Source organism: Neomonachus schauinslandi, chromosome X (genome assembly GCF_002201575.2).
Source record: "Neomonachus schauinslandi chromosome X, ASM220157v2, whole genome shotgun sequence".
Taxonomy (NCBI): Eukaryota; Metazoa; Chordata; class Mammalia; order Carnivora; family Phocidae; genus Neomonachus; species Neomonachus schauinslandi.
Window position 1 is genome coordinate 69,697,311 of NC_058419.1, and position 123,138 is coordinate 69,820,448.

General features: G+C 41.9%; 3 protein-coding genes across 3 annotated transcripts; 1 reads left to right on the plus strand and 2 right to left on the minus strand.

Moving 5' to 3' along the window:
- Positions 1-37,657: 37,657 nt before the first annotated feature.
- On the minus strand, positions 37,658-111,272 carry LOC110571624 (transcription initiation factor TFIID subunit 1). The gene is made up of 34 exons (XM_044911602.1): positions 111,083-111,272; positions 109,971-110,085; positions 109,718-109,834; positions 105,220-105,339; positions 103,862-104,103; positions 103,251-103,469; positions 102,634-102,852; positions 102,077-102,281; positions 100,232-100,408; positions 99,623-99,750; positions 99,403-99,510; positions 99,106-99,279; positions 98,259-98,432; positions 97,925-98,029; positions 96,023-96,223; positions 95,709-95,850; positions 95,213-95,343; positions 94,455-94,535; positions 85,604-85,774; positions 84,271-84,482; positions 81,405-81,513; positions 81,087-81,185; positions 80,390-80,567; positions 75,512-75,579; positions 73,382-73,504; positions 72,554-72,646; positions 72,386-72,470; positions 48,617-48,684; positions 48,078-48,194; positions 47,923-47,928; positions 44,767-44,892; positions 43,392-43,548; positions 41,906-42,083; positions 37,658-39,287 (listed from the first exon to the last, which is right to left on the minus strand). The coding sequence occupies exons 1-34, from the start codon at positions 111,260-111,262 to the stop codon at positions 39,068-39,070; spliced, it is 4,848 nt and encodes a 1,615-aa protein (XP_044767537.1). The 5' UTR covers positions 111,263-111,272; the 3' UTR covers positions 37,658-39,067.
- LOC123323420 (transcription initiation factor TFIID subunit 1-like) lies at positions 88,023-90,499 on the plus strand. Its single transcript, XM_044911917.1, has 4 exons — positions 88,023-88,170; positions 88,343-88,462; positions 88,784-88,959; positions 89,591-90,499. The coding sequence occupies exons 1-4, from the start codon at positions 88,066-88,068 to the stop codon at positions 89,895-89,897; spliced, it is 708 nt and encodes a 235-aa protein (XP_044767852.1). The 5' UTR covers positions 88,023-88,065; the 3' UTR covers positions 89,898-90,499.
- Positions 111,273-120,292: 9,020 nt separating the features above from the next.
- On the minus strand, positions 120,293-121,241 carry LOC110572224 (rho-related GTP-binding protein RhoG-like). Its single transcript, XM_021680473.1, has 2 exons — positions 121,151-121,241; positions 120,293-120,962 (listed from the first exon to the last, which is right to left on the minus strand). Exons 1-2 carry the CDS (start codon positions 121,160-121,162, stop codon positions 120,372-120,374), a joined length of 603 nt encoding a protein of 200 aa, XP_021536148.1. The 5' UTR covers positions 121,163-121,241; the 3' UTR covers positions 120,293-120,371.
- Positions 121,242-123,138: the final 1,897 nt, after the last annotated feature.

Consider the following 123,138-nt stretch of genomic DNA (forward strand, 5'->3'; position numbering starts at 1 on the left):
CTGCCTTCAGCTCAGGTCATGATCTCAGGGTCCTGGAATCGAGTCCCGCGTCAGGTTCCCTACTCAGCGGGAAGCCTGCTTCTCCCTCTCCCACTCCCCTGCTTGTGTTCTCTCTCTCGCTGTGTCTCTCTCTGGCAAATAAATAAAATCTTTTTTAAAAAAAAGTTTTTTGTTTCTTTTTAATTTAGCTAAGTCTTGGTTAATTTGGAATCATTGGTTAATCATTTTACCTCTGATTCAGTAGTGGGGGGGGTTATCCCTAATATTTTTTAGTTATTTTGAAATGCAGAATGTGTATTCATTGCACAATGCTATAATATAGTGTTTTGAGATTACCCAGTACAGAACATGTTTCCAGTTACACAGTCTTAAAGGGAAATGTTTCTATCTAAGATGAAAGATGTAATTCAAGATGTTTCTTCCTTTGTTACTTATCCTCACGGGAACGCAAGGGTAGAAGTCTTAAGTCAAACCCGTGACTTTGTCATTCAAACATATCTGTATCCCCACTTTTTTCTCTATTTGTGTTCTTAAAGTCAGAATTGAGATATTACCAAGGAAAGACACAAAGCCATAATATCATGGTACTATGTGTTTGTACTAAAAGGGGAAAAGGTAATTAATTAATTTTGGTGGAGCGCTGATTGTACCTTGTTAAGAAGGCTCCTTTTTCATTTTCTGATATATTTTCACCTAATAGGATTGACCATGGAATATTGTAATAATATAATTTAAGGTTTCACTGTAAACTATTTGGATTAAGAATTATTATGAAGTTGTAAACTTGTCAAATTAATGTAAGACATTTTAAACTAGTTTTTCGTGAAGCTACTTATTATTATTTTTTAAATAAAATAAAATTTTCAACAAGATACTAGCTAATAGGATCCAACAGTACACTGAAAGGATTACCCCCCACGACCAAGTGGGATTTCTTCGTGGGCTGCAGGGGTGGTTCAACATCTGCCAGTCAATCAGCGTGATACACCGCAATAATAAAAGAAAGGATAAGAACCATACGATCCTCTCAATAGATGCAGAAAAGGCATTTGACAAAATGCAGCACCGTTTCTTGATAAAAACCCTCCACTATGTAGGGATAGAGGGAACATAATATCATAAAGGCCATATACAGAAGACCCACAGCGAATATCATCCTCAACGGGGAAAAACTGAGAGCTTTTCCCCTAAGGTCAAGAACAAGACCCGGATGCCCACCCTTACCACTGTTGTTCCACATAGAACTTGAAGTCCTAGCCTCAGCCATCAGTCAACAAAAAGAAGTAAAAAGTATCCAAACCTGCAAAGAAGTCAAACTTTGATTCTTCACAGAAGACCTGATACTCTATGTAGAAAACCCGAAAGACTCCACCCCAAAATTGCTAGAACTGATGCCGGAATTCAGCAAAATTGCAGGATGTAAAATCAACACGCAGAAGTCTGTTGCAAAGCTACTTCTTTGTAAACAACTTTTTGAAGTATAGTTGACACACAATGTTACATTGGTTTCAGATGTAGAACATAGTGATTCAACAACATTCTGCTGTGCTCACCACCAGTGTAGCAACCATCCTTCACCCTCCGATGCTCTTCCAATACCCACTGACTATATTCCCCATGCTATACCCTTCATTCCCTAGCTGAAAGCCCGTGCCTCCCATGCCCCTTCACCCATTTTGCGCTTCCTCCCACCCCCTCTGCTTTCTGGCAACCACCAGTTTGTTCCCTGTATTTATGAGTCTGTTTGTGCTGTTTTGGTCTGTTCATTTATTTTGTTAGCTTTTTTTTTTTTTTTCAGATTCCACATATAAGTGAAATCCTATGGTATTTGTCTTTCTCTGCATGACTTATTTCACTTAGCATAATACCCTCTAGGTCCATTCATGTTGTCACGAATGGCAAGATCTCCTTTTTGTGGTTGAGTAATATTCCTTTATATCACATCTTCTTGATCCATTCATCTATCAATGGACTCTTAATATAGAGAACAAATTGATAGTTACCAGATGGGAAGGGGGTAGGGGGATGGGTGAAATAGGTGATGGGGATTAAGGAGGGCACTTGTGATGAGTACCGGGTGATGTATGGAATTGTTGAATCACTATATTGTACATCTGAAACTATTATAACACTGTATGTTAACTATACTGGAATTAATTTTTTTTATTTAAAAAAATGGACACTTGGGTTGCTTCTATACCTTGGCTAGTGTAAATAATGCTGCAATAAATTACACAGGGGTGCATCACCACATCAAAAACCAATGATGTATGGTGACTAACATAACATAATAAAATTAAAAAAAAATTACATAGGGGTGCATATATCTTTTCAAATCAGTGTTTTTGTTTTCTTTAGGCAAATACCCAGTAATGGAATTACTGGATCATATGGTATTTCTATTTTTTATTTTTTTTAAGGTTTATTTATTCATTTGAGAGAGAGAGAAAGAGTGCGAGTGGGGGGAGAAGGAGAGGGAGAGAGAGAGAGAAGCAGACTCCCCGCTGTGTGGAGAGCCCGATGTGGGGCTCCATCTCATGACCCAACATCATGACCTGAGCCAAAATCAAGTCAGATGCTTAACCAACTGAGCCACCCAGGTGCCCCTCCATTTTTACTTTTTGAGGGACCTCCGTACTGTTTTCTACAGTGTCTGCACCAGTTTGCGTTCCCACCAACAATGCATGAGGGTTCCTTTTTCTCCACGTCCTCACCAACACTTGTTATTTCTTGTCATTTTGATTTTAGCCCTTCTAACTGGTGTAAGCTGATATCTTATTGTGGTTTTGATGTGCATTTCCCTGATGGTGAGTGATGTTGAGCCTCTTTTCATGTGTCTGTTCACCAACTGTATGTTTGTACCATCTTCTTTGGAAAGGACTTATTTAGGTCCTTAAACAACTTAAAATATATCTAGGATGAGGGAAAAGTCTTTGTGCATCTATATTCGATGGCAGGTATTGTCAGAGAGCCACTGTATATTAATAACAACTATTGAAATAACTTCTCCATGTTTCTAGAAGCAATGACATATATTATTTGTGAAATCATGGTACACGAAGGTCTTTGGACTTGCCCTGAACCCCCCATTTCATCATGTGTACATAGCCCATTCCTCAGGTTTTCCTCATGTGATACCATGTACATAAAATCTAGCTATTTAGTGTCAAGCTAAAATTATTCTGATTTTCATGTAAATGTTTTTTTTTAATCTAAGTGTTTCAAATTTCTTATTTTGTGTTGTTTTGGAGGTGGGGCCAATGTTAATACTGTTTTATTCAGGAAACCAATTTTTTATGTGCCTTTGGATATCCATAATATAAAATACTGTAAAGAAAAATGCTGTTGGGACATCTGGGTGGCTCAGTCAGTTAAATGTCTGCCTTCTGCTCCGGTCATGATCCCAGAGTCCTGGGATGAGTCCTGCATGGGGCTCCCTGCTCAGCGAGGAACCTGCTTCTCCCTCTTCGCACTCCCCCCACCCCTTTGCTCGTAATCTCTCTCGCTATCTCTCTCTCTCTCAAATAATAATAATAAAAAAAGAAAGATGCTGTTATTTGCAACGACGTGGATGGAACTAGAGGATGTTATGCTAAGGGAAATAAGCCGATCAGAGAAAGACAATTATCCTATGATCTCACTCATATGTGGTATTTAAGAAACAAAACAGAGGATCATAGGGAAAGAGAGGGAAAAATAAAGCAAGACGAAATCAGAGAGGGAGACAAACCATAAGAGACTCTTAAGCATAGGAAACAGACTGAGGGTTGCTGGAGGGGAGAGAGGTTGGGGGATGGGGATAGGGGATGGCCATTAAGGAGGGCACGTGATGTAATGAGCACTGGTTATTATATAAGACTGATGAATCACTGGGGCGCCTGGGTGGCTCAGTTGGTTAAGCGACTGCCTTCGGCTCAGGTCATGATCCTGGGGTCCTGGGATCGAGTCCCGCATCGGGCTCCCTGCTCGGCGGGGAGTCTGCTTCTCCCTCTGACCCTCCCCCCTCTCATGTGCTCGTTCTCTCTAGCTCATTCTCTCTCTCCAATAAATAAATAAAATCTTTAAAAAAAAAAAAAAGACTGATGAATCACTGACCTCTACCTCTGAAACCAATAATGCATTATATGTTAATCGAATTTAAATAAAAATTTAAAAAAAAGAAAGACGCCATTAAAATGCCATCTGAAATTGTTAGGTTCTGATAGTGTTTCGATAAAAGTGAAAGTATTTGCCAAGAAATTAAGTTTATAAACATAAAGAAAGGGGTATTGCAGTATTTTCTGCTTTCATATATAGAGAGAGCCATTTGATGTAGGTAGCACAACATAATGCGAAAGGTTAGCTTTCCATGATACAGAAACAGTCTAGTTAAAAATGGAAGAGAAAAAAAGAGAGAGAAAATTTCATCCTCCGGTTTGGTCTAAGTACATTTGGAATATATTTTTGGATTCTATTGAATGGTAACTTAAATGACATATGTAAAAACTCATACTTGACTTTTAAATATATGCTTCTAAAAATCTGAGATCAAGGCAAAAAAAAAAAAAAAAAAAGAAAAAACCCCAGAAAAAATGTGTCCCTTCACCATAATAAATGGATTAAATTGTTTTTTGTCAAATGTTTCTTCAGAAAACCATGATGAAGGCCCAAGCTATTGTCAGGCTTATTAGAAAACTATCGTGCATTTTTACAAATAATAAGAAAGCTATAGAAAGAATTTAGAAATTTCCTCTCTGTGTGTCTCTGTCTCTGTCTCTCAGTCTAAGAAAAACTATTCTCCTCTTACTTAGTGCAATAATCTGAAAATTTAGAAGGTCAAAACATTTGTCACAGAAAATGATCATAGAACTAAAAATAGTTTTTAAGGAAACCAGTGACCATCTTGCTCTTAAATAAAGTCACGTGCCAAAGGCTAAATCATTGGCATATATGAAATAAACTATAAAGTACACATTATAATTTCTGAGTATTATTGTTACTAAAATCTTAAACAGGTTATGCACAATATCTAACACTACAGGTCTAAATATATTCTTTAAAACACTTTCAGAGGGGTACCTGGGTGGCTCAGTCGGTTGGGCTTCCCACTCTTGGTTTTGCCTCAGGTCGTGATCTCAGGGTCATCATCTCAGGGTCATGAGATCCAGCCCAGCGTGGGGCTCTGCACTCAGTAGGGAGTCTGCTTAAGAGTTTCTCTCCCTCTCCCTCTGCCCCTCCCCCACCTCTAAAATAAATAAATAAATAAATAAATAAATCTTCAAAAAATACTTTCAGAAGTGGTGATTTTAATTATTGTACATTTCACATTACGTATGAGTTGCTTTATGAGTGATTCAAAACTATATTTTATATATATTTAAATTTTAATGGCTTTTAATCGGACGTGAAGTCTTAATTTGAAAATGAAATCATACTATCAGCATTACACAGTTTTGCTGAATAGTCTAATAAGGAAAAATCGCCAGTTTCATAAATAAAATTAGATTTCTAAAATAAAGTGTTGGTACACCAGTAATCACAGATTTAATTCCTTTTAATACTTTTTTAATCCTGTAAAGATTTTCTTAATGAACATCCTTTTTTTTAAGTTTTAATTTTAAGTAATCTCCACACCCAATGTGGGGCTCAACCCACAGCCCTGAGATCAAGAGATCAAGAGTCACACGCTCCACCGACTGAGCCAGCCAGGCGCCCCTATGAACATCCTTTTTATTAATCGGTCATGACATGGCAAAATGTGTAGTTGCTATTTCTGAAAAGTGTTACAAATTCTACATGTAGAGATGATGAAAAGGTCTTACAGAATTTTGTAATAAATACACATATTGGGTTAAAGAAATTTTAGAGTCATGATGGAGTGTCATGAAAGTAGTATTTTCATTCCAGACTGCTATAGTTTATACTTTTTCTGTATGTCTCAAGTCAGATATGTACCATTTGTACTTAGAACCCCACAGAATGAATTATCCCAAATCCATTGATTGTAATTTGTGGTTTGGTTTGTAAAAAATAATAGTACTTTCTTGCACATTTCTGGAAGTAAACAGTGTAAGAATTTATGTATCTGCTTCTAGATAGATACAGTATATAAATAAAAATTTCATTCAACACACACATTTATTTTTTCACAATTTCTTTTTTTTTTTAAAGATTTTATTTATTTATTTGTCAGAGAGAGAGCGAGCACAAGCAGGGGAAGTGGCAGGCAGAGGGAGAAGTAGGCTCCCCGCTAAGCAGGGAGCCTGATGCAGGGCTCGATCCCAGGACCCCGAGATCATGACCTGAGCTGAAAGCAGATGCTTCACCAACTGAGCCACCCAGGCGTCCCTTTTTCCACAATTTTCATGGATCAGAAATCCAGGCACAAGTTGACTGAGTCCTCAGCTCAGGGTCTCACAGGCTGAAATGAAGGTGTCAGCCAGGCTGCAAATCCATCTGAGGTGTAGGGTTCTCTTCCAAACTCGTGACTGTGGCATGATTTAGTTCCTTATGGTCATAGGACTGAGGTTCCCATATCCCTGATGGCAGTCAGCTGGAGGCCACTCTCAGCTCTTAGAGGCATCCCACATTCCTTGTCATGTGGCTCCCTCCATCCTCAAAGTCAGCAGTGGGGAGTCTCCCTTGTGTCAAATTCCTCTCACGCTTTGAATCTCAAAGGGCCCAGTTCCTCTCACTTCTTAAAAATTGTGATTTAAAAAATACGTAATCTAAAATTTACCATCTTAACCATTTTAAGTGTACAGTTCAGTAGTGTTAAATATATTCACATTGTTGTGCAACAGATCTCCAGAACTTTTTCATCTTGCAACACTGAAGCGCTATATTCATTGAACAACAACTCCCTATCTCCCCCCTCCCCCAGTCCCTGGTCACCACCATTCTACTTTCTGTTTCTATGAATTTTTTTTTAAAGATTTTATTTATTTATGTCAGAGAGAGAGAGAGCACAAGCAGGGGGAGCGGCAGGCAGAGGAGGCAGAAGGAGAAGCAGGCTCCCCACTGAGCAGGGAGCCCGATGTGGGACTCGATCCCAGGACCCTGGGACCATGACCTGAGCCGAACGAAGGCAGACGCTTAACTGACTGAGCCACCCAGGCGTCCCTGTTTCTATGAATTGGACTGCTGTACATACCTCGTACCGGTGGAATTATACCATATTTGTCTTTCTGTGACTGAAGAGCCCAATCTTTTTTTTTTTTTTAAGATTTTATTTTTAAGTAATCTCTATACCCAATGTGTGGCTCGAACTCACAACCCCGAGATCAAGAGTTGCACGCTCTACCGACTGAGCCAGCCAGGCGCCCCAGCCCATTCTTTTTTAAAAGCTTGCCTGATTAGGTCAATTTATTTAGGATAATCCCTATATCTTGAAGTTAGCTGATTTGGGATCTTAAATTACAACAGCACAATTCCTTCACAGCAGCACCTAGATTTTTTTTTTAAGATTTTATTTACTTATTTGACAGAGAGAGAGAGAGCGGCAGGCCAGAGGCAGAGGGAGAAGCAGGCTCCCCTCTGAGCAGGGACCCCGAAGCGGGGCTCGATCCCAGGACCCTGGGATCATGACCTGAGCCGAAGACAGACACTTAAACAACTGAGCCACCCGGGCGTTCCCCACACCCCCCCAACCAAGATTGGTTTTTGACTAAATAACTGGGAGGAGGGGGCCAGGATTGGGGGCCATGAAAGAATTCTGCCTACCACGAATGGCAGAGTAAGCCTGAGGAAGGAGGGAGTGCTGCCTGGTGCCTGTCAGACAGCCGGAGTTCAATTTTCATATACAGCATGAGCCCCTTCAATTTACCACATATGTACAGTAGGGCAACAGAGCAGTGAGAAAGAGTCAAACAGCCTAATCCCATAATGTTCAAGATAACAAGTTCTTGTCTCAGATTACTTGAAGGATTTGGCAGAGGGAAGCAAAAGCAAGTAAGGAAAAAAGAAATGAGCTGAGGCCAAAAGCCTTTGATAATTGTGTTCCTTGCCCTATACGGTGAAGGAAAACATCCCATTCTCGAAGGTCCTGACAGCTGCCTCTGGGGTGGGGAGTTGGGCCACGAAAGCCAAAACAGAGAGGATAAAGCTACCAGGCTTCCTACTGCACACTGAAAGAACACATGTGTGATATCAAAATAGCTCTGGGGCGCCTGGGTGGCTCAGTCGTTAAGCGTCTGCCTTCGGCTCAGGTCACGATCCCAGAGTCCTGGGATCGAGTCCTGCATCGGGCTCCCTGCTCAGTGGGGAGCCTGCTTCTCCTTCTCCCCCTGCCATTCCCTCTGCTTGTGCTCTTCTGTCTATCTCTCTGTCAAATAAATAAATAAAATCTTAAAAAAACAAAAAACAAAAAACAAAATAGCTCTGGAATTCATCTTCCACCTCCAATGTCACTCCCACTCCCCTGCTACTGGCCTGGACAACTGCAACAGCCCTCTTACTGGTCTCCAGCCCTACCTGGCCCTAAGTTTCCATGCTTCACCTTAGACAACCGAAAATACAAATCAGAGGGGCGCCTGGGGGGCTCAGCCGGTGAAGCGTCCAACTCTTGGTTTCCGCTCGGGTCATGATCGCAGGGTCGTGGGATCAAGCGATCGAGCCCCGCACTGGACTCCTTGCTCAGCGGGGAGTCTGCTTAAGATGCTCTCTCCCGGGCGCCTGGGTGGCTCAGTTGGTTAAGCGACTGCCTTCAGCTCAGGTCATGATCCCGGAGTCCCAGGATTGAGTCCCACATCAGGCTCCCTGCTCAGCAGGGAGTCTGCTTCTCCCTCTGACCCTTCCACCTCTCATGCTCTCTCTCTCTTACATAAATAAAATCTTAAAAAAAAAAAAACCATGAATTGCCAGGGATGCCTGGGTGACTCAGTTGGTTAAGCGACTGCCTTCGGCTCAGGTCATGATCCTGGAGTCCCGGGATCGAGTCCCACATCGGGCTCCCGGCTCAGTGGGGAGCCTGCTTCTCCCTCTGACCCTATCCCCTCTCATGCTGTTTCTCTCTCTCTGTCAAATAAATAAATAAATAAAATCTTAAAAAAAAAAAAAGACGCTCTCTCCCTCTCCCGCTGCCCCTCCCCCCCACTCGCCCTCTCTCTCACACTCTCTCTCAAAAAAAAAAAAATCTTTAAAAAATAAATAAAATAAAATAAAATACAAATCAGAATTAAGTCAATACTCTGCTGAAAACTCCTCAGGGGCTGTCCATCCTGCATCAGCTCCTCCTGCTAATCCAGCCTCATCTGTTGCCATCTCCCTGTGCTCACATTCCTGCTGGTTTCGGTTGCCTGAAAATATCAGGCTGTTCCACACTTCCGTCCATGCCTTTTCCCAATCTTTCCCTCTATCAGGAATGGCCATCCCCTTCATCCCAGTCCGCCTAGACATTTATTTATTTATTTATTTATTTATTTATTTATTTGACAGAGAGAGAGCGCACAAACAGGGGGTAGTAGTAGGCAGAGGGAGAGGGAGAAGAACCCTGACTCGGGACTCGATCCTGGGACTCCAAGATCATGACCTGAGCTGAAGGCAGTCACTCAACCAACTGAGCCACCCAGGCGCCCTAAAAAAAATAAAATTTAATCAGAGAGGGAGACAAACCATGAGAGACTCTGGACTCCGGGAACCAAACTGAGGGTTACAGAAGGAGGTGGGTGGGGGATGGGGTAACCGGGTGATGGGTATTAAGGAGGGCACGTGTGGTGATGAGCACTGGGTGTTATGCGCAACTAATGAATCGCTGAACACTACAACAAAAACTAACGATGTACTATATGCTGGTTAATTGAACATAATGAAAAATAAAAAATAAATAAATTAATAAAATAAAATAAAATTTAAAAACAACAAATATATACATATATATATATATATATATATATATATATATATATATATATGGAAGAGAGACAGACATCCTGCTCCCTTCTGAGAGAGAGAGAGAGAGAGAAAACTTTGCTCCTCAGAGGTTGGAAGTAAAGGATCCTGGTTCTGACACTAACCTTCTGTAATGTTAACGTCTTTCCAAAGGCCAGATAAGCCCTGTTATCTCCAGTTTTTACAGCCTAGAGCTGTCTCTAAGGTCTAGGCTTCATCCCTTTTGAAGTGTTAATACTTAGGGAAATAATGCTCGTCTTCCTGACACCTTGGGAGCTTCGGCAGGGGACTTAATCCTGGCTGTGACCCTTTGAATCTCTTAGGGAGATAAGAGAAGTTTTATTATCCACTTGGATCAGAGCCGTTAGCTAGACAAATGGCTAAAGATAGCCCCTTGGTATGTGAAAAGTGAAATGCGTCTAGGGGAAGTGAAATCAAATATTTTCGATCTGTATACTGTATACATCCCTGGGGCTAAGGCTTTTTACAGGGCCACTGAGAAACCTGGGCAAGTTTTATTTCCCACACCAGGACTCTCTCTTCTGTCTTCTCATCTCACCATCCCACTCAGTCTTGTTTTAGCTGCTACCTGTGTGCTAAGAACCTCAAATATCTCACCCCCCCCCAAGCTAGACATCTATATCTGTGTGTTCCACAGACACCTCACACTCCCCATGTTCACAATGGAACTCGTCCTCTTTTTTTTTTTTTTTTTTAAAATTTTATTTATTTGACAGAGAGAGACACAGCGAGAGAGGGAACACAAGCAGGGGGAGTGGGAGAGGGAGACGCAGGCTTCCCGCCGAGCAGGGAGCCCGATGTGGGGCTCGATCCCAGGACCCTGAGATCATGACCTGAGCCGAAGGCAGACGCTTAACGACTGAGCCACCCAGGCACCCCAGCACCCCGAAACTCTTGTACACCCTATGCTAGTTGACAGCAGCATCATCTGGGTCACACTTTTGGCTGTCCTCATTATTTGAATAGCCTTTCTATATATAGAAGAATTTCCACCTTATGAGCTCTGCCTCCCTCATGTAAGAGTTAGAACACTTCACCAGCCCCCCTTGTGGATAGGACACCATCCGGGAATTTAGGCTCCTCCAATCAGAAACACCTGCGTGAGACTCTGCTTTGGAACTGAGCAACGGGCCACCCAGGCACCCCATAATCACTTGAATACATTTTCACATTTAATAAATCTAAACATGGTTATACTATACGACTCAGCCGTTCTACCCCTAGAATATACACTAGAAAAAATATTGCATAAATGTACCCTTCCTCTTTTTTTATTTTAAAGATTTTATTTATTTATTTGAGAGAGACAGAGAGAGAGAATGAGCGGGGTGGAGGGGCAGAGGGAGAGGGAGAAGCAGGCCCCCCGCTGAGCAGGGAGCCCGATGCGGGATTCGATCCCAGGACCCTGGGATCATGACCTGAGCCGAAGGCAGCCGCTTCACTGACTGAGCCACCCAGGCGCCCCCGAACCTTCCCCTTTATCCCAGTTACCACTTCCCTGGTTCAGGCCCCGGTAGTTTTTCTGCTGGACTATTATACCTCCTAATTAATCTTCCTGCCTCCAATCTTGTCCCCTTTCAATCCTGGCCTCCACTCTGTTAAAAGAGGGATTTATAGAAAACATAAGCCGGGCTGTCATTCACTTGCTCTCAACCTCATTACTTGCCACTTCCTATTGTGAAAAATGTTGCTATTACAACATGGAACCAGTTGTAATTATTCACACACACACACACACACACACACACACACACATCTTCCATATCTTCGCTCCATGCATTTGTTTGTGCTCTTACCTCTGATTAAAATGACCTTCCTTACCCCCTTCACTTGGCCACTTCCTGCTCTTCTTTCCAACACCCCCAGGCTGTAATGGGTGACTCTTCTTCTTATTTCCACAATACTTTGTGCATACATCTATTATTGCACTTAATGCAAGGCCCTGTAATTGTCCATTTATGTATCTGCCTCTCCCACCTAGATTGTGAGCTCTCTGATGGGAAAATGAGAACTGAAATTATGTATATCCTCAATGTATACCTTAGTGCCTGGCATTTAGTATGCACACAAAATGTTTGATAATTGATTCATAAATTGATTGACTCAAGTCACACATCATTTGTATGAAAATTTCTTTTTTTAAAAAAAAAGGGTATAGTCTTGGGGCACCTGGGTGGCTCAGTCGGTTAAGTGTCTGCCTTCAACTCAGGTCATGATCCCGGGGTCCTGGGATCGAGCCCCACATCGGGCTCCCTGCTCCGCGGAAAGCCTGCTTCTCCCTCTCCCACTCCCCCTGCTTGTGTTCCCTCTCTCGCTGTGTCTCTCTCTGTCAAATAAATAAATAAAATCTTTAAAAAAAATAAAAAATAAAAAAGGTATAGTCTTTTTTTTAAAAAAAATTATTTGAGAGAGAGAGAGAGCAAGAGAGCATGAGTAGGGGAGAGGGGCAGAGGGAGAAGCAGACTCCCTGCTGAGCAGGGAGCCCAATGCGGAGCTCAATCCTAGGACCCTGGGATCATGACCTGAGCCGAAGGCAGACGCTTAACCGACTGAGCCACCCAGGCGCCCTATTTCAATTTTTTAAAAAGATTTTATTTATTTATTTGAAACAGAGAGAGAGCACAAGGAGAGGGTCAGAGGCAGAGGGAGTAGCAGACTCCCCGCTGAGTGGGAAGCCAGACATGGGGCTTGATCCCAGGACCCCGCCGAGATCATGACCTGAGCCCCACCGACAGAGCCACCCATGTGCCTCTTATTTTAAATTTTTTAAGATTTATTTATTTATTTTAGAGAGAGAGGGAGCATGTGAGCGAGGGGAGGGGCAGAGGGAGAGGGGAAGAGAGAGAGAGAGAGAAGCAGACTCTTCACTGAGTGCAGAACCTAACACAGGGCTTGATCTCACGACCCTGAGATCATGACCTGAGCCGAAGGCAGACGCTCAACCTACTGAGCCACCCAGGCGTCCCCATCCATTTATTTTAGTAGACTTAATGCTTTTAATGCAGTTTTACATTTACAGAATAATTGAGCAGATACTACATAAAGTGCCATGTACCCAACTTACTCTCTCCACCTCTACCCATTCCCACTCACTCACACGTGTGTAGTTTTCCCAATTAGGAACATCTTGCAACAGTGTGGTACATTTGTTACCATTTATGAACGCAAACTGATATTGTTATAGTCTAATAATCTATAGTTTACTTTAGGGCTCACTGTATTGCACCTTCTATGGACCTTGACAAATGTATAATGACATTCATCCACCATTACACTATCATACAGTAGTTTCACTGCCCTAAAAATCCCTTGTGCTCTACCTACTCAACCTCTCCTTCCTCTCCCTGAACCTCTGGAAACCCCTGACCTTTTTATTACCTCCATAGATAAACTTAATTTTTTCGAAAAGTTTTATATTTGTAGAAAAACTGAGAAGACAGTACAGAGTTCCCGTACACTCAACATCCAGCTTCCCCTGTTATTAACATCTTACATTACTGTGGTATATTTGTTATTGTTAATGAACAAATATTGATACATCATTATTAGCCAAAGTCCACACTTTATTCAGACTTCCTTAGTTTTTACCTAATGTCCTTTTTTGGTTCCAGAATCTCATCTAAGACACCACATTACACTTAGTCATCACGTCTTCTTGGCTGTAATGGTTTCTCAGAATTCCCTTGTTTTTGGTGACCTTAATAATTCTTTTTTTTAAATATTTTATTTATTTATTTGAGAGAGAGAGAGCATGAGCAGGGGCAGGGGCAGAGGGAGAAGCAGACTCCCCACTGAGCAAGGAGCCCAATGCGGGGCTCGATCCCAAGACCCTGAGATCATGACTCGAGCCGAAGGCAGAGGCTTAACCGACTGAGCCACCCAGGGGCACCCCTGACCTTAATAACTCTAAGGAGTGCTGGTCAGGTGTTTTGTAGAATGTCCCTCAAGTTGGATTCTTCTGATGTTTTTCTCATGATGAGACTGGGATTATGAGTTTTCAGAAGGAAGACCACAGATGTAAAGTGCCATCGTCATTGTATCATAGTTACATGGTTACATAGTTACATAGAACATGGGTTTTCACTACTGATGTTGACCACCTACCTGACTGAGGTAGTGTTTGTCAAATTTCTCCCCTATAAAGTTACTCTTTCCCCCTCTTCCCATACTGTACTCATTGGAAGGAAGTCACTGCACACACCCAAGCATAACAAATACAAAGTAATGCTCCACCCCTTTGAGGGCAGAGTAACTACATAGATTATTCGGAATTCTTCTGCATGGGACGTTTGTCTCTTCTCTCGTATTTATCTATTTATTCAATCACTTATTTATATCAGTATGGACTCATGGGTCTTTATACTTTACCCCACTCTCATTTTTATGCTCAATCATTTTTACTTTCTTTTTTTTTTTTTTAAGATTTTTATTTATTTATTTAACAGAGATAGAGAGAGAGCACAAGTAGGCAGAGCAACAGACAGAGGGAGAAGGAGAAGCAGGCTCTCCGCCAAGCAGGGAGCCCGATGCGGGGCTCGATCCCAGGACCCTGGGATCATGACCCGAGCTGAAGGCAGCCGCTTAACCGACTGAGCCACTCAGGCGCCCCTCATTTTTACTTTCTTTTTCATGCAATTAACAGCATTCCGGCATCAACCAACCAATGATAGGGTGGTTCACTTGACACCCCTAGCACATTGTTCCTGACACTGGGAAACCTTTCCTGGGACATGCAGAATGTTTTCCTTCCCATCAGAAGCAATGACGGCTTTCTGTAAGTATTTACTGAAGTTGATCTTCCCCCTTGAGGTACAGATAAAAGGGAGTGCCTTTGGGGAGTGCCTCCGTATGTTTATCAATGAAATGAGGACTTCCCAGGCTGGATGGAGAAAACACTTTAAAAGGCGTATTAGTCAGAGTTCAACCAGAGAAACAGAACCAGTAGAAGACATATATTAAGAAATTTATTGGGTGCCTGGGTGGCTCAGTCGGTTAAGCGTCTGCTTTCGGCTCAGGTCATGATCCTGGGGTCCTGGGATGGAGTCCCCCATCAGGCTCCCTGCTTAGCGGGGAGTCTGCTTCTCCCTCTCCCTCTGCCCCTGCTCGTGTTTGCTTGCTCTCTCAAATAAATAAGCAAAATCTAAAAAAAGAAAAGAAAAGAAATTTATTGCAAGAAATAGGCTTCCATAGTTGTGGGGGCTGGCTAGGCAAGTCCAAAATCCATAGGGCAGACCATCAAGAAGGGCAGGCTAGAACACCTGGGCACAGGTATATTATATATATAAGAATTTCTTCTTCATCAGGGAAGCCTCAGCTCTGGTCTTAAAGCCTTTCAATTGATTGACTCAGGCCCACCCCGATTATCTAGCACAATTTCCCTTTTTTGGGGATACTGTCCTTTATTAAAGACAACTGGTTATGGATTTTACTTTTTTTAAGATTTTATTTATTTATTTGACAGAGAGATCACAAGTAGGCAGACAGGCAGGCAGAGGGAGAGGGAGAAGCAGGCTCCCCACCGAGCAGGGAGACTGATGTGGGGCTCGATCCCAGGACTCTGGGATCATGACCCGAGCCAAAGGCAGCCGCTTAACCGACTGAGCCACTCAGGCGTCCCTGGTTACGGATTTTATTTTATTTTATTTTAAGATTTTATTTATTTGACAGAGAGAGCACAAGCAGAGGGAGAGAGAGAGAGCGAGAGAGAGAGAAGCAGCCTCCCTACTGAGCAAGGAGCCCGATGTGGGACTCAATCCCAGGACCCTGGGATCATGACCCGGGCCGAAGGCAGCCGCTTAACCTACTGAGCCACCCAGGCGTCCCCCTGGTTACGGATTTTAATCACATTTACAAAATGCCTTTGCAGCAACACCGAGATTAGTTTGACTCCATAACTGGGGACCAAAGCCTAACCAAGCTGGCACATCAAAAAAAAAAAAAAAAAATCACAAAGGAGAAGGAGGAAGAGGGGAGAGGAGGAGTAGAAAAGGAGAAGGGAAAGGAGAATAAGAAGGAAAAGAAGGCGAGGGAGAAGAAAGAGGTATAGGACAAAGAGAAAAAGGAGAAGGAAGATGCCAGGAGGTCAGCAGAGGATTTCCATAACCAAAGTTATAATGATAAGTCGGAGAATATGAAAAGAAAACCCAATTGAACCAGCCACATTCATTACACCCCAGATATGAAGCATTCCCCATGAGGGATTTGTACATACTCACTAGACAAGATGTTTTATCACATACTCCACAGAAGAAGAGGGAGGATTCTGTAAGTGGAAACAAAAAGAAGTGGAAACAGTTGCCCTTGGCAGGAGTAGCAAAGACTTTGTGGAAGTGGGTGGCCTGTTGCCACAGTGTTCAAGAGATCACTGGATAGAGCCTCTTTGTAGCCAATCAAAAAGGATAGTGCCGGGCGCCTGGGTGGCTCAGATGGTTAAGCGTCTGCCTTCGGCTCAGGTCGTGATCTCGGGGTCCTGGGATCGAGTCCCGCATCGGGCTTCCTGCTCCTTGGGAGCCTGCTTCTCCCTCTGCCTCTCTCTCTCTCTCTGTCTCTCATGAATAAATAAATATTATCTTTAAAAAAAAAAAAAAAGGATAGTGCCGTAGTCTTTGATCTAGAAATTCCACTTTGAGGGATGTTTTCTCTATTTACTTATTCTATATATAATATATATATTTGTTCTATCTATAGTCTACAAATAGATGTTTGAAATGACACATGTACAAAAATAGTCACTGAAACATCGTTTGCAAGAGCAAAAAGTTGGAAGTAACCTAAAGGTTCACCAGGAGGGAACTGGTTCAATAAACTATGGTATAGTTAGCATGTAATATTATGCAATTACAGAAACAACGAGTGACTCTATGTGGACCGACTTGGAAAGAACTCCAGGATGTGCTAGTAAGTGAAAAAAAGCAAGGTGCAAAATTGTGGACACCTAATGCTACAATTTGTGGGGATTTTTTTAATGTATAGATATATGTTGATAAACATATAGAACATTTGGAAGAATATACAAGAAACTGATAACTGTTGTTGCCTCTAGGGAGGGTAAGTGAGTTGGGGGAAAGAAAAGGAAGGGAGACTTACTCTTTCCACATACCTTTTTGTACTATACATTATGTATATAAAAATTAAATACTGTATATAAAGCAACGCTCAAAGGGGATGAGGTGCTGTTTGCCCAAACTGTGAATCTGGAGTATGTCATAGAATCTCTATCAAACTTTCTGACCTCTATCTGCTCCTGGTGCTTCCCAGAGGGTTGAATAGCACTTCTAAACTACTTTGCAAAGCGCTTGTATGGAATGGTGCCTGGCCAAAAGCTGAAGCCCTTGAGAGCATAAGGGAGCATTTCCATTCCTTCATCCAACTGAGGGAAGGGTTTTTGGAAGAGCAAGGAGGATATGAACAAAGGTAAATGCATAGCTATTTGATAGCGTTAGAAAAATCAATTTGGGGGGTGCCTGGGTGGCTCAGTCGGTTGAGCATCTGCCTTCGGCTCGGGTCATGATCCCGGGGTCCTGGGATCAAGTCCCGCATCGGGCTCCCTGCTCAGCAGGGAGCCTGCTTCTCCCCCTCCCTCTGCCGCTCCCCCTGCTTGTGCTCTCTTGCTCGCTCTGTCAAATAAATAAATAAAATCTTTAAAAAAAAAAAAAAAGAAAAAGAAAGGAAAAATCAATTTGGCCTTTTGGACCAGATTTAAGATATTGGAATGACAGGGATTTAGCTATCGAATGAGGACATTTCATAAGGGTTAGAGAGAGTATTTACTTGGAGACAAGCCCATCTGATTTTATGGATTTAAAACAGAAAGGAAAGTAAGAGTTAGAAATATGTTCAAGTGAAACTAAAATTGGTTGCAATGAAGCACATTAAGAATGGCATTAAAGAGGGGGTGCCTGGGTGGCTCAGTCAGTTGGGCATCTGACTCTTGATTTTGGCTCAGGTCACGGTCTCAGGGTTGTGAGATTGAGCCCCACATGGGGCTCCAGGCTGGGCGTGGAGCCTGCTTAAGATTCTCCCTCTGCCTCTGCCCCACCCCCTCCCTCCCCCTAAAAAAAAAGAATTGCATTAAAGAAAAAAATGACAGTAGAGTAGCTGTTGCCACTTCCACAAGATTTGGAAGGAGCTAATATCTTATATGAGAGCCCCAGATGCTCTGTTTACTCCACATACACCCCCAAACTATTTTCCTCGTGTTTGCTTTTCTCAGAGCCTTTTCCACTATGCCCTCTGGAGCCCCTGTTTCATGAGAAATTACACTACACCCTGGTTTTCTTAACTTCACGTTCCCTTCCATCCCTTGCCTTCACTGAACTGAGGCTCTTTCCTGGAGTCTTCTCCAGGAGGAGATTGCTTCTTCTCCCATACTCTGAATACCAAAGATGGGGAGGGGAGGATGAGGGAAGCTTTCTGCTTGCACCCCATTGTGAAGTTCACCAGTCATGAATAAACAATTTCCGTTCCTTTGAGGGTCATGGCATCTGGCTTTATAATTCTCTACACAACCTTAAGCTATCATTCCAGGAGCAAGGACAGGAAGATGGCAGCAGAGTGAGAGGGCCCTAGGCTTGCCTCATCCCAGGAATACAAGTAGAAAGCTATCAAATCATCCCAAATACCTCAGAAATTGACCTGAAGGCTGGCAGAACAAACTTCACAACTAAAGGTAGAGAAGAGGCCACACTGAAGAAGGTAGGAAGTGCAGAGACAGAGCTTGGGAAAGAAACAGATTGTAGCCATTGCAGTGGAAAAGGAACAGGGTCACAGAGAAGGGCAACAGACAGACTAGCAAACAGGGGAGTACAGGGGAAAATGAATCCCCATAGCAATTGGCTCAAAAAGTGAGAGGCACCAAATTTCATGACTTCTGGCAACCAGTGGGGCTTAAAGCCTGGTGTTTTAAAGGTCAGTGTGCTTGGCTGGGATAGAGCCCAAAAGACACTGCGCTGCTTTTGGAGAGAAGGCAGGCAAACAATCTTGAACACACAGCATGGAAATGGTGGTCTGAAGAGCACCTGAAGCACAAAGTGGGGAGGTTATTCACTCATTTCAGAGCAGAGTGTATCCCAGAGAGCATTCATAGAGAGACCCTTCCAGGAACAAAGGAACCGGCAGGCACCATTTTCCTCCCCCATCCATCAGCATAAGCACAGGGCCACTAGTGGGAACCAGCGCAGTGCCCATACTCGCTACTTAACTTGCATACACCAACCCCCGCCCCGCACTCTGGTGGAACTACCCCACCCAGTCACCCTTGCATCAGTACCAGCTCGGTGGGTACCCTCCCCCAGAAGAGCACCCAAATCCCTGCCCACACCATGTCTCCAGATCCAGAATTTTCGGGGAGCCTTGGTTCTGGTGGAGGTGGTGACAGATCTCATTTCACAAATAGACCACAGCACACCTAGTTAAAACTCACTACATTCAGGCTAGGGACCAAACACTGCCCGCAACAAAGACAGCCTCTGCAGACAACTGGTCTGAAGGATGAAGCGGCCAGGACACAACAGCAGAGCACATGCAGCACACACCAGAGACACTCCCAGAAGCACCAGGTCCTGGGAAACAGGGGACACTATACTGCAGGGCACCACAGGAACTTTTCTTCCTAAAGCCATCACACTCAATAGCAGGAGACGTAGCTGACTTTCCTAACACAGAGACTTACACAAAGTGAGAAAGCAGAGGAATTTGTCCCAGACGAAAGAACAGGACAAAGCTACAGCCAGAGATCTAAGCAAAACAGATATAAGTAACATGCTTGACACAGAATTTAAATTTAAAGCAATGATCATAAGGATACTCCCTGGACTTAAGAGTGGAGCACATCAGCGAGACCCTTAACATAGAGATAAGGAATAACATAGCAGAGATAAAGAGTTCAATAAATGAAATGAGAAACACGCCTGATGGAATGAACAGCAGGCTGGAAGAAACAGAAGAAGGAATTCATGACCCAGAAGACAGAGTAATGGAAAGTAATCAAGCTGAACAAAAGAGAGAAAACAGAATTATGCAAAACAAGAATAGACTTAGGGAACTCAGTGACTCCAACAAAAGTAATAACATTCGGATTCTAGGAGTCCCAGAAGAAGAAGAAGAGAGAGAAAAGGGGGCAGAGTATTTGTTTGAAGAAATAAGCTGAAACCTTCCCTAATCTGGGGAAGGAAACAGAGAGGCACAGAGATCTAGGAGGCACAGAGAACTCCTATCAAAATCAACAAAAGCAGATCCACACCAAAACATATTATAATTAAAATGGCAAAATAGGGATGCCTGGTGGCTCAGTCGTTAAGCGTCTGCCTTCGGCTCAGGTCATGATCCCAGGGTCCTGGAATCGAGCCCTGCGTTAGGCTCCCTGCTCAGCGGGGGGCCTGCTTCTCCCTCTGCCTGCCGCTCCCCCCTGCTTGTGCTCTCTCTCTCTCTGACAGATGAATAAATAAAATCTTTTTTAAAATGGCAAAATATAGTGATAAAGAAAAAATATTAAAAGCAGCAAGACAAAAGAAGACAGCTATATACAAGGGAACTCCATAAGGCTATCAGTGGATTGTTTAGCAGAAATTTTCCAAGACAGAAAGGCGTGGCATAATATATTCAAAGTGCTGAATGGGAAAAACCTGCAGCCAAGAAGAGTCTATCCAGTGAGGCTATCATTCCATAAGCTAAAGGAGCTCATGAGCACTAAACCAGCCCTGCAAGAGATATTGAAGGGAACTCTTTGAGTGGAAAGGAGAGAACAAAAGTGACACTATGAAGGTAGGAAACACAAAAGAGGTAAAAACGAATATTTCTGTAAAAAGTCTGTCAAGGAACTCACAAAATTAAAGGATATAAACTATGGCACAATATACCTAAGACATGGAGAGGAGAGGAGTAAAGAATAAGTTCAAACTTAAATGACCATCAACTTAATATAGACTGCTATATGCAGAAGATGTTATATACAAACCTAATGGTAACCAGAAATCAAAAACCACTAATAGATATGCAGAGAATAAAGAGAAAGAAATCCAAATATATCACTAAAGAAAATCAGAAAACCATGAGAGAGAGAAAGACAAGAAAGGATCAGAGAAAATCTTCAGAAAGAACCACAAAACAAGTAACAAAATGGCAATAAATACAGATCCATCAATAATTACTTTGAATGTAAATGGACTAAACGCTCCAATCAAAAGACATAGGGTGTCAGAATGGATAAGAAAACAAGTCCCACCTGTATGCTGCCTACAAGAGACTCATTTCAGACCTAAAGACACCTGCAGATTGAAAGTGAGGAGATGGAGAAACATCTATCATGCAAATGATATCAAAAGAAAGCCAGAGTAGCAATACTTATATGGGACAATATAGACATTGAAACAAAGACTGTAACAAGAGACAAAGAAGGACACTATGTAATAATAAAGGGGACAATCCAGCAAGAAGACATAGCAATTGTAAATATTTATGCACCCAACATAGGATTACCCAAATACATAAAACAGTAAATAACAAACATAAAGGAACTAATAAATAATAATACGATAATAGTAGGGGACTTTAAAACCCCACTTACATCAATGGACAGATCATCCAAACAGAAAATCAACAAGGAAACAATGTCTTTCTTTTCTTTTTAAAGATTTTATTTATTTATTCGAGAGAGAAAGGGAGAGTGAGAGAGGGAAACAGAAGGAGAATCAGACTCCCCGCTGAGCAGGGAGCCCGATGCGGGGCTCAATCCCAGGACCTGGGATCATGACCTGAGCAGAAGGCAGACACTTAATGACTGAGCCACCCAGGTGTCCCTGGGTGACAGGGACAAGATGACACACTGGAAAAGATGAATTTAACAGATATATTCAGAACATTCCACCCTAAAACAGCAGAGTACACATTCTTCTCAAGTGCACATGAAATGTTCTCCAGAATAGATCACATTAGTAGGCCACAAAACAAGCCTCAACAAATAACAGAAAGTTCGAAGTCATACTATATATGTTTTCTGACCACAACGCTATGAAACCTGAAGTCTCAAACCACAAGAAAAAAATCTAGAAAGACCACAAATACATGGAGGTTAAACAACATGTTACTAAACAATGAATGGGTCAACCAGGAGATAAAAAGAAGAAATAAAAAAGTACATGGAAGGGTGCCTGGGTGGCTCAGTCGGTTAAACGTCTGCCTTCGGCTCAGGTCATTATCACGGAGTCCCGGGATTGAGCCCCGCATCAAGCTCTCTGCTCAGTGGGGAGCCTGCTTCTCCCTCTGCCCTTCACCCTGCTTGTGCTCTCTCTCCAGCTCTCTGCCTCTCTCAATAAATAAAAACTAAAAAAAAAAAAAAAAGTACATGGAAATGAATGGAAATGAAATGAAAACACAATGGTCCAAAACTTCTGGGATGCAGCAAAAGCGGTTCTAAGAGAGAAGTTTATAGCAAAGGGGCCTATCTCAAGAAGCAAGAAAGATCTCAAATAAACAACCTAACCTTAAACGGAAAGGAGTTAGAAAAAGAACAACAAACAAAACCCCAAACCAACAGAAGGAAGGAAATAACAAAGACTAGAGCAGAAATAAATTACAGAGAAATTAAAAAAAAAAAAACAAATAATAGAACACAACAGTGAGCCAGGGGCTGGTTTTTTGAAAAGATCAAAAAATTGATAAACCTCCAGCCAGATTTATCAAGAAAAAAAGAGAAATGACCCAAATAAAATCACAAATGAGAGAAGAATAACCACCACAGAAATATAAACAATTATAATACTATGAAAAACCATATGCCAACAAATTTGACAACCTAGATGAAATGAATAAATTCCTTAGAAACACAAAAACTACCAAAATTGAAACAGGAAGAAATAGAAAATTTGAACAGATCAATTACTAGCAAATATACTGAATCAGTGATCAAAAAATTCCCAGTGAACAAAAGTTCAGGAGCAGAAGGCTTCACAGGCAAACCCTACCAAACATTTAAAGAAGAGTTAATACCTATTCTTCTCAAACTATTCCAAAAGATAGAAGAGGAAATAAAACTTCCAAATTCACTCTATGAGGCCAGCATTACCCTGAAATCAAAACCAGATAAAGACACCATGAAAAAATAGAACAGGTCAATATCTCTGATGAACGTGGATGCAAAAATTCTGAACAAAATACTTGCAAACTGGATTAAAAAATACATTAAAAAAAAAAAAGCACTCACCATGATCAAGTGGGATTTATTCTTGGCTTGCAAGGGTGGTTCAATATCTGCAGATTAATCAACATGATACATCAGATCAATAACACAAACGATAAGAACCATGTGATCATTTCAATAGATGCAGAAAAAGCACTGAACACAGCACCACATCCCTTCATGATAAAAACCCTCAAAAAGTAGGTTTAGAGGGAACATACATCAACATAATAAAGGCCATATATGAAAAACCCACACCTAACATCATCCTCAGTTTGGAAAAACTGAGAACTTTTCCCCTAAGGTCAGGAACAATGATATCCACTCTCACCACTTTTGTTCAACATAGTACTGGAAGTCCTAGCCACAGCATTCAGACAACAATAACAACAACAACAACAAAAGGCATCCAAATCTGTAAGGAAGAAGTAAAACTTTCACTATCTGCAGAGGACATGATACTCTATATAGAAATCCCAAAAGATACCACCAAAAAACTGCTAGAACTGATACACGAATTCAGTAAATTCACAAGATACAAAATCAACATACAGAAATCTGTTGTATTTCTCTACACCAATAATGAAGCAGCAGAAAGAGAAATTAAGGAATTGATTCCATTTACAACTGCACCAAAAATAATAAGATACCTAGGAAAAAACCTAACCAAAGAGGTGAAAGACCTGGACTCCGAAACTACAAAACGTTGATGAAAGAAAGTGAAAAAGACACAAAAAATGGAAAGACATTCCATGCTCATGGATTGGAAGAACAAATATTGTTAACATGTCTATGCTACCCGAAGCAATGTACAGATTTAATGGAATCCCTATCAAAATACCAATGGCATTTTGCACAGAACTAGACCAAAAATCCTAAAATTTTTATGGAACCACAAAAGACCCTGAATAGTCAAAGCAACCTTGAAAACGAAAAGCAAAGCTGAAGGCATCACAATTCTGGACTTCAAGCTCTATCACAAAACTGTAGTCATCAAGACAGTATGGTCCTGGCACAAAAGCAGACACGTAGATCCAAAAGTAGACACATAGATCAATGAACAGAATAGAAAACCCAGAAATGGACCCATAACTATATGGTCAACTAATCTTCAACAAAGCAGGAAAGAATATCCAATCAGAAAAAGTCTCTTCAGGGCATCTTGGTGGCTCAGATGGTTGGGCATCTGACTCTTGATTTCGGCTCGGGTTGTGATTTTGGGGTCGTGAGATTGGGCCCCTGTGTTGGGCTCTGCGCTCGGCATTGAGTGTGCTTGGCATCCTCTCCCTCTCCCTCAGCCCCTCCCCACTGCTCATGTGTGCGGGGACTCTCTCCCTGTCCCTCTCTAAAATGAATAAATAAATCTTTAAGAAAAAGACAGTCTCTTCAACAAATGGTGTTGGGAAAACTGGATAGCTACATGCAAAAGAACGAAACTGGACCACTTTCTTACACCATATACACAATTAAATTCAAAATGGATGAAAGACCTCCTTGTGAAACCTGAAATCATAAAAATCCTAGAATAGAACACAGGCAGTAACTTCTCTGACATTGGCTGTAGCAACTTTTTGCTAGATAGGTCCTTTGAGGCAAGGGGGAAAAAAGCAAAAATAAACTATTGGGACTACATCAAAACAAAAAGCTTCTGCACAGCAAAGGAAACAATCAACAAAACTAAAAGGCAACCTATGGAATGGGAGAAGATACTTGCAAATGACATATCTGATAAAGGGTTAGTATCCAAAATATATAAAGAACTTATAAAACTGACCACCCCAAAAATGAATAATCCAATTAAAAACTGGGCAGAAGACATGGAACATTTCTCCCAAGAAGACATCCAGATGACCAAGAGACACATGGAAAGATGCTCATCATCACTTACCATCAGGGCAATGCAAACCAAAACTACCTCACACCTGTCAGAAAGGCTAAAATCAACAACACAAGAAACAACAGGTGTTGGCGAGGATGCGGAGAAAAAGGAACCTTCTTGCACTGTTGCTGGGAATGCAAACTAGTGCAGCTACTCTGGAAAACAATATGGAGGTTCCTCAAAAAGGTAAAAAATAAAATTACCTTATGCTCTAGCAATCGCACTACTAGGTATTTACCCAAAGAATACAAAAACACTAATTCAAAGGGACACGTGCACCCCTGTGTTTATAGCAGCATTATTTACAGTAGTCAAACATGGAAGCAGCCCAAGTGTCCATAGATTGATGAATGGATAAAGATGGGAGATATATAATGGAATGTTATTCAGCCATAAAAAAGAACGAAATCTTGCCATTTGCAACAACATGGATGGAGCTAGAGAGTATAATGCTAAGTGAAATAAGCCAGAGAAAGACAAATACCATATGATTTCACTCAGATGTGGAATTTAAGAAACAAATGAGCAAAGGGGAAAAAGAAAGAGAGAGAGAGAAAAACCAAAAAAAGACTCTTAACTATAGAGAACAAACTGATGGTTACCAGAGGGGAGGTGGGGGAGGGGAATGGATGAAAATGTGAGGGGCATAGGGAGTACGTTTGTCATGATGAGCTCCAGGTGATTAAAATAAAAACTTAAAAAAAAAAAAAAGATGAACCAGGGGCGCCTGGGAGGCTCAGTCAGTTAAGCCTCTGCCTTCGGCTCAGATCATGATCCCAGGGTCCTGGGATCCAGCCCTGCATCGGGCTCCCTGCTCAGTGGGAAGCCTGCTTCTCCCTCTCTCTCCGCCTGCTTGTGTTCCTGTTCTCGCTGTCTCTCTCTCTCTGTCAAATAAATAAAATCTTAAAAAAAAAATAATGAACCAACTGCAGTTTTATTCCTGATTTCAACAAGCCAAATGTAAACATTTTTTGAGACAATGTGAGAAATTTGAACATAGATTGATAATAGTATTAGAGATTATGTTATTTATGGTATGTGATGAAGATAGCTATTAATTTTTTAAAGTTTTTATCCTTAAGAGGTACATTACATACTGAATACTTTATTGGCAAATATGTTGTCTGGGATTTAAAAAAAAATACTACAGCAGGGACGCCTGGGTGGCTCAGTCGGTTAAGCGTCTGCCTTCTGCTCAGGTCATGATCCTGGGGTCCTGGGATCGAGCCCCGCGTCGGGCTCTTGGCTCAGTGGGGAGCCTGCTTCTCCCTCTCCCTCTGCCCCTCCTCCCCCTGCTCGTGTTCTCTCTCTGCCAAATAAATAAAATCTTTAAAAAAAAATACTACAGCAGTCCTCCCAAAGGGTTGGGGGGGGAAGGGTAGATGAACAGAGACTCAAAAACTGTTGATAATCGTTAAAGCCAGATGCAGGCTTCATGAGAGTTCATTATATTCTTCTATTTTTAAATATGTTTAAAATTTTCCATAGTGAAAAGTCAGAAGTAAAATCCAACTTACTGTCCTGGTTCTGATTTTCTCCTCACTGAGCGACAATTTTTTTTTTTTTTGTAACACTTTTATTAAGAGTGACCTCTTTTCAGTATTCCTAAACTGTAAACAATGGGAAACTGAAGCAAGTATCAAAGAAAACACATCAGGGATCATATATAACAGACAAAAACCTTTAAATTTTCTTACTGCCTTTATACAACAATCAATGCATATGATTGCAATGTCTTCTCATCTAGATTTGTCATTTAGTAGAGAATGTACTTGATGAGCAAATACGAATCCTTGCCTCTCTGTTACATTTCCCACTGCTGATTAATAATTTAGGTGTTCATACATTGCTTTCAGGTTTGGACATAGCATCCGATTGGTGACTAAAGTCATGGGCTGGGATGTATGCTACCGATGGTCAACTAAATGGATGGCGAACTGGTTGTCACTGAGTAAACCTACTACCTCTCAGTAGGTTGGCATTCACTGCTTTACCAGCATGCCTTGCTTTTCCACTTGAACTTAAACACTGGTAGGTTGTGATTTAGGAATCCATCAGCTACTGAGTCAGAACAAAGGAAGGTCCATCTCCCTTCCCCTCCCCATTATTGTTATTTATTTTTTAAAGATTTTATTTATTTATTTGACAGAGAGAGACATGGCGAGAGAGGGAACACAAGCAGGGGGAGTGGGAGAGGGAGAAGCAGGCTTCCCGTGGAGCAGGGAACCAATGTGGGGCTCGATCCCAGGACGCTGGGATCATGAGCTGAGCCGGAGGCAGACGCTTAACGATGGAGCCACCTGGGCGCCCCATCTCATTATTGTTATTGAAATAGTCAAATAGTAAGTAGTGAAATACCAGTTAACACATACTGAGGCCTTACTATGTGCCAGACATCATTCTAAGCAATTCACTCTATGTTATTTCATTTCATCTTTATGATAATCCAACGTTTACAGAAGAGGAAATTAAGGCCCGGGAGACTTGCCTTGAGAGCCAGAGTTTGAGCGCAAGAGTTTGACTTCAAAGCCATGTTCTTAGGGCGTAATGTATTATCTTAATTTGAAAACGATGTCAGAAGTCCTCTCGTCTAGTTATTTTGTAAATCATGCACATGAGCATCTCTGAGCTGCCTCGAGGCTCTGAAGCAGGATATCACAGACTGGGCAGGTAACTCCGTTCCTGGCAAAATACATAAGCATAGCATGTGTTGGAGGACAGTACAGTTCATGGAAAGTCAGTTATTCTTTTGTAATGAGTACTGGGGGGAGGGGACAGGGCAGCCTATATATTTAGAGACTATCTTCTCAGTCTTGGGGCTCTAAGACTTGACACCTAGAGAAAGCTCCAGGCAGTCCTTGTCACCCGGCCCCAACCAACATCCAAAGCAGTTTACGTGCTTGAATGTTAATAATTAGAGGTTTTCGTGGAAAAACCTAGACTTTGTATAAGATAAAGAGCTCTTGAAACTAGAAGTCAATAGACTAAACTGGGATATAAAATGTGTATTAATCAAGCGGATGTATGACTACATAATCACTTCTAAATAACGATTTAAAAAGTCATCATGTGGGGCACCTGGGTGGCTCAATCAGTTAAGCGTCCGACTCTTGATTTCGGCTCAGGTCATGATCTCAGGGCCCTGAGATCAAGCCCTGTGTCAGGCTCTGCACTCAGCGGGGAGTCTACTTGAGGATTCTCTCTCTCACTCTCTGTCTCCCTCTGTCCATCCCCCCGCTTGCATAGATGCGCTCTCTCTTTCTCAAATAAATCTTTAAAAAAAAAAGACATTGTGCTAGGATGCAGTTAAAGGGAACAACTTCTGGTTTAATTATAAGAAAATCTCTGGGACGCCTGGGTGGCTCAGTCGGTTAAGCGTCTGCCTTCAGCTCAGGTCATGATCCCAGGGTCCTGGGATCGAGTCCCGCATCGGGCTCCCTGCTCCGTGGGGAGCCTGCTTCTCCCTCTGCCTCTGCCTCTCTCTCTATCTCTCATGAATAAATAAATAAAATCTTTAAAAAAAAATTATAAGAAAATCTCCTCATCTTACCTTTTTAAGAATTATATTACATTTTCTGGTAAATACATTCTGTCCAGTCTGATATTTATTGCTCAAAGTTAGGAGAAGCCATACTTATGTGGTGAGCTGAGAGTTAAATCTGATAACTTATAATTTGATTCTAAAGTTAAAAAAAATGGAATCATAAGAAGAGGAAACAAGAAGCAAACCTTTTAAAACCCCCAATTTTGGGGGGCGCCTGGGTGGCTCAGTTGTTAAGCATCTGCCTTCAGCTCAGGTCATGATCTCAGGGTCCTGGGATCGAGTCCCGCGTCAGGCTCCCTACTCAGCGGGAAGCCTGCTTCTCCCTCTCCCACTCCTCCTGCTTGTGTTCCCTCTCTCGCTGTGTCTCTCTCTGTCAAATAAATAGAATCTTTAAAAATAAATAAATAGGGGCGCCTGGGTGGCTCAGTTGGTTAAGCGACTGCCTTCGGCTCAGGTCATGATCCTGGAGTCCCTGGATCGAGTCCTGCATCGGGCTCCCTGCTCCGCGGGAAGCCTGCTTCTCCCTCTCCCACTCCCCCTGCTTGTGTTCCCTCTCTCGCTGTGTCTTTCTCTGTCAAATAAATAAATAAAATCTTTAAAAATAAAAAAATAAAAATAAAAAATAAAAATAAATAAATAAATAACCCCCCCAATTTTTATCCTAAACTTGGATTCTGGAAACACATCAAGAAACTTGGAGAAAAGCTAAAATGAAATTTAAATTACAAAAGTTAGTGGTGAACCTACTGAAAGTAAAAATTAAGTAAGTAGATAAATAAAGAGGCACCTGTCTGGCTCAGTCAGTGGAGCGTGCCACTCTTGATCTCAGGGTTGTGAGCTCAAGCCCTACGTTGGGCATGGAGCCTACTTAAAAGAAAAAATTTACAAGAAATGAATAAACAAAACTTAGTGGTGAAGAAAATCTTGTGCCTTTTTCACATCTACAACAGTTTGGCTGTATTATAGTACTTGGAAATATTTAGAGCCTTCAAGTATTTGTGTTTTCATTTTGATTGTGTCATAAAGAGTTCATTTTCCTTTTTTTTAAAGATTTTATTCATTTGAGAGAGAGAGAGAGAGAGAGAATGAGCCAGGGGAGGGGCAGAGGAAGAAGGAGAAGCAGACTCCCCTGATGAGCAAGGAGCCCAATGCGGGGCTCGATCCCAGGATCCCAGGGATCATGACCTGAGCTAAAGGCAGATGCTTAACTGACTGAGCCACCCAGGTGCCCCAAGAGTTAATTTGCAATAAAGGGGAGTCAGGTAAATTGAACAGGTCAATTTTCTTTTTTTTTTTTTTATTTGAGAGAGAGAGAATGAGAGAGAGAGCACATGAGAGGGGGGAGGGTCAGAGGGAGCAGACTCCCCGCCGAGCAGGGAGCCCGATGCAGGACTCAATCCAGGGACTCCAGGATCATGACCTGAGCCGAAGGCAGTCGCTTAACCAACTGAGCCACCCAGGCGCCCCAGAACGGGTCAATTTTCTGACCCTGCCAGAATGGGAGATGAAGTCAGTATGCGGTTCTGAAGCTTTTCAGCTTCCCCCTACCTTTACATATTTTCCTCGCTAACAGAGGCTCACCCAGGCACTGATTTTCAGCCAAGGGCATAATACAACTCAGGGTGGTGATGGAAGCAAATCTGAATGTGGGGAAGATTCATGGGAGAATGGGAGTTTGAAAACTCCTCTCGGGTATTTCTGACAAACCATCCTTTCTTGAGGATTCCTACGTAGTCTGGAATACCCTAAGACTACGTGGTGTTTGGAATTTTAAGATTTCACTTTAAGGAGTTAGGATTACTCACATTGGTCTAAATGTTTGAACTCTTGTTTACTCAGAATATGTGATAAACCACAGCTAATGTTTACTGAGTGCGTACTAGGTGGCCCGCACCGTGCTGAGCACTTGCCTTAGCTCCTGTAATGTTCTCTACAGCCCTGTCAGACAGCAGAGGAAACTGACCTTTAGCTAACTGCTCCAGGTCACACAGCTAGTAAATGCTGGAAGCCACAAGTGTGACATTTAAGCCTGTATTTCAAACCACCAGACTACATTGTTTCCAAGACCTTTGGATCTGAAATGAGGGCTTTTGTTGGAATGCTGTTTGCTCCTTATCAGAGAGATTCTATCGGAATCTGCAGTTACAGCTAGCATGTAGAAGGCTGGAGAAAATGGAATGATTTGTAAACTTACCTCAAGAGAATGAAAATATGTTGTCCCAACTCTTCTTTCTCTTTTAAGATGGAAATCCAGCCTGGAACTTTCTTAGGATTCTTTCTTAGGGTTTAGGAGTATTTAAATTATGCTCTATTGTTTGAGATTTAGACACCTTTGGAAAGCAAATTTCTTTAGACCTCAGGCCACACTCCCTTTAAATTAGCTTCTTAACCAGGATTCCAGGAAACATCTGATATGATATACAGAACCTTATGTACACATTTACATTTTTTTCTGGAGGAAGAGTTCTCAGCTTCTACCACATTTTCTTTTTTTTTACCCCCTTGAGAGGGAGAGGGGGTGAAAGGCAGTGGGAGAGGGTGAGAATCCCAAGCAGGCTCCACACCCAGCATGGAGCCCGACATGGGGCTCCGTGCCATGACCCTGAGATCATGACCTGAGCTGAAATCACCAGTCGGATGCTTAACCGACTGAGCCACCCAGGTGCCCTTTTACCGTATTTTCAAAATTGTCCATACCGCCCAAACAGGTTAAGATTCATTATTTTAGGAGTGCCTGGGTGGCTCAGTCAGTTAAGCGTCTGCCTTCGGGTCAGGTCATGATCCCACGTCTTGGGATTTGAGCCCCACGTCGGGCTCCCTGCTCGCCAGGGAGTCTGCTTCTCCTTCTCCCTCTGCTGCCGCCCCTCCCCCGTGCTTGTTCTCTGTCAAATAAATAAAAATCTTTTAAAAAAAGATTCATTATTTTAACCACTGTTTGACTGAAAGCTGCTTGATAAAGTAGAACAAAGGTAAAAGCTGAAAATTCCTTACTGATAAGGAATCAGTTGGTTCTGAATTTAAGTACTGAGGCCTAAGAATTTTCGCAATATTGGAGAAACTTCATCAAATTGTCTAAATCAGGGATTGGGAAAGAGGCGGACAGACCTCCCTACTACTTGGGAGGATTTAAAAATAATCCTCCTCCCCAGAAATGAAACAAGAAGAAACCAGAGAGGGAGACAAACCATAAGAGACTCTTAATCTCAGGAAACAAATGGAGGGTTGCTGGAGTGGAGGGGGGTGGGAGGGATGGGGTGCTGGGTGGTGGACACTGGGGAGGGTATGTGTTGTGGTGAGCGCTGTGTATTGTGTAAGACTGATGAATCACAGACCCCTGAAACAATACATTATGTGTTAATAATAATAAAAAATAATCATCCTCCTCCCAAGGGTACCTGGGTGGCTCAGTCGGTTAAGCATCTGACTCTTGATTTCAGCTCAGGTCATGACCTCAGGGTCGTTGAGATCGAGCCCTGTGTCGGGCTCTGCGCTGGGAGTGGAGCCTGCTTAAGATTCTCTCTCTCCCTCTGCCCTTCCCCCTCCTACTAGTGTGGGCACACTCGCTCTCTCCAATAAAGAAATCTTAACAGCGTCTAATACACTTACTACCGATATACTTTCTTCTGATACACAGTTGGGGAAACTGAAGCAAAATATACCTGGCATCCTAGCAGTCTCCATTTCTCATTTGCAAATTCTTTCTCCTTCCTAATTATTTAACTATTTCTCTACTTTAGAACATTTGCTCCCAGTTTTCCAATATAGCCATTTCCTCCTCTGAAAATATTCCTGATTTCATAAATAAGAAGAAAACAAAGGGAAGAGTGAACAGTTTTGTGATCACTGGTATTACTTACTTTCCGCCTACTAAAATGTAATTTAATTCTGCTTCCTCTGTTACGTGAGCATTTCTTACACATATTATAGATAGCAGAGTCAAATTTTTGGTCGATAGAAGGTCTTATTTGTACTATAGAAGTGAGAGAGTCACAAATACAGGATATAAGCATACATTTTTATTTTGTTGTAAATTCAGGATAAATGGGTATTTTAAAAATTTGAAAAGCTATAATATGAAAACACTGGATTCCAAGTCCCCAAAATGCAGGAAATCCAAACCTATATAAGTAAAATTCAAGAGAAATGATTTTGAAACTCTTACACCTATTTAAACCAACTTGCAGAATTTATAATTTATATGTAATTTAAACTGTCACAGTTTCCGCATGACATTTATAAATAATAGGTGAGGGGCGCCTGGGTGCTCAGTCATTAAGCATCTGCCTTCGGCTCAGGTCATGATCCCAGGGCCCTGGGATCGAGCCCCGCATCAGGCTCCCTGCTCAGTGGGAAGCCTGCTTCTCCCTCTCCCACTCCCCCTGCTTGTGTTCCCTCTCTCCCTGTGTCTCTGCCAAATAAATAAATAAAATCTTAAAAAATATATATAAATAATAGGTGTGATGCATAATATTAAAGGTAACTTAGGGGCACCGGATGGCTCAATTGGTTAAGCATCTGCCTTCAGCTCAGGTCATGATCCCAGGGTCGTGGGATTGAGCCCCACATCGGGCTCCCTGCTCAGCGGGGAGCCTGCTTCTCCCTTTCCCTCTGTCCCTCCTCCCCCCACTAGTGTTCTCTCTCTAATAAAATCTTAAAAAAATAAAGGTAACTTATTTTTAAAATCTTTGACTATTTTTTATGAACCAAAAGGCAAAAGATAAATTTGCATTATTTACCCAATAATTTAAAAAACTGTGATTGTGTGTTTCTTCTAAAGCACTTACAGTTACCAAAAGACTATTATTACTATTGTTGCTATTCTTACATTAAGGTATGCATATTAAAAATGCACATTCCCAGCCCAGGAATTTGAATTTACAAGTGACCCCTACTGCCACTTGGATGTATAGTAGTTTAAGAATAGCTGAGGGCGCCGGGGTGGCTCAGTCGGTTGAGCGTCCAACTCTTGATTTCGGCTCAGGTCACGATCTCTGGGTCCAGCATTGGGCCCCATGCTCAGTGCGGAGTCTACTTGTCCCTCTCCCTCTGCTCTTCCCCCCACTCATGCGCTTGTTCTCTCTCAAATAAATAAAATCTTTAAAAGATAATAAACAAATAAAAAGAATAGCTGATACAGAGGCTAGCATTAATTTGGGAATGTTGCTGGATCAGTTTCCCAAACCTCTCAGGTAAGAATTACCTGGGCCATCTGTAAAATACACAGAACACCAGTCCTCTTCCCTAGACATTCGGACTCAAGAGGGCTACGCTGGGGCCCAGGAACCAAGGTTTTTAACAAGCACACCCAAAGTCAGGGGGAAACAAGTTAGATTACTGTATTTAGGCAAACACTGTACTGTGATACCTAAGACCCTGGAATTGGGAAAGAAACTTAAACTACCAATAAGAAAGAAATTGGCTATCTTTACACTGCTAAGGGTTTGGAGTTTTAGAAACACAAAGCTGAGACTACCTTCTCCAGCTCCACTCCTCTCCCAGCGAGAAGTGTCTCACTACTTTTCGGATAAAGACAAAACTCCTTATTAGGGTCTGCCATGCCCAGAGGCATGGTTTGCCCCCTTCCTACGGCTTAGATAATATCCAACACTCGTTCTGGTCTTCATTTAAAGGGAGTCCTTCTGGGGCACCTGGGTGGCTCAGGCAGTTGAGCGTTGGGCCATGATCTCCAGATTGTGAGATCGAGCCCCGAGTCCAGCTCCACGCTCGGTGGGGAGTCTGCTTGAGATTCTCTCCCTCTGCATCTGCCCCACTTCCCCCACTCATGCTCTCTCTCTAAAACAAATAAATCTTAAAAAAAAAAAAGGGGGTCCATCTCCAGTCCAAGACTAATCCCTCTACCCTTTGTACCTCTGAATGCGTTCCCTCATTTGTAAAATGAGAATAATACCTATCTCATAGATGGTTCTGGATTGAATGAGGTCGGGTAAGACGGGCTCTCTGCATGGAGGCTGGCACAGTGAATGATGGCTATTACTTAAATCAAGCTCTGTGTCTACTTCCTCACATTCAATTCTTCAACCCACTTGCCATCTGGTTTCTGCACCCACCATTCCAAGGAAATTCACCAATTGCCAAGTCCAAAGGACAAATTTCAGTCCTTATCTGATTGACCTTTCTGCAAGTACTAGATATTGCTGACTTCAAATTCTCCTTTGGCTTCCCTAAAAACGGTATATCCTGTTTTCTGCATACTTCTCTGGCCAGGCTTTCCAAGCATCTTTTGTGGTTCTTTTGTTGCTTACCTTTCCAGATTTTTAAAAAAATACCTTAACGTTATCAAAGTAACACACGCATGTCTATCTGCCAATGACAACAACCCAGCAAGGTCTTAGTCCAGAGTAGTCAAGAAATAGTGATCGAGAGGAATCCCACCAATTTCTCTCTTACATTTGGGTCTTCACCCCAAGCTGCTTACCTTTGGTTCTACACCCTGCCAGCTGTGTTGCTAAGTACCTTTGGAGGAAAATCACACAATAAAGTAAATTGATTTAATGTATGTATGTATGTATGTAAATTTGTATGTATTTATTTATAAGTAGGTGGGTGTGCATGGAGCCCAACGCAGGGCTTGAACTCATGACCCTGAGATCAAGACCTGAGCTGAGATCAAGAGTCAGGCACTCAACCGACTGAGCCACCCAGGCGCCCCGATTGGTACCATTTTAAATTAACATCTGTAACCTCATTTGTGTGTTCAACACCCAGCAATCCTTTTTTTGGATCCTCTCAGCTCCAGCTCCCATTTTCTTCAGGGACCATTAAAAAACCAAAACCCAAGACCAAACCAAAGAGAAACACTTAAACATGAATAGAGGGGTTGGGGTGAAAAGGATGGGCCCTCCTCCCCTCCCCTCCCCGCTCTACTTCACTCCTAGAGGTGTTAACAGCTCGAAGTGCACCTTGCCACCTCCTTTCTGTGAGTATGCAAACATGGATTTATGTCCCCCTTGTCCCCCAAACAAATGAAATCACACATCACTGCCCTCCTTTCTGTATGCAAATAGGGATTCATGTCGCCCTTGTCCCCCAAACAAATGAAATCACACATCACTGCCTATTCTCTCATTCTTTTCAAGAACACCTTTCCATATTAGTACACACTCATCTTCCTCATTCTTTTTTTAACAGCTGCATGCTTTTCCACTGAATAGATGTGCCATAATTTGACCTCTCCGCTACTGATGGGACACCTCGCTAGTGTTGTTTTTCATGACCTCCCTCGGTAGCTCCACATTTATTCAAGCTCCCATCCCATTTTCACTTTTCTCGCAAAGACCTCTTCCCTCTTTCCCAGACGGAACTGAAGCTGTGATGCGGGAACTCTTGCAACTCCCCACCGCCCTTGTCTACACACTGATCTGGGACTACACCCATCCGTTTGGGGTCTCAGGGGAAAGGACATCTCCTGCCGGTGTGCACGCTAGCTATGCTGACATTCCCGCCTGTTCCCACACAGGGCTTCCCCACAGTTACCCTCTTTGGGGGGTTTTGTTTTATCCAATTCCTCTTTCTGTCTTGCTTTCTCCCCTAAGCTCACGTAAGCATGGTTACTTATCTTCCCTTTTATGACTCTCCCCCTTTTATGCCTCACAGCCTCGCTTCTCGAGAATGGTCGGTGATCTCTGTGGTTGCTTTCCTCCTCTTCATCTGCTCCTTGGACCCTGCTGCGGGCTGGCTTCCAATCTCACTACTCTACAACTGCTTCTGCTGGCTAAGGTCACCAGGGACCTCCTAGGTGCTCTCTCGCTCACGCTTCCTTTTACTTTACCTCTCCGTAGCATTCACGTGGTACTTTTTGTTGTTGTTGGTGGTGGTGGTCTTAAAACTACTTCTTTGGTTTGAGAAAATACCACTCTTCCGGTTTTGCTTCTATTTCTAGCCACCCTCAAATATCGGTCTTCACCAGGATTCTGTCCTCCTTGCTCTTCTGACTACACGTTTCCCGGGTGATCTCACCTGCTCCCGAGGTTGCATGAATCCTAGGTTTTCCACCTATCATCCTTTCGATTTCCATGCTTCCAAGCAAACGTAGCTCTTTCTCCTACCTTCCACCCACAGCCTGTGAACAGCATCACCACTGACCCAGTCACCTAAGTCAGAAACCTAGGGTCCACTCTTCCACCTTCCATCATCCAGTCAGTCACCAAAGCATACCGCTCATCACGTCCCTACTGCCCACACCTCGGCCAGCTTGAGTCTCCATCCTCTCTTCTGGCATCACCCTCTCCCCCCAGTCCGTCCGTTCTCGAAGCACAGCCGGCGCGATCTCTCTAAAACGAGCATTTGTTCCTGAACATGGTCATCACCATCCTATGTTATGTTCCCTCTATTTCCATCCATCCAGAACTGCTCGTTCCACGAACGGGCCATGTAATTTCATGCCCTCTGCCAAGAATGCCCTCCTCCCTCCCCTCCCCCGTCTGGCAAACTCCTACCTACTTTTCATGATCCATCTCAAAGGCCACCCCTGTGAAACCTTCCCGTCCTTACTCCATAAGCAGAGTTGGTAACTCCCTCTCGCCACAGATCCCCATTAAGTATTTATTGCAATGATCATGTTTTATTCAATTTATTTACATGTCTCTCTCTCTCATTCTAGCCCTTCAAGTTCCCTGCGATCAGAAACTAGATCTTATTTTTATATCAGCATCCAGCAGACTGCTTGATAAATGTTGAATGAACAAATGAATGAATACCATGTACCCGCCCAATCTCCCAAACCAAAATTCTGAAAGCCACCTTCCATTCCATTCCTCCTTTTCCACCTCCGAACGCCAATCGGTCATCAAGGCCTGTTGATTCTACCTCCTGAAGATCTCTCAAATTCGTGCCCCTCCCCATCTTAATGCCACAGCCCTGGATTGGGCTCCATTACCCCTTACTTGAACTACATTTGCTCCCCTCCAAGCCATTTTCCACACTACTGCTGCATATTTTTAAAAAAAATTTTATTACAAAAATAGTACATACTTGTAAAAAAAACTCAAACGATACAGAAATAAAAGCACAATACACTCCCAGTATACACACAACCATATAGCCCCCTCCCCTCCGATCCCATTCCCCAGAGGTTATTGCTGTGAACAGTTCAGCATATATCCTTTCAGACCTTTTCCTCTGCGTATACAAGTATATACACACATAAATATACACACGTGGTTTTGTCTTTTACAAAAGTGGGGTCAAACTTGTCCGTTACATAGAATTCTTCAATTTCTTTCATTCAACATACAGAAAACTTCTAAAACACAAATCTGATGCAATCATTCTACTAGCACTCATTTCCTATAATATACAGTTCACACCTGTTAGCATCGAGGATATACTTCCTGCCAGTCTTTCAGTCTCATCTCTAGCCACTCCAGCATTAAAGGACTAGAGCACAAACCACCTCCAATCCTTTCTGGAACAAGGCAGGCAGGCATAAACAAATGAACAAATCAGGAACACACTCTGCTATCTCTCGTAGAGATGGCAGGTTACACACTGCCTGGAGTTTTCCATCTTGGAAGCTCCTACTCGTTTTTCAACAGTCAGCTTATAAATTACTTCTAGGAAGACTTCCCTGACTTTTTCGTACATGGTCATGCCTCTGTTTTCCCCTCTGCTTTACATCTAGCTTCTTCACTGCACTCAGCTCAAGCACCATCGTAATGTATTTAAAAAACGAGTTTTGAATTCCACTCCCCCTCCCCCAACTTGAGGGCGAGCTCTTTAGGTAAAAGCAATGTGTCTTATTTATTTGCCTTTGCATCCCAAGGATCTGACAGAGTGCTTATCGTGGAGCAGATGGTCAAAAACAAGTCTTTCGAGGATGTTATGATTGTAGCAACATTTACTGAGTACCTACTATGCACAGAACCGTATCCTAGGCATGAAAAGAAACACAAGAAGACATATAGTCTTTGCCCAAAGACCTTATTATTTTCCTACCCTGTCACCTGGGAATGAGGGGCACAGAACACATTCACATGGCAACATTATCATTTCTGACGTATAGGCTGTTTCAAAGATTGACAGTCATTTGCCTCAAAAATCCATCCTTGTCAGGCATTGTATAATCAAAAAAATAATAAGGTAATGGGCAGTTCGTCCAATAGGTTTATGTGTTTACTGGGGCACGGAGTCGACCAGAACCCAGTTCTCTGTCCCAGCAAGGGGCTGTCACCTGTTCCAGCCTGCAAATCAGAAAACTGAGATGATACCATGCTTGGAAAATGTCTAATACACCAAGAGGACGGAAAATCGTTAGTGCTTTCATTTCTCCTCCTTCCTGAGGGAAAAGTGATACCAAGGGCAGTTAAGTGGAGCTAAAGGAGGGCACTTTTGTTAGTGGAAGGGGAAAAGGGGTTGCTTGTTTTTAAATCAAAGTGTGACACTGTCCCAGGAAGATCAGAAGAGGTGACTTATTACCATTTATATACTACTTCTTAAAGGCTGAGGTGTTAGTCAATCTAGTGATTTCGGGATCAGACACTATACAATTATGAACAAATTAGGGAAGGTGAGCCACCCAGGCTGGAGAACAGGGAAGGCTCACCAGGGAGGCCCAAAGGAAGCCTCATTCATCAGAGTCCAAGTCACTGTCCCCAGCAATGGAGTGGAAATCCTCACTGTCCTCCTCATCCTCTGACAGGTGGACCTGGCTTAGTACGCTCGGCCCAGAGCGCTGCTCTTCCTCCTCATCTTCTTCCTCCTCCGATACCTCATACCCACCGATGCTGCTGAAGCTCGTGTCTTGGGTGTTTGACTTGGGATCAGGCTCCTCATAGCTCCCATAACTGAGAAGAGAAACAGGTCATCTCTCAAGCTCGGGCACCATCCTCTAGCCGACCAGTCCCGTTCTCAGTGCTGCCGAGGGATCAGCCCATCTCACCGCCCCTGGGCGCTAGAATGACTCGTTCTGGACTGTTCTATATAGGTCCCCAAGAGAAAAATGATCCTGTTCAAAACATCAACCTGCCAGCTTCATAGTGACAAGAACCCGAATGGAAGACACTCCCCTACGCCTGCCACCACACGGTTAACAGCGGCCACGACCGTAAGCGCTCAGGCAGCCTCGGGTCTCATCTCCCGCTTACAGCTTCACTCCTCCACAGAGCCCATCAGTCAATGGTCCTGAAGATTCTACTTCCTCAGGAGATCTTGTCTCTGTCCCCTCCTTCCCATCTCTACTCTGCCTGCCTTAGCTTAGTCCTCTGCTCGCTCTGGCCTGCACTGCTGAAATGAGTCTTCGTGCCTCCATCTTGCTCTCCTCCAATTCATTCTTCACGCTTCTGCCACCATGCTCTTTGTTGTTTATTCTTAATTTTACTTAAAAAACACAAGTCATGCGTGTTCATTGGTTTTTTAAAAAATAAAATATATGCCAGAAAAAAAAAAAAAAAAGGAAAAAAATCACCAATAACTCCACCACCCAGAAATAATCTCTTGGTGTAGAACCTTCCCAATTTTTCTTCTATGCACTTAACTTAGGTGCTTAAACATTTTTTCTTTTTACAAAGTTGGAATACTCTACATACTCTTCAGGAATCTGTTTTCACTATGATTATAATGAATGTCTTTCTATGTCAATAAACATACATCTATAGCATCCTTTTGATTGCTGTCTGGTACTCCACTACATGGCTGCCACACGATTGCTATAACCGTCTCTCACTGGCACACTGAAGCTGTCTCCAACATTCCCGCTATGAAAAACAATATCGTGATTGAACTCCCATTCAAACGTCTTGATGAAGGTGTTTTATTACTATCAGAATAACTGCCTAAACATGGAATTTTGGGGGTCAAGGAGGATTCCCATTTTTTAAGTTTTTGATTTATAATGATAAATTGCTGTACCTCTCTCCCACCCACCCCATTTTTATCATTTCACATTACCAGCAGTCATTGGAGAAGGTCTTTTTCCTCACACCTCCCCACCTCCGGGCATTAGCATTCATTTTAGTCTTTGGCCATCTTAAACGTAAAATACTGCATGTCGTTGTTTTATTGCCTTCCTTTGATTCTTAGGGAAATTATTTTTCATATATTTATTGGCCATGTGCATTTCTTTTGGGGTACAGAGCACTCTTCACAAAATGTAGATCTGCTCATACCTCTCATTCAATGTTTACCCCGAACTTTCAGGCCCTTATGATTTGGTCCTTACCTACCTGTGTAAATCGTCTCTATCACACGGATCATGGATCAAAAACTCCGGCCACACCAAGCTGCTTGCATGCTCTGGAACTGTTTCCTCATACGCTGTTCTTGCTCTCTGAAGTGCCCTTTGCTTTCTTCTTCGTCTAGCTAATTCCTCGTCTGAGTGAGCTCAGTTTCCTTCTCTAAGCGGCTCCCCTACCCCACTCCTGCCCAAGTCCCAGAAAAACCCTGCGAGTGCCTATCACAGCACTTTCCATGTCACACCACGATCATCTCTTAACCTGTTCTAGGTTTCCCACTAGACTGAACTCCTTGATGGAAGGGACCACATCCTAGTTGCTTGTGGTCGGCACTTGTGATAAATATTTGCCTAATGAGTAAATGAAGACTCTAACTGCTTGCTGGACACCTCTGGCTAGATGTATCCGATGTACCTTAAATCTAATGCGTCCAAAGACAAATGCATTTTTCCTTTCCCGCCTCATCGAAAACCTGCTCTTTCCACTTACCTATCTCAGTGACATTCCCATTCATTATGTATCTGATCTTCCTACCTCCTAAGTCCAACTGATCTATCCTCTAAACAGCTCTTAAATATGTCCCTTCCTTCCCCCCACTTCTAACAGATCCCAGCTGAAATCCTTATCATTGCCCTGGAGTTATTTAACACAAAAATCCGATGTTACTTCCTTCTCCTTGGAGTGATGATTCCCAAGTGTCTTAACATGCCATGTAAGGTCCTCTACAATAATAATCCCTTGCTGCTTCTGCAGCCACACCTCCCCACAACCTCTCTTCACCCTGGAACATCCTTTGGTGTATTTCTGTGCCTTTGAACCTACTGGTCCGTCTCTAAGGGTCTCCTCACCTCCTGCCACTTTCCTACTTAGCCGACTCCTAGTCAGCCTTACTGCCAGGCCCAGTTCGAATGTCCCCTCGTCTGCAAAGCCTTCCCTGATCACTCCAAGTAGAGTGAGACACTGCCTCCTCAGTGGTGACTTGGCACTTTGTACTTATCACGCTGTATTTGTAAGGATCTTGTCTGTTATCAGTCTCTTCCGCTAGACTGTGAGCTCCTCGAGGGCAGGATATGGCTTGCTTCTCTGGGTCTCCCCAAGGGCCGAGCACAGTACCTGGCCCTAGAGGGTGCTCTGGAAATGTTTGATGGTTGAAAAGTAATCTGACGCCGGACCCTCTGCCACCGCAGCTGGGCACTGACGCCATAGCCCTGTAGCGTGGCGCTGCCGATTACCTGATGTTGCTGTCCTCCAAACCATGAGAAGCCTCCCCACCGTCTCCCTCATAGGACATCATGCTTTCTTCGTTTTCCATGCCCATCCTCGTGTTCTCCTGAAGCATGCGGGGCTGTTTGGGTCTTAGCCCACCAGATCCCACATCAGAGTCGCTCCCACTTTCACTCAGCTGGATAGCTGTGAAAAGAAGATGGTCCCGAGATAAGCTGGACAGAATTACCACCTTTGGCTTGGTCTTCCCAAACCAGTTCCTGCCCTCCATCGACACAGGCACCCTGCCGGGACTCCTCACCTTGGAGGGGGGCCTCGGGCCAATGTCGGCAAAACCAGTTTGGAAACAGAACCCAAATTACCACTTCCTTTTCTCGTCTCAGTCCAGTCTTGTTTTTTTTCCCCTCTATCATCTCCTGTACTTTTCCCTGCCATTGCCATTAATTGACAAAATAAACTAAGTAGGATCTTTTTTTTTAAATTGAAGTATAGTTGACATACAATGTTCTATTAGTTTCAGGATTACAACACAGTGATTTGGCAATACATACGGTATGCTATGCTCACTGTAAGTGTAGCGGCCATCTGTCCACGTGCAATAGTATTACAATATCATTGACTCTATTCCATATGCTGTGCTTTTTATTCCCGTGACTTACTCGTTCCATAACCGGAAGCCTGGATCTCCCTCCCCACTTCACACCCATTTGCCCATCCCCCCACCCCACTGCACTCTGGCAACCATCAGTTTGTTCTCTGTACTTAGGGGTCTGTTTCTGCTTTGGTTGGTTGGTCGGTTGGTTTAGATCCCGCATGTGAGTGAAATCTTATGGTATTTTGTCTTTCTCTGACTGACTTGTTTTACTTAGCGTTATACCCGCTAGGTCCATCCATGTTATCACAAATGGCAAGATCTCATTCTTTCTTATGGCTGAGTAAAGCAGGAACTTATTTCCTTATTTCTCCCCCTTCCCTATTACAAATACAACACCTCTTTCTCATCTTGATCGAATATTCAAATCAAAGATGCTACTTAGGCACTGCCTCTCCCACGGCCCCACGGTCATCTTCTGCACTTCCATGTTATGTGTCTTCACCTCCTCAAAGGCTACTGAATGTCATCATCCTGTGAGTGCTCAGTACTCTGAGTCTATTAATGAGACTTCAAGAAAAGAGCAGCTTCGGGATGCCTGGGAGGCTCAGTCATTAAGAGTCTGTCTTCGGCTCAGGTCATGATCCTGGGGTCCTGGGACCGAGCCCCGCGTCAGGCTCCCTGCTCCGCGGGAAGCCTGCTTCTCCCTCTCCCACTCCCCCTGCTTGTGTTCCCTCTCTCACTGTGTCTCTCTCTGTCAAATGAATAAATAAAATCTTAAAAAAAAAAGAAAAAGAAAAGAGCAGCTTCTGATAATAGCATATGTGGCCAAGAGTTTCCTATCCAGTCCTCAGGGTGCTATGGTGAGCCACCTAGAATAGAAGCCAAGGAACGAGACTTACCAGAGAAAGGATTGTCTCCTTCTTCATCACTCGCGGCATCTTCCTCATCATCTTCTCCTTCAGACATAAGCAAATCCTCATACAGGACGCTGGCTTGAGGCTGTTGCACAGTTCCTTCCTCTTCATCTGCAAGATCACCATCTGCATCTTCGCCTTCCTGAATGAGACCGGTTGGGGTCAAAGTCCCATCAGTTGACCAAGTAAGAGACCAGAAGCCACCACCAGCACCCCCCTTGCTGCCTCACAAGAAGTTAAGTAACTGTGGTGGATGAATTCGTTTAGCTAATTTTCCAAGGATTAAAGTCTGATTGGGCCTCACTATGGACTCTCTGATATCACCTTGGGATTTGGCCTGCCCTGTACTAGCGGGGCTCCTATCATATAAGGGTATAACGTAACCATAAGCTTTCTGTAAGCATACTCACTGGGGCTGGAGTCTTAGGTTTCCCATCCTCCTCCTCATCATCATACCCTTCAATATCTACATCAGAGTCTTCCTCGCCCAGCCTACCTCGGCCCTGGTGCATCTGAGTAAGGAAGACAAATAGCACATCATTGAGGGACGTGCCTGTAGGAGGAGTTAACCACGGGCTCTTACCCAGGGCGGATGCTCCTCCCTGATATCCCAGCCAACCCCACAGCTAGTGGGGGCTGTTTACACAGCTCAAGGCATGTGTGCTTCTTCCCATTCATTCTTTGGAAATCACTGGTAGAGTTTAAAAAAAAAAAAAAAAAAAAAAAAACAAAAACACCAAAACCAAAAACCCGAAGAATAGGAAGGTCCTTGGGTCTGCTCTTGCTGTATTATCACAAGGAGACTCTTCCTTCCTAACCCAAGCTTTCCTTAGCTTCTGTTAGGACTCTTCGGGATAGAAAAACTCTCCTGGGTTTTGTACTCTCCAGTGGAAGCCTGACTGAGAGCAGCTGATAGGATTTTTGGCTTCAGATTAGGAGCATCTTCGGACACCTCTAGAACAGGCCAATTTTTAAAATTTAATTTCATAAATAATTTTAATTTAGATTACAGCATACATACAGTACAGTAGCAGGGCCAATTATTTTGAACTCTGTCTCTGAATGCAGTTGGTCTTTCTAGTCACCTGTGAGGTTGCTCTGATGCCTCATACACTTTTCATACTTGTGCCTTCCCTGAGGTGCTGCTGTGCCTGACTCTGCCCATGGGGACAGACAGAAGACAATGCCAGTCATGTGACCTGCCACGAGCCCACCTTGAAATCCCATTTCTAAGCCTCCATGCCCAAGGCCAAAGGGGCCCAATCATCCATGATACACGTCACGTATCACCACTATCACTCCCCCACTCCCCACACCAAAGCATATTACCAATGCCACAAAGAGAAAAAGAACATCCTACCTGCGTCACCTGCTTTTCTGGAGTGGCAGTGGGAATATCCAGGACAGACATATTGCTCTCATCTTGAAATACAGAGGCATCTCGAGACATACTGAGGGATGTGTTGGTGTCATACAAATCAGGAGGCTGTGGCACAAATGTACAACTTAGCTTCTATTTAGGAAAAGGAGTAAGAAATCCAGAACTCCCCTTTAGAGCATTCACTGCAGAAAAAGGTCATGCAGAGCAATCCATTTAAAGAGAAACAGTTTGACACAGCTTTATGGACAGGTTTTTGGGAATCCTACAAATGCTTGCTCATTCTAGCAGGAAGGCATCTGACGTACACGATCAGAAGCCTGAAACAGAAAAGCATCAAAGCTGTGGACAATTCTACGTCCTGACAGTCTTTCTGGTCAATAACCTAGTGTCTTCTAAGCCTTGTCTTATTGTTGGCAGGCCTAAGGCTTCATACCTGCACAATTCTGACTGACTGGTTTAGAGACGTCTAATAGGAAATTGCATAAAGGAATTCCCATTCCAACAAGAGCGTGTGGTGAGTTAACAGTCTATGAGCTCATCAGAGGATGCTATGAGGCAAAATGGTGTGGTAAAAAAAACAAACAAACATGGGTTTTGGAACAAAATGCCTTGGGTTTGAGTCCTGGCTCCACCACTTGCTAGATGAGTAACTTTAACAAATTATTTAATCACTCTAAGCCTTGGTTTCCTCAATTATAAAACATGGGTAACAATGTCTGCCTCCCAAGGTTATTGGGAGAATGAAGGTAATTTATGATTCAATAAATTATAGATCCCTTCCCTCTCCTGAAGAGATGAGGGATTTAGCAAATGGACTTTTCAGTGACAGAAGGGCAGGAGGAACTGATAAAGAACAGGCTGGAGAAGTAGGAAAGCGTTTTCTAAAACTCGGAGGGTAGAAATATTATGTAGTGATTTAAAAATCATGTTTTCAAAGACTAATGAGATAAAATGTTCATAACAAAATGTGAAGTGAAAACAGTAAGACACAAAACCGTATTGACCAATTTCACTTTAAGAGGGTCTACATACCCTGGTGTGCACATGTGCGCATGAGCGCGCGCGCACACACACAAACACACACCACACCACACCACACACCACAGATTTGAAAGAAACACACCAAAATGTTCACAGTAGCTGGTTCTTTCGGAATGGTAGACTTAACTCTAGGTAACTTATTTCTCCTTTGTATTTCCCAATGAACATGTTGCTTTTATCAACAAAAAACCCCACATATGTGTTACTTTGTGGGTTTTTTTTTTTTTTTTTTAAAGCAAACAAGGAAGGATGATTGAAGAGGGTTTTGGAGAAAGAGGCAACACAGAATTTAAAGCATTACAGAGTAGGTAAACTAGTGGTTGTACAGAAGAAGAGAAAATCAGGGAATGAGGGGCTAGTGGGAACCTGCAAGTGAGCAACTTTAGATAAAGTGTGAAGCTGAATGTGTATGATGTAATTCAAGCTAAGTGGAAACTGCTGAGTGAAAATACATTGTTGACTGCCACCATTTAGGGCTGGAAGTAAAGTATGATTACTGTTATGGTTCCATACAACGAGAATTATGATAGCTTAAACCTACACAAACCCTCTTTAATAACGTTGGGTTTGAAAGTAGCAATGAGTAAGGACAATCGCTCAGGTGCATCCTCCTCAGGTTAAGAGAAAATACATGGGGCTTACTATTTTACAATGTGTACATATGAGTGAAGGCAATGATGAGAGGGTGAACTGGAATAATGAAGAGGCGCTATCTACACCCTACTCTTCATAGGGGACCCTCTCACTGTACCGAACAACAGCTACTGCTCAGAAGGGAGAACGGTTGCCAGGCTTTCCTCAGCCACCTGAAACAATGTGGGAGGGGCAGGAAAGATAGGAAGATAACCCTTGGGTCTAAGGCTTTGACTCACCAAATGACTAGGTTTATGCTATCACAGATGAGAGCTAAGCATGTGCTGCTCAGTGGCTAGACTCTTCTGAGGAATGATGGCTAAAACCCAGGCTTTAACTTACCAGAAAGGGCCTTGTGGGAGCTGTGGGCCTATAAGCAAAAAGGGCCTTCCTGGGTAACATCACTCACCCAAGCCCCCCGGACCCAATCTGCCCACACACTCCAAGAGCCTTTCCTTGTTCTGGGCCTGGAAGTAGTATCTTAGGGCTCTTTATATTTGGCCCCTCAGTAACCTAGGTTTTGGGGTGAGAGAGAGTAAAAGATAGATAGGGAGAGTGCATGAAATACAAACAGCGATAATCCAACAGAGATCATACAGGTCGCAGTTATCAGTTCAGAGTAGAATGAAAAAAAGTTTTCCAGTGGGAATCAGGAGAATTATGCATTAAAATAATTGGTTAAATTTGAAAGGAAGTCTGAGAACTTTGTAGACAATTTTCATATAGACAAGGAAACATTTACTGAATGTCTCCTATGTGCCAGCCAAGTTAACTCATTTAATGTTTTTAATAATCTCAAAAAGTACATTTTAGAGAAAAGGAGACTGAGACGGCTTAAGCTAACTTCCCAAGTTCACAAAGCTAGATAAGAGCAGAGCTAAGATTCAAACCCAGGCCTGTTTTATTGCCAAAATTCACGTACTTCCCACTTTACCATAGTGCCTTCAATACCGAAACCAAGCCCCAGCTATATTCTGATAAGTCCTACTCTTCAAATATGGAAACATATGCTTATGTTCACATATAGTCAAGGGACAAAAACAGAAAGACTAAAAATTTCTTATTAATCTTGCTCCCTACTCTTGTGACATGTAACTTTAAGAACATTATAAATGTTACCTGTCCTCATTTACAAGGAGAGGGACTCAATCCAGGAAAATGGGTGACATCTGAGCTAACTGAGATACCTTCGAGGGAATGAGTAATCGGGCATCTATGAGGCACAGGAACAACGTGGCCAATGTCTATAATTGAGAATTCGATCCTCTAGGGATATCCTAGAACCCCAATTCATGGACAAAGGAACTCCAGAGACCCAAGACGATACCTGTGGCCACAGCAGTCAGGCATCTGGTATTCCTAAATACTGCCTAAACAACTAAGACCCCACCCCACTCATTCATCCCACACCTGCTGCTTCTGGATTCAACAAGGCCACCAAGACCCATGGCCCTCACTCACCTTAGCCTTTGAGAAGACAAGAAAGCACACGAAAGGCATATGAAGAGGAAGGACAGAGAAGAAGGGTATCTCAGTAAATATATCTGTTAACATGCTCCCAATTTCCCAAACCAATAAGAAAACTCTAAGAGGCAGTTCCTAGTCTTCAGACTCACCTGGGGTGTGTAAGGCCCTGGGGTCATTGGGTCCAAGCTTTCTAATTCTGCTTCCTCCAAAGCTGCTTCTTTAGCTGTACAAATATCCTTCTCAAGTTGAGTCAAATGCTCATCATACTGAGAAATAAAGAAAATTAGTGAATTCATTGAACATATGTTTTAGGCACTGAAGATGCCTGGCTGGCTCAGTCGGTCGAGCATCCGACTCTTGATCTCAGGGTTGTGAGTCTGAGCCCCACGTTGGGTGTGGAGCCTACTTAATAAATAAAATAAAATAAAAGTAAACAAAGCAGGCAAAAATCCTTGTCTTCATGGAGCTTCTTCTACTGACAGGTCACATGATAACTGAAGTAAATAATCACATAGTTTGTTAAAAACACTTAGGACCAGGTAGGAAAATAAAGCAGGAAAGGAAATGAGGGATGTGGCGTAGGAGGTTACATATGAAAATCAGATAGGCGGGGAAGACCTCCCTACCCAAGGGAACAAAGGTATTCCAGAATGCTACATCCCAAGGAGACCTCCTCTTTACCACCTACCTCAGTCAGTGTCTGGTAACAGACATTTACGATCTCCTGAGCAGTCTTAGTATACTGACTTTCAGGCCCTACAAAAGAAAAAAGAAAAATGCCATGACTTTTGCAGACTTCAGTTCCAGAAATTTACTTTTGTCACCAGCAGTAGTGTCCCATGTTATCCTAGACCCGAAAAACCATGCCCCAGCTTTATCTTGGACTCTTGCTCTACTTTTGGAGGTGGAGAAGTTCAAGCGCATACAAAAACAGAGACACTAATATGATGAACTTCCATGTACCCATTACCTAGCTTCAATGATTGTCAATACATGGTCAATCCTGTTTCACTTACACCTCAACTTTTACACTCCTCCCAAATTATTTTGAAGCAAGTTCCAGCATCAATTCATTTATTTCACCCATAAATTGTTTTAAAACGTTATGTGTCTCTGAGGACCCTTCTAAAAAATAACTACATATGATATTTTATAATGGTAGATATGGATCATTATACATTTGTCAAAACCCACAGAATGTACACCAAGAATGAGCCCTAATGTAAACTATGGGCTTTGGGTGATTACGATGTGTCAATGCAGGTTCATCAAATGTAACAAATGTACCACCGTGGGAGGGGATACTGATAATGGGAGAGGCTATGCATGTGTGGAGGTGGGGGGTATATGGGGACTCTGTACCTTCCACTCAACTAAACTGCTCTAAAAAATCAAATCTATATCTATCTATATATAAAACCAAACCAGCTATATTACATCTGAAATAATTAACAATAATTCTTTCATATTATTAAATAGCCAGTCAACATTGAATTCGCCAATTGTTTCATAAAAGGGTCTTTTACATTTGATTTCTTTGAATGATAATCCAGACAGATTCTACACACCACTTTGAGACACTTTTACCTACTAGGTGATTCTTAACTAGACTATACAGTTCCCCACACGGTCTTTGTCACAAGCTGCAGATCGGAGGCTTGCAAGTCAACCCGGTTTTGTTTGGCCCACATAAAACAATCACTTCAGTCTGTGAAGACAGACTGAGCTGTACACCCATAACATATACACTTTTTTGTATATAAATTACCTCAATAAAAACTTTTTAGGGAAATCTTAGTTGACAACATTTAATAACTGAGAAATTTCATATAAAAACCCCAATGTCTGGCTTCTCTTAAAAAAGATGTGGTAACAACAGAGTCGTCACCCCCACAGAGCACCAAACGGCTGGAGCTGAGGGGCAGCCACCCCTTTCAGATAAGGCCTGTGTTCTGCAGGCTACCGCCCTCCCTACCAGGTCTGCTTAACTCATTTTTGCCTAGACCCTGAAGGCATGTGAGTTTTTAATCCCGGACTTTAATATTCTTTAATATACTGGTCATTCACCCACTCATTCATTCTTAAAACATTTTTGAGTACCTTCTATGTGCCAGGCAGAAAGGAGTAGGATATAGACCATATCCTCACAAAGCTTATGGTCTTGTCTGGTGAGACAGACTATAAACAAATAGGGCAATATAATGAAATGGAAAAATTCATACAGGGTTTAGTAGAGGCACAGAGGAAGAAGTGGCCAATTCTGGGAAGCGAGAGGGAAAAAGGAATTAGGAAAGGCTTCACAGAGGATGTGATCCCTGAATTAGGCCTACTATTTATTAGGAGGCAAAGGATAAAAAATATACAACATGTATATGCGCCACTTTCATGCCAGACCCACTCTGATTATTACAAGCTATTATAATATGAACAAAAGAAGTCTCTTTCAGTTAAAACCTCAGATAGGACATCTGTTTTTTCAAAGATGTAATAAAAATGGTATCCTCACACAAGCTGACGGTGCCAAACACAAATAAACCAGAAGGAAAACAAAGTCGACCGTCAACATATTTAGGACACATATAAAGACAGCCAGAGTTGGCTCACCATCAAGAACAGTTTGTGGGGCGCCTGGGTGGCTCAGTTGGTTAAGCGACTGCCTTCGGCTCAGGTCATGATCCTGGAGTCCCTGGATCGAGTCCCACATCGGGCTCCCTGCTCGGCAGGGAGTCTGCTTCTCCCTCTGACCCTCCCCCCTCTCATGTGCTCTCTCTCATTCTCTCTCTCTCAAATAAATAAATAAAATCTTCAAAAAAAAAAAAAAAGAACAGCTTGTGTGATAAGAAGACTGCAGCTTAAGTTTCCAGAGTTCTAATCTCCTAGAGCCACCAGTAGGCTGGTCCTCAAAATACAGACGGAGACAGACTGCAGAAGTTATGTTGACAGTAATGCGCGATGCTAGGGCAAACGGGCTCTGTACATAGTCTACAGGCCTCCTTCATCATCGAGCCAATACAACAGCAGCTTCTTCCGGTACAGTGACTCTTCTACCTATGGGGACTTGCCTTGTGGCTACAATTCCAGCCTATAAATGAAGAATTCAGACCTTACTCGACTTCAGTTTCGAAACCTAAACCTAAACTAACCCTTTAACATCTCACTGCTCTCATCTAAAACACAGGGAAAGGTTCGGTTTCTACATTTGCACAATTTTCTCTCTTAACCATTTTGAAGATGGGACCTCTTCCTTCCCCATTTTCTTTGCAACACACAACTCTAGAGAAACACCTGCTAATAAATAACCTCAGAATATATTTTAAAAAACACACTCATTTACATAAGCTGCTACACCTGTTCATGTGTTTGGATTACTAGTTGTTTGTGTCCTCAGTTTTTTTTTTTTTTTTTTTAAAGATTTTATTTATTTATTTGACAGAGAGAGACACAGCGAGAGAGGGAACACAAGCAGGGGGAGTGGGAGAGGGAGAAGCAGGCTCCCCGCAGAGCAGGGAGCCCGATGCGGGACTCGATCCCAGGACCCTGGGATCATGACCTGAGCTGAAGGCAGTCGCTTAACCAACTGAGCCACCCAGGCGCCCTGTCCTCAGTTTTTAACAGTGTGTGCTCTCAAGCATTACAGAGGGTTCGGCTATTTAACTCTGTTACTCTACTACAGGCAAAGTAGTTTCGGAGTACTTTTGATAAAAGACGGTGGTGGAGTTGGCAAACCACTGTTAACATGACCAAAAAAGGGTAAAATGCCAGATTTGCCCCCCAAAATGAAAACACTAATATGAAAAGATACATGCACCCCTATGATTCCTGCAGCATTATTTATAGTAACCAAGATATGGAAGCAACCCAAGTGTCATCAAGAGATGAGTGGATAGGGGCACCTAGGGGGCTCAGTCGGTTGAGCCTCTGCCTTCGGCTCAGGTCATGATCCCGGGGTCCTGGGATGCAGCCCCACATCAGGCTCCCTGCTCATCCGGGAGTCCACTTCTCCCCTTCTCTCTCCCTCTGCCCCTGTGCATGCGCTCTTTCTCTCAAATAAATAAATAAAATCTTAAAAAAAAAGAGATGAATGGATAAAGATGTGGTGTATCAGCGCACCCACACACGCACGCAATTACCCAGCCATTAAAAAGAATTAAATCTTGCCATCTTTGACAACACAGACCTAGAAGGAATAACGCTAAATGAAATAAGTCAGAGAAAGACAAATGCCACTTATATGTGGAACCTAAAAAACAAAACAAATGAACAAGCAAACAAAAAACAGACTCTTAAAATTCAGAGAATGAACTGGTGGTTGCCAGAGGGGAGGTGGGTGGGAGCATGGGTGAAATAGGTGAAGGGGATGAAGAGGTACAAACTTCCAGTTATAAAATAAGTAAGTCACAGAGATGAAAAGTACGGCACAGGGAATATAGTCAATAATATTGTAATACCGTATACTGACAGATGGTGACTACACCTATTGCGGTGAGCATAGTACAACGTATAGAATTGTCGAACCCCTATGTATACCTGAAAGTAATATAACATTGTATGTCAAAACACTTCAATAAATACATAAACAAATGTACCCCCCCCAAAAGGGATAAGATACCCAGATATTCTCTTATCCCAGGAATTCTTGAATGGGGTGGTAATGAGAGAAAGAGATCCACGAATGTCCCGAAACTGTAAGCAAAATTTTGTATGTAGTATTAGTTTTTAGGGTGGAAGACCCACGGTGTTTTCCTCAGACTCTCAAAGGAGTCTATAACCACACCACTTCCACACAGAAAACCAAAATTAACTTTTGAAAGAGTAATTTCCAAAACAACACAAAAATGAATATGAAAGATCAGACCATCTATGAAGTATTATTGTACCCTACAGAATAAGCTACCCATTTACAAAAAGAAATATTTCTTCAAATATACTTTGCTTTTTCTCTTATTAAATCATAGCAATGCAACTGTAAATGTCTTGTCAAGGCAACAGATTTATACTTCATCTCATTCCAAATAAGGATTGGTAGTAACCTACAGAATCACATAGAATTCAGATCCAAAGGTCCTTAAATAGTGGTAATTCCTTTTTTTTTTTTAAGATTTTATTTGACAGAGAGAAAGAGAGCACAAGCAGGGGGAGCAGCAGAGGGAGAGGGAGAAGCAGGCTCCCCACTGAGCAGGGAGCCCGATGCAGGACTCGATCCAGACCCCAGGATCATGACCTGAGCCGAAGGCAGACACTTAACCAACTGAACCTCCCAGGTACCTTTGGAAAGCTGATTTCCCACCCAAATCAAGAAAATTCTTTTTGTCGTTTCTAAGTTAATTTACCTCTATAGTGATGTGAGAAAAAGTTACAGGCTTCACGGTTCTAGTTAGAGAGAGGGAAAGTATTACTGCTATCTGAAAGGTTTCAGTGAAAAATAACAGTCAAGTTGGTGAGCAGTCCTGCACAACCAAGGAGAGAAGGATGTTTGTGATCACTCTTAAGTTCACATTTCCTTTGAGAATCTTTCCAATACTTAAAATAACCTTCCTCCTAAGAAAATGAGTCCTCTGATGTGTTTGCCAAAACTTAGCAAATGTGCACTTAAGATTTGTGCCTTTCACTATGCAAAATTTTTCATCAAAAGAAAAAATCTAAACAATGCTGAATTCCAGGTAATGTTATAAATACTGAAGTTTTTGGTGGGAAAAAAAAAAAGAAAAGGAGTCCTCTGCCAAAACAAGCATAAAGTATTACCTTGACAGTGAATGGTGCAGGGGGAGTGTTCCAATGTGAATCATTAAAATTAAAAAAAAAAAAAATCAAATCAAACCCCAGCAGCAGTAGAAAGCTTCTTTAAAAAAAAAAAAAAAAAAATCAGTGCCAGATTTAAAAAGAGAAAAAGAGAGAGGAAAAAAATCCACACAGCTAATTCCTAAAGAAACTACACATAGTCCACAGATCCCAAAGACATTAAGCTTGAACTCTCTCAATTCCTAGATATTTATCTCAAACTAGGTCTAGAAAAGGTAAAAAGAGAAGTAAATCTAATCTTTAAGACTGTAGCTAGGCTCTTTACATTATGTAGAATGGGATCAAATGCAAATTAAGATGTTTGGTTTCCAAGATAAAGAGGTCTGATCTCTCAAACCAGAGTAACAGAACCTCACTCAGAATCTGGATTAGAAACTCAAGAAGCTAGAAACTATCCTGAAGGGAACTGGGGTAATAAATGTCACTGGACAAGGGTAGGATTTACATTTAGGACCTATCAGACAAAAAGCCCTGAAGAATCTGAAAAGGCAGCCACTCTGGACAACAGTATGGACACTCCTCAAAAAGTTAAAAATAGAGCTACCCTACAACCCAGGAATTGCACTAGGTATATATCCAAAGGATATAAACATAGTGAATCGAAGGGGCACAGGCACCCTGATGTTTATAGCAGCAATGTCCTCAATAGCCAAAGAGTGGAAAGAGCCCAGATGTTTGTCGACAGATAAATGGATAAAAGAGGTGGTATGTGTGTGTGTGCACACGTGTGCACACAGGAATATTACTCAGCCATCAAAAAGAATGAAATCTTGCCATTTACAACAATAAGGATGGAACTAGAGGGTATTATGCTAAGTGAAAAAGTCAGAGAAAGACAAATACCATATGATTTCACTCATACATGGAATTTAAGAAACAAAACAGATGAACGTAGGGGAAGGGAAGGAAAAACTAAGACCAAAACAGAGAGAGAGAGAGAGAGACAAACCATGAGAGACTCTCAACTCAGGAAACAAACTGAAGGTTGCTGGAGGGGAGGTGAGTGGGGGAATGGGATAACTGGATGATGGGCATTAAGGAGAGCACTTGATGGAATGAGCACTGGGTGTTATATGCAACTGATGAATCACTAAATTCTACCTCAAATTAGTAATACACTATATGTTAATTAAAAAAAAAAAAACGAAAATGCTTCTTTCTTTCCCAAATGACCCACCATTCCATTCAGCAACTTAAAAAAATACATATACAGCCTTGGCTAAACACAGTCACCTCGTATCTCTACAACCATTGGAAAAATAACAACACAGCGACCTCAAAACACCTTTTCCTATAGAGTAAAATTCATAATAGGCCTTGACTCTTCATTTTTAAGCACTTACTATGAGCCAAGTAAAGTGCCAGGCTCTGGTGATACAAAGGTAAAAATTAAAAAACAGAACAGAACAAACAGGTCCTTGTCCTTGATGCCTTTCATGGGCTCGTGAAGATCATACAAACATAATTTCAATACTATACGAAGTCCTAAAGGGTGTAGAGAAAGTAGCAATGTGTCAGAGAACAGATCCATGTTAAAGAACACTTCATTAAAACTTTTCTCATCAAGTCAACAGTCAACAACATGCTAACTGCCAAATCTGGTGAACATTTTTCGTACTTGACCTTAGAAGCCCTGTGTCGTTCCTTAAAACTCTAATCCCATGGCTTCTGGAGCACCACTCTCCACTCCTTCCTGGTACTGTACCTCCACCTTTGGCCATTAGTTCATTCAACAGATATTTACTGAGTGTCTCCTATGTGCCAAACATTACCCTAAGCACTAAGGCTGTAAGACAGACATTATTCCTGCCTTCATGAAGGTTACAGCAATCACTTACTAGATTTAGGCCACTAAGTCTCCATGTGGCCGTTTTCCTTCCTATACTGTTGGCCCAACTCTACATGATACCAACTACAATGGCTTATAAAGAATAAATATGGAGAAGGTTAACACTGATTTGTATCCCTCATGGTAAGGTTTTGTTTGGTTTCCCCTGGTACCACAGAGGTGCCTTAAAAATACATTACAGAAACTCCAGGGCTGAAAGAAGACCTGTTTTTTCCTTGTGTCTCCTTTTTCTTTTCTTTCCCAAGATTTTATTCATTTATTTGAGAGAGAGTGAAAGCGAGAGAGATCACAGAGCTCTGGAGAGGGAGAAGGCAGGAATAATGTCTGTCTTACAGCCTTAGTGCTTAGGGATATAGCAACCTGGTATGAGGCAGCATCTCACTAAAAGTCTCGTACTTGTGACGAGTGAGATAGATAAATATTTTAACTTAACAAGAAATAAATAAAATCTTTAAAAAAAATTTTTATTTATTTAACAGACAGACACAGCAAGAGAGGGAACACAAGCAGGGGGAGTGGGAGAGGGAGAAGCAGGCTTCCCGCCGAGCAGGGAGCCCGATGCGGGGCTCGGTCCCAGGATCCCGGGATCACGACCCGAGCCGAAGGCAGATGCTTAACGACTGAGCCACCCAGGCGCCCCTAAAACTATAAACTTTAAAAAAAATATGTAAGAGAAAAAAAAACCTTTGTGACCTGGGGTTAGGTAGACTTCCTAGAGATATACTAGAAGTGCACTCCATAGAAGAAAAAAAAAATTAAATTGGACTTTTATCAAAATTAAACATTTCTGTTCTTCCAAAGATACTGTCAAAGAGACTGAGAAGACACAGACTGGGAGAAAACCTTTGTAAATCATACACCTACCTGACCTAGTCCATCTCTTCCATCTCTTGGCTAGAGTAAATAATGCTGCAATAAACATAGGGGTCCATCTATCTTTTCAAATTAGTGTTTTCATTTTCTTTGGGTAAATAACTAGCAGTGGAATTACTGGATTGTATGGTATTTCTATTTTTAACTTTTTGAGGACCCTCCTTACTGTTTTCCACAGTGGCTGCACCAATTTACATTCCCACTAATAGTGCGTGAGGGTTCTTTTATCTCCACATCCTTGCCAACACTCAGTTATAAAATAAATGTCATGGGGATAAAAAGTATAGCACTGGGATTATAGTCAATAATATTTTAATAATGTTCTATGACGATAGGTGGTAACTACACTTACATGGTGAGCACAGCATAATGTATAGAATTGTTGGTTCACTATGTTCTAAACCTGAAACTAATATAACACTATGTCAACTATATTTCAATAAGTTTTGGGTTTATTTTTAAAAATGCAAATTTTTAAAAATCATACCTATACTAAAGAACAAGTACCTAAAATAAAGAACCCTCAAAACTCATTAGTAAGAAAACAGCACACACACAAGAAGAAAGCAGCACAATTAAAACTGGGGCAAAGAAATGAACAGACACCTCAACAAAGAAATACATGGATGGCACATAAGCGTAAGAAAAGATGTTTAACATCAACAGCCATTAGGGAAATGCAAAGTAAAGCCACAGTGAGATTAAAGAATGATTAAAAAACAAACAATGATAGTACTGAATACTAAAGACAAACTGGATCATTCATATACTGCTTGTAGGAATGTAAAATGGTACAGACACACGGGAAAAGAGTTTGGCAGTTTCTTACAAAGCATATGTTTACCATCATCCTCTTGGGCATTTATCCCTAGGAAATGAAAATTTATATTCATACAAAACCCTGTACACAAATGTTCACAGCAGCTTTATTTACAATACCAAGTACTGGAAACCTGACAGTCCTTCACTGAGTGAATGGCTGAACAAACTCTGGCACAATGGAACGCTACTCAACAATCTGAAAAAATGAACTATTGATACAACAATTTGAATAGATCTCATGGCAATTATGCTTAGTGAAAAAGTGAATGTCAAAAATAGTATTATTTATATTAACATGCTCAGATGCCGAGTGATGTTGAGCATCTGAGCATGTTAATATATCAGCATCAGGGAAATACAAATCAAAACCACCTCACATCAGTCAGAATGGCTAAAATTAAGTCAGGAAACGACAAATGTTGGCAAGGATGTGGAGAGAGAGGGGAACCCTTTTACACTGCTGGTGGGAATGCAAGCTGGTGCAGCCACTCTGGAAAACAGTATGGAGATTCCTCAAAAAGTTAAAAATGAGAGCTACCCTACGACCTAGCCATTACACTACTAGGTATTTACCCCAAAGATACAAATGTAGTGATCCGAAGGGGCACCCGCACCCTAATGTTTAGAGCAGCAACGTCCACAATAGCCAAACTATGGAAAGAGCCCAGATATCCATCGACAGATGAATGGATAAAGAAGATGTGGTGTGTGTATATGTGTGTGTGTGATTTGCAACAACGTGGATGGAACTAGAGGGTATTATGCTAAGTGACAGAAGTCAGAGAAAGACAAATACCATATGATTTCATTCATATGTGGAATTTAAGAAACAAAACAGAGGAGCATAGAGGAAGGAGAGAAAAATAAGATGAAATCAGAGGAGACAGGGCGCCTGGGTGGCTCAGTTGGTTAAGCGACTGCCTTCGGCTCAGGTCATGATCCTGGAGTCCCGGGATCGAGTCCCGCATTGGGCTCCCTGCTCGGCAGGGAGTCTGCTTCTCCCTCTGACCCTCCCCCCTCTCATGTGCTCTCTCTCATTCTCTCTCTCTCAAATAAATAAATAAAATCTTTAAAAAAAAAAAGAAAAAGAAAAAAGAAATCAGAGGAGACAAACCAAAAGAGACTCTTAACTCTAGGAAAACAAACTGAGGGTTGCTGGAGGGGAGAGAAGTGGGGGGATGGGGATGGGGTAACTGGGTGATATGGGCATTAAGGAGGGCACATGATGTAATGAGCACTGGGTGTTATACAAGACTGATGAATCACTGAACTCTACCCCTGAAACCAATTAATACACTATATGTTAACTGAATGTAAATAAAATTAAAAATAAAACAAAAACAAAAAACAAAAAAACCCCACACTCAAATGTCAAAACTATAAAGATGAAGAACAGGTAAGTGGTTGCCAGGGGACAAGACAGTGGTAGGTGCACATGGAGGGATGTGGATCCAGAGAGCTAGCCTCAGGGAGTTCTTTTGTGGTGACAGAACAGTTCTAAATCTTGATTTCAGTGGTGGCTACATGATGGCGTAAACTGCATGAAATTGTACACACACACACAAATGAATACAGATTTTCTAAAAAAGTGCAAACTGAATAAGGTCTGTAATCTAGTTAATGGTAATGTACCAAATCAATTATCCTGGTTTTGATACTGAACTATAGCTATGTTAAGATGTCACCACTGGAGAAAGCTGGGTGAAGGGTAAAAAGGACTCTCTGTACTATTTCAGTAATTTCTTGAGTCTAAAATTATTTCAAAAACAATCATGATATACTCACGAGCAAAGAGCAACTTACAGAATAATTATCTATAAAAATGGCAATTCTTGCAAAAATAAATTTTAAAAAACCACATGTCATTATTAACCGTTTTGTATAAGTACAGAAAAAAGCATGGAAAAGATACATTACATATTACATTACCTCTGGGGAACGAAACTATGCGAGGTGGGGGTAGGAGGAGAGGCAGAAAGGTTAATTTTTAATTTTACATATTTCCATATTGTTAGACCTTTTAATAAGAAATATGAATTTCTTTATTTTTTAAAAAAGAGGTTCTACCTGACAGGAATGTGAATGACAGGTTACTAGTCCAGAGGCTGGAACATTAGCCAGGTGACTATTTACTGTAATAATCCAGGCAAAATATAATGAGGGCTTTAGTGATATACTGGAAGTCGGAGATTTATTCAAGGTAAAGAAGTAGAGATAACTCTGAGGTTTCTGGGTATAGCTACTGGGTAACACCAGTGCCCCATTAAACCCAGACGGGAAATAGTAAAGGATGGAGGGGGAAAGTTGGAATAGAGAAGGACGGAAGAATGTTCAGTTTGAGAGGTATGTTTGAAGTTCCACTGGGACATCCAACAGGAAATGTTCAGCAGGTGGATGGGGATATAGATCTTTGCTCAGAATCAAATTGAGAGTTATCAGGAAAGAGGTGGCTGCTGAAGTTAGAGGAATAGGCAAAAGAACATTCAGCAAAGGAGACTGAAAAGCCATGATCTACCAGGTAGGAGGAATATAAGAGCTAAAAGTTATGAAGCCAATCATAATACAGTTTCAAGGAAGGAATGGTCAGTGATGTCAAATACCGGAGCGAGGCCAAGATAAGGACTGAAAAGTGCCAACCGTATCTGGCAATTACGTGATCCTATTCGCTTGGTGTGTTGGACAAGGTAGAAGCCAAATTAAGGCTAAATGAGGCATGAATGGCAGGTAAAGAACAAGAGAGAGATGTTATGTACTCATCTAAAAAAAAAAAAAGAAATTCGGATCATGCTACCACATGGATGAACCTTGAAAACATTATGCTAAATGAAATAAGCCTGACACAAAAGGACAAATATTCCGTATACTCTGATTCCACTTACATGAGGTACCTAGAAGAGGCAAATTTACAGACAGGGAGTAGAACAGAAATTGCCAAGGGCTGGGGGGAATGGGAAAATGGGATTATTGTTTAATGGATATAGAGTTTCTGTTATGGGATGATGAAAAAGTTCTGGAAATGGATGGCGGTGATGGGTGCACATTTTGAATGTACTTAATGCTACTGAATTATACACTTAAAAATGGTTAAAAAGGCAAATTTCTATGTTGTGTACATTTTACCAGAATTAAAAAAAAAAGTCTGGCTGTGAAGAAGAGGAAGAGCAAGAATGGCAGCAAGAGGCTGAAGCCGGACTGAGAGAGATTTTATTCTCTTCAAGATGGAGACTGAAACTTCACATAAGAATATGTGTATCTTGGCCCCAATCTAAGGAAGGTCACTGACAGATTTAAAAAAAAGAACCTTATTGTAGAATACTGACCAAACTTAACAGAGTAGTCTCATAAGACAGACTTAGAAACCAATATATGGGAATAGTTTAAGCTTTATATTTACCTATGAATAATACTGAATCACCTACTCATATGCAAATGGTTGAGAACTTGAGATTTAATAAGCCAGTTAGGGAAAAAAAAGAGCACATGTATAATAGCAGCAAAACTTTTAAACTGCCTAGGAATAAACTTTAACAACAAAAAGATGCTCAAAAGCAACAAAAACTATAAAATCTATGTGTAGGAATAAACTAAAGATACCTAGAAGTTATCCAAAGAAAACTAGTAGCCTTTATTGAGGGAGTAAATGAAAACGTGAATAAATGAAAAAACGTTAAGTTCCTAGATGGAGGAATGTAATATTATAAAGAAATACAGTCTCTCCAAATTAATCCATACATTAAATAAGATTTCAATACTATTTATTTATTTGGGGACAAGTTAGAATCTAACAAAAATGATCTCAGAGTTTATTTAATAATTGAGCAAAGCAAGCCAAGGAATTTAAAATTAAAAAGTCTGAGTGATGATCGCAGTGATACTATCTGGTGATAATAGAGCAGATTAGACAAATAAATAAAAGAGAATAGAAAACCCCCAAATAGGTTCAGGAATATATAAGAATTTAGTACATGATAAAGGTATCATTTCATTTAGTAGGAAAGGATAGACTATTCCATAAATAGAACTTGGGACACTTTGGCTACTCATTTGGAAGAGGAAAAAGGTTAGATATTTACCTTATACCATAGAATCTATTTTTAAAATCGATAAACATTCAAATATTTAAAATATGAAAGGTATTAGAAGAGAACATAGCTGGATATCTTAGAGGTAGGGGAGATCTTTTAAACAATTATACCAAAGACAAATCATAAAGGAAAAGATTGATAAATATAACTACATAAAAATGAGGTTTCTCATTTTCTCTGGGTACATACCCAGTAGCAGAATTACTGGATCATATGGTATTTCTATTTTTATTTGTTGAGGAAGCTCCATACTGTTTCCACAATGCCTACACCAATTTGCATTCCCACCAACCAAGAGTGCACAAAGGTTCCTTTTCCTCCACATCCTCACCAACACTTGTTGTTTATGTTTTTGATTTTAGATATTCTGACAGGTGTAAGGCGATGCTTCATTGTGGCTTTGATTTGCATTTCCCTGATGGTCAGTAATGTCTTTTCATGTGTCTGCTGACCCAAAGAAAATGAAAACATGAATTTGAAAAGATATATGCAGCCCTATGTTTACTGCAGCATTGTTTAGAATAGCCAAGATATGGAAGCAGCCCAAGTATCCATCCATAGATGAATGGATAAAAAAGATGTGACTGACACACACACACACACACACACACACAGATGAATATTATTTAGCCATAAAAAAAGAATGAAAACTTGCCATTTGCAATGGCATGGATGGAGCTAGAGAGTATAATGCTAAGTGAAACAAGCCAGTCAGAGAAAGACAAACACCATATGATTTCACTCAGATGTAGAACTTAAGAAATAAAAGAACAAAGAAAAAGAGAGACAAACAAAAAACCCAGACTCTTAAATACAGAGAGCAAACTGGTGGTTGCCAGAGGAGAGGTGGGTTTGGGCATGGGTGGAGTAGGTGATGGGGATTAAGGAGTGCACTTGTCCTGATGAGAGCACTGTTTGAATCCTATTTTACACCTGAAACTCATATAACACTGTATGGTAACTATACTTCACAAAGTTAAGTTTCTCTGTGTCAGAAAACACCACAAATAAAATTAAGAGACCTTCTGGATGGAGTAACTGCCACCGGCCTGCTATGAAACAGCTGTTTTCAAACACTGACCAACAGGAAGTGTGGGACTATGATCCCTGAGAGAAGGGAAATGAAGGAGGAGGGCTCTACAATTGGCCTTAGCTTTCTACTGAACCCAAGCAAGGCACCACAGTCCCACAAAGCCACAGAGACAAATCCTGGAATCGGAGGCGAAGAGAGCTGGAAACTGCAGGGGAGAACTGGAGGGGAGGGAGCTCCACAGAAAAATAACTTAAGATCTGCAGAGGCTCCCTTGAGTCTCTGGCTGAATACTAAACTGCACATGTTTAGAATGAGATTCCACAAGGGGTCCTAGAAGCAGAACAACTATCAGAGCTCACACAGGGTTGGGAGTTACTCAAACGAAAGTGGGGGGAAAAAAAAACCCTCCCAGGAGTTTTTTGGGGTGTTTTGTTTTGTTCTTTTTGTAAAGTTATTTTATATCTGATCTCGATCGTCAGGTCCCACTGTGCATTAAGTTCAGGCTCTCAGGTTTAATGACACATGATCTACCTCTCCTAGGCCTACCCTGAAGATGGCTTCTCATCAGAGTTATTTTTTGGTTTGTAGAGCCTAGAGGAGGAACTTGCTAGGAAATTCTTTGGGAAAAGAAATATTATGGGGCGCCTGGGTGGCTCAGCTGGTTAAGCAACTGCCTTCGGCTCAGGTCATGATCCTGGAGTCCCGGGATCGAGTCCCACATCGGACTCCCTGCTCAGCGGGGAGTCTGCTTCTCCCTCTGATCCTCCCCCTCTTATGCTCTCTGTCTCCCATTCTCTCTCTCAGATAAATAAATAAAAAATCTTAAAAAAAAAAAAAAGAAATATTATGAATAGTTTGGCATCACCTACTGGTACAGACGATACAGTTCACTTCAAATTTAACCAAACATTAAGTACTAACTTACCTCTATCAACAACTTATGACCTTATGGTTTTGTAAAGACTGATAAAAAGTTTGGGTTGTGTTTTTCAGAAGGGATTTCTTGATCTATACGCCTTTCTTGTTTTATAGACATGAGAGGTTATGTGCCTTCTGAGACTACTGCAAATAGCTCCAATCCCAAGCTTTGGGTTTCCCTGATTATTAATGCTCTTTTCAAATGCTACGTGAACATAAAGAGAGGCTCTGAGATTGATTCGGTACCTATGCGGTAGCTAGAAGGCATAAGGGGTTGAACTCTTGAGTGTGCAGCCCATCACCACCACTTAAGTACAAGATAGTCCTCTGACATGTCCTGCACCCTTCCAGGTGCACTTGTATATGGAGTGTTCCTTAATCTTCCACTTGCTGCCTAATGAGCCTAGCCTCAGTGCTAGCATTCTGGCTACATACTATACACACACACACACGTGATAGTACAGGGTAAGTTGATGGAGTTATATAAAATAATACAGAAATATGCTTATATGTAGTGTGATACTATGTGTGAAGGATCAGAATGACAAGAGTCGATATTAACTAGATACACTGTTCTGGACCCTACTACTATGATTTAAAAACAGAAGCATGTTCAAATCTGATCAAATCAACAAGATTTTAAAAGTATTATGTATATGGTACCTCATAGTAGGAAACATCTCATATGAGGCCTTCAACTCCATGATTGATGCCCTTTCAGTACAAAAGATGTCACATTTTGTATCATAAGACACTACGAACCCTTACGGCCCTAGTCAGAAGTTTCTTATACTCTCATCAACTTGTTTAAGAGGAGAAAAAGTCAGCCTTCTAGGCTGTCCACTGCTGCTACCAAATCATTATTTACTCTCCCTTGGGGAAAAAAAATCCCCCCTATTTTGAGACTTGTTCTCTACTGGGCCAGAGGTTGAAAACCAGCTGCCTTGGAGCCAGACTTAGCCTGCAGATAGAGGTTTTTGATTGGCCCACAGCATTTTTTAGAAATTTCAAGTTATTTGCAAATATGTAAAAATTGGGAAATGTTACACACAAAAATCCACATTATCCGCTTCTCTTGAGAAATTAAGACTACCTAGCAACACTATACTCATTTCCTCCGGACAACAATCAAATGAAGTATAGGACTCTTTAGATGGAGTATGTACTCTTCTAATTTACTACAATCCACACCTGGCCCACCTCACTCATTTACATTACTTGCCTGGCCCCTGCAAGCCGCCTGAGTTTGAGATCGCTGCTCTTCATCTCTACTCACCATCACACACCTACTCACATTCACCAAGGACCTATCCACATGGCAGAGTCTCCCCTCTTGCTCCAAATCCCTCCCCATCATGGTGGGTTACTCTAATGTTCACCTGTACTACCCATCCAAAATCCTTGCTAATTTCATGCCCACAGTTTGCAGCTCCACTCTAGCCAAACATATCCAAGGCTGTATCCAGAATGCTGTCCTTAACTGAAAACAAATTCACTTCTGAAAGTTTCAATTCTAATATCCTACTTTTTTTTCCCAAGATTTTATTTATTTATTTTGACAGAGAGAAAGAGAGAGACAGCAAGAGAGGGAACACAAGCAGGGCGAGTGGGAGAGGGAGAAGCAGGCTTCCCGTGGAGCAGGGAGCCCGATGCGGGGCTCGATCCCAGGATCCTGGGATCATGACCTGAGCTGAAGGCAGATGTTTAACAACTGAGCCACCCAGGCACCCCATATATCCTACTTCCTAATCACAGCCTTGTATCCTGTCCAGTTTTTTCATTCCCTCTGAGCTCAAGAAAATTTACAAGCCTATAAGCCCATTAATTCCTATTTCCCAATCTATCAAGCCTCTCTTGGCTTTTGTTTCGTCCCTCACCAGCTCCCATGCTTTAAAAAGTAAGGTAATGTATATATAGTGTGGTACATCTCCCTTCAATTAGCAATTGTATTTGAAGATGGAGGTTGGGGGATGATATAAAATAATTTGGGGGCACCTGGGCGGCTCAGTCAATTAAGCATCCGACTCTTGATTTTGGCTCAGGTCATGATCTCAGGGTCCTGGGATCAAGCCCCATGTCGGGCTCCCCGCTGAGCGGGGAGTCTGCTTGTGCCTCTCCCTCTGCCTCTCCCCCAGCTCATGCTCTGTCTCCCTCTCTCAATAAATAAATAAAATCTTTTTTAAAAATGAAAATAACTTGGTAAGAAATGTGAAGTGTGTGAAAGCAAAGATAAGTCAAACGCAAACTCTGATTAACTTTTAAAGATAAAACATGAATTACAGGCGCCTGGGTGGCTCAGTTGGTTAAGCGACTGCCTTCTGCTCAGGTCATGATCCTGGAGTCCCAGGATCGAGTCCCACATCAGGCTCCCTGCTCAGCAGGGAGTCTGCTTCTCCCTCTGACCCTTCCACCTCTCATGCTCTCTCTCTCTTACATAAATAAAATCTTAAAAAAAAAAAAACAAAAAAAAACCCCATGAATTGCCAGGGATGCCTGGGTGGCTCAGTTGGTTAAGCATCTGCCTTTGTCTCAGGTCATGATCCCAGCGTCCTGGGATCAAGTCCCACATCAGGCTCCTTGCTCAGTGGGGAGCCTGCTTCTCCCTCTGCCTGCTGCTCTCCCTGCTTATGTGCGCTCTTCCTCTCTCTGACAAATAAGTAAATCTTAAAAACACACACACACACACACACACAAATTGCCAAGAAATTTCAAGGCTTTGTAGAGCTGCTTTGGGATATCCCCCAAACCAGAGACTATGCAGTTACAATCCTCTGCTATAAAGGGTTCTTTGGTGACAAAATTTAAGAAGCTCAAACTTCAACCTTTTTTTTCCCCCTTGCTGACACCTTCAATTTCCAATCTTTCCAACACACCCAGAAAACAAGATCCCAATCCTGAATCAATTCTATCATCTGCTTTCTTAGTTCCCTCACAATTAAACAACTGGGCCAATTGATGGTGCTAAAAAAATGAATGGTCTCCAACATCAGCTGGACCCTCAAAGGCTTCTCAACAGTTCTGAAATGTCCCTGGTCAGCTACTTTTCAAACTTCTTACAACAGATAATTCAAACCCTTATCAGCATTTCTCTTCAAATTCCTTCTCCCACCACCCTACCCACTGTCAGCAGAAGACCCTATTTCCTACTTTGGAGAGAAAATAAGAGGCTACCGGGCAGAAACTTTCTCAGTGTCTATCTTCCCACCTTCCATAAGGACCTCACCTCATAACCTTAATTTTCTCTTCTTTCACCTATAAAAAGGTCCCCTGTCCAAATGCCTTCATCCCTTTCCATATGTTGATTACAGTTTTCCTCCTTCCCTTCACAGACAAATTTGTTTCTACTTCTTCACTTTCCATTCATTCATATCCTCTGCAGTCTGACTTTTGAAGATTTTATTTATTTATTTATTTATGTGAGAGAGAGAGAGAGAGAAAGAGAAGAGAGTGTGAACAGGGGGAGGAGCAGAGGGAGAGGGACAAGCAGACTCCGCACTGAGTGCAGAGCCCGATGTGGGACTTGATCCCATGACCCTGAGGATCATGACCTGAGCCAAAATCAAGAGTCGGACACTTCACTGACTGAGCCACCCAGGCGCCCCTGCAATCTGGCTTTCGATTCTAACCGCCTCACTGCAACAGCTCTTCTAACAACCATTCTCTCTCATTTTCTATGTAGCACTTGACCTGTTGGCCACCTTCCTTTTCTCTTGGTTTCCAGGTCTTATTCTCTTCCGTTTTTCCATTCTGGCCACTCCTCAGTATTCTCCACCTGATCCCTTAAATGTTGGAATTTGTCAAGTCTATTCTCCTCCTACATTCTCTCTCAACTAAACAGTGGGTCTTAACTTTTTTGGGTTACGTACAACTTTAGTAATCTGATAAAACTATGGTCTTTCTACCTGGAAAAATATACAACCGTATTTTACATACAGCATCGGGGGTTCAAGGAATATACCCCTAGTCCCTATTTGAGCTCATCTACTTCTACTTTTATACGCTGATGATCTGAAAAAATATCCATATTTACAGTAATGACTTCTCTTCTGAGCTTAGGACATGTATATAGCCAACTATCTACTAAGTCTTCACTTGGCTCAATACAACACAGCCCAAACTGAACCTGACCACTTTTTCTCCAAAACCACTCCTCCTCTATTTCCTATATTAGTCAATGGCGCCACCAGTTACCCAAGTCAAAATTCTGGAGGTCATCTGATTTTTCCATCCTTCCGAAAGTGGAATTTTTTTAAATTATGAAAGTATTGTGTGCTCAATTAAAAAAATTCAAACAAGCACAAACAAGTACAAAGTGAAAATTATCCTCCATTTCTCCCTTTAGTAATTCTATTCTATGGCAACAAATGAGCTAAATAGTGACTGATTCCTTTAGATGGGTATGTGCTCTCCAGTTCATCAGTCCCTACTGTGCCCATTTCACTCACCTATCTGGCCTTTATAAGATCTGAGTTTGCAACCCCTTCTGTACATACTGTCGAGTAATCTATTTTTCAACAATACATCTTGAATATTTTCCTATCAGCATATACAAATATACCTTATTTGTTACCTAATTACCATTTTGACAGCTAAGTAGTACTCCATCATATATAGGTATCATAATTTATGTAGTTGCCTATTGTTGGATATTCAAAGTGCTCCCATGTTTTTGCAATTACAGTTGACTCTTGAACACAGGGGCACCAACACCCTGTGCAATCAAAAATCCACTTATAACTTCTGATTCCCCAAAGATTTAACTACCAATAAAGATCCTACTCTGTTGACCAGAAGCCTTGCTGATAACATTAACAGTCAATTAACACATATTTTGGATATTATATGTATTATATACTGTAGAGAAAAGAAAATGCTATTAAAGTTGTTAAGGAAGAAAAAATACATTTACAGTACTCTACTGTAAAAAATCTGTGTATAAATGGACCTGCACAGTTCAAACCCATGTTGTTCAAGGGTCAACTGTATGATGTTGCAATTATAAACATGTATATTTGTACACATGCCTTTACACACGTATGTGGAGTATTCCCCAGAGGTGAAACTGATCAAAAGTAATGAACATTTACAGTCCTTTAGAAAGTTTATACCCATTTACGTTTTCACCCAAGAGCATGAGTGCTTTGCATCATCTTGAATTGTCCCCACCCTCGACCCAACACCAACTTCCAACCACTTATGAAAATATCAATTCTACCTCCACAGTATCTCTACAATCTGTCCCCATCTTTCCATTCTTACTGCTACTTAACCGTGGCTCAAGCCCTCAGTATTTTTTTTAAAGATTTTACTTACTCATTTGAGAGAGAGCGCACAAGCGGAGAGGAAGGGCAGAGGGAGAGGGAGATGCAAACTCCCCAATGAGCAGGGAGCCCGACGTGGGGCTAGATCACAGGATCCTGAGCCGAAGGCAGACGCTTAACCAACTGAGCCACCCAGGCGCCCCAAGCCCTCAGTATTTTTAACTTAGACTACTGTCAACAGTTTCTCTATTGGTCTCTGTATCTAATTCCCCTCCGATCTATCCATAGCTTCCAGAATGACCTTACCAAAATACCTGATATGATCCTCTTTCCTTTTAAAGGCTTAGTGTGACATAGTAGGCCTTTTGAGATCTACCCTATGTACCTTGAAAAACTCATCTCTTACCACCAAAAGTAGCCCCCACTCTTCACCCTAGCCAAACCAACTATTTGCACTTCCCAATCCAAGGCACTCTCACCTAATTTTCTGTTTGTGCTCTCTGCCTGGAACTTCTTCCCCACCCTTCTCTACTTTACTACTCGGCTTGGCAACGAAGGTACTGAATATAGAATTAGCTACTATAATCATCATCCTTGAAAATTCAAAAACCTCTAGGAAGAGCTTCCTGCCTCTCATACTAGCAAGAAACTTGGAAAACACACAAAAGATGAAAACAAAGAAAACCCTAACCCTACATCTCAGAAATAACCACTATTTTGTTATCACATTGATGTGTTTCTTTCCAGTTTTTTCTATGCATACGCATCTTTTTTTAAAATGTGTTAACTGAGATGAATTAAGTTTTGTGTTCTGCTTTTCTCACTTAACATTGTGAATACTTTTGTCATTAATTTTTTTTAAGAAAGCACTCGATCTTTATATAATAATCCATCATACAGATGGCACAATAACTAATCATTCCCTCTACATTAACCATTCAGGTTATTTCTCATTAATATAAATTACATTATCATGAATATCTTTGTCTACATCTCTGATTAAGGCAGATTATTCTACCATGTTGTATATACCATGCACATATATTAAACACTTAAGGTGCACTATTTTACTTAATCCTCACAACAGCCCTATGAGGAGGGTCCTATTATTATTCCCATTTTACAGATGGGAAAGCAAAGGCTAAGTTACCTGCCCAAAGTCACACTGCTATTAAGTGATGGGGCCAATATTCAAATTCAAGGCTACTTGATTATAAAGTCTGTTCACTTAGGGGTGCCTGGGTGGCTCACATGGTTAAGCGTCTGCCTTCGGCTCAGGTCATGATCCCAGGGTCCTGGGATCGAGCCACGCATCAGGCTCCCTGCTTGGCGGGGAGCCTGCTTCTCCCTCTCCCTCTACTGTTCCCCTGCTTGTGCTCTCTTGCTCTATCAAATAAATACATAAAATCTTTAAAAAAAAAAAAAAATAAAGTCTGTTCACTTAACTATTTTTAAGTCTCTCAATGGTGCCAAAGAGCTTTCCAGAAATGTCTTAGAAGTTTATACTGCCCACAGCAATGTGAGAGCACGAGCACTGAATACTTCCATTAAAAAAAAAAAAAAATTGAGGGGCGCCTGGGTGGCTCAGTCGTTAAGCGTCTGCCTTCAGCTCAGGTCATGATCCCAGGGTCCTGGGATCGAGTCCCACATCAGGCTCCCTGCTCGGCAGGAAGCCTGCTTCTCCTTCTCCCACTCCCCCTGCTTGCGTTCCCTCTCTCGCTGTGTCTCTGTCAAATAAATAAATAAAATCTTAAAAAAATAAAAAATTTAAAAAAATAAAAAAAAAATTGAGTTCGTCTAATGGGTGGGAAATAAGGTACCTCTTTGTTTCAATTTGCATGTCTTTGATTACTGGGTGCAACTGAATATTTATTCATGTTCATTAGCTATTTAATTTTGGCCTTCTGTGATTTGCCTGTCTGCCCTTTGCTCATTTTTCACTTAGCATCTTCTGGGTTTTTCTTATTGCCTTATATTATTAGCTCCTTTTAAATCTGCCTTATATCTTAAGCCAGCCATCACCAAGGCCAAGCGGGCTTTCTGTAACACTCTTGCTTTATAACTTGTTAAAATCATTTTTAGACATCTGTGAGCCTCTCAACATTTCCTTTACCAGAATTCTGGCTAATCAGCTTTAAGTGTTTTCAGGAGACAATAATGGAGAGATAACTGACCTAACAAAGGGCATTTCCACTCTCTAATTTCCGATGAGCAATAAGAAGAGCACAAGGGAGAAAGCAGATTCTTTTAAACCAACTCAGATGAAAGAAAAATGGAAGGCTCATCTCCTACCACCTTCCCTTAATGATATATATAAAGTTCTAGTCAAGTATCATTCTCTGAACTTGCCCTGTTCTTTCATTCCTCCGTGGCATTAAACATTCTCTTCTCGATTGTCCATTTCCTCATCTGTCTTTCTGGCTGTCCCTTCCTTCACCTCCTCCCTCCAAATTCTCTGTCCCTTCTATCTAGCAAATGTACAGCCACATTAGTCGGGCTGCTGAATACTGCCGCAGAAAAGTCATACAACCATGTGGATTTTTTAGTTGAGACCTCAGTATGCTAGGCAATTCTCTCAAATGCCCTTAGCTCCCTCTTCTGTTCTGCTTAAGGAATTATATGAGATCACCATTTCACTGCTTAATTCCTCAATGTCTTTCCACTTAGGAGAAAGTAGAATCTCTTAAATATGACCCAGGGCACACACAAGGGTCTCTAGGATTTGACTCCTAGAGACTTCTACGTATAACCAGTCACTCACCAAGATGTACACATAACTGCAACCCCAACAACTTGTTTCTCAAGCCTTTAATGTCATTTCAGGCCTCTGTATCTTTACATACCACTCGCTCTTCTCCGCCTAGAACGTTTTCTCCTCCATGTTCTTTGCCTAGCAAACTCCCCTGATCCTTTAGAACTCAGCTTAAGATAACTCTCTTCCAGAAAGTTTCCTCTAATTTCACTCTGATTTAAATAGCCTGTCTCTGTGTCCCTCTGGCACTCTGTGCATACATCTAGCATAGTATTCAACTTCTGTAAATTTTCTTTTCTGTTTTCCTAAATAAACTACAACCAATCTGGGGGCAGGAATCATATCTAAGTTGATTTTATATTTGTAGCATCTATCAGAGCCAGCATATATTAGGTGCTCAATCAGTGTTTACTTAACAAGTGAGTCATTCAAAACCGATCTTTATTAGCTTATTTGTGAAGCCTTCCCTAACCTTTAGGTGAAGGTGCTCCTTTTTCTCCTCTAGTGCACTTTGTACATCCTTCTAATACGCCCTTGTTAAGCTGTATTCTAACAGCCTCTCTCCATCAACTGGATTGTGAATTACGTGGGCAGAGTGACTATGTCTTTCCGACCAACACATTAAGTAGTTAGCACGGAAGTTAGGTAACTAGCTTGGCGTGTATTATTGGTTCACGTACTGACCAAAACTCCATGCTCTGAGGAAGCTCACTATGGGCTATAGTCACACATTTCCTTAAGCTCCATCTAAGGGCCTGGAGCACAGGTGAATTTTCACATCTCACGGAAAGCAGTGATGGCTCAAAGCCCAAAGTAATATCCATTTGATTTTTATTCTCTTCTTTTTTCTGTGCTTTCTAAAGTATAAAAAAATTAATGTACATTGCTTTTTCATCATTAAAAGTTACTAGCAAACTTTACAAAACACACTAAAATATGTGCCCGCTTAAAAAAAAAAAGGCAGAGTACTGTTCAAGGCTACTTCATGTAATTAAATTTTAATAATGCTAACTAAAACTGGATGAATAGAATGATGGAAAGGAAAAAAAAAGGAGAAATACCCACCATTATACTTAACACTGTTGGCCAGAATAAGGTTGACATCATCTAGAAAGCTCTCCCGACTCTGGTACTTGTGCTTGGAGATATTCTGTGATTAAAAGAACCAGGGGACTCAGATACATGTACAAATTTACTGGCTTCCAAAAAGACATTTTAGATCAAATCACTCACCTTACGTATAGTCTCTAAATCCATTGGACTGACAATCACTTTGTAATAATCTGGAACAAACTTCTTATTAACTGGGTGATGAAATGGCCAAGACTAGAAAACATGAGAAATTAAATGGAAACCATTCTTTATACTGGAGATTCTCAACCTTCATTGGGTCACAAATATTCCTAAGGTTCCAACAAAAGCTATGAACCCCTTTTCCCAGAGACACATAATCATACAAGATTTTGTCTATAACTTAAGAGGTTCATGGATTCCTTTAAGGAAAAAACCCTGCTCTATACTCACAATTAAAACTTCTTATTCCCCAGTCCCATCCAGAAGTTTTATAGCATTAACACATATATAACGTATGCCTACAATACAAAAGGAAATTCAGTTCAGCATTCCTAAGGGAGAATCATTACCAAAATATGATACATACAGTCAACTTGGTAGCCCTGCCATAACATTGTAAAAGACAAAAAAAACCCAAAAAAACAAAAAGACAACAAACACCGGATAATTAAATAAACCGCCATCTGTCAAGAAGCACCTCTCAATCCAAAGCCTCCCATTAGCTGGCATCCTAATTTCTTTCTAGGGCTATTCAGGAGCTTTCAACAACAGGAACAAAGAAATCGCTCTATATCCACAGGTTCCTGGCCTCTAATTTTAATGACCAAACACTCTTATGGCAAAAAGATCAGTTTTTTAAATTATATACCAGTTTGAATTTACAAACACTACCCTCCAGACTCCCCAGCATACATACACACGCACATCTTACTGTCCTTTCCCTTCCCCTATACTATCTTCACAATATTTAGCACAGAGACTACTTACATCTGGAACTGCCATCATTTTTTGGGTGACAATGTTGTCCAGAATGAAAGAAAATGCTACTTGGTCATCATCATCCAGCAAGGGGTTGATAGCTTTTTCTAAACGAGCCAATTTATCTTCTTTCTGATATGAAACAAAGCAAAGGAAAAACAGAGGTTTCCCTGAGGTGTAATCACCGCAGAAACTTATGGATAATTTACAGTTCAGTTGTCTACTGCCCTTGCCCAAAAAAGCCTAACTTTGAATTCTCAACTTCAGTTCTAGGCGAAAGTCCAAATAAGAGAAATGATATTCTCGTTAAAGGATCGAAAGGGATGTACCAACCACTCCTTTAGGTATTCTATCTTCTATTCTTGTAGATCACCAAAAATATACATCCCTGGGAACTGATAACCTAGCTCCTACAACAAAAACATCTCTACCAAGTTAGTTTTAATATTACACGGTTTTTGCTGTAAACTATTGCTGAAAACACAACATATTGTTGATTAGTGACTTTTACATAAGGGAATCTAACCCAATAAATTCATTTTGGGGCGCCTGGGTAGCTCAGTCGGTTAAGTGTCTGCCTTCAGCTCAGGTCATGATCCCAGGGTCCTGGGATTGAGCCCCGCATCGGGCTCCCTGCTCAGCAGGGAGTCTGCTTCTCCCTCTCCCTCTGCCTGCCGCTCCCCCTACTTGTACTCTCTCTCTCTGTCAAATAAATAAATGTTTTAAAAAAATTCGTTTCAGACTATACTAGTAATAAGTTTGTGTTCCGGGGCTCCTGGGTGGCTCAATCGTTAAGTGTCTGCCTTCGGCTCAGGTCATGATCCCAGGACCCCGGGATCAAGCCCCGCATCAGGCTCTCTGCTCGTTGGGAGGCCTGCTTCTCCCTCTCCCACTCCCCCTGCTTGTGTTCCCTCTCTCGCTGTGTCTCTCTCTGTCAAATAAATAAAATCTTTAAAAAAAAAAAAAAAAAGTTTGTGTTCCAATTGCTCCACATCCTCACAAATACTTAGTACTACCAGTTTTTTAATTTATTTTTTAGTCTTTTTAGATTTTAGCCTTTCCGGTGGGCATGTAGTAGTATCTCAACATGGTTTAAATTTGCATTTCCCCAATGATCAAGTTGAGGAATCTTTCCATGTTTATCAGCCATCTGATTATCCTCTTTTATGAAATGTCTACTTTAATATTAACATCATCATCATACTTCCATTTTTTGTAAGTTTGTAAGGTGCCATTTTTTTGGTAAGAAAATGGAATATAGGGGTGCCTGGGTGGCTCAGTCTATTAAGCATCTGACTCTTGATTTTGGCTCAGGTCACAATCTCAGGGTCCTGAGATCGAGCCCAATATCAGGCTCCATGCTTGGCACAGAGTCTGCTTGTCCCTTTCCCTCTGCTCCTCCCCCCCCCGAAATAAATGAATAAATAAAATCTTGAGAAAAAAGAAAATGAAATATAGAAAATCTTTCAGGGGCGCCTGGGTGGCTCAGTCGGTAGGTTAAGCGTCCAACTCTTGATTTCAGCTCAGGTCATGATCTCAGGGTTGTGAGATCCAGCCCCATGTCAGGCTCCATGCTGGGCTTAAGATTCTCTCTCCCCCTCTCCCTCTGCCCCTCTCCCCACTCCCTCTCCAAAGTAAATCTTTTAAAAATTAAAATTCCTCTCTGCCAAAACACAGTCTCTCAGCTCTAGCTGACTTCTTGGAAATTCACTTTCCTTGGCCCTTTCTAAAGTTATGTGGGTTCTAGATTTCAATCCTAGCCACACTCCTTAATAACCATGATGCCCAGGGCAAGTAATTTTCTTCTACGGATCTCAGTTTTTCCACCTATAAAAGAAGGAATTGGATTATGAGATTTCAAAGGTCCCTTCCAGTCTCTAACACACTAAAGATCTGCTACTCCTACATTTCTCTACTCTTCTTTCTGTTACAGTCCCTCCTTCCTCAACCCTGCTACCAGCTCCCCTCAAATTCCATGCCTTTTTCTCATTTTATTTATTCATTTTTAAGTGTTTATTTATTTAAGTAATCTCTACACCGAACATGGGGCTCAAACTCATGACCCCGGGATCAAGAGTTGCCTACTCTTCTGACTGAGCCAGCCAGTCGCCCCTGCCTTTCTCTTTTTAAATATCTTACCTCTTTGAGTTTTTCATCACAGAGATCCAGCATGGATTGAGAGATCTGGGTCAATGAGTGCTTTGGACCTAAATTTATAGAGGAACAATAAGAGATGAGACCATTAAAAATGGGAGACGAGAGCTGCCAATACCTCTTTTAGACTTTTAATACATTTACTTAAACACCTAATATGTGCCAGACACCAGCCTAGCTGCTAGATTAGACAGATGTACCAGTCTTATCTTCATTTTTCAGTGCTAACAAACAACATGGCAGATATACAGGATGGATGAAAAAACTAATTTTAAGTCTCTTCCTTATTTATATATATCCCACAGTACTACTATTGATACTCCTGCCTTTAATACCTTGAAAGTAATAATACCATGGATGGGGAATGACAATTTGTTTAAGGATGGCTGAGGAGATGAAGGCATGATTTATAATCTCGCCATACTTAGCATATAAAATTTGTGATTGCAATTTTTCTTTACACAACTCATGGTTTGTGATGTCCTCCCAACATATGGCTAATCCAAAGCCTTTGTCATAAAAGACTCTCCATCCCATCTCAGACTATTTAGTTTCCTTGAAATCCATAATGGGAGCTTCAGAAAATCCTTGAACTATTTCCTACAGTCCCCACTTACAGATGCCCTGATTTTAGCTCATTGTAGTATGGATAGTTAAAACATTTTCATCTAGACAGTATTCTGACTATTTCCTTTCAGTATCCTTTGCTTGACTATCTTCCTCTGTCTATCCATTCATATAACTGTTCCCCAGGCCCCAAACCTCTACTCTATTCTCAACTAATCAATTAATTCAGCATTGTTTATTCATTCAACAAATAATTAATGATAGGTCTGCGATGTATCCAATGATGAATAAGGAGAAAATAAGACATAATTCCTACCTTAGCTCTTGGGTCAAAGAAAATGACATGAAAATAAATCATTGCCAAGACAGAATATGAGTGCTTGAAGTATTTAATGGATAAAATGATATGATGTCTGGAAATACAGACTAAACAATAAGCAAAGAATCGGCCATGAGGGTAATTGTTGAACTAGATGAATAGGTGTGCTGAGGTTTATTCTCTCTACTTCTGTACATACCTAACAAGTTCCATAATGAAGTTTTAAAAAACTGAGTATAGTGCAAATAGAGAGATACACTGGTTGCTAGGAAATATGGTAGGGCTGCATATAAAACATGTTGTAAGCTGTTTTTACAACAATTAAATCTGCATACTGGGAGGTAGGGAAGGCTTGCTGTGACATTTGAGTAGTGTCATTAATGAAGAGTAGAGGTCCATCAGGTAAACAATAGGGTAGAAAGACATTCCAGAAGGAAGAAAAAGTATACAAAGATACAGAAGTAAGGAAATAAACAGAAACGTGAGGCACTACATTTCACAAGAACCACAAGCAGTTTGGTACAACTGCAACACAGGTATGTGTGGAGGAGAAACAGGAAATGGAACTTGGAAAGGCAGCAGGGCCACATTATAAAGGTCTCATAGGTGATAGAAAGCCACTAAGGATTTTATGCTGGAAAAATTTTTCAAATTTGTGTTTTGGAAAAAATTACCCTATCACAGTGTGCAGAATTAAGGCAAGCAGCAAAGGGAGTTTGGAAGCTGTTGCAAGGGGTCCAACAAGAAAGGACAGGGCTTCAACTAAGAAAGCAGCAACAGAGACTGAAAGGAAGGAGATGTGTTCCAGCAAATTGTAGAGGTTACAATTTATGGGACTTAGTGATCTATGAATGTGGGGAAGAGAGGGTAGAACCAATGACAGCCATCATTTCCAGATGGTAATATCATCGGTCTAAATAAGGCAACCAGATAAAGAGTTGCCAGTAGGGCACTGAAAAATGGACATGTCTGGCAGGCAACCGGAAACACGAGTATGGAGTCCCGAAGAGAGGTAGGGGCTGGAGACAGTGATATCAGTGGATACATGGTAGCTGAAGTCATGAGAATGAAAAAGATAGGAAATCATTAGAGAAAGTACTCCTAGAAAAGAGAGAAGAGAGTATCGAGGGGCTACAAGTGGTCCATAGTGTCAAACACACTGGAGTTCAAGAGATTTCTAAGAACATGCAAAGATGTTCAACATCAGAAACAAACACTGTATGATCTCACTTATGCGGAGAATCTTTAAAAACAAACAAACAAAACAAAACAAAACTCGTAGAAAAAAAAGAAGATCAGACTTATGGTTACCAGAGGTAGGGGGAAATCGGAGGAAGGTGGTCACAAGGTAGAAACTTGAAATTATGAGAGAAGTGAGTACTTGTACAGCAGGAGGACTACAGTTAACACTGCTGGATGATAGACAGTAAAGCTACTGAGAGTTAATCCTAAGAGTTTTCATCACAAGGAAGAAATTTTTTTTCTTTTTCTTCTTATTATGTCTATATGAGATGATAGATGCTTATTAAAATGACTGCAGTAATCATTTCACACCACAGTAAGCCAAACCCTTATGCTGTACCCCTTAAACTTCTACGGTGCTGTGTATCAATTCTAGGGAATTGCAGATCAAAACCACAATACCACTTCACCTCCACCAAGATGGCTAGAATAAAAAAGATGGACAATAACACAAGTGTTGACAAGGATGTGGAGAAATTAGAACCCTTACACACTGCTGATGGGATTAAAAACGCTGCAGTTGCTCTGGAAAACAATTTGATAATTTCTCAAAAAAGTTAAATGTATACCACATGTTACCAGCAATTCCACCCCTAGGTATACATCCAAGAGAAATGAAAACAAATGTCCACACAAAAGCTTATCCACAATTCACGGCAGCATTATCTGTACTAACCAAAAAGTACAAATAATGCAGATGTCTACAAACCAATGAACACGTTTTAAAAATGGGGTGTATCGGGCGCCTGGGTGGCTCAGTTGGTTGAGCGACTGCCTTCGGCTCAGGTCATGATCCTGGAGTCCCGGGATCGAGTCCCGCATCGGGCTCCCTGCTCAGCGGGGGGCCTGCTTCTCCCTCTGACCCTCTTCCCTCTTGTGCTGTCTCTCATTCTCTCTCTCAAATAAATAAATAAAATCTTTAAAAAAAAAAATGGGGTGTATCTATACAGTGGAGTATTATGTGACGATAAAAAGGAAATGAAGTACCGATACATGCTCCCACATGGGTAATACACATTAAGGCTCACCACTTTAAATGTGTGCATTGTACAGTATGTGAATTAGATCTCAATGAAGTTGTTTAAGTAAACACGGATTTCTGGAATGTGGCTACTGGATCCATCAATTAGGAGGTTGCCAGTACTTCTGCAGAAGACCGCTTCAGGGTTGTGAGGTGAGAATGGATTCACACCTCTGCCGCTTTTTAGCAGTGTGACCACCTCAGTCAGGTTATTTGAACACTACAGGCTTATCTGTTCATTTGTAAAATGAGGATTACAGTAGCGCCCACTTCAGAGACCTCTTATGGTGAGATCAGAAAGAAGGTGCAAGTTAAAACCCTTGCAGCCACCGGCAGTGCCGCTGCTACTGGTATCAGCCGGGGGTAGGAGGAAGGAGGAGGACTGAGCCGGGGGGCGCTTAAGGCTGGGACAAAGTCGTAACTCAGCTTTTCCACTTTGTTCTAACATCTCCACCTAAATGACCCACAGGTACCTCGGCTCTGTACTTTCAAAGTTGACTCTTAACACCTTCTCATTCCTCTTCCAATCTGACTTTTCAGTATTTATCCTTGTAATTTGAATGACAGTTGGGCCTAACAAATGTGTTCTTCCCTTGTGTGTGTCTAGCACTCTGCTAGGCCCTGAAAATACAAAGAGGAGTAAGACAGTCTCTCCAGGAGGTCACAAAGTGATGGCAGATTCAGATACATAACTCATTACATATAACATAGTAAGACTCATAAAAATCGATTTAATTCTGCTAGGAAGAACAGAAAATTTAAAAAATGGGTCTTTTGGGCAGTGTGGATAAATCTTCATGAAGAGATGATATGAGTTGGTCTGGAAATATGAATGGAAATTCACAGGGCATGTTCCCACTGGAAGGGAGCAAAAGGCATTCCAGACAGGGCAGAGACTGCAAAGGGCATGAAGAAATGGCATGGGCTATTTCGCGAAATACAACGCTGAATCTGGCAGGAGTCTCTAGTAGGTATGGGAGCCAGGTATCGGACAGGAGACTAGATAAGTGGGTCAGGCTTGCTATAAAAGGTCTCGGAATCTAGGTACTGCCACGCTTACAGATGACAAAACTGAGAAGACTGTGAGAGGTTGTCTAAGATAACTTGTCTAAGGTAACTTAATCAGTAAGTGGCAAGGCCGGGATTCATTCTCTCTCTGTACCCTTAATCCCCACGCTTATACACGAATCTGCGCTCAAGGATACAAGTGGAGATCAGAAACCTTGATCCCTGACATGCAGAAGCTGTACTGTGTCCCCCTACCCTTTTAAGACACAACGCAGATTTCGTTCTCCCTCCCCTGCCAGATGTGGAGCAAAGTGAACATGTAAGAGCCCCTATAACAAATCTGTAGATCACATCAAAGATTCATACACAGCAAATATGGTCACGTGCACACACTCTGCATAGGTTCCATCCACACTGTCTCTCCCTTCTTTTTAATCAGGCCCACTTCTTCCTCCCACTAATCTCCCTGCAACTGTTTCATTTCACCAGATAGACTCCGAATTCTCCAGAGGATACGTTAAAAAGTGGGAAAAGAAGTAACATTAAATGACAAAAATGTGCACTATCTGATTTTCCTAAGCCCAAAATGCACTCATACACTGTAGATCCTTTCAGTCAATCCAAACTCATCTGAATTTGGGACTAATAAGAGACAAATAAGGATCTGAAAGGTGACCTTTGCAGTCAAGGGACGGGTGATTCTTACCATTATAGGTTGCACTATTTTTCACGATTAGCTCCAAATGCTCTCTGAACTCTTCCCGAGATGGGTAGAGGCGTTTGCGCACATTTTCACGGAGTGTTTGTAAATCCATTGGTCGAGTGATGATTTTGTAGTAGTCCTTTACAACCTTTGCATTGACTGGAGTATGGAAAGGGTAGGTCTGTGCAAACAAGAGACAGCACTATCCATGAGCAAAGAACACTTGTCAGAGCCAATTCCTGAAGACTCTCACATCTTACCTCTGTCTACCTGGCCATCAACTCTCAAAGGCATCTTTCTAGATGAAGCAGGTAGGTCTGTTTTGTCTACTAAACTATTTAAAAAAAATAAAATAGGGATGCCTGGGTGGCTCAGATGGTTAAGCGTCTGCCTTCGACTCAGGTCATGATCCCGGGGTCCTAGGATCGAGCCCCGCATCGGGCTCCCTGCTCAGTGGGGAGCCTGCTTCTCCCTCTCCCTCTGCCTGCCGCTCCCCCCTCTTGTGCTATCTGACAAAAAAATAAACAAAATCTTTTTAAAAAAATAAATAATAAATAAAACAAACCCAAAAAACTACATCCCAAAGAATCAGAGGAGTTCCACATACCTATAAGTATACTCTATTGCCCTCTATCTGAAATCACAGACAGAACAAAGGGCTTTGCCATTGCTACTGTAGATAGGAATGCGATGAACTCACATTTGGAAGATCTCTCATGTCATTGATGATAGACTCCAAAATGGAGGACAATGTCACCATTGGGTCTGTCCGGCGCCGGTGAATGGACTTATGAGGTCTCTAGGGAGAACCAAGAAATCAGAGTGCTTCTTTAGATAAGAAACACAAACACACAATACTTTCTAGCTATAGCTTAGGAATCTTGTCATGAACAGTACACGTAATTTTCAGGGCAAGGCCAAAGGGACAATCTAAGGCTGTGCCAGAGCCATGGGTTAGAGGGCTGGAGGAATCAATGAGAACCCCATCTGGTCAGAAAGAGGCAACGTAGATACTCACATTTAAGTAGTCACAGTGAACAGTGGTTCCAACTCGCCGTTTCTTCTTGGGAGGAAGCTGCTGTTTAGGGAACTTGAGAACCAGAGATTTTCTGCGAACCTCATCTGCACTGTAATCAAAAACACTTTCATAGCATGCAGTCCCTATCTCTAGTTCCCAGAAAAAAAAAGCAATTACAATGAAGAAGTCCAAAGTACCTGAGCATGAGCCTGGGGAGGAAAAAGCCAAACCAAAGGCCAGACATCCACATTCTAAGGCTCAGATCAGGCAAGGCCTCATAGGATCTCCAAATTAATAAAGAACTAGGCAAGCCACAACTTCACCTCAGTTTCCTATTTGGAAGATAAGGGAACTAGGCTAACGGAATTTCAAGAACCCTTCCAGCTCCAACATTCTACCTTAGGGTTCAAGGGCTACGAGGCTAAACTTACAATGGAAGAAACAAGGAAGAAATGAAAAACTGGTTTGGAAAAAAAAACTAGTCTGAGTTTCCCTCAATCATTAAAAGCCCATTCACCTTCTTCCTTTCCTTTGTATGGGATCAAGACACTAAATTTTCCTTTTCTAATGTGCCTCAAAACATAATGACTATTACGGATATTGATAAATTAAATCAAGAATGGAAAAAAGAGCCCCAAACCTAAGAGAAGCAAAAACAAACTGTATGGTGATGGGTGGTAACTAGACTTATGGTGGTGATCACTTTGTAATGTATACAAATACCAATCTATAATACTGTACCTCTGAAGCTTACATAATGGTATCTACGAATTTTACCTCAGTAAGAAACAAATAAAATTGATCAAAACAAATCAAATTGATTAAAAATTACAGACAAAAGAGAATTTAAATATATTTTACATAAAATACCCTGACTGTACAACTGTAGCGGCATATAGTCTAAGGACAGCAAACTACAGAAAAAACCTCAAATCTACTTTATAGGTTTGTTGTTAGTGGTACTGGTATTATGATTCTCAAACCATTCTGTACATAGCAAATGTACAGACAGACCAAATGAATAAACATATCAATGCGGGGAAACAGAGAAAGGATACAGATATGACTGGGGCAAGAGGAAGAAGAATCCGTAGATACGATTTGAATGGAGGTTTTGATACGAAGGTTTTGATGTGTGGTTTACAATGTGTACTTCCTAGTTCTGTCCAGTAAAAGCCTAGAAGCAATGACATCTCAGTGGCAATGAGCATACCTAACACCTAGATCTTGGTTCTAAATGCCATTCCCTGATAAAAGGAACCAGGGCTCCTTGGAAGAAATGGCTGATTCTAGATCTCGAACAAGGAAATTTCAAAGACAGCCTAGAACATCTTGTGTCAGAAAGCAAAGATGTTCTCAAAGATTTACAGGATTGTTTCAAAAGGACATAGGATCTGGCTTTAAGAGGTCAAATGTAAGACAATATGGGCATCACAATTACAAATAGTGTTAATAAATTATATTACATTAAGTTTACAAAAGGAAGAATTTCAGAATCCATAGACATACTCAAACAGAAAGGAAAGGAAAGCTCTTCTTTACAGAATGCCAGTTAATGTAGAAAGAATGCTATTATTAGAAAAACCACTATTTTGCAACCCCCGATGTAACAACGGAGTTAGGCAATGATCATCAACGGATGCTACAACTACTGAGAGAAAGACTGTTAGGGAACAGCATATTCACCCACATGCTAATTACAAAGGGAAAAACATACCTTTATTATAGAGGGTTCTGGGGATCACCACTTAAACAAGATGATCAAAATAGTGAGAAAACCTGACATTATGTGCTTCTTGATGTAGTGTAGTAAGTACATAATATCACCTATGTAGTAATCTTGCCAAAGACATTTAATCTAAACATAATCAATGAGAAAACAATCAGACAAATCCAGAATATGGAGACAATTGGCCTGGACTCTTCAAATAAGTCAATGCCATGAAAACCAACATAGGAGGAGACAACAGTTCTAGAATGAGACACTCAAAATACTTAATGTCTGAACGGGAATTGGATCCTGAGTTGGGGGTAGGGCAGGCCATAAAGGACATTGAGATAACCAGAGAAATTTCTGTAGGAACCAAATATTAGATACTACTGAACTAATGCTAATTTTATTAAGTGTAACGGTAGTATCCTGTTGTTCTATCCTTATTCTTAGACGATGTGTGCTAAAGAACTTCTGAGTGAAACAACAAGATGCGTCCAACTTATTTCCAAAGAGTTCAGCAAAAAAAAAAAAAAAGTTTTAGACATATAAAGATGAAACAAATGTGACGAATGTTAAGTTAGTGACTTTAGAGGAATGATATATTGTATTAACCTTTCAACTTTTTTGTAGGTTTGCAATTTTCAAACTCACAAGTTAGGGGGAAAATGTTTTAATTTAAAAACTTCTCCACTTGATTATCTATTAAATTCCCTGAAAGCAAGAGACAGGGATGAGCATAGTTTACATCTCCTTGGTCTTTCTGGGATGGTCCGTTACCGGAACACTCTGAGATTAGGGACTCAACAAATGTGAGGAGTGCCCGGAAGTAGAACAGGAAGAGCACCTACCATATGCCAGGCACCGTACTACATGTTTATATAGTCTGTCATTTTATCTTCATAACCACCCTGGGAAGGGTGGTTTTATTTGGTTAAAAGTTAGGTCGCATGGCCCGAGGCAAGTGGGAGAGCCTGGGGAGTGCTTTAGGACAAAAGGCCGTAACTGTCATTGCTGACAACTGAGGAAAAGCCATCAACGTTCCCGAGCTCGGAGCTCCACTTCAGAGAACACATCACATCCACCTGTGCCACCCTTTGTATAATCGACCTCCAGCGGATCTCTCCACAGCACTTCCCGCCTGCTATCCCTTACCTCTCAATTAGCTGTTTCCCCAGGACAATCTTGGTCCCTTCGACCTTGATAAGTTCTTCATTATCATTATGAATGACCGTCTTTTCTAACTCCTCCTCCTGCTCCTCTGTCATGGCAACGGGGTTGGAAGGTGGAGCATTTGTTTGATAGTAGAGGGGGCAGAATTTGTTTGTCCTCATGTGCCCAATGGCACCACAAGCCCCACATTTCAGCTGCAAAAGGAAAAGTAGCAACATGTCAGAGGTAAACAGGCGGCCTAATGTTCGCTTTACAAAACACATACAAGGCAGGTGCACAACTGTTGTCGTAACAGAACTGTTCTACACCTGTCAACCTGAAGCCACTGGACAAAAGAGCCTGAATGGAAATGACACACCAAAAATAAAATGCAATCCAGAGGCTGGACATTCTTAAAAAATCAAGCGAGGAAGAAAAGGGAGAGGATTTCCACCCTCGGGAGAGTATGAAGATGTTAAATATGCAGGACAAAGTCTGTTGGAAGCCCAGGGCTGTGTTCAGCAGCACAGGCAGCCAGCATGGGTATAAACTTCCAGTCCCAAGGAAAGGGCTCAGTAATACCGAGTCTCCGTCTCAGTTTTGCTACTGACCTCTGAAACTGAGGTCAGTTATAAAATGGCCTCAACACCGTATCGTATTTATAGAATATCATATATAAGAAAGAACCTTGAAAATATTAATGATCTCATCGCTTCTCGGCCTTTTGGCTAAGATCAAGTGAAAATATTAATGATCTCAGTACATGTCACCAGCGGTTTACATTTGCTGAGAACTTTATACAGTTTGTAAAGTGCTTCCCAGGCATTGTATCACTTACTGCAACACCACTATGAGACAGCTATCGTTTTACACAGCAGTGGCCTCATTCTACGGTGTACATGATAGTTACAGAGTATAGTAATATCTAGAATCCTACCTAAATCATGGAAAGCAACCTGTACTGGTAAGTTTCTTTCCTATTGCTTCTTTCAATGTGTACAATTTTTAAAGGATGTGTGTATGGGTACATGCAAACACATACACACACACACACACAAATGTACACATAAAAAACATCTCTCTCAACCAAGCCTATCTCAACCCCTAGGAAATATTTCCAACGGATGAAGTATAAAATGACACCCGATGGCACCAGATTAGGTTGTCGCCACCAGTCACACTAGTAGTGGATAACACCTGAGCAGCCACACCCATTCAAACTAGCCTTCCACAATACTGCCCTCATTCCCAGTTAGGGAAGACACCAAAAGCTAAGGGCGGAGGTATGCTTTCTTCCTTTGCCTTGTTAGCTATGATCACGCCACGTTATATTTACTTTTAGGTCAGGACGCTCCTTCATTTTTTTGGGCTTCTTCTCAGGAGGACCCTTAAGCTTCTCCTTTTCCTGGTTCCGCTTAAGCCGCCGAAGTTGCTCTTGAATCCTCCGCCGTTCCTTCCGCATCTCTTCTCGATGCTGTTCATCAAAAAGGGCAAACTTCCGACTGAATAGCAAGGGGGAAAAATATCACAGGACCGTAAGCAAAGCTAAACCAAGACGACTGTCCTGATAGCTAAACACCTCAGAACTAAAGTAACGCATCCGGACAGAAATAAAAGGGGCTACCCGCATCCCCATCTCCCCCACTCATCAGCCTTCCACGTGCAGAGCGGCACCTCTCTCAGGATGAGACGTCCTGAGTCATCCCTAAGATTTTTGCCAACCAACCACAAGGCAAAGGACCCAGGTGGAACTGAAAACATGCCTTTATTTTGGAGCAAATTTGCAACTCGCCCTGTGATTTGAAGGAACTACCAGACTATTTTCCACAGTGACTGTATTATTTTTACATCCCTATTAGCAATGTATGAGGGTTCTAGTTTTTCCACATCCTTGTCAGCATTTGTTCTTTTTATTATTATTATGGCCCTCCTGTCAGATGTGAAATGGTCTCTCACTGCTGTTTTGATTTGCATTTCCCTAGTGGCTAAGGGTGTTGAGCATCTTTTCATGTCTTATTTATCATCCAGACATCTTCTTTGGTCAAGTGTCTGTTCATCTTTTTAGTCCATTTTTGTTTTTAATTGGTTTCTTGTTTTTCTTCTCATTGAGTTTTGAAGTTCTCTGTGTATTCTAGGTCCAACTGCTCTATCAGGTATGTGATTTGCAAAAATTTTCTCCCAGTCTGTGGTTTGTCTTTTAATTGTTTTAACAGTGTTTTATGAAGAGCAGAAATCCAAATTGTCAGTTTTCTCTGTTTCTTGTGGTTTTGGTATTGTAGCTAAGAAATTTTTATCTAACTCAAGGATGCAAAGATTTTCTTTTATGTTTTCTTCTAAAAGTTTTGTTGTTTTAGGTCTTACGTTTTAGATCCCTTTTGATTTTTGTATAGGGTTCAAGGTATAGATTAAGCCTCTTTTTCTTGCATATGAATGTCCAATTATTCCAGCTACCATTTTTTATGACCTTTTTAAAGTAAAAATTTAAAACCAAAATCTGATCATATGACTTTCTTGCCCAAAGACTTCCTTTGGGTCCTCACTTCTTTTAGAAAGAAGCTCTTCACATGATTTACAAGGTGCTACATGTTTTGGGTCTTTTACGTAACTCTAACCTCCTCTCATCTCCTGTCACTGTCCATCTTGTACTCTAAGCTCCAAACATACTAAAGTTCATTCAGTCCCCTCAATTTCTTTCTTTTGCCTTCCAGGATTTTGCAACTGCTTTTGCCTCTGCCTAGAATATTTTCTTGCCACTCCTCTACCATCTTACCTTCACCTATTTCCTTGGAAACTTACCCTGACTCCTGCCCTCACTCCCACTGTATTGGCTCATCATTCTTACCTTCTTTATGTACATGTAACACTTTTTACTTTCCTATCAATGCACTGATCATGCACTATTGAATTTGGTTATTTGTCTCTTCCTCACTAACATGAGGTCCATGGGAAAGTAGTGCCTGGCATGTGGTAGGTGTTCAATAAATACCTGTTAAATCAGCGAATGATTGTAAATGAGGTTCGACAGAGTGAGTGAAGAAGCATTGTGGTGTTCTTTTGAGGTTGGAGTGAAAAATGAGTAGATGTCTGAGAATTTCAGAAAGTAAGGATTTTGTCAAATAGCCTTCGAGATTGAATCTTGATTAGCGAATTGGCCACTTTTTAGCTAATCGTGTATATTCTTAACTGGTGTGTGTGGACAAGCGCATTCCTCTTGTCTTAATTCCCTGATTATTTTGCAGGGTCAGTAAATACTATTCAGGGTCCCAGGAGAGGACAGACATTTTTGACCAAACCAGTGGCAGAGGTAGAATGGACCCTGGGGTTAAAGCCAGTACTTTGTAAAACATGCTTATCATTTAATTATAGAATGTATTGGCTATTCTAAAGCCATTTGAGCAGTTGGGCAGTCAAATGCATCATCAACCTCTTTGAGCATCATGAGGGTGGGGAGAGTTCTTTGAGAACTCTCAGTATATCGCAGGGGATATGGGGCTGAAGGGTACCACTGTTCCGCATATTCCTCCTTACACTGGCTGAGATCTTGATTTCTGTTTAATATCATAACATAAGTACCATAGAGGGGAGGAAGAGTAAGGTGAATACTGGGCAGCTTTATATACAACTGTTGATCTTTGTGGATAATTGAAGAAAGCATCAAATTGTCCATTATTGTAATTATTCAGACCTTCTAAGTATGGCTAGACGTAGAGCAAATGTTTCCCATAGCCCTCAGAATCTTTTTCTATACCTCAGGTTCGCACTGCTCCTTGGAACACCACAAGGGCTTTCATTGCTGCCATGAAGGGCAAGTGTCTCCTGGAGGTGACTGGGGTGGCAGATCCTACAGGGTGTGGTGAAGGATTCTCCTATGTCAAGATTCCAAACAAACCAACACAGCAGAAGGTGAGACTGTCTGAAATCCTAGAAACTAAAAATCAAGGGAGGAAGAAATGGAGGTTAAGGAGTGAAAGTGAAGGGGCTGGAGGATCTGGCACTTAAGCTGACATGATGGCTTAGGTGCCTCTTATAAGGAGTTCAGCTTATTACAATTTTGCCTGTTTTATGTTGGAGGTAGGATGATAAGGAGCCTCAGCCAGTGAAGAAGACAGTGACAGGAACAGATGCAGATCTCCGTCGCCTTTCACTGAAAAATGCCAAGCAGCTCCTACGTAAATTTGGCGTGCCTGAAGAAGAGGTGAGCATGGAAGAGGAAAACTTAAGAGTCTCCTAGGGGGGCTTCGTACAGAGAGGGAAAAGCTAGGAGGCAGAGGCAAAGAACTATTTGGATAATTTTGTGGTGTAGGTTGTAGTACACTGGATCTTAGGCACTTTTTCAGGAGTTAGCTTTCCCCGAGCTTTCTGTTTAACCTACTTTGGGTGTTTTTTTTTTGGTCTGGCTCTCTGTGTGCCTTGGTTTATTCTTTGAAATCTCCGATGATTTAGGTTGAAATCTCTGATGATTTAACGCAGAACTATACAGAAAATCTGTATGTGTTTGTGTCTGTCTCTCTCGTAGATTAAAAAGTTGTCCCGCTGGGAAGTGATCGACGTAGTCCGCACAATGTCCACAGAGCAGGCCCGCTCTGGAGAGGGGCCCATGAGTAAATTTGCCCGTGGGTCAAGGTTTTCTGTGGCTGAGCATCAAGAGCGTTACAAAGAGGAATGTCAGCGCATCTTTGACCTACAGAACAAGTGTGTTGCTTTAGTGCTGCAGAAAATCCAAGCTGTAAAGGGGAGGGGTCCCAGACACTATATTATAATGAAGAGGAGGTCACCTGATAATGTGACTAGGTGGTCAGGTATCTGAGATTTCAGGGTGGTATCTGTTTACGATACTGCTAGAACACCTACTCCTTTCAGAGTAACTTGGCAAAGGTTTTGCATTGGCAAGAGGTACTCTAGGTTCCATGGCAACTTTTGTGGCCTACTTGGGCCTGACAGTTATTACAGTGTTGATAGGGGACAGTAAGTGGTTTTTTGTTTTTTTGTTTTTTTTTTCCAGAAGGCTTACTTGTGGGAGGATGGTAACACTCTGTTAAAAATTACCAGTGTGCTGTTTTATTTCTCAGGCTTTCTCTAGGAGTTCTGAAAGAGTTGCTGTGCTATTTCGTATTTTAGATTTGCTTTGTTGACAAAAGTCGGGGAAAACTTCGTAAAGCTTTTCTGTTAAGGCCCCCATGTCTTAGTGGATTTTGGGTATTCCTTTTTAAGGTTGATTTCCCAATTTCCCACTGTTGCCTAAAAGCACATTTCTTCAGCTTTTCATGCACTTTCATGTTTCCCCTCATCCTAATTTGTAACATCGTTTTTTTTCTCTGTTCAGAGTTTTGTCATCAACCGAAGTATTATCAACTGACACAGACAGCAGCTCAGCTGAAGACAGTGACTTTGAAGAAATGGGAAAGAACATTGAGAACATGTTGCAGAATAAGAAAACCAGCTCTCAGCTATCACGCGAGCGGGAGGAGCAGGAGCGGAAGGAACTACAGCGGATGCTACTGGGTGAGGGTAGTGGCTTCACAGACAAGAAAGAGAAGGATCGGAAAAGTGTAAATAACCGCAGACTAAGAACTGAGCCAAAGCTGGAGGCAGAAGAAGTAGGGAATGAGTATAGAAAAGCCTGTAGATGAGGTAGAGAGGTAACCACAAACTGGACTGGAGGTTTGTCTGGGGGGCCCAGATTGAAGAGATGCCGCCAACCCACTGCTGCCTCTGTCTGTATCGGGCCTGTCCAAGCCGGGGCTAGCAGTGCTGTACGTCAAGTGAGCTTTCTGGGCATTTGTCCTAGAGGCTAAGAGTTTTTAAAACCGATTTCGTGGATAAATTTGAGGGGTTGCTCTTGAACCCTCTGAAATCATATGTAAAGTTCTGTGCAAATGTGCCTTTTCTGAGAAGATCCGTGACTTGCAGAAGATTCTCAAAGGAGTCCTAGACCCTAAATAGAGTTAAAAATCACCAACCAAAAATTGTAAAAGTTGAGAGTGGGGATGATAAAGGCCTGAACTGGTTTGGGATATGGATATTGGGAATGAAAAGAGGTGAAAAATCAAGGTGACCTTAAGATTTCACTCCGGGCTTGCCAGAAAGATGGTGGTACCATTGATTAAAGTAGGAAACTCCAGAGAAAGAAGCAGGTGTGAGAAGGGAAGGTGTAATGTGTGGAGTTTGAGGTCCCCCACGACACTTCCTGGTATAGACGTCAAGCAGGCAAATGAAAACTTGGATATAGATACTATGAGAGGGAGGGTAAAGGCCGAAGATGGAGATTTAAATGACTGTTCTCACTCCCTGTAGTCTTTTCCTTGGTTTCCTCCTCTCTATAAAAGCCTTGTATAATTTTGTGTTCTGACTACTTTGTAAAGATGTGATAAAGCCTTTCCACTGGGGCGGTCTTAGACCAGCAGTAGTCACATCACACGGGAGCTTGTTAGAAATGCAGATTCTCAGGCCTCACCACAAACCCTACTGAATTGGAAGCTAGTGTCAGGTGATTCCTCTTCATTCATGTTCAGGTTTGGGATGCATACTCTAGGCCCTAAGACTCTGGGCTTGTTTCTGTGGTGCCCTTTTCCCCTTTGGTGCTTGGGTGCTTTTCTTTAATGTGATCATCAGCTACTTGCTACTTAGACTTTCTTCTTCTGCTGTTCAGAGGAATCAGGATACATCTATTTTTCTGTCCCCTCTAACAAACATGTAGTTCTTTGAGTTCCTTTCAGAACTTCTCGTACTGAGAAAAATGGGAACAGTGGCAGTGGTAAAATGGAAGTCAGGAAAGGACAAATCAGTGTATTTGCGGGCTGGTGGTGATGCAGATGCTTTCTATAGAACCATACGATGCCTTCAGTAGAACTGTACTTTTGTGGCACGTTGAGCTTCGAGGTCTCCAGTCTACCTCGGAAAAACGACCGTTTGGGTGGTAGGGGGAATGTGTGGAAATCTTTTTCTGCCTTGCAGCAGCAGGTTCAGCAGCATCAGGAAACAATCACAGAGATGATGACACAGCTTCTGTGACTAGCCTTAACTCTTCTGCCACCGGCCGTTGTCTCAAGATTTATCGCACATTTCGAGATGAAGAGGGGAAAGAGTACGTTCGCTGTGAGACCGTCCGAAAGCCAGCTGTCATTGATGCCTATGTGCGCATACGGACCACAAAAGATGAGGAATTCATGTGAGTTTGACTCACCGCTTTCCAGTACGATGAGGAGGATGATAAAAGTGGTGGGGGGTGGGGATGAGGTAGGTGCTGGAGTTTGAGTGACAGGATTCTGTACGGTTGGAAGTTGGAAGTCTTTGTTGGTTGGGTGCCTTTAGGTCTTTGGGTTTGGGCAGAGTCAAATCACAGGGCGAGTTGCAAATTTGCTCCAAAATAAAGGCATGTTTTCAGTTCCACCTGGGTCCTTTGCCTTGTGGTTGGTTGGCAAAAATCTTAGGGATGACTCAGGACGTCTCATCCTGAGAGAGGTGCCGCTCTGCACGTGGAAGGCTGATGAGTGGGGGAGATGGGGATGCGGGTAGCCCCTTTTATTTCTGTCCGGATGCGTTACTTTAGTTCTGAGGTGTTTAGCTATCAGGACAGTCGTCTTGGTTTAGCTTTGCTTACGGTCCTGTGATATTTTTCCCCCTTGCTATTCAGTCGGAAGTTTGCCCTTTTTGATGAACAGCATCGAGAAGAGATGCGGAAGGAACGGCGGAGGATTCAAGAGCAACTTCGGCGGCTTAAGCGGAACCAGGAAAAGGAGAAGCTTAAGGGTCCTCCTGAGAAGAAGCCCAAAAAAATGAAGGAGCGTCCTGACCTAAAAGTAAATATAACGTGGCGTGATCATAGCTAACAAGGCAAAGGAAGAAAGCATACCTCCGCCCTTAGCTTTTGGTGTCTTCCCTAACTGGGAATGAGGGCAGTATTGTGGAAGGCTAGTTTGAATGGGTGTGGCTGCTCAGGTGTTATCCACTACTAGTGTGACTGGTGGCGACAACCTAATCTGGTGCCATCGGGTGTCATTTTATACTTCATCCATTGGAAATATTTTCCTATATAACTCACAATGGATCAAAGACCTAAGTATAAGAATTAAAAATATAAAACTCTTAGAAGAAAACGTAGAGGAAAAACCATGACACTGGATTTGACAATGATTTCTTGGATATGAAACGAAAAGCACAATCAACAAAAGTAAAATTAGATACACTGGACTGTATCTCAATTAAAAACTTCTCTGCATCAAAGGACACAACAGAATGAAAAGGCAACCTATGGGAGAAAATATGGGCACAGCATGTATCTGATGAGAGATTAATATCCAGAATTTATAAAAAACTCCTACAACTCAACAACGGAAACCAAATAACCCAATTCAAAAATGAGCAAAGGACTTGAATAGACCTTTCTCAGAAGATATACAAATGTCCAGTAAGTACACGAGAGGATGGCTCAACATTACTAATCATTAGGGAAATGCAAATCAAAATCACAATGAGATATCACCTCACAACCATTAGAATGGCTACTATCAAAAAAATAGTAAGTGTTGGCAAGAGTGTGGAGAAATTGAAATTCTTATATACCACTGATAGGAACGTAAAATGCTGCAGCTGCTTTGAAGAAAGTAAGTATGGAGTTTGCTCAAAAAACTAAAAATAGAACTACTGCGTGATCCAGTAATCCACTTCTGGGTATATATGCAAAAGAACAGAAAACAGAATCTTGAAGAGAGATTTGCATACCCATGTTCACAGCAGCACTATTCACAATAGCAACCCAAATGTCCATCGGTGGATCAATGGATAAACGAAATACGGTATATACACACAGTGGAATGTTATTCAGCCTTAAAAAGGAAGGAAATTCTGGTATATGCTACAACATGCATGAACTTTGAGGATATCATGCTGGGTAAAATAAACCAGTCACATAAAAACAATACTGTATGATTCCACTTAGGGGAAGTACCTAGAGTAGTAAAATTCATTAAGAGACAGAAAGTAGAATGGTGGTTGCAGAGGCTGGGGGAGGAAGAAATGGGGACTTGTCATTTAATGGCTAACAGAGTTTCAGTTTTGCAAGATGAAAAGAGTTCTCACGGGGCGTCTGGGTGGCTCAGTCGTTAAGCGTCTGCCTTCGGCTCAGGTCATGATCCCAGGACTCTGGGATCGAGCCCCACATCGGGCTCCCTGTTCCGCGGGAAGCCTGCTTCTCCCTCTTCCACTCCCCCTGCTTGTGTTCCCTCTCTCACTGTGTCTCTCTCTCCGTCAAATAAATAAATAAAATTTAAAAAAAAAAAGATGAAAAGAGTTCTGGAAATTGGTTATATAGCAGTGTGAACATACCTAACGTTATCGAACTGTACACTTAAAGGTTAAGGTGGCAAATTTTGTTATGTATATTTTACCACAATTAAAAAAAGAAAGAGTACATACTGAATGAGTCCATTTATCTAAAAATGTAGAAAATGTGAGCTAATCTATAGTGACAGAAAGTATCAGTGGCTGTCAGGGCACAAGGAGGGTAGAGTGAAGGGAGGAGACAGGAAAAAGGAATTCCAAAGGGGGTACAAAGAAACTTTTGGGGGTGACAGATACATTCACTATCTTATTATGAGAATTCACAGATATAAACATACATCACAACATATCAAATAGTACACTTTAAGTACGTGCTGCTTATAGTATGTCAATCTTATCTCAATAAAGCTGTTTTTCTAAGAAAAAGGAAAAATAGAAAAAATAAAAATGGGTAAATGGGATGTACTAATAAAAATTAGCATAAAGCCAGGGTGCCTGGGTGGCTCAGTCAGCTGAGCATCCAACTCTTGATTTCAGCTCAGGTCATGATCTCAGGGTTATGAGATCGAGCCCCACATTGGGCTCCATGCTCAAGGTGGGAGTCTACTTGAGATTCTCTCCCTCCACCCACCCCACCCACCCCTGCTCACACACTCTCTCACTCTCTAAAAGAAGTAATTAATTTTAAAAAATTAGTGTAAAGGGGCACCTGGGTGGCTTAGTCGTTAAGCGTCTGCCTTTGGCTCAGGTCATGGTCCCAGGGTCCTGGGATAGAGCCTCGCATTGGGCTCCCTGCTCGGCGGGAAGCCGGCTTCTCCCTCTCCTACTCCCCCTGCTTGTGTTCCCTCTCTCGCTGTGTCTCTGTCAAATAAATAAAATCTTCAAAAAAAATTAGTGTAAAGCCTTACCTCATCATCAATCTTCATCTGGAAATCTTCCTCATTTTCTTCTTCTGGAGCAAAAAAGGACTTCTCACCATAGCCAGCATCCTGGAAGAGCACAAATCTAAGCACAAACCAATCAATAAATCGGAAAACACAAAGTACAAGTTTCATTAAGTACCAAGTACAGAATATCAAAGTACGTTGTAAAGTCTTCACTGTCTCTGTCACCACTCTACATCCTTAGGCTATCAGAAGATATATTACATTTCAGGGAACTTGCCAGCTGATATATAGATAGTTAAGGCCCATAAAGGAAGCTAAGTAGAGATGCTCATTACTGCAGACTCACTAACTCAGTGGTATAGCTGCGCTATCTCACCCCGGCTAGATCTTTCCTGTTTGGGCCTGAGAAGGATATTGTGCTTCTCTATAGCACATGTCCAGCACCATCACCTCTGCCCACCTGGAAGGCTATGGAAAACAACCTTGACGTATTTGCCCTATTTACATACCTGTCCTGTAAAGAACAAAGTTTAAAGTCACCACCCAAATGGATGAAACAATATGCCCTAAGTCCCTCGTTAAGCCTTCCCAATGATACTTAGCTATGCTGTAGTTTTCCTCAGAACCAACATACACAGAGTACCTCAGAGCCTGAATTTTTAAGTAACCGGTTAATAATCTAGTAAGCATTGTTTCTAAGCCAGTGAGGACAGTCTTCATCCTCATCTCTCTGAAACAAACGCACGGGCACAGGCAGCGCCTAAGAGGAAGGTGTTCACCTTCAGTCGCTGCTCTGCAGCTATCATGCTATAATAAGCACAGCACTGCTCTGGAGACACCATAGCTCTGATCTCCTCTTCAGTTGGTAAACGAAAATCAGACTTCAACACCCACCAGTTTGAGTCCATCCCTAGAAAAAGTAGAGAGAATGAGACCATTCTGCATTCCAAAGGCCCTTCCACTGACAGCAACAAGGATAACAAACCGAGACTGAACCACGCAATGTCCCAGAAAGTCTAGCCACAGTTAGCCTGACTGCCGAAGAAAACCCCTGCTGCTAGGTTTCCTGCACCTCATGACATCGAACATACAATGAATTTCCTGGCAGGCACAAATCAAAACACAATCAGAGCCTCCATAATTAGATTTACTACTTCCCTCTTTTGATGACTATCAATTTCTAAATCTGTGAGCTGTATGCTTATCCTTTCATTGAAAGCCATTAATTCCTTTCTTAGAAAGAGACAGAACAAATAATTAGTCACAAGTGATGACCTGTGCGTTTGAAGTCAGCACAGAGCTTTAGCCTCTTCCGGATGCTACTTTCTGAGTGAGAAGGAAAGGCTTTTTTTATATCTTCCATTCGGATCCGCCGTGGCCGATCTTTACTCTTCCAGAAGAGGCGGTAAATAAAAACCTGCCCAACAAACCGAATGTTTTTCATTTGGCAAAACAGAGGACAAAAGTGCTCGCCAGGGCTCCTTCCCCTGCTAAGCCCCTATGTATTTTGATCTTTCCTGATGTGCCCCCAAATCCACAATACCCTGTTATGTGCATCCTGACCCACCTCCCTATTCTGACATTCTTACCTGGAGAAAGTCTCGAATATGTGTATTAGCCCTTTTGGAGTTGGGCCCAGGAACTTCAAACAAGGGGCACTGCTGGCCGACCACAAAAATATCCACTAATTCCCGAATATAGTAACCTTGTCTTGTCCGAATGATAAGGAAGTCAGTTTCTGGCATCTTATGAAGGTAAATTGGGGCACGAAAAAGATTGTTCTCAAATGCCTACCAAAAGTAAAAACACAAAAGTTATATACAAAGAAGCCCTAGGAAATTTAGTCAACTAAGGAGAAAGGAAAATCAAGCTTGTTTGCTCTCCATCCCCATAATGCCGTCTAAAACCTATCCAGTAATACAAACAAACTGGAATATGGAATGTCAAACAGGATTAGAAAGTAAATTTTTACCCACTGGCTACCTTTAAGAGTCAGTAGTAGGGAAACTACAGGATTTAGATTCAGATGACACTGACTCTGCTACTCACTGTATGATGTCAGATTAGTTATTTAATATCTCTGAGCTTAACTGTCCTCATCTACAAAATAGAGATACTTTAAAATGCCTATATCTTGCAAGACTGCTATGATTATATACGACAATGACTCCGTAAACTAACAAGTACTATATTACTACCCTAGGCCCAGCATAGCTCCTGACAGAACGTAGGTAACACCAAAACATTTGTTAAATAAATTAATAAAATGACAAAACCAAAACTAATGGGAGTAGAAAGTGTGCTAGAAAAGACAGACTAAACACAAAGGACAGAAACATTTGAGCTTAAGTAGCAGCCAGATAGGGACCAATCAAGCCTGTGATTCGAGAGAAAGACTTCCCGGAAAATCAGAAAGGAGGACAGAAACAAAGAAAACCTTCAATATATGGATGTGGATAGAAAATTCTAAGTGTGGGGGGAAGAAAAGAAAATTTTAAGCGTGAAATGGGGAGAAAAACAGAATTACAGAAGATAAAAGAGAGTTTTCTTTAAAGATTTTATTTATTTATTTGACAGAGAGCGGGAGAGAGAGTGAGAGAAAGCACAAGCAGGGGGAGCAGCAGTGGGAGAGGGAGAAGCAGACTCCCCACTGAGCAGGGAGCCTGATGCAATGCGGGCCTCAATCCCAGGACCCCGGGATCATGACCTGAGCCAAAGGCAGACGCTTAACCAATTGAGCCACCCAGGCACCCCGATAAAAGAGGATCTTTAAGAGACTATAAAAGTAGCCACAACAGAAAGTTATAGGGAGAGGAAGGCCAGGAACAGTCTAAAGATGCTTTGGGAGAATAAGCAATAGTAGTAATAGAATACACTAGCTGTAAGAGGAGGAAAAGTGGTTAAGACTACCAAGAGAAATGGAGGACAGTGCTAGAGATGTCCTCACATCATTCGTGCACCTCTGTACTTCCCTTTAACAAAACATGTAAAAGCTCTGTTATCAGAGGGCCTCTCTACACCCATCAGAACATAAAGGGGGGGGGGGCGGGAAACACTTTACTATGGCTAAGGACTGTAAATGGCATGGTTCAGGTGTGCTTTAATACCTCAAAATGATCATGACTAATACAATGAAAATACACCAATTCTGCAGATACACATTAAATACTCATTAGTTAACTACAGTAAATTATTAATCCCAGGTTGACTTCCGTATGCCACCCAGATGTTTCTGGACTTCTTACCAGTGTATGTTTTCCAAAAACTATTTCAAATTTAGTTTACAAATAACATTATTAGGAGCCAGTTTTAAAAAAAAAGATCAAAAGAAAATTTGGGGACTATAATCATTTGGGGATTATACTGATCCTCCCCATACTTCATATATAAACAGTACCTCAATCAACTAGAATTGGCTCTTTCTGGGCTCATGAGCCCCTCACCTGTCAAGTTCCTTAGGAAAGAGTTGTTAACAGGAAAGAATCCCTCACCTGCAGCAATTGGCCAGGATGGAGAGAGCCCAAGAAGGGAGATGTATGGCAGTAAACAGTTTCTCCGTATTTACAATCTGGGGCTCCAGGATCTTTTCCAGGTTTCTAGAAGGGACACAGAAGACCCAGTTACTATCACAGACTAGAATCAATAAACCTACACAAAATATTCCTTGAGCATAGCGTTTCAGCAATATTACCCACTACAAAAAAGATACCATTTCTTTCTCCCAAAAAATTTACAGCATAAAAAAGACAAAATATATGTTCGCAGACTATTGCTGGATATGTAATGACAACTATGTTAGTAACAAATGTTTTCTCAGACACTCACCCGTTTATAGTAGTTTTTTATCTTGGTTGCCATGCCAACCTGCATCATTAATGGTCCATTTTCCTCACTGTATTCTGCAAGAATAAGATCTCCATCTTTGCCTGTGAGGTCCTGAGGTGTGCGCATAAAAAACATCTCTCCACCACCAGAAGCTTGTCTCTCTTGTTCTCTCATCTGCCCAGAACAAAGAGAATACAGTTCAGCTCCTGACAGGACGAGAACTGCAAACTGATGTTCATTCTGGGACTATGACACCAAAAATGATTTTGCCTTGCCTTTTTTTAAACTTCATTGTAAAAGTTTTCAACCATGAAGTTGACACTATGACCACTTACTATCCCACCACCTAGATATACCTTTATATCTTACATTATTTGTTTTATCTAAAATTATCTCTACAGATTTTGCTGATCATTTTTTAAAGATTTTATTTATTTGACAGAGAAAAGGCGCGTGCACAAGCAGGGGGAGCGGCAGGCAGAGGGAGAGAAGCAGGCTCTCTGCTGAGCAGGGAGCCCGATGCAGGGCTCGATCCCAGAACCCTGGGATCATGACCTGAGCCGAAGGCAGACGCTTAACCGACTGAGCCACCCAGGCACCCCCTGAATCATTTTTGAAAGCTGCAGTCATCATGACACTTCACCCTTAAGTATTTTCACATGCATCCCCTAAGAATAAGGATATTCTCCTAAATAACTATAATAACATTCCATCTGAGAAAAAAGTAATTCCCTAATATCATCGATATTAATATCATGTCCGTTTCCCCAATTTGTACTCTACCGTCTTTTACAGCTGTTTTTTTTTTGTTTTTGTTTTTGTTTTCCTAAACAGAGTTCAGTCATACCTTAGCCTTCTTTTTGATGTGTTTTAGCAAGGGCTGGACTGAGTGGGGACCTGGCTGAGAGAGTGCCCCGAAGGAGTACTTCTTCAGAGGTGGGCGATGGAACTGCCGAAGTTTGATGGGCCCCATATGGGTAGGAAAGAAGGGCTGTCTTAATTCCACAGCAGGAATCGAGTGCTAAGACAGGAAATACAGGGTTCAAATTAAATACTAACTCCAGCCTAGGCAAGATTTACCCATATCCTCCATCAAAACAAGGCAGTGTTTCCCATCCATCACAGAAAAAAATGCTACCTGTACCTGGATAATATTTCCTCCAAAGGTGCCTCGAAGACCCTGCTGCTTAGGGTAGTAATATTCATCATTGGAGAGATTCCATGGATCTTTCACTTCTGGCTGAGACATGTTCTAATGATGGGACATCAAAGTGATATCAAATAAACCTTAGTCAGACTACCCGTCTCCCATTACCTTTCTCTGTTCTTCTAAACACCCTGGGGTCCCCTCTCCCTCCGCAGACCTGCTGTGGTTCCTCTTTGATGACCCCCGTTTTCCCTAACAGAATTCGACTCTTCTTCAGAGATGATTCCTTCTTACTTTCCTTGGAAGGGGAGTTGGAGGTGGCCTCTTCCTTTTCGTCAGGAATTTCTAAGGATGAAACAAACATCACACTGGAGATACTATCCCTGAAGATTCACCTTCCCAACAGATATCTTTGCACTTCCTAACCAGATCTCTTATCCCACCCCAGACCACTTCTAGTAGGTGATTCAAACAAACTACACTCCTGGAATCTCAAAGGTACTACTTTTCAATATTCCTACATTATGAGTTTTCCCTAAGCAAAACAGAAATACTAGAAACAGCCACAACTTTGCTCGCTCAACTGCTACCTAAAAGTTCTAGTCTTTTTAATTTATTTTTAAAAGTAGGCTCCACACCCAATAGGAGGCTGAAACTCACGACCCTGAGATCAAGAGTCACCTCTCCACTGAATGAGCCAGCCAGGCGCCCCCGAGAAGCTTCTAGTCTTGACCTTCCCAACCTTTCTGATCTCCCCCTGTCCCTTGACATTAGCAGCAAGCTGTCAATTATGGAGAAGGAACACTGGTCCCTGCCAATAGCATACCCAAAATGAGGTTCTCATCATTGGGATCAAGTGTCAAAACAGGAGGTTCCAACAGCCGGGGCATGGCCTGAGCATCCCAAATGATATTGTCCTCCCAGCGTCCATACACCAGCTCCTCATTGTCAATGGGAAAGATAGAGTACCAAGGCTTGTCATCATCCAGGGTGGCTGCAAAACCTACTCAGAAGAGAAGGAAACACTCAATGAGACAAAACAACTATGCCCCCCCCCCTTTTTTTTAAAGATTATTTATTTATTTATTTGACAGAGAGAAAGAGACAGCAAGAGAGGGAACACAAGCAGGAGGAGTGGGAGAGGGAGAAGCAGGCTTCCCGCGGAGCAGAGAGCCCAATGCGGGGCTTGATCCCAGGACCCTGGGATCATGACCTGAGCCGAAGGTAGACGCTTAATGACTGAGCCACCCAGGCACCCCAACTATGCCCCTTTCAATCATGATTCCAGCAAAGGGAAAAAGAGCAAATGTTAGTAAAGTTATTCATGCAGCTACTGAAAAGGAGCCTAGTGCATACAGTGTATTTCTCCCTTTAAAAATAGTTGCAGACAAAATGTTCACTGCAATATTTTTCATAAGACTCAAAATTTAAACAGCCAAGTGTGTTTAATAAGGGACTGGCTAAAGAAATCGTGGTAATAAATGATATGGTAAAATATACTAACAATAAATGCTAGTAAGATATATATAAAAAATACAATAACTATTGGTGAATTATGAAAACATCCATTTAAGAATACAATGCAACCAGCAAAGCTTTTAGATAAAACGACAGAAGGAAAAAAACCTCTTCCTTAGATTTAAGAATCAAGACATTTTTGTTTTCCTCCAAATTATAAAAGTAATCCAGGGTAACTGAAGGGAAATACAGAAAAATATAAAGGAAACTGAAGCTGTCTGTGATCTCACAAACCAGAAATAACCACTGTGAATCCCATAGTGCATTTCCTTTCAGTCAGCTTTCTATGATTATATAGTGTGCTTTTTTTTTTCCCACTTACAAAACAGGTTATCATATATGCCACTTTGTTTTTTTTACTTGAGTTTCCCATGTCATTAAACATTTTTATGAAAAACTTTGAATGACATAGAATAATACTGTTATCAAGTGAAAAGCACAGTATACAAAACTGTCTACAAAAATGAGCTCAACCACATACACACACAGAAGACAGAAAACCAAAGTACACCGAAAAGTTAATAGTCGATCATCTCTGGATAGCTGGATTATCAGTGATTTCTGACACTGTCTTCTATTTTCAAAGTTCTCTACATTAAGCATGACATACCTTTTTTTTTTCTTTTTGCATACTTAAGGAGAGAAAAAGCAAATTCTAGCATGATAAAGACAAAGGGGCTGGCTTTAAAAACAGAAGTAGACCATAGAGATAAAGCCTTGTTCTAGTTCGGAAAGACCATTAACTTTAAAGTGGTTTTCACATTTTTCTAATGAGAAATCAGAGTCCACCCTAGCTTGTAAATAGTGTACAATTTCGGGGCGCCTGGGTGGCTCAGTCGTTAAGCATCTGCCTTAGGCTCAGGTCATGATCCCAGGGTCCTGGGATCGAGCCCCGTGTTGGGCTCTCTGCTCAGCGGGAAGCCTGCTTCTCCCTCTCCCACTCCCCCTGCTTGTGTTCCTTCTCTCGCTGTCTCTGTCAAATAAATAAATAAATCTTAAAAAAAAAAGTGTACAACTGATTACGGACTAGAATCAGGGCTCAGGTTGAAACCATTCTGCTGCCCCTCAGCAGCAGCAGAGAGCACAGCTGAACCCCCTCAGGATGACGGAGATGAAGGGCAGTGTGCTAGACATGGCCGGCACAGAAGCGCACCTTGCTGAACATTGTAGGCCATGGCATTCCTGGTCATGCTGGAAGGCAGCCAGCCTGCCAGGCTTGCACGCTGAGGTTTTGTTCCTTTGTGTTTGACATCTTCCCCATCCCAGATGATATCATCTTCCCAATGCAGCTGTGTCACCATCAGGAAGTTTTCATCAGCCAGAAGGTCAGCGCTGTTTTCCTCAAGTTTCCTGAAGTCCTACAGAAACGGAGAAGGAATAACAAATCCCTGAATGGTCACTGGTCAAAGTTCCCACTCCAGATCCCCCATCAGACACATCGAATGTGGTCCCTGACTTGAAAGAACCTGATGATGGAGCAATGTCTGCCTCTTCCCACTCCTGGTCCAGCGCAGCACTCACTGTCCAAACAGAACCCTTGCAATCGGGCCTAGTTGCCAGGGCGACATACCTCAACAAGCACAAGGCTTAGAACCTCCATCTCTCACCGAAGACACCCTGCCCGGTATCTCCCCAACTAGAAAGCAAAGTTAAGTAAAACGGAGAGGGCCCTGGGCACAGATGCCTTTCTGACATATCAGCGTCGCTTACCTCCATCACTCTACATTTCATCACAGGTTCGTGGTCCATTTTTCTCAGTTTGAAGCCATAATCAAACCCACTGCCATCTTCAGGGACACCCAGCATATCATACCACAGTCGAGCAGGCCCGTAACGCCACTCAGCCACTCTTGGTTTGGTATCGGTCACTTTATCTGTATCTCCAGTGGACTGGGAAAACTTGGACTCAACAGGAGCCATCATTGTAATCTGTAACAGAACAAAGCAGGAGGGGAGGAGGCTTTCCTGATCCCAGATGTCCCAGGGCTAGAGGGAGTCCACAGTCAGGAAGGGAAGTCAGAGGAACTATAAGGATGATTCTTCAACAGGACTGGAATTAGAATGGGAACAATGGAGCTAGATCAGGGCACACTCTGCCTATCATTCAAACTCCTATTCACCAGTGTGCGTACCACCAACTGCAGGCCCGCAATACATTTCTACTCTAATAGGGAAGGAACAGCCACTAAGACCGAACTCACGATTACTTGTTCATAATCAGCACAGGACTCTGCCTGCTAAGGTGGTATTTCCAATTTAGACATAAGCTAGGGAGAACTCATTTGTTCCTCTTGTAGGTCTCAATCCCAGGTCTCTATTTTGCCTACTTCATCATCAGAGAGACACTGCTCTGGAGGCGGTGGTGGAGCGTAGTCATAGTTCCACAAAGACTTCTGGCTGACTTCTGACTCTACTGAACACTCCACCTCCTGGATCTGCTCTTCCTGTATCAGCTCCCGGTGCTTCTTTTTCCTCTTTCTCCGAGCACTCCGCCAAACAGATGGGACGTTCTTCCCTGGTCCAAAAAGACGTAGGAAGCGTAATACCTAGAACACAGAGACTCAAAGACTCAATTATCAGATAGGAAAACAGCAGCATCCGGGTCTGCAAACTCCCTTGAGGGGTCTACTCGGCTGTGGAGGAGGGACTGAGGAGTGCTGAACTCAGAGTTACAACATCTACCAAGGAAGTAAAGAAGCATCCCTTAACAATTTGGACTAGTTCTTTTCAGGCAACAAGGACAATTTCTAACGAGAACTACATAAATCACAAGTATTATCATCAATGCATATGACTTTTTTAAAAAGACCCAATACAATGTCATTGAATAAGAAAACTTTTAGATCTTATCCATTCTATATTCAATATTTTAGCAACAGAGCTCAGCATTTAGGAGAGGTCAGTGGTTTGCAATGTGGGCATTCTCCATGGAAAGTACCTTCCCAGGCCGAAATTCCGGGAAAAGTTCTGTGACGCTCGGCAACAGCTTGGTGGCATCATGCTGCATAATCCCAGCCAATGGTAGGGTCAGCTTTCCATCTTCAGATTCTGCCTGTGTTGCTTCTTGAGGTCCCATCTCAGATTCTGAGTCAGAGGAACTACTGAAGTCCACTTTCTCTGAGGCCAAAGAGGAAGGGGCAATGATGGAGGGCAAGATGATGCCTTCTCCATCCTCAGACACTGCAACAAGGAAGAGAAACCCCTTTGGCATGTAACTGTGAGCATATTTCCTCCGATTCAGCCAGTACCCACTCTAGGCTATATGCATGGCTCAGTGGCAGGGGATATAGTTCCAAGCACCCAGATCACTAGGTATGCAACCCAGAAAACTCATTCCAACTCATTATCTCCCACCATCCCCAACTCACCTTGTACCCGGTACCCTAGGGTTGTGATGAGAGAAAACAAACACTATTACTACATTTACTACTTTCTATACATATATTAAAGGAATGTGATCAATAGCAAAACTATATGACACTTTTATACCAATCAGGTCTTATCATTTCTAGTTCGGGGACCCATAAACTGAAGAATTTTTTTTTAAGCCCACAGGATGATAATGAAATTGTTTAACATAAAATAAGATCCAGGACATAAAGTTATCAGATGTTATTTAGCCTGCAGACTAATGCAGAAATGGTGAAAACTCTAACAGGAGAAATTTAGGCTAACATAATTCTCAAAATACAGGAGATGAAAAGCACTGCTTTCCACAATCTCCTAGCCTAGGACAGAGTTACTGGTGGCCGACACAGGAAAGGTGGAGAAGATCACTAAAGCCCTTGCCTTGGAAATCTCTGAATCTGGTAGTTGGCTCTACATGATTTATGCACATTCTAGGATGCCTTCTCCATTTAATCCTTTCTTTTAAAGAAAGTCATCTAGACAGGTAGTTTCCAAATACTAGCATGCGTATCAGTTGCATCAGCAATTACTGGGAGAACACCTGGAAATTCCTGGGCTCTATCCCAGATCTTCAGAATCAGACTCTCTGGGTGAGTCAGAAATCTGTATATATTTTTTTAAAGGCTTGGGATGATTGTGATGGGCAGCCAGATTTGAGAACCACTGACGTAAACTACTTTTTCTTGAGTACCTGTTAAAATACTGTTGCCAAATGTTTTAAAAGTAAAACTTCCCTTTGACATTAACATCTGAAAATTGTATGAATCACTTCCAGAAGTTGTATCCTCTCCTAACAGCTTAATCTTAATAGCTCCCTATGGGTATGTCAAAAGCCTAGATCTATGAATGGAACTTTTCCTTGGACAAAAGAAGACAGTCTCTACTTACCACCAGCAAGAGCATCCTGGTCCTTATCCTTCTTCATTGGTCCTGGAGGTGGAGGTGGAGGAGGCATCAACTTGCAGTCAATGTCTTCACAATCAGCATCATAGTCATCTTCATCATAATCTAATGAAACCAGCAAGATGATCTCCTCAACATCCAGAAGGTCGCACAACAGCCCCGAGTTTGTTACGCAAGAATTTAAAGCACCACATGAAACACTATACAGATCCCTTAAGAACACACAGGAGGTGCAGCTTCGCCTTCAGAAAGAGATGATGACACAGTATCACCAAATACTAGAACACTATGTATACCTCATATAGAAACTGAGGGAGGTCCCAAGAACCGTTTAAAACCTTTGTTCCTTGGGCGCCTGGGTGGCTCAGTTGGTTAAGCGACTGCCTTCAGCTCAGGTCATGATCCCAGGGTCCTGGGATCGAGTCCCGCATCGGGCTCCCTGCTCTGCGGGGAGCCTGCTTCTCCCTCTCCCACTCCCCCTGCTTGTGTTCCCTCTCTCGCTGTGTCTCTCTCTGTCAAATAAATAAATAAAATCTTTAAAAAAACAAACAAAAAAAACCTTTGTTCCTTCTCCCGATCAAATCCTATTTGATTTTTTATTTTCATCCTGCTCAATCTCATAATTGAATTTAACATTCTTCCTTCTCTGTCAGTTTCCTTTAAGACTGAACTTTCTCTTCCCACTCCCCAAATCTTTGACACACTTTTTTTGTCTACCTTCTGCAGTTTATCTTTTCACTGACCTTTAATCTCTGGCATCACTCAACACCTGATGGTGAACACTCTTTTATTCCTCTACACAAGCTCCATTCCCTTACTCAAGAATCACCCTTATCCAGATTAAGCCCAGATCTGTAGGTCTTGCCCTGACTTACCCCTCTACAGTCACACCGCATGTTCTGCCGCCTAAAGAACCTTTCCACTCAAGGGCGCCTGGGTGGCTCAGTCGGTTAAGTGTCTTCCTTCAGCTCAGGTCATGAGCCCAGGGTCCTGGGATCGAGCCCCGCATCAGGCTCCCTACTCAGCAGGGAGTCTGCTTCCCCCTCTCCCTCTGCCTCCTTCCCCTGCTCATGCTCTGTCCCTGTCTCTCTCTCTCTCAAATAAATAAACTAAAAATATGTATTTTTTTAAAAAGAACCTTTCCACTCAGATATTCCACAACTGCATCTCTCATCACACTGAAATATCCTTCTCCTCTTTAAAACTCCCTTTCCTTACTATCAGTACCACCTCCAGCCTCATTTTCCCAGCTTACGACTTTAAGTCTCCTGTCTCCTCCATCAATCTCTTACCCCCCAACACAGCTTTTCCAATCAATCATTAATAGTAGTCATTACAGCAACTTCCATTTACTTAGCTCCCATTATATGCCAAGTACCTGTAGTTATTTTATCTATAATCCTCCCAAGAATGTTGGCAAAGTAGGAATTATTCTGAGATAGTGAAATGACTTACTCAGGGTCACAAAGTTTTTTTTTGTTTTTTTTTTAGATTTTATTTATTTGAGACAGAGAGAATGAGAGAGAGAGAGAGCACATGAGAGGGGGGAGGGTCAGAGGGAGAAGCAGGCTCCTTGCTGAGCAGGGAGCCCGATGCGGGACTCGATCCCGGGACTCCAGGATCATGACCTGAGCCAAAGGCAGTCGCTTAACCAACTGAGCCACCCAGGTGCCCCAGGGTCACAAAGTTTTAAATGACAAAGTAAGGCTGGTTGAACAACAAAGCCTATACTCTTTCCAATGTACTTCCTCACTTACCAAGGCCTACTGATGTTTTATCAGCAACTCTCAAGTTTAATTCTGCTTAGCATTTTCCACAGTTGTCACCCTACTCGAGACCTTGATGACTTTACATCTAGCCTGCAAGAACAGTCTCCAAGTTAGTCTGTCCCTTTACCCCTTTTCTAATCAAAACCCCAAAGCAACAAGTATCACTTCTCATTTTCATTTAAGAAGGAAAGGCAACTAATATTTACAGAGCATCTACCATGACACCGTACTATGTAGGTGCTTTCAGTCCCCGTGATAATGAACTTAAATTCCCACATAAGACCCATTAATGAGGTATTATCACCTTTATTCCAGACTAGAAAACTGAGGTTTTATTACAAATCCAAGCCTCAAAGACTGAGCAACTTTCCCAGGTTCAAACTAAATATGGTGCTGGGACTTGAACCTATCATTCTGACTCCAAAGTCCATTTTCTTTTCATTATACCACCCTGCCCCTTACTCAACAATCAATGTTGATATACAATCCTTTATGACATCAAATCCCAAGTAAGGCATACATACAAGTGCTGTCAAATTACTCTATCCTTGGTCCTTGCTATCTAGCGGTATGTTTTCCAATCCTTTCAAGAAAACCTGCTGGCCAAGTCCCCCTGCACCTATTCCTTATTTCTATCTCCAAACCTTTAGACAAGCCATGTTTTCAAACCAAAATGCCCTGCTGCTTCCTCTCCATGAAACCCTTTCAAACTTTTGCTCAAAATTCACCTCCATGACATCTTTTCTAATGACCTCCACCCACTTCCAATTATTCCAAAGAAGAATCCTTGTAAATCAAGCCATGTGAAGGGGCCAATGCCAGAGAAGGAAGAACTTAGGACACAGGTGAAGGCACCTTCATTGAATAAGAGAACTTGGAAATAAGCATCCCAGAGTACTAAGACTACCAAATGCAGCATCCTCCTTTTCTAGGAGGTCAGCTCATAAAAACCAACTAGGACACCCCCACTCGTCCTCTTCCTTAACATCCCTAGCCAAGGCAACAAACCCAAACCTGAAAATTCCAGTATTCCCTGAAAATCAGAGCTGCTACCACCTCCCCCTTAGCCTAAGCCACGGTACTCAAAAATAACAGTTCGGTACTCAAAAATAAGTTACAATATTTGTCTCAGATATTCTGTCAACCTCTTGAAATGAAATACACTACTCTATACAGAAATATGAGCTTGTAGCTGGCTTATGTCTTTTTATTATGAGTAATTATGCTTCGTGTTTGTTTATCCCATCTTCCCCAAATGATAATAATATCCCTGAGAGTGAGACCTGTATCTTCTCTTTTTCTGGGTTACCTCCTGTGTATGTGGTACGGTTAAGTCTCGCTCTATAACAAGCACTCAAATCCATCAACTGGTCCCGAAATCTAATTCAAAGAGGTGGACAATGAACAATGAGCAACCTCATACAAAAGTGTCAAGAAGTGAGAGGTAGTGTAAGGCAGTGGAAACAATTATATATGTGTCAACTATACCTCAATTAAAAGTTGTAAAAAATTACAAGTCAAAAAAAAGGAACTATGATCAGTAGCTCTAGGTTCCAGCCCACAGAACTAAGCTCAAGATCAGAAAATGGATTTTATTATCTTTGTACATACTATCATAGTTTATAGCCCATAATAGCTCAATAAATGTCTAATAACCTGAATTATTGAATTAGTCAAGGTCTGCCACTACCTTATAGAACTTTTAATAAAGTCCCACATCTTATTAAAGACCAAGTTTTCTTTATCTGTGATGAGGTTAATAATAAATAATCACTAAGAGCCCTTCTAGCTCTGATTCTGATTCTATATGTAGCACCTTATACCAGGGAGAGAAACCTATATTGTGAGCAAGCATTAAATGCATTCTGTCAGCATATAGGTGGTGAGTGATTAATAGAAGTTGAGCCAATAGGGCGCCTGTGTGGCTCAGTTGGTTACGCAACTGCCTTTGGCTCAGGTCATGATCCTGGAGTCCCAGGATCGAGTCCCACATCGGGCTCCCTGCTTAGCGGGGAGTCTACTTCTCCCTCTGACCCTCCCCCATCTTGTGCTCTCTCTCATTCTGTCTCAAATAAATAAAATCTTTAAAAAAAAAAAAAGTTGATCCAGTAAATATGTGTGCTCATTTATATATGACATTGTATATACTTAATCCTCCTTGAACCACCAAGTCCTTAAGAGCAAAGACTGAGTTCAAGTAATATCTAAAACAGTGCCATGAACCCTGTAGGTACTCAAATACTAGATGATAAGGAAAGCACTATCATCCTTACTTGGCATTCACCAAGAATTTGGGGATAACCAATATGAGGAATAAACATCTGAGTATAACACTGCCCCAGAACACACAAAAAAAGACAGCAGCTAGGGGCGCCTGGGTGGCTCAGTCGTTAAGCGTCTGCCTTCGGCTCAGGTCATGATCCCGGGGTCCTGGGATTGAGCCCCGCATCGGGCTCCCTGCTCAGCAGGAAGCCTGCTTCTCCCTCTCCCACTCCCCCTGCTCATGTTCCCTCTCTCGCTGTGTTTCTCTGTCAAATAAATAAAATCTTTAAAAAAAAAAAAAAAGACAGCAGCTACATGGAACTGAGCTGACAAAAAGAGAGAAGCAAAGGATGGAGAGCAGGAACAATGGCAGAAAACATACATAGAAACAAAATGGACTACACAGCAAGAAAATGAACTGGAATGCTCTACTGATGACACTAAAGAATCACCTGAGTGGCAAAGGGGCTGCAAGCTCCCCATTGTCTGCTGGTATCTTCGGCTTTCATCTTCTGCTACCTCATTGATGTCTGAATAGTCCACAGCATCTTCTGTACTCCTGATCCATCCTATAAGTAAAAGGGGGGGGGGGGCAGGTATATCTCAACAAAAACTCTCACTCCCTTAAATAATTCCCATTGAAAAGTGTATACACAGTAAATGGCTAGCCTCCTCCCTCCTTACTCCCCATGACCCACACTTCACCTTCATCATTTACCAGGGCACCATCAGTCCCAGTCAATTCTTCATTTGCGGTGAGTTCAGTGATCAGGCTGCCCAGACCCAAAGCCCCCAAGCCTGCCAAGTGCTTCTTACACTCCTGAAAAAGGGACAGCACCAGAGTCAAAGATAACAACTAAACCTAAGCTTCCCACACCACAAGGCTTATTTCCCTGGTCCAGCACAAAGCTGTAAATCCATATTAAATATAACTCTGCATGTGCTAAAAGGAGCATCACATTCCAGAACTGTAAAGTAAATCTTCCACTAAACTCCACATTGATCAGATCTTTATCAATATATTAAGTCCAATTTCATCACCATACTTTACTAAGAAAAGATTAGTCAAAGAACCATCACCAAGATTAAACAAATGGAACAGTAGTTCTCTGAATAAAGGCTAAGGCAAATGAGGTCCCTGGGATTAGGGAAGGGATGACAAGAACTTTTTTTGCTACCTTTTATGTGTTTGTGTGTGATGCAGAAGAGGAATACTGATCAATATTTTTTCCTTGAGAAAATGAACCTAAATGAAAGTAGGTAAGGTCCATTTGAACACGGGAAACAATTTCATGAATGTCAGTGAAAACTGTGGAAAACTACCCAAGAAGTGCACTGGACCAGAAGGGGTCTGCCTCAAATAGTCTGAACATTCACTGTTCTAAGAACGGAGACCTGAACCACACGATTTGTCACAGGTTCTGTCCAGACCTCTTGCTCTAGAGCCACCTCAAGTCAACGATGTCAGACAGGCAGTTTCGAGAATCTCCAAAGTCCTCAGAGCAACGGCTTAAAAGCAATATCCCTAGGTTACGCTATTTTTCCGTCTGCCTTGTTAGGATATGATCCCCAACGCCACCCACATCAGCGCCCCTGACCTACGAGGGCTTGCCTACAGTTCTCTCTTCTTCCCACCCTCACCCAGAACGGAGCCTCCACACTCTCCGTTATGCACGCTCTACTAGAATAGTGTCCGCTTCTCATTTCCTCTCTTTACGTTAACCGCGCCCTCTCATAAGGGCTCTATTCTAAGCACCCTCTACTCTCCTCACTCAGCCGCACCACCCCCGACCCTATACACACGCCCGCCCCCTCACATCATCCAAGACGCTTTCCCCCTCCAGCTGTCCGGCTCCATTGATGTTGCCGAAAAGGAAACCGGCTAAAGAAAATGGGCCGCCTCCAGCGGAATCTTCATCGCTGTCCGTGTCTGACATGATGGCGGTTGTGGTGTCACCAGAGGCTGCGGACAGCAGCAGATCCCAGCCTGGTCCCATGGACCGGAAATAAAAACATTAGTCGCCCAGAAGTGACTTACAGGGCTCCTTGACCCCACCAGGCCCTACCGGAAGCGGAATAAGGGGGGGCGGGGAATAACCGGAAAGACCGGCCGGCCTATGAAAAAGAATTGGTTGCACTACTTTACTAACGGCTTTTGATTCGACCGTACGCGATCAGGAGGTTGGTTATGTGGAAAGCGGTTGGTCAAAGAAAATGTTGGGCCCCGCCCCTTCCACTAATCTGCGCATGAGCATTCCCGGTGCACCGAGTTAGAGTCGCGGCTGTTCCTCCAATCAGAAGAAACTGCCTGGGTCACGTAGCCTACGTTCTACTAACCGCGGGTCACCACGCCGCGGTACGCGGAAGTAAAGGTTAGAAGCAGTCCTCCGTTCTGTCTGCGGCGTCGTTGCTTCTTAAGGAGAAACTGGCCGTAAATTGCACTGTGCCAGAGGTACCTATCCAAGTTGTTTTGAATTGACATTTCCCCATGGAAATGAAGTCCCCTCCCCCTCGGTTTCTTTCGGGAAGTGTGAAAAAGATGAGTAAAAGGAACAGCCGATCCTTCACCTAGGTTCACAATTGTTAACATTTTTACAGGTTTTATTTTTTTTAAATTTCTGAACCATTTGAAAGTAGGTTACAAATATGTGATTCTCCAGCCCTAAAAATGGACATTTTTCTACATAATCACAATCATTATTGCATCTTTAAAAATTAACATTAAATCGTTATCATTTAACATACAGTTCGTGTTTCGTATTTAGATTTCCCCAGTTGTCCTAGTTGGAGCATTTTGCACCTCAATCCAGGATCCGCTGAAGGTTCTTGCACTGCACTTGGTAATCTCCCTTCAGTCTTAATCCAGAAACACCAGCCTTTGTGTTGCATGAACTACAGTTTTTTTGGAAGAATCCAGGCAAATTGTCTTCAAAGTATTCCATATTCTGAATTCGTCTGATTGTTTCTTCGAACTGATTTACGTTAAATATTTTACCGGCCATCAGAAGGCACAAACGTCAGGTTGTCACACTATTGGTGATGCTGTATTTGAGCGCCAGATCTCTCCATTGCAAAGGCGCATTTTTCCTTTTGTAATTAAGTAAATGGGGTTGAGATTCTGTGAATATTCACCCAATGGTTTTAGCATCCTTTAATGATACTTGCCTGAATCAATTATGTTAGGAGAGTGCAGAAGGGTGATTTTTCTAATTCTTAAATTCCTTCTACGCTTATTAAGTGGATTTATTCAGTAAAGAACTTGGGTCTTACCTCCCTTCTCCCGTTTTTATTTTAATGTATCATAATCTAGCACCATCATTATCCTTTTTGATGCTCAAACTGTTCCAAATTTGTCCAGTGGGACCCACTTCACTCTGGCTCCTGTGTTATTAGTCTTGGAGTACTTCCTTGCTTTTTGGCGCAAGATGTTCTAGGCTTAACTGTACATTTCCTGTCCCAGACCCAATATAAGCCATTTCTCCAAGGAGCCCTGATATCTTTTAGTGAGGCATGGTATTTAGAAACTGGGCCATCATTGCTTATAGGCCCTTTCAGTGGAGAGAGCTAAAAAAATGAGTTAAAGGGCACCTGGCTGGCTCAGTCAGTAGAGCATGCGATTCTTCGTCTTGGGCCTGTGAGTTCAAGCCCCACATAGGGTATAGAGCTTACATTTTTAAAAAAATAGAAATAAATAAATGAGTTTATACTAATACCTCCAATTCAAGTCCAACACCACAGGGTTCTCCCTCACTTTTCCCCATTTCATATTTCTGTCTTGGTTCTCTTACAATTAAAATTCTGGTTCCCAACATCCATATATTGACTCTTTTCAGAATTACAAGGTGGATACCACTACCAACAATACACCTAAGTAAAGTTCAGAAGTTCTTTGCAGTTTTTTGTCCTTAGAATATATCCTATTAAGGATATATAGTGTACTGTGTGTAAAAATTACTTGAACCATTTTTTTCCCCTCTGTGGAGTTGTTTCTGTTTTTATTCAACTTTACGATTTGCTTTTAATATACTTTTTTATATAATTTAATTTTTAAAATATGTAAATTTTAAAAAAATTTTTTTATTTAAAATATGTAAATTTTGACATGGTTAAAAGTCAAAAGTATGTAAAAAGCTATTTCCAGAGAGGTCTTGCTCCCATGCCTATGCCCTCTACCCCAGTACCCAGCTACTCCCTGTAAGTAACCATTCCTTAATTTCTGGTTTATCCTTCCTGTGTTTATTTTTTTATTGAGGTGTAATTGACATATAACATTCTATTAGTTTCAGGTGTACAATATAATGACTTGATATTTGTACTTCCTATGTTTCTTTTTGCAAAAATAAGCAAATGAGTATACATATTACTTCTTCTTTTTCATTACACAAAAGGTAGCATACTATATATACTCTTTCACCTTGCTCTTTTTCACTTAATAATTTAGCCTCAAATCACAGTGTACCACTTTGTAGCACTCTTCCTCATTCATTTTTATTTCTCCTTAATACTTCATTGTATGGATGTCCCTTGGAATGTTAACAGTAGTTACATTTCTAGGCCAGATGACAAACATCTGCCAAAATCTGCACAGCTGAGAAGCTGCACTTTGGTAATGAAAAGTTATAGGAGAATATAACTGCTATACTAATATTTAAAACAAAAAAGCAAAATGGAATATATTTCTAAATGTACTTTATTTTTTAAAAAACTTTACTTATTTGACAGAGAGAGAGCCAGAAAGCACAAGAGGGGGGCACAGGAGAGGGAGAGGAAGAAGCAGGCTCCCCGCTGAGCAGGGAGCCCAATGCGGGCCTTGATCGCAAGACCCTGGGATCATGACCTGAGCCGAAGGCAGATGCTGAACTGACTGAGCCATCCAGGCACCCTAAATGTACTTTACAGTGCTTCTTAGATGCTTGTGCTTAAGGAAAAGATTCAGCAGGAGGTAGATGGAGGCTTATAGAATGGGGAAGGGGGGAGCGCCTGGGTGGCTTAGTCGGTTAAGCATCTGCCCAGGGTCCTGGGATCGAGCCCCTCGTTGGGCTCCTGGCTCAGCGGGGAGTCTGCTTCTCCCTCTGCCACTCCCCCTGCTTGTGCTCTCTGTCAAATAAATAAAATATTAAAAAAAATAATTCTAAAAAAAAAAAGAATGGGGAAGGGGACTTCACATACTATAAATAATAAAGATGCTATTCTTGACTCAAAACGTGGTTTTGTATAAATTTACCATATGACCCAGCAATTTCCAGCACTCCAGTATATACCCAAGAGAACTGAAAACATGTCCACACAAAACCTTGTACACAGGGGTGCCTGGGTGGCTGTTGGTTAAGCAACTGCCTTCATCTCAGGTCATGATCCCAGGGTTCTGGGATCGAGTCCTTCATCAGGCTCCCTGCTCAGTGGGGAGTCTGCTCCTCCCTCTCCCTCTGCCTGCCGCTCCCCCTGCTTGTGCTCTTTCTCTCTGTCAGATAAATAAATAAAATCTTTAAAAAAAAAATGTTGTACACAAAGGTTCACAACAGCACTATTCATAATAGCTAAAAGGTAGAAACAATCCAAATTTCCCTCAATTGTAAGTAGATAAAATACGGTATATCCATACAGTGGAATATTATTCAGCAATAAAAAGAAATGAAGTAGGGGCACCTGCCTGGCTCAGTTGGTGGAGCATGTGACTCTTGATCTAGGTGTCGTAAGAGTCAAGCCCCACGTTGGGTGTAGAGATTATAAGTAAACTTTAAAAATCCGCCCCCCCAAAATAGTAAAGCACTGTTTTAGGCAAGGTCGCCCTCTAAAGGGGAACAGAGGGGCCTATGAGTAAATTTCCTAGTGCTGACCAGGAAAATGCATGTTGACTAGTTAAAGGTTATATTCCTGGTGGAACTGAAACTCTAGTTAAGTTAGGTATTAAGTCTTGGTTTTACTGATCTGGGGCTCCTCGCCTTAGTGGGCCTGTGGTTTTTCTTTTTGACACTATGTACTATAGAAGATAAAAGATACATAGAACTATGGGAATTTAAAGAACACTTTACTTTCAAATGACCAAAGTTCTTTGAGGGAATAGAGCAATTCTCTTAGAGTCAAACTAGGATGCACTGAGGGGAAAAATGGGAGAGGCAATAAATATAATTAGGGGGGCGCCTGGGTGGCTCAGTCGTTAAGCGTCTGCCTTCGGCTCAGGTCATGACCCCAGGGTCCTGGGATCGAGCCTCGCATCGGGCTCCCTGCTTGGCGGGAAGCCTCCTTCTCCCTCTCCCACTCCCCCTGCTTGTGTTCCCTCTCTCGCTGTCTCTGTCAAATAAATAAATAAAATCTTTAAAAAAATAAATATAATTAGGGAGGTGGGGTGGAGGAGAAAGCCTTTCTTGATCTTCTCTGCAAGATAAAAGTAAGTTTGGTTAAAAAAAAAAAATCCCCCCCCCCCCAAAAGAAATAAAGTACCCATAGGTGCTGCAAAATAGACAAACCTGGAAAACATGATAAATAGAGGAAGTGAGTTCCAAATGACCACATACTGGGTGTGCCTGGCTGGCTCAGTCGGTAGAGCATGCAACTCTTGATCTCAGGGTCATGAGTTCAAGCCCGACACTGGGTGTAGAACTTACTTGATTAAAAAAAAAAGACCACATATTATTTGATTCCAAGTACACGAAATGTTCAGAAAAGGCAAGTAGATTACTAGTTGCCTAGGGCTGGGGGCGGGAACAGGGATTAACTGCATGAGGGATATCTTTGGGGTGAGAGAAATGTTCTAAAACTGGATTTTAGTTGGGGTGCCCGGCTGGCTCAGTCAGTTGAGCATGCGACTCTTGATCTCAGGGTTGTAGTTTGAGCCCCACCTTTGGTGTAGAGATTACTTAAAAATAAAATCTTGGGGCACCTGGGTGGCTCAGTCAGTTAAGCATCTGCCTTCGGCTCAGGTCATGATCTCAGGGTCCTGGGATCGAGTCCCACATCGGGCTCCCTGCTTGACGGGGAGCCTGCTTCTCCCTCTCCCCCCCTTGTGCTCTCTCTCACGCTCGCTCGCTCACTCTCAAATAAATAAAATCTTTAAAAAATAATAAAATAAGGGCGCCTGGGTGGCTCAGTTGGTTAAGCGACTGCCTTCGGCTCAGGTCATGATCCTGGAGTCCCAGGATTGAGTCCCGCATCGGGCTCCCTGCTCGGCAGGGAGTCTGCTTCTCCCTCTGACCTTCCCCCCTCTCATGCTCTCTATCTCATTGTCTCTCAAATGAATAAATAAAATCTTTAAAAAAAAAAATAATAAATAAATAAAAATAAAAATAAAAAATAATAAAATAAAATCTTAAAAAAACTGGATTTTGGTGACAGCTGTATAAGTCAGAAAATTTACTAAAAGTCATTAAACTGTATACCTGAAATGGGTGAATTTTTTGGTATGTAATTATATTTTAATAAAGCTGTTTGCAAAGCAAAACAAAACACAACATGGTTTTGCTCTTCCTTAGTAGTCACTTTTTTTTTTTAAGATTTTATTTATTTATTTGACAGAGAGAGAGAGACAGTGAGAGAGGGAACACAAGCAGGGGGAGTGGGAGAGGGAGAAGCAGGCTTCCCGCCGAGCAGGGAGCCCGATGTGGGACTCGATCCCAGGACCCTGGGATCACGACCTGAGCCGAAGGCAGCTGCTTGACTGACTGAGCCACCCAGGCGCCCCCTTTAGTAGTCACTTAATAGTGCACCAGCGCTATATACAATTAACAGTATCAGTTCATTTTTATAACACACAGAGAAAGGATATTTTCCTGAAATAACTGGAAGAGGCAAAGGACATTAAATGTTATGTCCTATATTTACAACCCTAGTCCCTAGTACTGTAATACCTGTAACACAATAGGAGCGTGATAATTGTTTATTGAATGTAGTGTACTAAAAAATCACCCACAGGGAGCTAACTGGTCTGTCATTAGTGAAAACCAGCAGGAACAAGAGAATCAATGTTAGCAGGGAAGACAGTTCCCTACCCTGATTGTCTGAGGTAGAAAAATAAGTACAGTTACACATAGGTGCGATGTGGAATACAGTTATAGTTATTTCATCCTTTGCAAGTTGAAAGGCATTTAGAAACCACTCAAGACAAAGGAGGAGGGTTGAGGAACTGCTTTGATTTTTAGAAAGCAACAGACCCAGTAAAATCAGAAAAGTTTATTGAACAATTTAAAAGTGGTACTAGCATGTCAGTCATCATACAAATTCCTTTTAAGTATAAAAATCAAGATGTCAGTGTCTGTTCAGGACCATCAAATGAGTCCAATACAAAATCATACTCTCAGACTTGGGGATCACATCTCCACTCATTAGAGGACGCGAGTCTGACCAGACCAAGCCCAGGCTTACATCTGAGATTTTCCCAGGCAAAGCAGGAGCAGGAGGTGCTATTAAATTAAAAGCCAATTTAAAAGATTTCAGTAGCTAAATGTAAAGTTCCCAGAGACACAGGTGACAGCCGTGTTTCTAGCCCCTTTCAACCATGAAGTCCTTGTAAGCACCTCAGGCAGCATCAATCCGAGCATCCTGAGACCAGAATACACTCGAGCAACAGGTGCTTCATTTGGCCACCCGTGGGAAAAACTCAGTGACTACATAGAGCAGTTGGCACATGTGCCCACAGGCCAGTTGACTCCTACAGTCCCCACACTACAATAATAGACCCCCACTTTCCAAAGTGCTACTGGGCCTTAGTTAAGGAGGGCCACCCTCACCCTGTTCCAGTTAACACCCTGTTCACACAGAGCCCCTACAACCCCCCCTCCAAACAGGAGGCCCTGGGTCACATGCCAGAAATAGATACAGCACATTGAAACTGAGATAGAAGACATCTACTAGACAATACTATCCATCCTGGATCCTCCACAGCTTTAGACAATGGTGTAGAAATATACACCAATGAATTACTGTATGAAGAGGAGAGTACAGGGATAAAGGAAAAGCAAAACAGAACACTTTAGTCCATGGTGAGGGAAAGGAAAACCAGAAGGAAAGGAGGAAGAATAGTGAGCTTATGTAACCTTTCACTTTCTAACAACACTTGGTATCTGCTCAACCTCCAGCTTCCGCTTCTCCAAGAATAGGGGTGCCAGATTTAGCAAACAAAAATATAGGATGCCGCATTAAATTCGAATTTCAGATAAACAGCAAATAATTTTTTGACTCTATGTCCCAAATATTGCATGGTACATACTTACACTAAAAAATTATTTGTAAAAAAAACAAAAACAAAACTACTCTCTTTTATCTGGCAACCCTATCCAGGAGGCTCAGTTAACCTAAGGACTAATCTGATCATATAATGTCAAAGAGCAACAGCAAGACCATCCCAGAGCAAAGCACAGACCCTTCATTCACCACAGAAGGAGCTACGTGATTCTTTTAACTCCATTTCCCAAACTCTCAAAGATCCAATGCTTATTTTGGCAGGGTAAGAGAATATGTGCACAGTGGAGTTGTCAACTACTATCTGCCAGGTGGAGAAGTAAGTTTTCCTTCCATATCAAATGAAGAAGGTCAAAAATACAACTAGGGAGAAGGAGAAGCAGGCTTACTGGGGTAAGGAATCTGACTCCTACTGCCGCAGGGCAGGCTGAAATCCCCCAGCAAAATCCCCACAAATGTGACAGCCCCGGGGTCTGGAGATCCAACATACTCCAACTTTCTTCAAGCAACTAAAAGACCTCAAAAGGCAACCAGGACTGAAAATACACACACACACACACACACACACAATGTACAGAGGAGGGAGGAATAGGAAGAGAGCAAGGTAGGACACTGAGAAGAATCACACAACTCCCTGATAATGACTGGCAGAACATTTTGGTTGGGTGGCTGGTTGGTTTGTGGGGTTAACCTTCAGTGGTCTTTCCCTGAAGCAGAAGCTGACAGAAAAAAAAGGCCTCACAGAGGCCTCAGGGACATAGCTTTATGGGGGATTAATTCCACACCACCAGGCCCATAGTGCTATCATAATCTGATAGCAGATCTGACCATCGGACCCCACATCCAACGTGCTACCGTGACGAAGTGCCAAACTCATCTCCTGAGGGCAGAAGAGGAACCAGTAACAAGTCCGTGGCTGATAAACATTCCCCTCAAAGGCATAAAGAGGGAAGCATCAAAAAGAACAGGACCACATTATGCTTTTTTTTTTTCACCACAGCCTCTTTGGGATTTTCTAGTTCCTCTTAACCCAGCATCTCTCAAACTGTGCTTCCAGAGATGTTAACAGGTGTTGTGTGGAACCAAAAAAAAAAAAAGAAAAAAGAAAAGATTCAGTGAAATAAATTTGGGAAATGTTGCCCACTTATTAAAAGTTACAAATCCCCCCAGTAGAGGAACCAGTCCCGCTTTATTTAAATCACTGGTTACCAGAGGGAGGTGGGTGGGGGGGCCGGGGGAAATAGGTGATGGGATGGAGGAGGGCACTTGTGATGAGCACCACGTGATGTACGGAAGTGTTGAATCACTATATTGTACACCTGAAACTAACATTACACTGTATGTTAACTAACTGGAATTTAAATAAACACTTAAAAAAAAAACCCACTGGTTCCTGACTTACTTGACCACAGAACCTTGTCAAGGAACGTCTATTAGTATCTCCCAGAACTTTGAAAAATGCTGCTTAACCATTTTTGCAAGCATGTCTCATCTCCAGAATGGGAAGAACATGTTGACACTGGGAACACCCAGGAATCACATATAAAATGATTTTCTAAAATTAGTATATCGGAAAGTTTAAGGCAATGATTTGAAAACTATAGAAACTTGTCTTTCTGTGAGGCACTTACTCAATGGTAAATACAGCTAGGAAAGCTAATTTAGAGGTAAAAGTCAGTCAGTCAGTCAGTCTCTCTCTCTCTCACTCTCTCTCTCTCTCTCCCCAAACTTCCTCCAAAAGGTTCAGACCAAACTTCAAAGCAGCCATGTACAAACAAGGCTGTCTTTGTTCCTCCAAAAGCCCAATAACCTGGAGTCTAGGGTTTCTAGGAAAAGAGACAAATGGCTCATGCTGGCATTGTTTGTTCAATGCTATCAAAGGAATCCCTCTCATTCCCCCTTAGGTGCAGTCTCCAAGTAGCACCCCAAAAGCTATAAAAGGACACACTTCTTGGTGTTCTTCTTTGTGGCAGGGTAAAGCACAGCCCGAACAGCTTCTGAAAATACCTCGTGTACCCCATCCTGCATCAGGGCTGAACATTCTAGATACTTCACAGCCCCCACCTGCTTAGCCAGGGAAGTGCCTTGCTGAGGAGTTGTGGGCACTAGGCTCTGTTCCTTCAGCTTCTTCACTGTCTCAGTGTCATTCCGCAGGTCTCTCTTGGTACCTACCAGCAAGACAGGCACATTGGGACAATGATGGGAGACCTCGGGGTGCCACTTATGCCTCACATTGGCATACGAGGATGGGTTGCCAATGGAAAAACAAATGACAAAGATATTGGTCTGGGGGTAGGACAGCGTTCGCAGTCGGTCATACTCCTCTTGGCCAGCTGTGTCCCACAGGTTCAGGCTGACGATCTGGCCATCCACAGATGTCTGGGCACTATAGTTGTCAAAGACAGTGGGGATATACTCCTCAGGAAAGGCATTCGTTGTGTAACTGATGAGGAGGCAGGTCTTACCTACAGCCCCATCTCCTACAACCACGCATTTGATTGTCTGCATTCTTCCGTTGGAGTCCTAAGTGCAAGAGAGAAAGAAAGAATGTTCGCAGATGCTTGGTTCATTGGGGGAGCCTAAGCTTTATAGACATTTCTCTCTGAGGAGAAAGAGAGGAGGTAAGACCCCCACCACCACCACCACTGCCCATCCCCTTAACACCACAGAAGAGTCAGCTGGAAAAGACTATATAGGGCAAGAGTTCTTACCGTGGAGTCCATGGACTGCTAGAGGATAAACTTCAGTAGGTCCTAGAAGCCGCCTCTGAAGTATGCAATATTATGTGCATGTACATAAGTGAATTTTTCTGGAAAGAAGATCCAAAACTGTCAACAGGTTGTCAAAAAGGGCTGTCAGCCCAAAAAGATTAAAAACCATTCATATATATAGGTATTTGTTACATTTTTGCCAGGAGGTCTGGCATCTATCAGAGGTGCTAAAATATAGTGGGTGCTCAATAAATGGAAACTAATTTTTAAAATGCCATTGATGTTGGGGCACCTGGCTGGCACAGTCAGTTAGGCGTCCAACTCTCGGTTTTGGCTCAGGTCGTGATCTCAGGGTCATGGGATCGAGCCCTGCATTGCGCTCTGTGCTCAGCACGGAGTCTGCTTGAGATTCTCTCTCCCTCTCCCTCTGCCCCTCCCACATGCACATGTTCTCTCTCTCTCTCTCTCAAATAAATAAATAAATCTTTAAAAAAACACATTGATGTAGAAGGAGGTTCTAAAGGTTGAAACAAAAGAAATATAGCTCTTACTTTGGGTCTATGGCTATAGACTCAGCAAAGAAACCTCTGTTCCTGACAGTGACGTCATAAACTTGGAGAAAGGTAGGCCAGTCAGACTTAGCCATCCAGAGGAGGAGTTAAGAGTCCAGGCTCTGATGTCAGACCACCTGGAGTCCAAAACCAGTCCTTTCTTTTTCTAAGCTTTGTCAGCTTGGGCAGGCTTTTCACCCGTGGCTTACATGAAAGAATGTTTGTGTGGTACTTATTAGTGCCTGCCAGATAGAAAGTACTCATTAAGTATTAGAAACTACTACGACTTCATAATAATTCTTCTGTTCTGGGGAAGGCAAAAGTTCTGTAATGTCATTACAATGCTAGACAAACCAGGGACCTCATCCCCTCCCACCTTATCTGAGCAAAACCATTGGTCATACCACCACCATACTTTCTCATCCATTTCTTCATGAACCAAGTATTTGAGAGTTAATGGTAAGGCACAAATGACCTCCAAGAAGTATGTTTACTATGAGCTCCCACATTTATACCCCCATATTAAAACCCTATCAATGCCCTACCCTGTCAGTGCCCACAAAGCACTCCATTTCCTTTAGCTTCTTAGCTACTGCACTAATTTCAGACCTGATCCTATGATAGTATTAACTTCTTCAAGTGTCAGAACATGGAGGAAAGGGGATAAATTGTCATATGTATTTGATTATAGAAAAAAAATTGAGGGTGCCTGGGTGGCTCAGTTGGTTAAGCGAATGCCTTCGGCTCAGGTCATGATCCTGGAGTCCTAGCATCAAGTCCCACATCAGGGTCCCTGCTCAGTGGGGAGTCTGCTTCTCCCTCTGACCCTCCCCCCTCTCGTGCTCTCTCTCACTCTCAAATAAATAAAGTCTTTTAAAAAAATTGAGAATCAATTAGTTTCTCACCTTGAGAATTTGGGGGACTAGATACATCCTTCACCCTGTTGTCTTACTAGCTAAGGTCTACATTAGGCCCATATCATAGACAAAACAAAACACCTTATTTTCAGTCAAAGTAAAGAAAAGTTGGCCTTCAGGGTGCCTGGGTGGCTCAGTGGGTTAAGCATCTGCCTTTGGCTCAGCTCATGATCCTGGGGTCCTGAGATCAAGTCCCACATCAGGCTCCCTGCTCAGTGGGGAGTCTGCTTCTCCCTCTCCCTCTGCCTCTCCCCCCTGCTTGTGCGCTCTCTCTCTCAAATAAATAAATCTTAAAAAAAAAAGTTGGCCTTCTGAGTATGCTTCACACAGGCCCACTAGAGGTAGCTCTCATCCCACACAGCCAATTCTGACTACCAAGGCATTCCACCTAGAAACCTTCATTAGCATGGGTCCCACAGCTAAAAGTCCGGAGTGTAATTCAGCTCCAGTATTCACTGACCATCAGCCCTATCTTTTTCTTTTTTTTTTTTTTTTTTTTTTTTTTTTTTTTTTTTTTTAA

Bases quoted from the DNA above. Each gene is read 5' to 3' on its own strand.
- LOC123323420 (XM_044911917.1), top strand. From the start codon at position 88,066: ATGAAGGGCAAGTGTCTCCTGGAGGTGACTGGGGTGGCAGATCCTACA. The intron at 88,171-88,342 runs GTGAGACTGTCT...TGTTGGAGGTAG, and splicing joins ACAAACCAACACAGCAGAAG to GATGATAAGGAGCCTCAGCC. The intron at 88,463-88,783 runs GTGAGCATGGAA...TCTCTCTCGTAG, and splicing joins TTGGCGTGCCTGAAGAAGAG to ATTAAAAAGTTGTCCCGCTG.
- LOC110571624 (XM_044911602.1), bottom strand. From the start codon at position 111,262: ATGGGACCAGGCTGGGATCTGCTGCTGTCCGCAGCCTCTGGTGACACC. The intron at 81,186-81,404 runs GTGAGTATCTAC...GGTTCTCCCTAG, and splicing joins TTCACTGTGACTACTTAAAT to AGACCTCATAAGTCCATTCA. The intron at 80,568-81,086 runs GTGAGTTCATCG...TTGTTTGCACAG, and splicing joins ACATGAGAGATCTTCCAAAT to ACCTACCCTTTCCATACTCC.